Below are 144179 nucleotides of genomic sequence, written 5' to 3'. Positions count from 1 at the left end.
AACGTGAAAAAATTCCAGTTTGGGGCCAATAGCGGTACACCTCACATGCTGCTTGCTTCGTTTCTGTGCTGTCGGTTTATGCTGATCTATTTTCCTAACAATTTAAAGTATTATTGCATTGAATAATTTAGACATTTTGCTGAGCATTTTTTTTGAAGAATATACGTTAGCTAAACACCGATTGGCAAATATGGCATTCAAAAACCTACACATGTTATTCAGAATACAACAGCGTGAGTAACCGAAGGTTAATAAAAATTGATAAAAATTTTTCAAGAAAACCTTATTGATGCATAGTTATGCATAGTTGAAAAACCTATAAACTAGACCTTTACTACGCAATGTATATGTTAATGAATAATATTTCTTCTTACAACTTACTTTTACTTGCACTTACCCACATTAGTAACAACTTACTCAGCAATCTCATGAGAAAAAGTAATTTTAATAATTTGTAAGTGCTACTATTTTGTTCAAATTTTGTAAGCTTATTCAATTTCCAAAATTTTTATGTAAACCAACGCACAATGCAACGTTAACTAATAGATGAATTATGTTCCGGAGACGTGTCGATTTCTATCTCAAATAGCAAGTAAGACCGTATAACAAAGGTTCCTTTTACCAATAGGTGGATTAAATCAGGTTTTGTTCTACGATGCTTGCTTATGAATTCAATAAATTGAATAAGTTACAAATTGTACAATTACGTTGGAATAAACTTTCTTCGTTATTTTCTGGTAATACTTAAGACTTCGAATTTTGCAAATCTTATCTTTATTCATAAGTTCTTCCACACTACGGTTGTATATAAAATTGTGATCTATTTTTATATATAAAAGTGAGCGTGAGTATGTTTGTATGTTCCACTATAACTCCAGAGCTCCTTGCCGGTTTTCCACCAAACTTGGCATACATGGTCCTTGATATAAGAGAATCAGCACTGGGGATTGACGAGAATGGGAGGGGTGGGGGTAACTAATAGGGGGGAGGCCATAACTCATAAATAATGCCAGGACGGTTCTTCATCAAACTTGGCACACAAGTTCCTTGACTTATGGGAATCAGAACTGAAGGGATTGACAAAAGGGGGGAACCCTAACAAAGGGCTAAGTAAAAGGGGTTGCGTTCTCTTGCATTGCAAGTGACTTGAAAAAAAGAGGAGGGTTCCAACGAAGAGGAATATATGGTAAAAAGACCTTTGTTTCGTTTCCATTACAGGGATTTCCATGGAGCAAACCAAGGTATAATTAAACGTCGTTTGTCAAACACATGTATTCTGGCATTAAAAAATCAGCGCAGGGGGGGGGGGGGGTAGACAAAAGAGGGAGATGGTCTCTTACAATTGGGGAGAGAAAGGTTCAAATGGGTAAAGGAGTGCGTTCCTTCTGCATTTGGAACGATTGCAGTTGTACAAGTTGCTGGATTTCTGAAAGGGGGAATAGGGTAGTCATTAACAAAGGGGAGGTTCAATAACGTGAAAAAGGCTTTTTGTCGATTTATAGTGATTACCGGGAAGAAATCAAATTTACAAGTGGTTGAGGGACAACATGAGGGGAACCGACATAGGGAGTAGACACATTGAAATGAAAAAAGGAATTTTTTGCATTAAGACAATTTTCGTTACAATAACAGATATACCTACAAGTGACTGAAAGGCAAAGGGGCCCCGAGTAAGATCGGGCAATCACCTAGTATTTTGATATTTGTAAACCCGTGCAATTTTTTGATATCATAATAATTGGTTACGAAACGATAATGCCAACATCCGCCACTAACCAACCGCCCAGTTAGCTTCGAGGTATGAGGCTGGTCTACCAAGTCAGTGGTAGCAATAGTGCAAATGCATATACGATTCTCTGTTTCAGGAAGATAGGGTTTATTTCTAAAGCCACTCTAATTTTCATCATTTCTTGGATGGATTTGATGAATACACCAAAAGTTCTTGTGCTGATTTGACTCAAACACTCTTACCTTCTGATCCGTGCACTTTGAATTCACTAAAAAACGATTACTAAAGCATTTTATTGAAACTACGCAGATGACTTTATTTTTTAAATTTGTTGTACCGTTTTAAAAACCGTCCATCAAAATTTTTTATCGTCGGAACTAAAATTCACAGCAATGTTTACGAAATTTGTGCGTATGTATTTGTGTAGGACGGCATGACAAATGCTAGTCTGCAGAACTTTCTGCTGATCAAGCAAGTTTTCCCCACTGCAGAATAACGACAATGCGTTGCGTGAATCATTTTCATTTTATGAATGACGGAAATTGAAACGATTAGTCGACATTATCTTCTTCGTCGCATGAAAAAACGTAGGAAATTTGGCTGCTAGGCTGCTCTTTAATGAACAAAAGCATTTAAATAGATCTCAGCTCACTGGCACTTGATCACGTATGATAGTCAACAAAGTAATATATTAGGGAATTACTAATTTTGCATTTTGTGTCATAAAAACCCGAATTAATCCACCTAGCGGCGTGACCTAGCCTTTCTACTGCCACAATAATCATTATTTAATTTCTCAGAAACATCTATAATTAACTTGACTATATTTTTAAATATCCGTTCCGTATTCCTCAAAATCCTTATTTGCCAGTAAAATTCACAACGTATTGCGTAGAATAATTCTATTTTCTTTCCTTGGGTGCGTAAATACTTGTAAGCGTCATTTATGTTATTTGATGAACACCTTATTTAGTTTTATAATCGGTCGGCCTTAACTTTTGGGTTTCAGAGCCACATACGAAACTTGTTTTGAACTGACAATATGAAATATGCGTTCATAGCATATTTTTTGATATTTTTTTTGAGTGGTTTTAGCCCAAAGGGTAGATTTTTTTTGATATTTTGATATTAATACCATGCGTTCAAAAGTTAGCATCTTTGAAAAACAGGAGTTCAGAAAAATTATTATTATACTTCGTTTTTGAAGAAAAAGGATATCTACAACAAAATGATTAAACTCAAAATTTTACTATTAGTTTGCTTGGCTTCAATTTTGCAATATATCTGAATTAGAAAAAATAACTGAATAGAGCATTAGATATGAAAAAGAGAAATTGAACTTTTTCTTAGATGGCGCTCCTTCAGATAATTATTTTTGCATGAAAATCAAAACTTGAGCTTCTTTTGAATGTACTTTCATGAAAAGATAGTCATTAGCTTGATCGCATCGTTTTTACAATGTTAGGGGGTTAGGAAAACAAGATGAGGTCGAAAAATAGTGCAAAAACTGCACCATAAACATGCTTGAGAATAAGAAATATGATCGATATGATTTCCAGTGCTGGTCATTTTTGATTTATTTATTAAAACATGATACATGACATAAGACATCTGTCCTTTAAAATGTCACTAACGAAAACAAATCGTACAAAGTTACTACCGTGCAACGTTTAGTTCCTATTTTTCAAATAACATTTCTAAGCTCTAGTATCTATGGATTGAAAAGAGCATATATTGATGCGCAAAATTTGTATGAAATTTGTATAAATTTATTTGGAAAAATCAACTCACTAGTATTTTGATCCTATAAAACACTATACTTTTATACTTAAATTAACTGCTTTTCTCCGCTTTTTGCTTTGCGTGCAATTGTGAGTAACAGCAAGTGAAGAAAATGACAATTGAAATCTAAAATCAAAGAAAAGAAAAAACTTTGCAATTGAATCCCGCTATTTAATATTTATTTGCGACAGATACGTAGTTCGCCTACAACATGCAGGCTTCATCAGTGTCTTTTTTCAAAGGGTATACGTATCTGTCGCGAATAAATATTAAATAGTGGAATTTAGTCGGTAAAAGTTTTTTTCTTTTCTTTTATTTCAGAGTTCGTATTCCACTAAGAGGCTTCAAAAACTTCTGACTTTTGACATGTTTCTCACTTTTCTTGAATTTCATTGCAAATTGTCATCACATACATACACATACATACATACATACATACATACATACATACATACATACATACATACATACATACATACATACATACATACATACATACATACATACATACATACATACATACATACATACATACATACATACATACATACATACATACATACATACATACATACATACATACATACATACATACATACATACATACATACATACATACATACATACATACATACATACATACATACATACATACATACATACATACATACATACATACATACATACATACATACATACATACATACATACATACATACATACATACATACATACATACATACATGCATACATACATACATACATACATACATACATCGCACACATTGAATACAATCAACATTTGATTGATACGTTTTGATTTCACACGTTTTAACGGTTTAATATACGGTGCTTAAGTGTTAAAGTTTGAATAACTTTTGAATGAACCGTCCGATTTTAAATAACTTAGTTTCGTTTGATAGATCTCAGCAGTAATTTTCAAATAATAATAAAATGTGTGATGTTTTTCATTGAATTAATTTTTAAATGTTACAAAAATATGTATTAAATACTATTTTTTCACATTTATTTATGTAACTTTCAAACTACAAGTCCAATCATCATGAAATTTGGAAGTTAAGGGTTTGTAAGGCTCCTCTTTCATATGCAATCAATTTTGTTCAAATCGGTTAAGGGATCTATGAGATAATGAAGTCCCATATTTTTCGTACTTTTATACATAACTTTTGAACTAAAAGTCCGATCAAAATGAAATTCAATAGCGACCAATGGGACACCTAGACCTTTCATTTGACACTAAGAACATTAAAATCGGTCCAGCCATCTCCGAGAAAAGTGAGTGAGATTAAAAGCGTTACATACACACACACACACACACACACACACACACACACATACATACACACACACAGAAAATGCTCAGTTTTCGAAACTGAGTCGAATGGTATATAACATTCGGCCCGCAGGACCTTCTTTCCATTTCCGGTTTTTCAAGTGATTTCTATACCTTTATACTATATATTTATATAGTAGAAAGGCAAAACCCGATTTAATCCACCTAGTGGTGAAAAGAACCTTTGTTATACGGTCTTACTTGCTATTTGAGATACAAATCGACACGTCTTCGGAACATAATTCATCTATTGGTTATCGTTGCGTGCGTTAATTTACATAAAATTTTTTAAAATTGAATAATTTTAAATTTTGATAGATCCTTTTTCCATGAAATTGCCGAGTAAGGATAAGTAAGTTGTTATTAATCTGAGTAAGTGCAAATAAAAGTAAGTTGTACGTGGAAATCTTATCCTTTAGACAATGTATATGGTCTAGTAAAGGTCTGGTTTATAGGTTTTTGAACTATGCATAGTTTCCTGTAATGCCATTCTATTTGAATCACATCAATAGAGTTTTCTTGAATAATTTTCATCAATTTTTATTAACTCACGCTGTTGTATTTTATACAGCACGTGCAGGTTTTTCAACGCCATATTGTTATAAAGTTACAAATCGTTGTTTAACTAACGTATATTCTTCAACAAACTTATTGTGAGCAAAATATCATAATTATTCAATGCATTAATAATTTAAATTGTTGGGAAAATTTATGCAGCAAAACTATCAGCAAATGTAAAATGTTTAAAATGTATCCGTCTGCTGGTAGTCGAGTAATGCGGAGTCAAAATTAGGGTATTTTTTATAATCAAAGTTCCACAGATCCTAAACAAGCAAACATAGAGGTATAGTATTTTCAGCAAAGTTGTGTATTTTTACTATTTGTACAATTTTGTAGTACATGAAAAAGTCATACCACAATTACAAAAAAAGCAAAAATAGAAAAACTGATTTTACAAATTCATATACAATAAATAAGATATTTCTATCTTCGCTGCAGAGATAGAAGGTTACTGTCTTTAGCAAAATTTCTTGTAATAATATGGTCTATAACTTTGCAGAACACATCAATATATTGACACTGAAGAAAAATAATTTTTTTATTTCACTTTTAGGGCGATTAATCAAAATTTAAATTCCACCAGACGATAGAGCTTTCAATTTCAAGAAACTCTTCCAAAGGTTCGATAAACCTAAAACCAAGTTTTCCCAGTCAAAACTCTAGTGCACACGTTTTCTTTGGTTTGGGGCTATTTTGCGCGCGAGTAACTGTGTTGCAAAAGTTGGCGCGAGTGTTCGAGGGTTAATATCTTTTAACCGGTAAAACCAATTCTTATGCAATTTTGCATATATATTCTTAGTGTCAAAACCTCTCGTTTGATATTAAAATAATTCAAATTAGGTAAATTATCTTGGTTAAAATCATTATAAATTATTGTTAATTTTGGTGTGGTGTATACGGTTGCTCATAACTTTCAAATTAAACGTCCAATTAAAAAACCATTCAATAGTGATCTATTAGGATATATTATATTTCAAATCAGACTAATAGAGCATAAATCGGTTTGGCCATCTCTAAGAAACAGGCGATAATTATTACCTTGTCAAAACAGGTTTTTTAAGCATAACTTTTAAATTACTTGTTTGTTTTCAATTAAAAATTCCTGAACAATTTAGCTTTAATAAGGGCTTTCATTTGATACTAAGATCGTTGAAATCGGTCATGTAGTTCCGAAGAAACCCGTGTCACGTATTTTTCACATTTTTGCTTATAACTTTCAAACGAAACGTCATATCACGAAACAACTCAATAGTGATCTACTAGACAATAACACCTTTCAAACAAAAATAATAGCGAACCATTCGGTTTAGCCATCTCTGAGAAACAGGCGATAGAAAAAATCATTAAATACATACACACACACACACACACACACACACACACACACACACACACACACACACACACACACACACACACACACACACACACACACACACACACACACACACACACACACACACACACACACACACACACACACACACACACACACACACACACACACACACACACACACACACACACACACACACACACACACACACACACACACACACACACACACACACACACACACACACACACACACACACACACACACACACACACAGACATTGCTCAAATCGTCGAACCCTATCGATTGGTATATGTGACTTGGCCCTCCGGGCCTCGGATCAATTTCGTGTTTTTCGACCAATTTTTAAACCTTTGTTATAGTATAACAAAGGTAAAAACGAAGATATTTTTAATAATTTGTGTTGGATAGGACGGGAATAGGCAATTACGACGAAGCAGCAATATATCCTAGGTAATTGTTTTCGACATTTGAAGAGAGTCCAAAGCGGGTATATTTTAAGAAAACTAGCGAACAGCTAACGAAGCTAACGGAACTGCTTCGATTACAGCATCATAACAAAGAACCAACTGAATGCAAAGGCTTCTTAATTAATTACAGTCCTTAAAATCGCTGGCAATAAATGCTGTTTGTATTACTTTATCTTTCCATTATCTAATGAAATATATTTTAATTTTCGTTGATACAGTCGGCATGTATAAAGCCGATCTTTAAAAAACAAAAGCAGCACATCGCTATGGATTCGCTAAGCCTGGTGGTAAGTAACGCTATTAATACATGTCGGGAGTGAGTTGTTAATTTTGCTGAACATGAGCATGAAATCACTTTTTGATAAGGTAAAACAAAACACAATTTCAAACTAGCTGTAAATACTAATTAACAATAGTGTGAAAACAAACGCTAGCTTTGGATAACAAGATAGCACGAGTTGTTGGAAAATCAGCAATTCGTGAAGCTATAAATAAGTATTAGAAATCTGACATGCTCTCGTTTGATTTGGGGATTTTCTTATTACCGTTTTTTTGGTGTCACTAAAAGTTTCATACCATTTACATAATTCCTCAGTTATTAATACCTTTAAACTTAATATTACGATTTACATTCCATCATAGAACTAATGCAGTAAAGAAAAAGTGTTTTCCTAAATATGTAATCAACAGTAATGGGCTGTTGACCGCTGCCAGAAAATTAAGCATCGCTAGTTACTAATATGCTATCCGAAAAAAAACGGACGGTACACATCCACATGGCATGTGCGAAATTATGATATAGGGCCTAATACCCAGATTTAGTTTAGTTTTCATACTATTTTCTACATTATATAGTTTCTTAGAGTGACTGTGCAATTATTATAATAGCTCAAATATAGCTCAAATATTATTTTTGATATTTTGATAACTTTTCAAATTTAGAAATGCGATTACTTTTTAAAATTATTTCTTGAAACTACTTATTTGATCAAAATGGCGTCAAGGAAAAGTTGAGGTAAATTAGGTGTATTTTCAGAAAAAAATTTCACTAAAAGAAACAACTTGACAAAAGCATGATAAAAATCATAAAATGTAGTTTTCTCAAAATACCCCCTCCTATTTGTCATTTTTTTTCAAAGATAGCTTAAGTTATACCCTATAATCTGGTAAAGAGCTGCTTATGGACATTCTTTCTGATTATTTTTGAAAAACTTTTAAAATATGTATTTTTTTGTAAAATTAAAAAATTAAAAAATTTCTTTCTAGCGTTTTGAAATGGAAATGCTCATAAAAAAATCGACACGCCTTCGGAACTTAATTCAACTGTTTGCTAACGCTGTGCTAGTTATCATCCATATGCATCCTAGCGATAAACAATCTTCAGAGTGCATTTTAACATACTAAATAACTTTGTAGAACATTTGAAATCAATAAAAAAATCGTGTGCAAAATTTTTGAACAGAATTGATTTTAAAGTGGTTTCTTTAAACAAATCATTATATGTCGCAACCAGTAAGAGATAGATATGTAGTTACTATATGCAGTAAAGTTACTTATTTTAGTGTATTATACAATTTTTGTGAAGACACTATATTTTTAGGCGCATTTAAAAAAAATTGTGTCACCCTATTAGGCGGATTCACGGTCACCTACACGGTGCAAGTGAACGTACTGTATTTTATTAATAAACTGCTCCGGAGAAACACCAGTTGAAAAATTACACATTTATATGCAATAGTACATTATCGCGTTTTTGAGGTTTGGTCCACTGATTCATATCAATCCCGGCGTAGTGGTCAGCATTCAGGGCTCTTACGCCGAGGACCCGGGTTCAAATCCCAACCCCGCAGAAGTCACGAATGACATGAGCTGGTAAAGTGATTATAATCTAACAAAAAAAATATCAATAAAATTTTCTTGATAAATTTCATCAATTATTTTTAAATATCTTTTGACCGGTAAAACCAATTCTTACGAAATTTTGCAGATATTTTTGCAATATCAAAACCTCTCGTATGATACCAAAATAATTGAAGCTATATAAATTATCTTAGTGAAAATCATTATAAATTATTGTTAATTTTGATGTGTTGTACATAATTGCTCATAACTTTTAAGATGAACGTCCAATTAAAAAACAATTAAATAGTCCAGCGCCTCTGTGGTTCAAAGGTATACGGGTACCAGCGAGCCACATGCCCTGGCGGGTGTTGTTCATGATTCATGATACGCTGGAAATGTTTTAAAATATCTTAAATAATGAATACTAACATGTATAGTGTACCATTACGTCCCCGACATAAAAAATGATGGTACTTGCAGTTACAAATCGCGGAATTTTCAACACGAGTTCTTGGGTGGTTTCTGAGATTTTATACCCCGTTTTCCGAATGGGAAAATTTGAAGAAAAATTGAAATGACTAATTTTTAGTTCCGGTAGAATCGACAACGGATATTCCGGAATGTCCAGATCGGGTCAAAATGCATCCTAAAGTCTACACAAGAACTCGCGTTGAAAAATCTTTTGATTTAATGCCCTATTTGCCATACCTATATGGGTCATTCCATCTCAAACGTACACAAAAATCGGAAAAATCAGAGGGGTTGTGTACAAGACACGACCGCATATATAGGTGACGCAGGACTACGTAAGTCTCTTTATAATGATAGTAGCATGTATTCATGCTTGTAATCATTCGATTCTTCATGTATACATGCTATATGCAACATATATACATGCTACATGTGTTGTATGTAACATTTATCAAAGTAGTAACATTGCATACGTTCAATCCTCAAAAAATTTCAGAGTTATTTTTATGTGCTTTTGAAAACCATTTAACAAAATCAAGAACACAAACTATTGCTTTCCTGCTACCTTACTGAAATTAAAGATTGTTTTTATTACCCATGGTACCCACGTTGAAGGGATTTTACCAATTCAATCCTATTTATCAACAGCACATATTTTCACTACACTTCTAATGAAACGGCAAGCATGCGTATTCATACAGAGTCGTATTATAACCGAACACTACAGCTGTAGCACATTTTTCCAACACAGATATCAAATTCGCCGAGGATTAATTGTCTCGCAGTAAAGAATGCGTTCTGTTGGGACAGCGAACTTGTGTCATTTTTTCTGGCACACTTCCCTAACACAGACATCAGATTGGACTAGGTTTAATCGCGTTCGTAAGAAATCTGTTGGCACGCGGGACCTTTGTCACTCTCTCTGGCGTACTTCCCAAGCAAGGACATCAAAATCGTCTAGGTTGAAGCGCGGTGTTAAGAAATCTTGTTGAAATGAGGGAACTTTGTCACTTGTTTTGGCTTACTTCCCAAGCACAGATATCAAATTGGTATAGGTTTAGATCATCATCACAAAGAATCTTCCAACCAATCACGAAGCGAGAATTCTGGTAAAGCATAGGCTCATTATTTTCAATTTTTCAATAGTTCAACATCAAGAATCCATACTTTTCTTCATTTGGGTCAATTCTTAGAAGATTTTCCGATCGATTGGTGTAAAAATATTGAAAATCGATCGGAAAACCGCTGAGCTATTAGCGCTCAAAACCTTTCATTTTTCGTGACGCTCGCATTTTTCGATTTTTTGGAATGACACCCTATCTCAAAACTTGCCGTAAGACGTAGTCCTACGTCAAAATTGGATCCAACCATCAGCGATTTCAACCAAAGTTGGCATAATTGTTCATTCCGATCCCACAATCAATTTCTCAAAGTTTTACGCCGATTAATTAATCCCCCTAGCAGTGGTGCTACTTCCTTTTTAACAGATTTTCAAAACAAGTCATTTTACGGGCTTAAATATCTCTGAAACAGTTTGATGTGAAGACAAGCCAATATACTTTTTCTATGAGTTTTTGGCCGCGCAATCGAATGATGTTATCAGTTTTTATCTAACTTGTCAACATCATACATTTTTTTGCAATTTAAAACGAAAAATGCGAATATGTCAAGACACCCCCAGTTTTATTTTCAAATAAATATGCTTAAAATGTTCGCCAGAAAATTCTACATAAGAATCACTTAGCTAGAAAAAACAATATTGGTAGTTTGGGAGATATGGCGTTTTTAATATACGTAATTCTATCTGAATTGTTAGTGAAAGTATGTTTAAACACGCCTGCTTGAAGCTTCCGGTCATTTTCATGACTAAATACTGTATTTTAATGAAAAAGATGCATTTTCAACATAGAATCAACATAATAAATTTTGATGTTCCGGATTCTTTTGTATATCTTACTAGCTGACCCGACAAACTTCGTATTGCCACAAATTAATCTGTGTTGTACATAAATCATGAATCTTGGATGATCTTTGTCACAATCTCGAGTTTTGCAAGTTTCTGAGGAGTTCAACCTTAGATGATTCAGTTACGTAACTATGAAAGCATCCCAGGTAATTAATAAGCATCACCAATGCTATTTAAATGTAGGCTAATAAGCATTAAAGTCGCCTTATATGCTAATTAAATGCTATTTTGGCAAAATATACAGCTACTTTACTGATAACCTTCTTATAGTGCTGACAATGCTAATTTACAGCTAATTACCGACACGAAGAATTTGAATACAATTTTAGATGCCAATTTACAACACCTATGCAGTCAAAAACATAATATACAACAACGTGCAGTATAAAATGCCAGATACGTTGATTTGCTGCTTATCTTAATGCTTATTAGTTACCAGGAATGGGTAGTTTAATATTCAAATTATACAGTAAAGTAGAAAACAACTCCCCTGTCCCCTCATTGCATAGCCAGAAAGCGGATAGTAATATTCGCCATGATTGTACAACATTTCGCCGAATATCATTTTGCGAAAAACGTAAAGTGGAATGTACCATTTCACGGAAAACTTTTTTGTGGAAAGTCCCATTTCGCGATCCTCTCCTTACTCGCTGTCGCTCGTTCCAGGAAACCCAGGTAGACCTAGGAAAACAAATAAACCTAGACAGTAGTGATTTCTGCGGGGAGTTGCCTCCCCCCAGTGGGCGGCGCTTCCGACGACGGGTCACCGGCAACACTCGCGGCCGTCTCGTCCTGAATGATCTAGCTTTTGTGGTCTTGTTATTGACTAATGTTTTATGGAAGGGTCTCGAATTTCTAGAGTTCGATTAGTTTTTGAGTTTCGCAAAAAAGTCTGTTTTATTTGTATGAGAGTCCATATCCCCCTACCACAGGGGTGAGAGGTCTCTAACTATCATAAAATAAATTCAAGACTCCAAAATCTCCCACATGCCAAATTTGGTTCCATTTGCTTGATTAGTTCTCAAGTTATAAGGAAATTTGAATTTCATTTGTATGGGACCCCTTCGCCCCCCTCCTAAACAGGGGAGGGGTCTTAATTAATCATAGAAAAAATTTCTGCCCCCTAAAAGCCCCACATGCCAAATTTGGTTCAATTTGCTTGATTAGTACTCAAATTATAAGGAAATTTGTATTTCGTTTGTATAGCAGCCCCCTCTTAAAAGGGGAAGGGGTCGTAATTCACCATAGAAAAAAATCTTGCCTCCAAAACCGCTTACATGTCAAATTTGGTTTCATTTGCTTGATTAGTTCTTGAGTTATGAGGAAATTTGTTTTTCATTTGCATAGGAGCCCCCCCTCCTAAAGTGGGGAGGGGTCCTAATTCATCATAGAAAATATTTTTGCCTCCAAAAACCTCCGCTTGCCAAATTTGGTTCTATTTGCTTAATTAGTTTTCGAGTTATGAGAAAATTTGTATTTCATTTGTACAGGAGCCCCCCCTCCTAAAGTGGGGAGAGGTCCTAATTCATCATAGAAAAAATTCTTGCCTCAAAAAACACCCACATGCCAAATTTGGTTCCATTTGCTGGATTAGTTCTCGAGTTATGAGGAAAGTTGTATTTCATTTGTATAAGAGCCCCCCCTCTTAAAGTGGAGAGGGGTCCTAATTCACCATAGAAAATATTTTTGCCCTCGAAAACACCCACATGCCAAATTTTGTTCCATTTGCTTGATTAGTTCTCGAGTTATGAGGAAATTTGTATTTCATTTGTATAGGACCCCCCCCCCTCCTAAACTGGGGAGGGGTTCCAATTCATCATAGAAAACATTTTTGTCTCCAAAAACACCCACATGCCAAATTTGGTTCCATTTGCTTAATTAATTCTCGAGTTATGAGGAAATTTGTATTTTATTGGTACAGGAGCCCACCCTCTTAAAGTGGGGAGGGGTCCTAATTCACCATAAAAAATATTCTTGCCCTCGAAAACACCCACATGCCAAGTTTTGTTCCATTTGCTTGATTAGATTTCGAGTTATAAGAAAATTTGTATTTCGTTCGTATAGGAGCCCCCCCTTCTAAATTGGGGAGGGGTCCCAATTCATCATAGAAAAAATTTTTGTCTCCAAAAACACCCACATGCCAAATTTGGTTCCATTTGGTTGATTAGTTCTCGAGTTATAAGGAAATTTGTATTTCATTTGTATAGGAGCCCCCCTCCTAAAGTGGGGAGGGGTCCCAATTCATCATAGAAAAAATTTTTGTCTCCAAAAACACCCACATGCCAAATTTGGTTCCATTTGGTTGATTAGTTCTCGAGTTATGAGGAAATTTGTATTTCATTTGTATGGAAGCCCCCCCTCTTAAAGAGGAGAGGAGTCCTAATTCCCCTTCTAGACAGACAGACAGACAGACAGACAGATAGACAGACAGACAGACAGACAGACAGAAATCCATTTTTATATAGTAGATATATCAAAATGGATTTCTGTCTGTCTGTCTGTCGGGATGTTCCTTATAGAATCAAAAACTACTGAACCAATCGGCGTGAAAATTTGCATGTAGAGGTTTTTGGAGCCAGGAAAGGTTTTAGTGATGGTTAGAGACCCCTCCCCCACTAAGAGGGGGGGCTCCCATACAAATGAAACACAAATTTCTGCATAACTCGAGAACTAATCAAGCAAATAGAACAAAATTTGGCATGTGGGTGTTTTTGTGGACGAGACGGCCGCGAGTGTTGCCGGTGACCCGCCGTCGGAAACGCCGCCCACTGGGGGGAGGCAACTCCCGCAGAAATCACTACAGTCTAGGTCCATTTGTTTTCCTAGGTCAATCTGGGTTTCCTGGAATGGGCGACAGCGAGTAAGGAGAGGATCCCGAAATGGTACTTCCCACAAAAAATTTTTCCGTGAAATGGTACATTCCGCTTAAGGTTTTTCGCAAAATGATATTCGGCGAAATGTTGTACAATCATGGCGAATATTACTATCGGCTTTCTGGCTATGCAATGAGGGGACAGGGGAGTTGTTTTCTACTTTAGTGTGAGGGAAAATTGCAAACCCATTCCTGGTAACTAATAAGCATTAACATAAGCAGCATATCTGATATTTTATATTTTATACGTTGTTGTATATTAGCTTTTTGACTGCATAGGTGTTGTAAATTGGCATCCAAAATTGTATTCAAATTCTTCGTGTCGGTAATTAGCTTTAAATTAGCATTGTCAGCACTATAAGAAGGTTATCAGTAAAGCAGCAGTATATTTTGCCAAAATAGCATTTAGGTTGCATTTAAGGCGACTTAAATGCTTATTGGCCTTCATTTGAATAGCATTGGTGATGCTTATTGGTTACCTAGGATGTTTTCATAGTGAAGGGGCCTTAAGGGCCCCCTCGATCCTAAAATCTAGGAAAAAATCAAAGAAAATAAAAGAACCGGATTAACCTGTGCCACCTACCTTAGCCGGCCGGTAGTCAAGTCAGAGAACTGTTGTATATTATTCGTAAAATTGGTTTTGTTGGTTAAGTCTAATGAGGGGAAAACCCACTACTATTCTCGATTTTTCTCTATTACACTAATGTCACCCTACTCTAACGTATATTAATTATCGCACCGTGTCTGAGTGCCATCGCCCTTCACTTTCACTCAGGTGTTCATCCGGTCGCTCGAATTTGCGACGAAAGAGAACCCTGATAAATAATTTGAGTCAGGTGAGAAGTCTCTTGGCTTAACTCTCACGCTGCGTAATGTAACTCTTAGATGCCCAGGAGGCTAGCGACTTGGTTGTGATTGCCCAACAGCATGTCACTATTTCGTCGGCCACAAAGTGCGCTAAATCAGCACTTTGATGATGTTTGATTTCTGTTTCCAAAACGCGAAAGGCTTGCGTTTCTTGGAAATTTTGTTTAAAATAAATTAAGTAAATTAAGCCGGGCGTTGACCATCCTATTTTGGTTTCAACACCACTTGCTGACGTGATATGAAAATGTAATGGAATGTGATTGAATGTGGCCTGATTTGATCCAGGATTTCGTTTTTCGGATCCAGGCAGGATTAGTATACGGAAGAGTAGCGGGCAGGGTCGCTAAAATAGTTACGTAACTGCCAAAATGAATCAGCTAAGGTTGAACTCCTCAGAAACTTGCAAAACTCGAGATTGTGACAAAGATCATCCGAGATTCACGATTTATGTACAACACAGGTTAATTTGTAGCAATACGAAGTTTGTCGGGTCAGCTAGTCTTATATATAAAAATGGATTTCTGTCTGTCTGTCTGTCGGGATGTTCCTTATAGAATCAAAAATTACTGAACCAATCGACGTGAAAATTTGCATGTAGAGGTTTTTGGGGCCAGGGAAGGTTTTAATGATGGTTAGAGACCCCTCCCCCACTAAGAGGGGGGGCTCCCATACAAATGAAACACAAATTTCTGCATAACTCGAGAACTAATCAAGCAAATGGAACAAAATTTGGCATGTGGGTGTTTTTTGTGACAAGAATTTATTCTATGGTAAATTGAGACCCCTCCCCCCTTTAAGAGGGGAATTATGACTTCTCTCCCCTTTAAGAGGGGGGCTTCCATACAAATGAAATACAAATTTCATCATAACTCGAGAACTAATCAAGCAAATGGAACAAAATTTGGCATGTGGGCGTTTCTGGTGACAAGAATTTATTCTATGGTAAATTGAGACCCCTCCCCCCTTTAAGAGGGGAATTATGACTTCTCTTCCCTTTAAGAGGGGGGCTTCCATACAAATGAAATACAAATTTCATCATAACTCGAGAACTAATCAAGCAAATGGAACCAAATTTGGCATGTGGGAGATTTTGGAGTCTTGAATTTATTTTATGATAGTTAGAGACCTCTCACCCCTGTGGTAGGTGAATAAGGACTCTCATACAAATAAAGCAGAAATTTTTGCATAACTCAAAAATTAATGGAACTCGAGAAATTTTAGACTCTCATAAATCGTTAGTCAGTAACAAGACCACCAGGAACTGTCAATAGTAACATTAGATGATTCAGGGTGAGGCGGACACAGGTCGCGAGTGTTGCCGGCGACCTGCGACCTCTATCACTTTTCTTTAGTTGGGTCATCCCTGCGTCCCTATCCCTGCAAAATGGTACTTTCCACGAAAAGATGTTCCGAGAAATGGTACATCCCGCGTAAGGTTTTTCGCGAAATGGTATTCTGCGAAACTCTATATATTGCGCGTTATGGTCAACTATGGTCAACCGAGAATTGGTGTTCCGCAAAATGGTATTTGGTGAAATGGTTTGTAATGATGGCGAATATTTAAATCCTATCCGCTTTATTTTATCAGGCTAAGCAATGGGAGTCGTTGTTTTCTACTTTACTGTGAGGAAAATTTGAATATTAAAACACCCATGAACTCCTCAGAAACTCAGAAAACTCAAGATTGTGACAAAGGTCATCCGAGATCCACGATTTATGTACAACACAGTTTAATTTGTGGCAATACGAAGGTTGTCGGGTCAGCTAGTATTTAAATAAAAGTAACAATTTCGTACAAAATTTTTTAGTCTTATTATTTAATTGTGCTAGTTATTTGTGCAATATAGTGCATTTTCATGTCGGCTAATGTGACAATTCACTCCTGAGATTATTCGAAACTTCGAAATAGTTTCGAAACTTGAAAATGGCTTTATTAACATTTCATGGCACTATGAGAAAAACTAGCCTAAAAACGACGTAAATTCAGAAACGGCCTGATAACTGACAAAATATAAGTGATCTTACGTAAAATTTTCCGGCGAATCTCATGGTCCCACCCCTTCCCTAATTGTTATCGGAAAGCAGCGATGTCAACCTTCTAGACATTTGAGTATGCTTAAATTTGGGACCCACAAATTATTTCAGTTCCTGTGAATTCTAGTTTTACTAATTTTGCTTAAGCTTAAAGTACTCCTCTAACTATTTTTGTTAAACAAAAGATTAGACTGAGAAAAGAAAATACTGCTAAGAAAATGATAGGGTCCCAAATTTATGCATGCACAAATGTCTGGAAGGTTGGCATCGCTGTCGGAAAGTACCAAGTTTTGCTGATTTTCCTTTTTTTTAACAATATTTTAACTTAATGGAGTTTATCAGGCAAGACTTTGAAAAAAAAACAGAACTTAAAAACTCAATTATGTTATGCAAAGAAGTTCGCAGAATAGAAGAGGATTGTTCAAAGTTTTAATTTCTCTAAACTTGTCTGGTGCAGTACAATAAGTTTAAATATTGCTAAAAATAGACGAAAATTAGCAAAGTTGATACTTTCCGATGACAAATAGGGAAAGGGTGGGCACCATGAGGTTTGCCGGAAAATTTTACGTAAGATCGCTTATATTTTGTCATTTGACAGACCGTTTCTCAATTTACGTCATTTTTAGGCTAGTTTTTCTCATAGTGCAATGAAGTGTTAATAAAGCCATTTTCAAGTTTCGAAATTACTTCGAAGTTTCGAATAATCTCGGCAGTGAATTATCACATTAGTCGACGTAAAAATGCAATTTTGGAGCACAATTAAATAATACGACTAAAAAATTTTGTACGAAATTGTTACTTGAAGGAAAGGGGTGTAAGTGACAAAATTGAAAAAATCGATATAATGGTAGGGAACGATACTTTGAGCATGGTTTTATGCATGCTAGAAAATTCACGTCAAAATTTGACCGTTTAATGACGTTTTTAGAAATATGAAAAAAATCAGCAAAATTAAAGTTGATTTTTGCTTGGAAGGAAAGGGGTGTAAGTGCACTATATGAGCTATTCGCTCAACTAACAAAACGGTTGATCTCGAATATTTTTATTGGAATGAAATTTTGCCACGCAACCATTCATTTTCCATGAAACATAATTTCTTTCGTCAAGAGTAATTTTTCAAAAGTGCGTATTTATAAATGATTTTTTTTTCAACATATAAATATCTCGAAAACTACTTTTTTATCAAAAATGATGTCAACGGAAAAGTTGTTGGAAATTCAGTGTATTTTCGGAAAAATATACAACGAAAGAAAAAATTTTGCAAAATCAAAATAAAAATCATAAACCGTGAATTATCTCAAAATATGTCCCCTCAGACAAATGAGACAAATCATTTTTATTAAAGATAGCTTAAAAGATGTTCTAAAATCTGACGAAGAGCTATTAATGTACACTCTTTCAGGTGTTTTTTTTTTAATCTGACAAATTTTTCAAAAATATCCAAATTTTACTTTTATTGTAAAACTTAAACAAAATCAAATTCTACGCATGATGTATGAGAGCAAATTATGTCATATAACTTTTTTCTTAGGCTCAGCCGTTCTGAAGTTAGGCCATTACAAATATTTTATGAAGTTTTTGTCCTTCCGATGTGGGGCCACTGAAGGGGGAGTTCTAAGATCATGACTTAAGGCAACTACAAAAAGGTGATATATAAATTAGCGCCGCCCGTTGAAAAAAATATGAACTATTTTCTAAATCATTTTAAAAATGAAAGTCACCTGAACAACATTTCCGAAGACCTCAACATTCTAGAGAGTCAGCAGCGCAAGATGCAGCCAACACAAGTATATTACATGTATGCTGGCGCCACGTAATAAGACAATTCTATACTATTGCCCATACTATCTGCAAGACTGCTATTACTTAAACAATTCTCCCGAAGCAAGTAATATTTTGTTACTCATGATCATGATCATGATATATGACATATACGCCTATACGCTAGCGCCGATCGATAAGAACATTCTACATAACATAACCATCTAGAACATAACCATAGTGCGTGATTAGTTTTGTATTATATGACCTGACGAATTTTCTAGATGATGTTAACTTTCGAGCTGATTTTCTCGAAATTTACTTTTTGTCACTTACACCCCTTTCCTTCTGACCCATTAACTTTTATTTAAATATATACAAAAGAATCCAGAACATCAAAATTTATTATGTTGATTCTATGATGAACATGCATCTTTTTCATTAAAATACAGTATTTAGGCATGAAAATGACCGGAAGCTTCAGGAAGGCGTGTTTACACATAATTTCACTAACAATTCAGATAAAATTACGGAAGCCCCAGATATTAAAAACGCCATATCTCCCAAACTACCAATATTGTTTTTTTCCAAGGTTAGACAAGAGAGGTTTTCTGATGTTCAAATATGTTTTTCACCCCCGCTGGGTTACCCTTGACGATCACCGACATTTTCAAAGCGAAAACTGTTGAATGTATAAACAACGTCAACGGTTGCTAACCAATCGTTCCGCGCACTTCTGTTCTACAAACTGTGAAAACTAGATCACCTATTTTAACTCATCTTGGTTTTTTCTAGCTAAGTGATTCTTATGTAGAATTTTCTGGCGAACATTTTAAGCATATTTATTTGAAAATAAAATTGGGGGTGTTTTGAGATATTCGCATTTTTCGTTTTAAATTGCATAAAAAATGTAAGATGTTGACCAATTAGATAAAAACTGATAACATAAATGATAAATGACTTGTTTTGAAAAAATGTTAAAAAGTGAACAATTATGCCAACTTTGGTTGAAATCGCTGATGGTCGAATCCAAACCTTGTATATGTTTGAGATGGAATGACCCTGATGTGATGGAATATCTGATGTGAATTGTCATTGTCAAATGGCCAATTTTGATTTCCGGTACATCCGACAACGGATATTCCGGAATGTCCAGATCGACACAAAATGCAACCTAAGGCTCACCCAAGAACTCACGTTGAAAAATCCTTTGATTTGATATCCCATTTGCCATATTTCTGATGAAAATTCAAAATGGACAATTTTGGGTTTTGGTAGAACCGACAACCGATAATCCGGAATATCCAGATCGGCTTAAACTGCTTAAAGTCCACCCAAGAACTTGCATTGAAAAATCCTTTGATTTGATACCCCATTTGTCATATTACCATAGAATTCCAAATGGCCGGTAGAACCGACAACGGATATTCCGGAATGTATAGATCGGGTCAAAATACATTCAAAAGGACTCGCGTTGAAAAATCCTTTGATTTGACACCCCATTTGCCATACTACTGAAGAGAATTCAAAACGGCAAATTTTCAGTTCCGGTAGAACCGATACCGGATGTTCCGGAGTGTAGGACATGAACTTGCGCTCTACAGAATAGTGTAAGATTCATTCTTATTGACCACAAATGAAATGGATAATAGTTTGAGTACTCTGTTAAGCAGATTTCTAGTTTTATTTCACATGCTACTTATGATTTAAAAAAAAAAAAAAAATCACACTGCGATCTGGAATATCTCCAGGAAAATGGAACCATAATTTATCAACTTATTTTTTCATTGAAGGCCAATCTAATGTGGTTCTTTTAAGACTAATTGCATAAAAATCGAATGAAAATAAGTAGAGATAGAGCCAAAAGTGTAGCTGCAAGTACCATCATTTTTGATGTCGGGGACGTAAAGGTTAATGACTCCATAGTGACATCAAAAGTTAAAAAATGTATAGAGAGATGTTTATTCAATATTACATTTTACAAGTGATAAGTTGTGACTTATAGGCATACATTTCTTAGACAAAACACGAGAAAGTTTAGCCTGTCCGGAAAACGATTCAAAAGTGTCCGGATATTGATTCACTGAGACGTGAGGTGTCCGGATTTATGAATGTCAAGCCTGTTTATTTCTCTTATTTTATTGTATTTTATTGAGTTTTCATTGTAAAATTGACGTGTTATTGCAAATTGAAGTTTTATTTTTGATTATAGTGCAAAGCAGTTACTAGAATATAGCGAAATTATTGTTTACGGAGCATTTTAAACATATGCTTAAGTGTCCGGATATTGATGCAGCATGGTATAGTCTCTGTAGAATATCCTGGTAATTTTTTGAGAGTCCACAAGTTCAGTTGTGCTTCTAATGTTCTGCCAAACTTGTTCTTTACTTTTCAAAGATAAATAGCGATTCATGCAGATGGTGTTACTGTTTAATGTATTTTCAACAATCTCGCACAAAGAAGCTGTGCAGGAAGCGGCTCCGTAGCCGCAAGGTTACCGAGTCTTCTTTGACAAGCGAGTGGTCGTGGGTTCGAATCTTAGTAGAATCAAGCCATTCGATGTCAAGTGACTTTAGCATGGGTTTATTCTCAGGCCCCTCCATATACCCTTCCTTCATGCAGAATTCTTTATATTTACTCACTAAAGCCTCCTGACAGTGCAAATGTCCCTCCTATAGTTAAGTGTACTGGTCAGAGGTACGAATGAGTCCTCGCTAGGGACGGCTATAATATGGGATAGTGCTGGTAGCGAGGAATAAGTGGGTAAAGTAGATCAAGCTTTGAAGGAAGGGTAAACCCCAATACACACAATCACGCATAAAATTAATAAGCATATCGCTCACTCAATAGCGATTATAGCAATAAGAAATGCAGTGCAGGTCATACAGCAAACACTCGGGCGATATTACAATAGATCAATTATACTGGTCGCAGTAATGAGTCCACACATGGAAAAAAGCGGCTCACAAAACCGTTCTTCATTTTATCGGATGAATAAATCTGCGGCATGGCCGATACCAGACAACTGCCTGGACAAGAATACTATGTTACCATCTGTATTCCAAAAAACACGGAATTTCGCCACATTGAGAAATTTTTGACCATAATGAAAGGGAACATTCGTAAAAGTTCAAAGTGTCTAAACAATTCAATCTTACCTGCAATGTTCTATGGTTACCAAAAATCTCTTTTATTCTCCGAATCCTGTAATACGTATTATTTACACTGTACCGTTTTGACTCAAACTTCGAACAGTCTAAAACTTCGAATACTTCAAAATAAAATGCACGTTAGTATTACTTATAGAATAAAATATTATGTTTATTATGATTATGTTCGTTTGAATGTCCTCTGTCCGGTGAGCTATGATATTAAACTCCCTGTAGAAAAATAGCAGGCTTTGGTCTTTCGTGTAAAGGTGCACTTAGACTGGGCAATGTTTTGAGAACATGTGAAAAGCAACGTGTAGAATGCGGCTAGTTGCTAGTTGTCGCTCAATTTTGCTTCTGTTACCACCTAAAGAATTCATGGTACGTTTCCATAGGTACTTGGAAATATCGGACAGCCGTTTGGAACAAGTTACATGTCACATGTTGCTAATCTTAAGGCATCAGAAAAGTTGCTGTTTTTCCCTTATTTTCCGATTTCAGTACGTTCCGATTTCAGAACCTTCCCTCTTCGTGATTGTTTGATATGCTTAAGGTTTGTATTTTATAAAACTTTGTTACAATACAATAATTTATGCACTAAAGTTATCAGATAAATTCAAGTGTTCGGAGTAGGGATGGTTCGATCACTTTGACACAATTTTGATTCATTTGACAGTACCGTTTCAGTCGAACAAAATATGACAATGTTATATGTGGGAAATTTGTAGAACTAGTTATTATCTACAATTTTGCTGAATAAACTTTGCTGCATCTTTTGTATTTACGGTGCAACAATGCTGCTAGCTAGCTCATTAGTAGCTCAGTGAAGTTCACTGTATTCGAAGTTGTAATCAGAACGGTAATCGAAATTTCTTTGAAGCTTGATGAAAAGCTGACAACTTGTCAAAACACAATTTTAAACATAACTTTTTAACCAGAGTTTTATTTTTAATTATATTTTGCTGACAACTTTACAGTAGCAAAATGTTCTGTACAACTTATTCAGTAATTCAGCCTAGCCATTTTCGAGAAACAGATGACTGAAAGCCGCGCCGTTCATACAAACACATGCTGCTTCATACACTGCTCAGTTCGTTGAGGTTAGGATATCAATTTCGCATTTTTGACTGAATATACAACTATTGTTATAGCATAACAAAGGTTACATAGTACAATAATGGTAAAAAAATTTACAATTATTAGTGCTTAGTAACAAAAACGCTCAAATAGATTCATTGCTCTACAACTTATTTATAGGCAGGTATTATTATTGTTGAACAAAGTGAATCCATTATTTGTGCATTGAACTGTTTTAAACAATGTCATATTATTGTTCAACCTGGTTCAATCACAAATCGATTCTATTATTTGTGCCATTGAATTGTTCGGTACTAATAATTTCACCGGTCTGTGTGAAAGATGCAGAGAATTGAACATATTAGACCACTTTTCTAGCTCTTTTTTGCATAAAGTGTAAATTTTTTATGCAATCGGTGTGAAAAAGATCCACAAAACAAGATATTTAGCGAGTGCTTTAAACTGAAGATCAGAGAAAATCCTTGCCTTATTTTTTATTTATAGAATTTTTAGTTGATAGGTGGGAAAAGGACCTACGTAGAGTGCATGTCCAAATGGTGTTTGAAAGTTTAAATCTGAATGGTAAAAATGGTGGCTGCATTAGATTCTGTTATATTTTTGTCCCAGTGTGAAATATCAAATCATCGAACAAAATGTTTTTCGCATTTGGTCGAGCACATTTTCCTACACATTTTCGCCACTTGTTTTCTTTATCGCATGATGCATCTTCATTTGATGTGCATGTTCGTGAACGTTAACCGTAGTACAGCACAATGTAACATCAGTGGAGAAAAAAAGATAGCCTTCGTCGTTGTTAAATATCACGCAAGCACCGAAGTATCCTAAGTTGCATGGTTGTGAACGCTCTTCTTATGATGCAGAATATTCTGCGGCTATAAATGCAGTGTGGAGGTATCGCACTGAAATACGACAGAAAGCATAGCTACGCTTCCTCTCCCATCAGTTCAAGCATAAACACATACTCGCACCCAGCATGCAGAAGTAAACCAGAGCGTAATGTTGAAAAGAAGAAGCAAAGTTAGTACGGTGGGTTAGACGATGAAAATACGAGAGTGAGAGAGAGTGAGCGAACAGCGGCGAAGTCAACATCAAAAGAACTTGGTAGTCATTTCACAGAGTCACACCTCAAAAGGTAATTCAAGCAGGGGGTGTCAACAACTCATTCCATATGCAGTTGCGATTGGGTAAAATAAACAAACCCAAACCAGCTTCCAAGTTGCTAAGCAACGCCCCTTTTCTGGTTTGCTCTTGTCTTTATTCGTTCTCTCTTTCTCTTGTGGTTCAAGACATAGCAAAGAAGCACTATGGCGTGCATGGAAAACTTCGTCAGTCTCTATTCGTCTATTGTTCGCGTCGGTCGTAGCACGTGGCCATCGCCGTATAACTCCGACAAACTCAACACGTGGAATCTATATAATTTGTCAGTGGAATGCCCTGCAGTTTTTACATTTCTGTTATGTGCAATACTGACTGCTATTGCGCGGTGGCTCCTAATGATAGTGCTGCCTTTAAGCGGTGAATAGTAGCAGCTGATTGTCTGTGCTTTCTACAAGGATTAAAGTGGCTGACTTTAGCATTGGAGAGCAAAAAGTTTCCCTGCAATACAGAATGTACATACATGAATCTATTGTTGTGAGTGAACCACATTAATTGTTGATTTAATTTTGTCTATCCGGATAATGTGCCGCGACTGATCCTACAAGTTTAATAACTTCTGAAGAATCAATAGTGTTTATGTGTAATATCAGTCATTAGTGATACAAAAAGTTATTGCAATTTAGTGTAGCCTAGAGTTCGAATTTACAGCAGATAAAAATCTCCTAATCGTGTACTATGTTGTAAGACCAATGAGAACATAGGTGTCTTTCATAACAAGCGGTGTGGTTCGTGGAAAAGTGCGAGTAATTCGAGCGGAACGTTGGCATCCCTTATTACGCAAAAACCCCGCAGGAACACACGCTTCAAAATTTTAACGGAAAACACGAAGGCGCCCCCAAGGGCTGTCGCATTGGCGTCCTATTTGGGGGAAGGATTCTCGGCAATCGGTGCCCGTGCACCACCGGCAAAAGATCTAATGGCTTTCGGTTCAGTGCTGCAACATAACCAACACAACATAGGTAGATTGATGCTTTTGTTTTTGTCATATACAATTCCATCGAACGAATAAAACATCGAGAAAGAGTTTTGGTTGTGAACTTTCGTCGAGTACTTATCAGTTTTTAAAATTGAGACAATAGTTTTTGGTGGGATATACATGATATTTCAAATCACTGATACAGATACTAACATTAAAAGATCCTCGATCATTCGAAACACACAAAAGGCCTTTTTGTACTACGTTTAAATTTACCGAGGACTAAAAAGACTAGAAAGAAATCCGGATGATTTCGAACATCAGGGCATTTAAAGTGAAACTATTATTTTTGGAATTAGCGAAAAAGCTTGGCACGTGTTTCTGAATGCTTCTAATTCGTAGTGTCGTGTGAAAAAAATACTGGACTAGAAAATTGTTCACCTACCACCACATGACTGCATTTGTTTATATAAAAATAAAAACAATAATTATTTTGGTCGCCTGCCTGCCCAGTTTGCTTCGGGGTAAGATGCTGGTCTGACAAGCCAGCCATCGTATGTTCGAATCTCAGCTGGGTGGTGCTACTATAGAGTCAGTAGGATCGTTGCACTAGCCCCGTAATTGTCCTGTACTCTAATAACCGGCTGCGAAGTCTGTCAATAAAGAAGGGTCAAGTTCTTAAGGTGCAATGAGTCGTCATTGATTTTGTACATTTCAAAAGCAGTTTTTTTTGTTTGAAACAAAAATACTGTTCATCAAAATATATCCGCTGTGTTCAGATTGGCAAGAAGAATGCAGTGAATACATTTTTAAAAACAGAACCCCTGTTTTGTGTCTAAAAACTGCTTCCGAAATTGGGCTTTTCGACGAAAGGTTAATGATTGCTCATTTCCCGTTATAGACGTTTATACCCATGGCTTTGCTTTGATAGTTTTGGTTTTGCAGTTGCTACGTTATCCTACACTCAATAGCCGACATCTTGTGTCCCGCGGGACGCATCCGTGTGGCCCGCGGACTGGTTAAAACAATTTTTAATAATTGAAAAACTTCCAATTTAATAGCAATGCTGTAAATGCTCTATTGAGCTATAGGACGTGATTGTTGAAAGCGTATAAATTTTATGTAATGATTTGCTGGTTTGATGATAAAATCTGATTAGGTTCATACTTCAAAGTACAAAATTATGGTTCAAAGAATAGTTAACTTTGCAAATGCATTTACTGAAGTGATCATTAATGTCGAAAATTCAGGTACATGTAATATATTGCATGCTGCGATGCTTGAATGTTGAAAAAAAATATAAATTAAATTTCCTTTAAGCAGTTTCGAGACATTTTATTCTTTATTTGCCAATTTCTTCACGGGGACGAATTGAAATGAAGCTTATTACAATTCGTGTTTAGTTCCAAAAAATAATCGTATGAACGTATCGTAGGCCTATCAACTGGGAATAACTGTTGGAGCCAACAGGATCGTAGCACTGACTGGCCCCGAAATGGTCCTGTGCTCATCTGGCTGGCGAAGTTTTTCGAATAAAAAACGGAAGGTCAGGTTCCAAAATCCAAATGCATCGAGGCTACGCTTTTACTTTGCTTTTAGGTAATCATTCTACGCATATTAATTATAATTTCTATGCGGTTAGATTGATAAAATCTCCTATTTTAATCCTAATATTTACACAAGATAATTATAAGCAGAACATCAAGTTTTTGTCGTTACCTTAGCTTAGCACTCCGTGGTTGGCAGGATGTCAACTTTTGGTTATTTGGGAGTCCAAATTTCAAAATTGAATAACTTCAATTTTTTAGGATATGGAAATTTTGGATATAAATTCGCACTATCTATATTCAATGCAGCCGGCAGTATATGGTCATATCGACGGTGACTGGTTGGCGCCAGAAACTTTTTGATCGGTTTTTTCAAACTCATGTTTATGATAGCGGTCAGTAATATCAATCAGTAAAGTAATAGTTCACGAAAATAAGACGCTTACACAAATTTTAATTTTGAGTGTATTTAGTGTATAGTATATCAATAAAGTTTGTCTTAAATTAGTCAAATTGAAATCTTTTTTCCTTAAGTTTAATTACCAGTTGCAGCAATCATTGTTGTTACAACTAGTACGCACGATATCCTGGGGCATGTCATCCCAAATCTGCTCCAAATGTTGCTTGAAAGCATCCACGGTCAATCCATTGATTCTCCCTAGTTTGCCTATCATGTCGCCTATCAGGCGAAGAGATAGGCAACTATTTCGAAGAAAAAATCCGGAAAATTGCCCTCACACCAAGCCTGTATAGCTTTCGGCTGGTGAGACGGTGCAGAATCTTGTTGGAAGCAGTATGGTGCATCTTTGTAGCGTTTTTTGACGATGGGAAGGAAATGGTTTTTTAAAACATTATCAATGTAATATTTAGTGTTGATTATAACACCACGTTTAATGAACAGAAATTGGACCTGAAAATTTTTGGAGAAAGCAGCTGCCGACATCTTTCGACTCTTCCTTCTGCTTTTCAGTCAACCCGTGCACCCGTTGTTTTTTGTATGGAATCAATCGAAAATTTTCTTCCAGAATATTATTCATGGTTGACTGCAAAATACTCCTTTCTTTGGCCATCTTACATCCAGATTGATCTGGTTTCCATCGAATTCGTTCTCTTAGTAGTTTCATGGTTTCCGCTGTCCTTATAGTACGCTTACGGCCAGGTTTGGGGGTATTTTCCAAGAACCAGTTTCCTTGTGTCGCCTAATGGTACGAAAGCTGAATCTTTTATTTATTCTGAGTGGTTTCAGTTTCTATAAGATATCACATCACATTAATGTAATGTACCCAATCTTTACCGCCATACTTTATAAACATAAATAGAAAAGCAGATATATGTTGAGGTCGAAAAGCATGATTTCTGTTCCAAACTGAAAAAGTGATGCTAACAACAACTTTACTTTTATTTCGAAGTGGTTTCATCAAATCCGACGGTTTTGTTTTTCGTTTTTTGCTGAACTCATGGTCAATTCTTGAATTGAGCCTAAATGTAGAACAACAAATGTGTTGTAAATGGACTTAAGACTTTCTGATTTTAACATAATGACAGTAATTATTTTTTCTTTGAACGATTCAAATTTATCCAATGACATACTATATATTCGAGGGTAATCTATTTTCGTAAAATAAATTCAGTTCTCGGTATTACACAAGTACAACTCAAATGAAGTTCGGGGTCAATCCCAGTGTAGTGATTAGCATTCACGCTTCTCACACCGTGGACCTAGGTTCAAATCCCAATCCCGCAGAAGTCACGAATAAGTGACTACAATTAAACAAAAACCGATTTAATCCACCTAGTGGTGAAAGGAACCTTTGTTATACGGTCTTACTTGCTATTTGAGATAGAAATCGACACGTCTTTGGAACATAATTCATCTATTGGTCAACGTTGCGTAGTGCGTTGGTTTATATAAAATTTTTGAAAATTGAATAAGTTTACAAAATTTGAACAAAATAGGAACACTTAAATTTTGATAGATTCTTTTTTCATGAAATTGCTGAGTAAGGATAAGTAAGTTGTTATCAATCTGAGTAAGTGCAAATAAAAGTAAGTTGTAAGAGGAAATTTTATTCTTTAACATATATATTGCCTAGTAAAGGTCTAGTTTATAGGTTTTTGAACTATGCATAATTTCCTGTAATGCCATTCTATTTGATTCACATCAATAGAGTTTTCTTGAATAATTTTCATCCATTTTAATTAACCTTCGGTTACTCACGCTGTTGTAATTTGAACAACACGTGTAGGTTTTCCAACGCCATATTGTTATAAAGTTACAAATCGTTGTTTAACTAACGTATATTCTTCAATAAACTTATTATGAGGAAAATGTCATAATTATTCAATGCATTAATAATTTAAATTGTTGGGAAAATAGATCAGCATAAACCGCCATCACAGAAACGAAGCAATCAACATGTGAGGTGTACCAGAATTTGGCCCCAACTGGAATTTTCTCTTGTTTCTTCATATGGAAAAATGGTGTCTGTATGCAGCAAAACTATCAGCAAATGTAAAATGTTTAAAATGTATCCGTCTACTGGTAGTCGAGTAATTCGGAGTCAAAATTAGGGTATTTTTATAATCAAAGTTCCACAGTTCCTAAACAAGCAAACATAGAGGTATACTATTTTCAGCAAAGTTGTGTATTTTTACAATTTGTGCAATTTTGTAGTACATGAAAAAGTCATACAACAATTACAAAAAGAGCAAAAATAGAAAAACTGATTTTACAAATTCATATACAATAAATAGGATTTTTCTATCTTCGCTGCAGAGATAGATGGTTATTGTCTTTAGCAAAATTTCTTGTAATAATATGCTCTGTAACTTGGCAGAACACATCAATGTGTTATATTGACACTGAAGAAAAATAATTTTTTTTATTTCACTTTTAGGGCGATTAATCAAAATTTAACTTCCACCAGACGATAGAGCTTTCAGTTTCTAGAAACTCTTCCAAAGGTTCAATAAACTTAAAACCAAGTTTTCTCAATCAAAACTCTAGTGCGCACGTTTTCTTTGGTTTGGGGCTATTGTGCGCGCGAGTAACTGTGTTACAAAAGTTGCCGCGAGTGTTCGAGCGTTAATATCTTTTGACCGGTAAAACCAATTCTTATGAAATTTTGCATATATATTCATAGTGTCAAAACCTCTGGTTTGATATTAAAATAATTGAAATTAGGTAAATTATCTTAGTTAAAACCATTATGAATTATTGTTAATTTTGGTGTGGTGTACACGGTTGCTCATAACTTTCAAATTAAACGTCCAATCGAAAAATCATTCAATAGTGATCTATTAGGATCTATTGCCTTTCAAATGAAACTAATAGAGCTTAAATCGGTTTGGCCATCTCTGAGAAACAGGCGATAATTATTACCTTGTCAAAGCAGTTTTAAGCATAACTTTTAAACTACTTGTTTGTTTTCAATAAAAATTTCTGAACAATTTAGCTTTAACAAGAGCTTTCATTTGATACTAAGATCGTTGAAATCGGTCATGTAGTTCCGGAGAAACCCGTGTCACGTTGTTTTCACATTTTTGCTTATAACTTTTAAACGAAACGTTGTATCACGAAACAACTCAATAGTGATCTACTAGACAATAGTACCTTGCAAACAAAAGTAATAGCGAACGATTCGGTTCAGCCATCTCTGAGAAACAGGCGATAGAAAAAATCATTACATACATACACGCACACACACAGACAGGGTTGGTTCGATCACTTTGACTCAATTTTGACTCATTTGACAGTACCGTCTCAGCAGAGCCAGATATGACAATGTTATGTATGGGACATTTGTAGAACTAGTTATAATCTACAACTTTTCTGAACAAAGTTTTGCTGTGTCATTTGTAATTACGGTGCTACAACGCTAGTAACTCATCAGTGACTAAATGAACGTCCATTTAGTCACTAATAAGATACTAGCATTGTAGCGCCTTAACTACAAAAGATACAGCAAAACTTTATTCAGCCAAATTATAGATAATAACCTGTTCTACAAATGTCTCATATGTAACTTTGTCATATTTGACCCCGTTTAGACGGTACTGTCAAATGAATCAAAATTGAGTCAAAGAGATCGAACCATCCCTGCGACACAGGCATTGCACAAATCGTCGAACCCTATCGATTGGTATATGTGACTCGGATCAATTTCGCGTTTTTCGACCAATTTTTAAAGTGTTGTTCTAGTATAACAAAGGTAAAAATTCATTGATGGTCAACTAGGATTTTCTCTTATTTAGTAACGATAAGTCGGTCGTAATCAAGACATACAAGTGTTAATGTGATTTAATTTAAAACCCAGGGGCACATTATTGTATGAATACCGTTTTAAACTAGGTATGTTTTAACAAAAATTTCGAATTTCAGTAATAAAGTTGCTTCTTAACTCATATTTGATTAGGTCATTGCAAATTATTTTTAAAGTTTTTGTCCCCCCCCCCCCTTTGAAATTGGCATGAAAAATCGGGGGGGCAAAAAGATAATTTGTCTGATATAAGTCAAAATATTTTTAAAAAATCAATTGTCTGTGAGCCCTACAGCCTAAAAAATTCGAAAAACGCTTCTAACACGGAACAGATTTGTCTTTCTTTTCGTTTTACCTTTGTTATACTATAACAAAGGTTTAAAAATTGGTCGAAAAACACGAAATTGATCCGAGGCCCGGAGGGTCAAGTCACATATACCAATCGATAGGGTTCGACGATTTGAGCAATGTCTGTGTGTGTGTGTGTGTGTATGTATGTAATGATTTTTTCTATCGCCTGTTTCTCAGAGATGGCTGAACCGAATCGTTCGCTATTACTTTTGTTTGAAAGGTATTATTGTCTAGTAGATCACTATTGAGTTGTTTCGTGATACGACGTTTCGTTTAAAAGTTATAAGCAAAAATGTGAAAAATACGTGACACGGGTTTCTCCGGAACTACATGACCGATTTCAACGATCTTAGTATCAAATGAAAGCCCTTATTAAAGCTAAATTGATCAGGATTTTTTTATTGAAAACAAATTAGTAGTTTAGAAGTTAGCCTTAAAAAACCTGTTTTGACAAGGTAATAATTATCGCCTGTTTCTTAGAGATGGCCAAGCCGATTTATGCGCTATTAGTCTCATTTGAAAGATAATATATCCTAATAGATCACTATTGAATGATTTTTTGATTGGACGTTTAATTTGAAAGTTATGAGCAACCGTATACACCACACCAAAATTAACAATAATTTAGAATGATTTTAAGAAGAAAATTTACCTAATTTCAATTATTTTAATATCAAACGAGAGGTTTTCACACTACGAATATATATGCAAAATTTCATAAGAATTGGTTTTACCGGTCAAAAGATGTTAACCCTCGAACACTCGCGCCAACTTTTGTAATACAGTTACTCGCGCGCAAAATAATCCCAAACCAAAGAAAACGTGTGCAAGGGAGTTTTGACTAGGAAAACTTGGTTTTAAGTTTATTAAACCATTGTAAAAGTTTCTTGAAATTGAAAGCTCTATCGTCTGGTAGAGTTTAAATTTTGATTAATCCCCCTAAAAGTGAAATAAAAAATTTATTTTTCTTCAGTGTCAATATAACACATTGATGTGTTCTGCAAAGTTATAGAACATATTATTACAAGAAATTTTGTTGAAGACTGTAACCTTCTATCTCTGCAGCGAAGATAGAAAAATCTTATTTATTGTATATGAATTTGTAAAATCAGTTTTTCTATTTTTGCTCTTTTTGTAATTGTTGTATAACTTTTATATGTACTACAAAATTGTACAAATAATAAAAATACACAACTTTGCTGAAAATAGTATACATGTATGTTTGCTTGTTCAGGAACTGTAGAACTTTGATTATAAAGAATGCCCCATTTTTGACTCCGAATTACTCGACTACCAGCAGACGGATACATTTTAAACATTTTACATTTGCTGATAGTTTTGCTGCATACATTTTCCCAACAGTTTAAATTATTAATGCATTGAATAATTATGACATTTTGCGCACAATAAGTTTGTTGAAGAATATACGTTAGTTAAACAACGTTTTGTAACTTTATAACAATATGGCGTTGGAAAACCTACACGTGTTGTATCAAATACAACAGCGTGAGTAACCGAAGGTTAATAAAAATTGATGAAAATTATACAAGAAAACTCTATTGATGTGATTCAAATAGAATAGCCACAGAGAACAGACATCCAAGCAAAAGGTCCCCACTTGGATAAAACTTATGTCAAATTAGTTGGGAAACTATAGTGATGATGTCGCTGAAGGCGCATAAAATTCTACACTAAACTCACAACAGCTAGCTTCTGGCGCTAGCATAACGCTTATAGTCCATATAAACTAGCGCCAGAGGAGCCAAAGGTTGTCAGTGTGCAAATCAAAAGAATCATTTAGTTGGGAAACTATAGTGGTGGTGACGCTAGCATATTAGGTGATTTTAATTTGAAATTTTATCCAACAATTCCCAAAAAATTTGTTCGTGAATGGATGTCTGTTCTCTGTGGAATAGCATTACAGGAAACTATGCATAGTTCAAAAACCTATAAACTAGACCTTTACTAAACAATGTATATGTTAAAGAATAAGATTTCCTCTTACAACTTACTTTTATTTGCACTTACTCAGATTAATAACAACAGATTAATAATAACTTACTTATCCTTACTCAGCAATTTCATGAAAAAAGGATCTATTAAAATTTAAAAGTGTTCTTATTTTGATCAAATTTTGTAAACTTATTCAATTTTCAAAAATTTTATGTAAACCAACGCACTGCGTAACGATAACCAATAGATGAATTATGTTCCGAAGCCGTGTCGATTTCTATCTCAAATAGCAAGTAAGACCGTATAACAAAGGTTCCTTTCACCACTAGGTGGATTAAATCGGGTTTTTTGCATAGAAAATAATAACAGAAATATAAAAAGCAAGAATAGATTTAGTTTTCCCGTTCACACTTTAAGTAAAAATGCTAAAAACGCAATTTTTTTTGCTCGATAAAAAAAATCTCTTTGTTTTTTATCGCCCCCCCCCCCCCTTCAGTTGGCCAACACTGGAAGGACAAAAACTTTTTAAATATTTGTAATGGCCTTATTGTTGTTAAATATCGGTTATTTAAGAGAATGGACTTATGTTGTCAAAAAAAGCTTTCCGTCATCGTAGTATTTGTCTTCGGAACCGTCTACCGAGTGTATGTAAAATGCCAGAAGATATCAAGTTTTTAAAAAATCTTATCTTGTTCTTTTCCACGTAAAACTGATATGCAGAAGTTGTCTACATTATAAAGTGTGACTAAAAGCTCCTCGTGCGTTACCGGCACACTTTTTGTGTAGGAACTAAAACCATTTGTCATAACTTTGTTTACACATGCTATTGTTACATATTGTTTATAAAGAACAACGGGTGCAAGTTTCGTCGAAATATTTCACCACGTTGCGGAGCAGTATAGAATGAAACTCGAACGACATAAAAAAAACCTTTGCACAAACTCCTGGAAAATCCAGAGTGCCTAAAATCTGCCTCGGAAGTCCTCAATTTTACCAATTCGTCAAATAATTTCTTTTAAGCCTACCAAAAATATTCAGAAAGGCTTTGGATTCATCAACTGGCGAAATATGGCTCCTGGCGAAATATGGATCCTCTACCCTATATGGAAGAATGCTAGAAGAAACGAATTTTGCCATTCATTCGTTAACATAAAGGTAATGTTACATTCTGGCTTGATTTAGCTAGCTGTCACTACTTTAAAGTGGTGCAAGAGTGGTATGCAGCTACTAATAATGTGTCAAAAGAAATGCACTTTATAAATTGTTCCGAATTTCGATCCTTTGAAAAATTTTGTCTAACAACGACTTCGTCGATGCGAGGGGGAGGGGGAGGGGGCAATCAATGTTATGTAAATCATTTGTAATAATTAGGTACTAACTATGTAATAATTTTAAATATCGATAATGGGCAGAGCCTAACATCAGTCAAATAAATAAATCAACAGTGCTAAAGAAATGCATCCGAAGTGGAAGAAATATGCTGATTCAGTCGCATCTTCAACTGTGTAGGATGTGATGAGTACTATTAAGACAAAGGCTCGAGATTTTATCAAAAAATAAAAATTTCCTATCATTTACTATTCAATCAAAATTTAAAAAAACTACCATGGGAGTAAAGGCCCAAACAGAATGCTGCGTCAACGTATTCGCCAGTGTCAATTTGACAGTAAACCCATGAGAAAACTGTCAGAATAACGCTGACGGACGCATTAACGCAGCATTCTGTTTGGCCCTTTACATTTTTACTTGATGCATGTTGATGCGTGGCATGTATGAGCTATAGAGTAGGGCGGGGCATAAGTGCGATGTAGGAAGTGGTCATCAATTTTCACGAGATATATATAAAGAAGCACAGGAATAAAATATATTTTATATTGATGCAATAACTCAATATCTTCACGTTAAACTATAAAACATCTGGAGTAATAGTGTTACCGCCATCCGGGGTGACATTGTACTAAAACCCAACAATGTTTGTTTCTAAAAATAGATCAGATCTATGCTAACTAATAGCTCAAATTCAAGGTGATTCGAAACATAACATATTTATTCATAACGTGGAATGGAACACAAATAATATTAGCGAACAGTTTGGTTTAAAAAGGTTTTCAAACTTTAGGGTTAAAAATACTGGGAAAGAACGTTGACAATAAATGTACCATATAAACAGACCCAAACAAGAAATCGCATCAACTTGCAATTCTAAAGATAGATAAAGTATTCATTTACAATCACCGCTATTCTATATTTCGAACGGATTAGTACTTCGAACGAAAGTTTTTTCGAACGAAATTTCCGCTAGCAAAATCAAATGAGCAATACATCTCGTTCGAAACAAGTCGAACGAAATAAAGATTCGTTCGAAATACGGAATAGGGGTAAATATATTGAAAAGTTTTTATGCAATAGCCGTCCATATTGATTACTGATATTTTTTCTAAATTTTGCACGAGGTTTTTGGCAAACTAAAACGATCGGTTCGGCATGTGAAATTCACTTACACTACAAAAATGCGTCACTCTGCATCAATACACTTGCATTGCTTACTAGGAAACACAATATTTTGACAATTTAGATTGCGTTATCTTTTAAAGAGCAAACAGTATCTCAAGTCTGCTAAATAATCAACCGACTTCTAATAACCCCCATGGTTCATGGTTGGTCCCATACGGACTAGTTCATATTGTTCTACATGTGTATTGTTCATAGATACGCTACTGTTTATTTATTGGGTATTTAGCTTAACTTTATGGTTTTGGCACAATGTCATCGCCCCTAGAAGAGGTGAGAATGTGCCAAAGTTCATGTAATTTTAATATTATCCATGTTCATTGTAACTAAACCATCTTTCTGGCAGTTGTTAACTGACCATTGAAGTATATATTGACAGGCTTTGAATCAACTTAATCGCTAAATTGTGCGTATAACAAGCTAAAGAACAAAAACTTATGCTTTTTTGGCACAATCTCACCCCGGAAGACGGTATGGCAAATAAATTCTCAATTTTTCTGATCAAGTGCCGAATCGTACTTTTGCCCCATTAGTTGGGTAAAACTGCAAATACCGCGAGGCAAAAGTGCGAAGTTTCAATCCATGCAGTTAGCACTGCCGTAGCTAACAAAATCATAATACATTCAATCTGCGATATGTTTTGGTAAGAAATATTCTCAATTGGACTTTTACTATTTTCCGCTGGCGTAATACAGCCTCGGTCAGATCGAAACTTTACCAAACGTTCTTTTTCTCTTTCACCGGTGAATAGAAACTATTTTCTTTTGGTCAGTATCTGTAGAGCACACAGCTTTCGGCAGATCTTCCACTTATAATATGTGTCATGTAGTGCCTAAAACTGTCCATGAATCGCACTTTTGCTCCGTCCGTGAATCGCTTGACGGGGTTTCATCAAATTATGGAAAAGTTAAATATATTTTGTAAATTCTTCTCACCGAAATTTCAAGAGAGATATGTGAGCGATGTAAAACGCTGGTACAATTTTTCAACAAGTAATATCCTCCAGTTGATATCGTATCTGCCGTATAACGAAATATTACATCAAAATCGCTCTAAAATAACATTTGCACATAACTTAGCAACTATGCTTTGTAAGCAACAAATGTTTACGATAGATTCAAGCTATAAAAATTCTCAACAATCTATGCCAATGTAGTTAATTTACTCAGAATCTGCACTGATAAATCTTTGAATCGCACTTTTACCCCTATCGCACTTTTTACCCCTCCATACTCTATCTATAGGGTAAGGAAACGATTAGTTAGAGGCCGCCTATTGTAATCAGTTGAAAATAAATAAGCTTAACATGCAGTATTTTCTTTATATTTTCGGGATCTTTTGATAAGAACATTTTTGATAAGTTAACAGGAAGGTTGGTATGGCTGATATCTTCCATTTAGCCAACTGATCGGTTATCTTATAGTGAAGTAAAGCAGTTAGCTATCCGCTAAGATGGCTCAAAATATGTTCCCAATCCTATTTCGGTTTCTTGGCGTAGATATAAATAGCTACAGTGTACTTTAAAATTGAAGAAAAGAACCATTTCAAAAGTTCAATGACGTTAAAACCAACTTATATGTAGAGTAAGGAGGGGTAAAAGTGCGATTTAATGATTTATCGGCACAGATTTCGAGTGAATTGACTACATTGGCATGGATGAATGACTACTTTTACAGCTTGAATCTAACGTAAACTTTGAATGCTTACGAAGCATAGTTGCTGAGTTAAGTGCAAATGTTATTTTAGGGCGGTTTAGATGTAATTTTTCATTATACGGCAAATACGATATCAACAGGAGGATATTACTTGTTGAAAATTTGTAGCAGCGTTTTACATCACTAACATATTTGTTTTGAAAATGACACATTCCAGCGTTACGGGACACTATCCCTACTATGCAGATCGGTTCCTGTTTCATCAAAACCCCGGCATTCTAGTGGAAAATGAAGTACTCCTTAAACAACTATTTTACAAGGTATTTGCCCAAAAATTTGTAAAACAGGAGGCGATTCACAGGGTAATAATGGGTGCTAATTGTGTTCCGTAATGCTGTAATGTGTCAAATACGGTGAAAAGAATTTACAAAAATATATTTCGCTTTTCCATAATTTAATCAAACCCCGTCAAGCGCCTAGCGGGGTAAAAGTGCAATTCACGGACGGAGGTAAAAGTGCGATTCATGAACGAAGCAAAAAAGTATAGCTAATTATATACAGCTTTAGGCACTATATTACTGATACTAGAAATTGAAAATCTGCAGAAAACTGCGTGTTCTACAGATGTTGGCCGCAGGAAAACAATGTTTTTCCGCTGATGAAACAAAAAACAAACGTTTGGAAAAGTTTCGATCTGACAGGGGCTGCAATACACCAGCGCAAAATGGGAAAGGTGCAAATTGAGAATGTTCCATACCGAAACATAACGCAGATTGAAGATAATATGGTTTTGTTAGCTACTGCTGTGCCACTTTCATGGATTCGTGCTTCGCACTTTTGCCACGCGGTAATCGCACTTTGGCCCGGCTAGTGGGGTAAAAGTGCGAATCGGCACTTGATCAAAAGAATGAAAAATTCATTTTGCATTACACTATTATTGCAGACGATTTATAGTTGAATGTGAAGACATTGAGTTACTGATGACTGAAGAAAATTGATGACAACTTCAAACATCGCACTCATGCCCCGCCCTACTCTATGTACATTAATTTAAAAAAAAATCCGCAATTTAGGTTTGTTCAGAACTTAATGAATTTGTGTCGAATTTTCGGACACAATGGAAATGATTTTTCCTCGACTTAAGGGGGACCTAAGACATTGGTCGCCCCCTTTAACAATTGTTAAAGTATGGGTAATAACCTAGGAAAAAAGAAAATTTCTCTTCGGCTTGGTTTGCTCACGCATAACACTTTCAGGTATATAAAGATATAATTTTGAGTTAATTTTCAAATGATGTGCGCCATAGGATTTTCGTTTTGGTTGATTGCATTGAGACTATGTACGTCGTACGTCGTCATTTAAATTTTTGTTTTTCTATGCTTGCATTTAAATAGCAATTATTAAAGTATACACCTGTTGTTACCACCATAGTTCAGTGTGTTTCATAAAAAAAAGATATCGATATTTCTAATTTGTGTCAATATGAAGTCATGAAGCACTTTTAAAAAACCTACTCCTTAAAAGATATATTCAAAGGTCTGATTTCGCTACTGTTCACTTCAAGTTAATGGAAGAAAACGTCGCACATGTAAACATTGCGTGTCACTGGTCACTGCAAGCTGACGAAATAAAACCCCACAACAGGTAATAAATATCTGCCAAATATATTCATTAATCAAACACGTGGAGAGAGTCGTTCCTTATAGAAAAAAATCAAGCTTTGATGCTCACACACTATATGTATGTTAAAACGAGTAAAAATATCCAAGGGCAATTAGTTTTTGCTGTCAAGTCCAGTTCCAAAACACTGGCCGTACGTTTGTCTTCGTCTGCCCGTCTGGTGTTTCTATCCATCATACGAATAAAACATAGTGTAGACAAGTTTGGTGAATCGCATCCCAGATACAAAAAGATTCATGAATCTTACTTGCAGCCAAAACCTGGAACATCGAAATTGATTATTGTAATCGATTTGCCTGTTCCATTGGCTGCAAAGAACCATCATCGCTGCTGGATGATTACTACCCTTGCCGTACCGGTGCTGTCAATGGTGTTTTCCGACAGAGATGCTGGACATCAATTTAAATGGATCGCGCCGCACAAAATGGACATGCAAAAGGGGTGTAGATTCACTTTTCTTTTTTATTTTCTTCTATCTTGTCTTGACTCGTTCATTAAGAAATACGGCAGCACGCAGTGAAGTAAAGCAAGGAGTATTCGGTATTTTAACCAGCTATAGAGTAAATTCATCATTTTCAAACGTCCTTGTCAATAATTGTACGAGTTTTAGAGCATCAGCTCTCCGCAACTACCTATCTACCTTTTTCAGTTACTGCAAAGATCGATGAAAAGCACGCAGGTTTGCTCTGCCGGTTGAACACATGGGTAAATGTTATTATGCAAATGTCTCAAGCAAAGTACCATTAGCCACCATTTGAAAGCACTTTTCTGTCGTATTTTTAAACTCGTTTCTTATGAATGAGACCAGAAGTATACACTGGTCGAATTATAGCTTCATCAGATGCGATTATTCTTTATCGATCGTTGTGTACTACAGTCTTTGCAAAACTTGCTAGTAATGGAGGTTAACGGCAAGTACTGAATCAATAGGAGACCTGCAATGCAATGTAAAACTCTACCACCCAAACTGTAAAAAATTGTCATGATTCACATTGAATTATTCTGACCGAACAATTTGCTATTGGCACATGTGCATTTTGTGGGATGTTCAGGTGTTTTTTAAATAGAAAATTCAATCAATTTAGACACATTCTTGTTTGACTAAATTTTATTCGTAAACATCCTGCAAAATGAAATGCGCGTTTAAAATAAAAAAAATCATTATTTTTATATTTATAATCTATATTCTACACAGCTTTCCGCTTATTTTGATACTAATTTTGTAACGATTCGACCAAGATAAGTGGAAAAAATAAATTTTTATAAGGTCAAGACAAAAAAAGAACGAGGTTGGAAAAAACAAATTCACATCTAAGTATTGTAGCACTCCGCGGAACAAACTCGATGCAATAAAAATTCTCGAAAATTTAACACAAACTTTGTTTTGTTGGTAGACGTTTGAAGAAAACTTGTAACTTTTGAGCTTTGTAAACGAAATACTTACAGCCTGAGAACAAAGAATAGATTACCTACATGTAAAATCAATAATTACAAATTCTTAGCGAAGCAGTTAATTATTTGCCATGTTTATTTGTTATGAAAGAGTGGAACCAGCCGCATGCTGGAAGCCTTTGAAATAAAAAAAATTAAATCGAGCTTATTTGTTATGACCAGCAGAAACGCAACCGAGCTTTTGTCACACCATCGAGCTAAGCATTATGCGATTCTATACTTAAAATTGAAGCGCGATAAATTATTAAAAGTAGATAGATATCTGTGTAAACTTGCTGAAGAAAACATTATTGCGCAATAGTGTAAGCACGTGTAAGCCACTGCAGATATTTATTGATATTTGTGGAAATAAATGCAGAAATAACCGTTTTGAAAGCTTTGAAGTGTGTCGTATTTATTTAGTTTTTTTTACGAATCATATACCTATACCTTGGGCTACAATTTGTATGTTGTACATCCTTTATTGTGCAAGCTCTGGTACTCACCTTTTTTTATTACTTGCCTTGGGTTGCCGAGACAAGCTAGATTTATCACTTCCAAGATGGCTCCTTACGCTGGACTTCCAGTACAACAAGGAAAAAAATTTGCTTCAGAAAGAGAAAACGTTTTCATGGAGCATAACGAAGACAGGCTCTATTTTTGAGAGGAAAATTGCTTGCTAAGAGGAAAATTCGTCGCCCAGGTTGCTATGTTACTATATATATATATACCGATGGCTGCTCAGACCTTAGCGATGTCATGCGCATTGTAACGAGTCAACGATTTGCACATATTCCCTTTAATATAATAAATTAAATTTTCGATAGATTCTACGAAAATTACAATCGTCGGTGAAAAAAGATAGACAGCTACCTATCCGCGATTCTTACACTCGTTTAACTTTTTGAAGCTTGGTAGGTTTGGAAGTATCCATATCTCTTTAATTCACGATATTCACGGTGTGCATTTTTAACTTCCCTTGATATCGTGCAAACTAAATAAATAAAAATTAATTGTTAACAGGTTACAAAGAATTTGAACAAATCCTTTCGCCGAATAGATAGTGAATTACCGTTTCTTTTTATTCTACTTGCATTTCATATTTCATTTCATGATACCGTGACAAAACTGTTCAATCAGAGAAATGCATTGATTTTACATTGAAAGACAATGCGGCTCCATTCATTAGCTGAAAACCGATTCGTATTACTGATTTGATTGGTTTTTAAGTATTCATGCCAAATGTAAAGTTTATAGTACCTAACCAAGGGTGCCGTAATTAATATTGATATGTTGTTCTTTCGTGCAGTTTGATAAATACAAGCTGGGAACAAACTATTTATGAATAAATTTTCTTTCCGCTTTAGTGTTTCGCATTTGCTCTTCTTTCAACAGTCGCGAGATCCAACAAATACATGAAGTGAAACGGTTCGCCCACTCATTGTTAGTTCCGACGGCATGGGACGCATAAAATTACATACCTGGTTTCTCGGAAGCAAACTAGACTGTGCAAACATTATACACATTTAATTGGTGTAACTTATAGCTTAGCGATGCGTTTTATTGCTGTAGTTTTAAGAAACGAAGTTTAAGACATGGAAGTGTTCTTATAAAATCCATTATTTCTGTAACAAAACAGCTAGTTTTTCAAATGGTTTTAAACTCTAACCAAATTGACAGAGCGCTGTAAACAGTATTTTTCTACACACAGAATGCTGATATTAGCTTGCCAGCTTGCTTCCGATTAAGTAGACGGTTGTGTTCCGATACAGATGCACAAAATAAGCCATGCGTACGGGAAGTGTTGGAAAGCTAATCCGCAAAGCACAACAGATACCTATCAAAACAACCCGTCGTCCGCATAGGCTGTCATCGGTTTATATGTCAGATCAGTGGCATTATTTTGTAAATCTGTTTTCCTGCACGGACCCAACCTTGAAATCGATAGGGTCTTTGATATAATGAAGGGTGCGGCTGGGGTAACTGTTTTTTGTTATTTTAGCGGTATCATATGGCAGTTAACGATTCACACATTTGCCGAATATACGGAAAACATGCATTATAAGTAAACCCGAATTGTGTGGCTTTGCTTTTTGCTACATTTTAAACAAAATTGTTCGAATGATGGAAATAACCAGAATAATTTTAAAAATGTAGCTTTGAACTCTAAGCATTTTTTATTGCTCTGAAATTGGAATGACTCATACTAGAACATACCCAATAATAGTCGTTTAATATACAAAATAGTGAAAAATGTATTAGCGAATTGGACAAACTTGGGAGCTATTCGTGTTACCTTATTTTTTTATTTTTAATGTGGTTTTAACCAGTTGTTCATAACCTAAATATTCGTGTTAATGTTATTTTGGCATTGTTTTGAAATAGGACTACGTCTTACTTCAATAGGGTGGCATGCTACGAAAACAAAAATCATCGTGACACGAAAAAGTGATAGATTTTGAACGGTAATAGCTCCGTCAATTCTGAACGGATTTTGTTGGATTACATATCAATCGATTCACAAAACGTGTGCCTATTCTATGGTTTTCACTAAAAGTTGGGTCTTTACAGCTAACTGATAGAATTTTTAACATAGTGTCGAACAGTTTTAGAGAGTTTACATAAGCTTTCAGCCTATCACGTTGGATCATTTTCGGGTATGAACTGGTTACTTCTATTGCATTTATCAGGTAGATGTGAGATCTAATTACTGCCATTTCATTGAAAATTGGATATTTTAGCTGACATTTCCTTAGTTTTTCCTTTTATGCTTAGCCCTAATCATTTATTTTTTTGTCATAAAGTGCCTCCCAAAAACATAGTAAAATCATATTTATAAATAACAGCTTTGCATAGTCCTACGTCAACAGGCGGTAGGATTTCTGATGCAACCTTCCTCTTTTTCTTTCTTGTGTGCACCAGCACAGTTTATCTATTGTTATAGCACCCGGGTCTTTGTTGTAGCCTGCACTGCTTTTGGCTATAATTGCTATCGTCCGCCCAGTTAGATTCGAGGGACGATACTGATATAACAAGAAAATCGTCATAAGTTGGATTCTCGGCTGGGCGGTGCTACTACAGTCTGTAAGATATTTGCACTAGCCCCGAATTTGTCCTGTACTCTAATGATCGGCTGCGAAGGCTATCGATAAAGAAAGGTCAAGTCTTAAAGGCTTTTATATACAATACTTTGCCTAACCACATTGTTCCTTATATGCCAGTGTTATCTCCGATTCTAGTCGTCATTGGCAAGTCCTTATTACGTTTCTCTGACCAGTACAATAACTACAAGGAGTGTCATTTTGCACTGTCAAAGAGACTTGTTCGGGACAATAGAATTCACCATGAAGGAAGGGTACTAAGAGGCCTGAGAAATTGAGAATAAATCCATACTAAAATCATTTTGACATCAAAGTGGCCTGTTTCTAATAAGATGATTAGAAGCCACCAAAAGGTGGTGGTGCGTAGAGTGCGCTCTGGGTGCAGCGCCCAGTGTGAACTGGGAGTGCGCTGTAAATGTTTAAGATAGAGCAATACTTAGTTCAGCAATCGTATGAATAATATTCGACTCTATAACATCATACATAACATTTTTGAATTTTGTTTGGCTGAGGTGTTAAAACCGAAAAAGCAAAATAGGTGCACTGAGTGCAAGACAGCCCTAACAGGAAGATAACTCAGGGATCAGGAGTAATGTATCTGATGTCGTTACAGCAGAAACACCCGATTTTCAGTCTAAAATTTTCCCATCTTGTAACTGTATCTGGAAAGAATGAAAGAAACAAAGTACCTCACTGTGGGCCAGAGATGGTTCGATCACTTTGACTTAATGTTGATTCATTTGACAGTACCATCTCAGCCGAGCCAAATATGACAATGTTAAATATGGGACATTTGTAGAACTAGTTCTAGTCTACAATTTTTCTGAACAAAGTTTTGCTGTATCGTTTGTAGTTACGGTGCTACAACGCTTGTAACTCATCAGTGTAAATATTTTTTGAAACGATGGTTCTACAATTGATGGAGGGACGGTAGGGGAAAGAGTGGAAAGGAAGGGGGGGGGGGGTTAATAGGTAGCTATGCTTAACATGTTGTCGTTGTGACTCCCACCTTTTGCCCAATGCTGGAAGGTGCATGCATGCAGGTCGAACCAAGCTATAATCAGAGATTATTACCGGATTTGAACCCACAACACCCGCCAGGGTGTGTGGCTCGCTGGTACCCGTGTACCTTTGAACCATAGAGGCGCTGGACAAAAGGAGACTTCGCAACCCGCCTTATTAATGTAGCGACGTATCTGGTTTTGGTTTATTTTTAGACACACAAATTGTGCCTCAACTGTAGAAACCACCGACCGAGAATTTTTAGTCTAACTTGTTTTTACTTTCAGGACGACGACACTATGCAGGCCCTTACAATTTGCAAGGTACTGCGTGTGACGTTGTTCGTCCGTAAGCGTGTTAGTCCGCGATTCTCAGCGCGGGTTTTTCGGAGCAAAGGCTCCGTTCCTATGAAATTGACCAAACCCGTGTTTTAGTCTTTGACCTTGAAATTCTACAAATTTCAAATTTCGTTTCAAAAAATATTAATATTAATGCCTGACCGCGTTCTACAAATTATAGAACCATCGTTTCAAAAAATATTAATAATAATGCCTGACCGCATTTCAAGGTCAAAGACAAAAACACGAGTTTAGTCAACTCATCAGTAACCAATTGAACGTTCATTTAGTCACTAATAAGATACTAGCATTGTAGCGCCGCAACTACAAAAGATACAGCAAAACTTTAGTCAGAAAAATTATAGATAATAGTCTGTTATACAAATATCCCATACATAACTTTGTCATATTTGGCCCCGTTAGGATGGTACTGTCAAATGAATCAAAATTGAGTCAAAGTGATCGAACCATCCCTGCTGTGGTCTTTGCAAGGATTTATAGTTGAATTTTATCTATGTCTCGTTGTCCATTATTATGCATTTCGAGTTCCTAGTAAGCATCGTATCGTACAGCTTTCGCACTCCGAGCCTGATCGATGCTTCTTGTTTTACGGTTCATTGTTATTACTTCTGCTTCTTATAGCTTCTCAGATTCAAACGTTATTTTACGCGGTGAACGTTTGATTTCAACATGCCAACCTTTTCGGCCACATCCCGTACTGAAATTTGCTTTTTTTGCTCGAACACCTTCATTATACGATTATCCAAAAAAAGACTGGCAGGACCTTTTTCGACCGGATTTCGGTTTATTCTCAAATAGGCTATCCTTACTGAACTTCCTCGTACGGCTGTATCACTTACACCTTTTATTTTAGCTAACTTTATTAGAGACAAACGGGCTTCTGCACACCATTTGTGCACACTTTTTTTACGTTGTTTTTCTAAAACCCCACGCATTATACAAAAATCCGCATTTCAGTTTGCAACACAGCAAGCGCTACGTGAAGATCGCTAATATTAAAGTGGGTTATGGAAATTGAATTACTACACATCAAAATTTTTTTTTATTTTTGGTTGACATGTTTGGTAAAATAACCTAAATTAAAATTATAACAATACTCTTTTAAGAACAAAACAAATTATACCTGCGAGTTTTAAATAAAGAACATTTTTTAATATTATATAAGTATTGAATATCAAATGCAGTAACTTACGAGATTAAAAGAAATGTGACAAGTCACTTTAATGACAGCTATTAAATTCATCTTACTACCAATGTTTTACATACATATCCATACATACCAATGTTTTACTCAATGACAATATATGTTATCATAATGAAATAAGATAATGGTGAGAAATTATTTTGATATGGCTTCTTACTCAGGAATACATCATTGAATTGTATCTTTCTAGCCATTTGATCTGTCGCTGCTTGATGTAATATCGTATCGTTACTGAATATTTAATCTAGTTACGTTTTACGTAAATACACTTAAGTCGCTTTTTACGCGAAGGATACGTCCCACGTAAATCAAAACCGCGTAAATTGCGAAAAGTGTAAAAAACCCGCGTAAATTCCAAAATTCGCGTAAAAAAAATCAAAATTTCGCGTAAAAATATACTTTGTGGATTTCAACACTACGCGAAAAAATAGACATTTTGAGCACATCCGCGTAAATTCCAAAAATCGCGTAAAAAACCCGCGTAAATTGTGAAATTCGCGTAAGAAAACCGCGTAAATTCTGAAATTCGTGTAAAAAAAACCTGATTTAATCCACCTAGTGGTGAAAGGAACCTTTGTTATACGGTCTTACTTGCAATTAGAGATAGAAATCGACACGTTTGGTTTACATGAAATTTTTGGAAATTGAATAAGTTTACAAAATTTGAAGCAAATAGAAGCACTTATAAATTTTGATAGTTTCTTTTCTCATGAAATTGCTGAGTAAGTTGTTACTGATGAGGGTAAGTGCAAGTAAAAGTAAGTTGTAAGATGAAATATTATTCTTTAACATATACATTGCGTAGTAAAGGTCTAGTTTATAGGTTTTTGAACTATGCATAATTTCCTGTAACGCCATTCTATTTGATTCACAACAATAAAGTTTTCTTGAATAAATTTCATCAATTTTTATGAACCTTCAGTTACTCACGTTGTTGTATTTTGTACACCATATGTAGGTTTTTGAATGCCATATTGTTATATAGTTACAAATCGTATATTACGTATATACTAACGTATATTCTTCAATAAACTTGTTATGAGCAAAATGTCAGAATTATTCAATGCATTATTACTTTAAATTGTTAGGAAAATAGATTAGCATAAACCGACATCACAGAAACGAAGCAAGTAGCATGTGAGGTGTACCGCAATTGACCTTAACTGGAATTTTCTTTCGTTTCTTCATATGGAAAATGGTGTCTGTGTGCAGCAAAACTACCAGTAAATGTAAAATGTTTAAAATGTATCCGTCTGTTGGTAGTCGAGTAATTCGGGGTTAAAATCAGGATATTTTTTATAATCAAAGTTCTACAGTTTGTAAACAAGGAAACATAGAGGTATACTATATTCAGCAAAGTTGTGTATTTTTATTATTTATACAACTTTGTAATACATGAAAAAGTCATACAACAATTACAAAAAGAGCTAAAATAGAAAAACTGATTTTCTAAATTCATATACAATAAATAAGATCTCTTCGTTGAAGAGATAGAAGGTTACTGTCTTCAGCAAAATTTCTTGTAATAATATGCTCTAAAACTTTGCAGAACACATCAATGTGTTATATTGAAACTGAAGGAAAATAATTTTTTTATTTCACTTTTAGGGGGATTAATCAATATTCAAATTCTACCAGACGATAGAGCATTCAATTTCAAGAAACTCTTCTAAAGGTTCGATAAACTTAAAACCAAGTTTTCCTAGTCAAAACTCTAGTGCGCACGTTTTCTTTGGTTTTGGGCTATTGTGCGCGCGAGTAACCGTGTTACAAAAGTTGGCGCGTATGTTCAAGGGTTAATATCTTCTGACCGGCAAAACCAATTCTTATGAAACTTTGCATATATATTCGTAGTGTGAAAACCTCTCGTTTGATATTAAAATAATTGAAATGAGGTTATTTTTCTTGGTTAAAATCATTATAAATTATTGTTAATTTTGGTGTGGTGTATTGAATTACTCATAACTTTCAAATTAAAGATCCAATCAAAAAACCATTCAATAGTGATCTATCCGGCTATATTACCTGCCAAATGAAACTAATAGCACGTAAATCGGATTGGCCATCTCTGAGAAACAGGCGATCATTTGAACCTTGTCAAAACTGGTTTTTTAAGGCTAACTTTTAAAGCACTTGTTTGTTTTCAATAAAAATTGGCGTGAAGTTTAGCAATAGTAAGAGCTTTTATTTGGTACTAAGATTGATGAAATCGGTTATGTGGTTCCGGAGAAAATCGTGTCACGTAAATTTCACATTTTTGCTTATATCTTTTAAACTAAAAGTCAGACCACGAAACCATTTAATAGTGATATACTAGGTAAAAATACCTTTCAAATAAAAGTTATAGCAGACGAATCGGTTCAGCCATCTCCGAGAAATAGGCGATTGAAAATTGAAGCGCACACACATACACACATACACACACACACACACAGACATTGCTCATTCGTCGAACCTGATCGATTGGTATATGTGACACGGCCCTCCGGGCCTCAGATCGACTTCGTGTTTTTCGACCAATTCCTAAACCTTTTTACCTTTGTTATACAATATAACAAAGGTTTAGGAATTGGTCGAAAAACACGAAGTCGATCTGAGGCCCGGAGGGCCGTGTCACATATACCAATCGATCAGGTTCGACGAATGAGCAATGTCTGTGTGTGTGTGTGTGTGTGTGTATGTGTGTATGTGTGTGCGCTTCAATTTTCAATCGCCTATTTCTCGGAGATGGCTGAACCGAGTCGTCTGCTATAACTTGTATTTAAAAAGTATTTTTACCTAGTATATCACTATTAAATGGTTTCGAGGTCTGACTTTTAGTTTAAAAGTTATAAGCAAAAATGTGAAAATTACGTGACACGATTTTCTCCGGAACCACATAACCGATTTCATCGATCTTAGTACCAAATGAAAGCTCTTACTATTGCTAAACTTCACGCCGATTTTTATTGAAAACAAACAAGTAGTTTAAAAGTTATGCTTAAAAAACCAGTTTTGACAAGGTTCAAATGATCGCCTGTTTCTCAGAGATGGCCAAACTGATTTACGTGCTATTAGTTTCATTTGGCAGGTAATATAGCCGGATAGATCACTATTGAATGGTTTTTTGATTGGATGTTTAATTTGAAAGTTATGAGTAATTCAATACACTACACCAAAATTAACAATAATTTATAATGATTTTAACCAAGAAAAATAACCTAATTTCAATTATTTTAATATCAAACGAGAGGTTTTCACACTACGAATATATATGCAAAATTTCATAAGAATTGGTTTTACCGGTCAAAAGATATTAACCCTCGAACACTCGCGCCAACTTTTATAACACAGTTACTCGCGCGTACAATAGCCCAAAACCAAAGAAAACGTGCGCACTAGAGTTTTTACTAGGAAAACTTGGTTTTAAGTTTATCGAACCTTTGGAAGAGTTACTTGAAATTGAAAGCTCTATCGTCTGGTAGAATTTAAATTTTGATTAATCCCCCTAAAAGTGAACTAAAAAAATTATTTTCCTTCAGTTTCAATATAACACATTGATATGTTCTGCAAAGTTATAGAGCATATTATTACAAGAAATTTTGCTGAAGACAGTAACCTTCTATCTCTTCAACGAAGAGATCTTATTTATTGTTTATGAATTTGAAAAATCAGTTTTTCTATTTTAGCTCTTTTTGTAATTGTTATATGACTTTTTCATGTAATACAAAGTTGTATAAATAATAAAAATACACAACTGAAGTTAGAATACCTCTATGTTTCCTTGTTTACGAACTGTAGAACTTTGATTATAAAAAATACCCTGATTTTGACCCCGAATTACTCGACTTCCAACAGTCGGATACATTTTAAACATTTTACATTTTCGGGTAGTTTTGCTGCACACAGACACCATTTTTCCATATGAAGAAACGAAAGCAAATTCCAGTTGGGGCCAATTGCGGTACACCTCACATGCTACTTGCTTCGTTTCTGTGATGTCGGTTTATGCTAATCTATTTTCCTAACAATTTAAAGTAATAATGCATTGAATAATTCTGACATTCAGCTCATAACAAGTTTATTGAAGAATATACGTTAGAATATACGTAATATACGATTTGTAACTATATAACAATATGGCATTCAAAAACCTACATATGGTGTACAAAATACAACAACGTGAGTAACCGAAGGTTCATAAAAATTGATGAAATTTATTCAAGAAAACTTTATTGTTGTGAATCAAATAGAATGGCGTTACAGGAAATTATGCATAGTTCAAAAACGCAATGTATATGTTGAATAATATTTCATCTTACAACTTACTTTTACTTGCACTTACCCTCATTAGTAACAACTTACTCAGCAATTTCATGAGAAAAGAAACTATCAAAATTTATAATTGCTTCTATTTGTTTCAAATTTTGTAAACTTATTCAATTTCCAAAAATTTCATGTAAACCAAACGTGTCGATTTCTATCTCAAATTGCAAGTAAGACGGTATAACAAAGGTTCCTTTCACCACTAGGTGGATTAAATCAGGTTTTATATTGTATAACAAAGGTAAAAACCGCGTAAATTCCGAAATTCGCGTAAAAAACAAACCGCGTAAAAAGCGATTTCAGTGTAGTCGTAAGAACTGTGATACCACAATAGATCAAAAGAATGGTCGCAGTGGTCAAATCTTCCGACAAAAAAAAAGAACTGTGATGCGTCGTCGGTCGGTTATAAAGATTACAGTTATAATCTGAATATTTTAAAATGTAAGCGGTGTGTTTAGTAAAAAACTAAATTTAATTGATTACATACTATCGATTGTTGATGCACTTATACGCAAGTATACATAATAATTAATCATATTTTGCAAGATTTGACGACGCCTTGTTTGTATAAACATCATAAAACTTTATAGATAACCCTCAAGTAGGTATGTGGTCGTCGCACAGCTGCAGCTTAATGACTATCTTTCAGTAGTCAACCTATCTCTCTCTCCAGTAAGTTAAATACGGTAGCTACTTCAAGTTAACACCCTGATTGATAGTTCATTTTTCAGTTCGTCTCGATGTCTTATTCATCTCGTGAGTGGGTATGATGTATTTATTTCATTTTTTTTTCATTCTTTTGCCCGTCTTTGTCGGATAATTACAGGTCGAGGTGAGCCGCCATCCGGGGTAGCGGACCCGTGCGCCGGATGTAACAAGCCGATCCTAGACAAATTTCTATTGAACGTGTTGGAGCGAGGCTGGCATGCGGCGTGTGTGCGATGTTGCGAGTGTCACCAGCCTCTGTCCGATAAGTGCTTCAGTAGAGAATCGAAGCTCTATTGTAGGAATGACTTTTTTAGGTAAGCAGAATGATGGTTTTACTGTCCTTTTTTTCGAAATGAAAGATCAAATATCAAAACAAACAAAAACGAACTACGAAACAACTTATTCAGAAGCTGGTTTGCCGATAGCGACGATTTACATACAATATGTACTTATTCAGTAGTGGTGGCCGGGAAATAAATGGGCTTAAAGATTATAATTATCGGTATTCGGCATCGTGCATTCATCTTCGCCAGCGCGGTCTTCAATGCCTCGAAACGGTAAAAGCGTGCTCGGGTAAGACCAAAAATGCAAGACTCGAGCGCGCAGATCGTCATGAACTAAGAGCTTGGAGGAGATCTGAATGACGAGATTGATCCTATACAGTAATTTATATTCTGCTCCATCGTTCCATCGCCCGTTCTCATTTGGGAACTGTTCATATGAATCCGTCTTCAGCACCGCCAGACAGAAAAAGGGTGTGTTCAAGAATGATATTCTGACGAGGGCTGGGAGTTTCCTTTTCCGTTCGTTCACACAGGGTTTCGCAAAAATCTTGCCTGATCTTTTAAAAGATCGGTGCCCGATAAATCACATAGTAGTTGAGCGAACTCAGTTCAGTTCATTTCGAAACGCGACAAGAAATCATAGTTCGATTCTGGTGTAACCTTATGTACGAGGGATATAGGTGCCAGTAATCTACAGATACAAAATTAATATACACACACCTACACGTGCTAGGGACTAGACCTGATTTAACTTCGAGATATAATTTTATAAAAGCAACGGGTACAAAAATACTGCATTCTGTTTAATTCGGAAAATTTATATACCTGCAGCCGAATTCCGGTGCTTCAAGAAAATTTCCGAAAAATCTCTTTACGACAAGAAATTCTTAGAATCTCTTTCTCTACCAATAATTCTCTTTTCTTTTTACCGTATTCCGAGCATCTAAAGAGAAAGAAAATTATGATGTCTGCGGAAAGAGAAAATGCAGTTTTTTCTATTCTCCGCTAGATGGCTTCGAGAGCTTTTTTTAACTTCTCCCCAATATGCGTTGAAAAAATCATCCAACTTACTTTTTTACAGCTTTTGAATTCATTTATAATAACCAAAATGTTTCATAACATATTGTACTGCCGCCAAATTTCGAACAAAAAACTTACGAAGAGATTTTTTAAATTTTCTTATTTTGGAATTCCGGTGAAATGCCTTAAGAAAACTCGTTGACGTTTAAAAAAGAAAAAGAGATTTTTAATCTCTTCAAGATTTTTCGGGTCTGAGAAACCGAAGAAAATTTTTACTTCCATTGAAAATGTATCAAATCTATATAAAGCAATAAAAATGTATGCTCCGAGTAATGGAGATAGCAATTTTATTATATTTTTATTGTCATTTTGATGCAAAAAGGAGATATAATCATCACACAGCGGTTTAGATATCTAAACCGTGCATAGCGTGCAAACACAAACACCTAATTTTCGGAGGTGTCTTTGGTGATGTTTATTAGTTAAAAATAGTCTATCTTTCTGAAAGCTAGTTGTGTATCCACCTATTAGGGTAATGTAAGTTTCGTTTTTGTTTTTAATGCATGCAAAGTGGCTTACTTTAGTATGGCGTCACAAAGTTGTAGAACATATTTTAAATATCCGTTTTCGGTGCTTTCAAACGTTCTTAATATGCTGAAATATATATTTTATAAGAAAGCCTGTTATCGTTAAAATGTATATTAGACAAATTATAACATATTACAAAACACACATTTCAATAAACAATCGCTCGTATTTTTAAATAGTTTATAAGATTGCACCAACCGCAATCAATTATAGGGGTATTGTATTCAACAAAGTTTATAACTTTGGCATGTTTTGCAACTTTGTGAAGACTTTGTGTACAAACGTTCAAATGGTCTATTTTTTATGTAATATATGTTGAAAATCAGTGATTCATTACCACCATCTAGCGAGGTTATTGCCACAATTTATCAACGCTATCGATAATAGCTTTACATCGATAATAGTGTTCGACATCAGAACGTAAATTGAAGTACGGGTTCCAGTCCGGAACCGGAACAGAGCCAAATTGGACCGGAATAAAGTCGGACTAAAAAAGTTCGTTCCGATTTTTAACCGGACCAATTTTCGTTCCGATGTTGATTCGATAATACTGCAACGCTTTAGCATTAACTATAAATATTGTGACTATGTGAAAAACTTATCATTTTGGTAATAAGATTATTTTATATCCTTAGTTTATTGTTGTTAAATATTAAATTGCTACTATTTAAAAAAAACGAAAAAATTGACACTTATTGCTATCCATTTTTACCGTGATTTCCCGTTACAGAAAAATAGTGATTGATGCATTATCTACAAACGATTGCTTATTACTTGCAGCGTAACAAAAACTAGATTATTATCACCCTAAAGGGTGGATATCTATAACGCCCACAGACAGACTATTTTTGATTAATAAACTACTCCAAAGATCACTGACTATCACTGACGAACTGACATGGCATAGAAGAAAATGCTTTAAAAACTATCGTCCTACACTTTTTGCCTGCACACTGCCTCTATTATGCATGTTACGGAGTAACTTTTACTAGTATGGTTTTATACCGTAAGGTTTTTACATATGTATGGTTTCATACTAAAAACTCGAGTGCCGCGGTGTGGCCATGTCGCGAAACATGCTTTTGAAAAATGAGTAGTTCTTGAATAGACGATGAAATTAACACGAGTGTCTCGTCTGTTTGTCTGCGGTAATATCTTCTTTTAAAATTAAAATCTCGATTAAAATGTGATAAAATCGCTGTCTTCATTACTCTAAGTATAAATTTTTATTGTTTTACAATAGATTTAAAACATACTTAATGCAAGTAAAAAAATGATTCTAATTCTCTTACACGAAAAATTTCGAAGAGATTAAAAATCTCTTTTCCTTTTTTAAACGTCAAAGATTCTCTTAAAGCTTTTTGCCGGAATTCCAAAATAAGAAAATTCTAAAAATCTCTTCAAAAATTTCTTTTCTTTTACGTCCGGAATTCGGCTGCTGTTGTCCGAAATAGGCAGTTTACTCATTGCTTAAAGAGCTTAGTATATGTTTTGCTTAAATATGAAATTGAAGAAATACATACCTATATTTGATTCAGAATCGTATTAACTTCTTATCAGAAAATTTTAAGATGAATTCATCACTGACGCGTGAAATTATATTTTTTTAAGATTAGCTAAATTAAAATCGAGTATAAATTTTAAAATATTTAAAAATTACGATTTGTTTATCATTAGCTTTATTTCCTAGAAATATATTGCTGTATAGTGTAAAGCACGCTAAGTGAATCGTAACTAGGATCCATTTGATCGGTTTTGACTTAACGGGCATATGAAATGCGCAACGAAATGCAAAATGAACAGTTCGATTCCCCTGCTGGTCACTTGCCTAAGCTGCCGGCTGTATTAGCTTGTTAGTCAACGAGCAGTTTGGTGGCAAAACATGACCATCAGTCAGTTTTCGAGTGTTGGTTTCTAAATTGCGGCAGCCCCACGCATATGAGCATTTGAACCTTAGTCAAAAGGCACCACATTTGGAGGAGCATTTCGAATGCCGTTACTGACTGTAGGCAAAAGTGAGAGCAATTATAATTCGATTATGCAAACAAATGATGGGATGGAAGTGAGTCTTTTAGTTAGAAACACGTTGATCGGTCTCTGTTTGAAATGGACGAAAATGAAAATCGTCCAAACGATTTGAAGAATAGTGTCTACCCTTCTGATTTCAGACATCAGCTAACACCATATTCGGTTCGGTAAGATTGTCAGCTCAAGGTTTCGAACTAAATCTCGACCGTCAATGAAATATTTTGTGTCTGGCTTGAAGATGCAATAGTTATTTTTTATGTAGGAGAAAGCAAACATTAGCTTTCTAGTGAACTCAATTAGCCTTTTCCTACCTTCTCCCAAAAGTAATAACTTACTGCTTAGTCGGGCATGGTGGTAATCTAGGTAACGATCATTGGAAGCCTCGACTGCTCATGTGTAATGGAGCATTAAATTACTGAATCGAATTCGGCGGCCAAACGGATTGGTTAATTCCAGTTCAAGTAAACCGTGTAGTAATTACGGTCGTTTTATTTTGGAGTAGGCGATTTGGACCATTAGCAATAATCTAAACAGTTAGGAAAAGCCGGTGTGCTTATGTTAACTTTGCTGAACTTTCAAAATGTCGTGAGCTGGGTTGGAGATACCAACAAATGCCGATGTTTATTATAAATCACTGCAGTGTAATGGTTTATCCTTCCGATTTAGATGTAATGTTGCAGAATATCTGAATATGTCTTTAACATGAATACAACATATGAATAATTTCCAAATAAAGTAATTTCTGTTAGTCGTATGAGTCGATTATCGGTTTTTTAAATTTCGGCTCGAAAGGATTGATTGTTAGTTTTGTCAAAAATCATTCGAAGACTTTAGAAAGCGTTTCATTTCATCCGCTGCAGTTTATGGTATAATGATATGCAATATTATACTATGTTTGAATTGCCACTAAACGCTATTAAATAATAGCGTAAAATAACTATAATAATAATATTATATTTTACGCCTTGAATAATGCTGAAAATTGCGTGAAAATTTGCATGTAGAGGTTTTTGGGGCCAGGAAAGGTTTTAGTGATGGTTAGAGACCCCTCCCCCCACTAAGAGGGGGGCTCCCATACAAATGAAACACAAATTTCTGCATAACTCGAGAACTAATCAAGCAAATAGAACAAAATTTGGCATGTGGATGTTTTTGGTGACAAGAATTTATTCTATGGTAAATTGAGACCCCTGCCCTATTTAGAAGGGGAATTATGACTCCTCTCCCCTTTAAGAGGGGGGGCTTCCATACAAATGAAATACAAATTTCCTCATAACTCGAGAACTAATCAAGCAAATGGAACCAAATTTGACATGTGAAGGTTTTCGAGGGCAAGAATAATTTCTGTGGTGAATCAGGACCCCTCCCCACTTTAAGAGGGGGGCTCCTGTACAAATGAAAAACAAATTTCCTCATAACTCGAAAACTAATCAAGCATATGGAACCAAAGTTGGCATGTGGGTGTTTTTGGAGACAAAAATTTTTTATATGATGAATTGGGACCCCTCCCCACTTTAGGAGGGGGGCTCCTGTACTAATGAAACACAAATTTCCTCATAACTCGAGAACTAATCAAGCAAATGGAACAAAATTTGGCATGTGGGTGTTTTTTGGAGACAAAATTTTTTTCTATGATAAATTGGGACCCCTCCCCACTTTAGGAGGGGGGGCTCCCATACAAATGAAATACAAATTTCCTCATAACTAGAGAACTAATTAAGCAAATGGAACCATATTTGGCATGTGGCTGTTTTTGGAGGCAACCATTTTTTCTATGATGAATTAGGACCTCTTACCTTTTTAGGAGGGGGGCTCCGATCCAAACGAAATACAAATTTCCTCATAACTCTAGAACTAATCAAGCAAATGGAACCAAATTTAGCATGTGGGTATTTTAGTAGGCAAGAATATTTTCTATGGTGAATTAGGACCCCTCCCCACTTTAGGAGGGGGGGGTCCTATACAAATGAAAAACAAATTTATTGGTTACCTGGGATGCGTTCATAGTTACGTAACTGCCAAAATGAATCATCTAAGGTTGAACTCTTGAGAAACTTGCAAAACTCGAGATTGTGACAAAGATCATCCGAGATTCATGATTTATGTACAACACAGGTTAATTTGTGGCAATACGAAGTTTGTCGGGGCAGCTGGTTTTTAAATAAATAAATAAATATTCATTTGATTTTATCATTAGATGATTCTTTATCGTTTGAAGATACTCGAAGACGCTTTGCGTTTAAAATTCCTGATAAACAAATCGTTAGATGATTAGGTAGCACCATGCCCAATTTAATTTCTCCCAATTTAATACTTAGCCTTTTTGTAAACCTACATTGGATCTTCTGGTACGCATCCGATGCAAATCATTATTAGATTGTTTTGCGTTTGTTTCATTAGTTTGATAAATCATGTAGGTAAGCAATTTTATCAATGAGGCTTTGCAATCGTTAGGCTTAACGATATGTTGGATAAGTTGTACCTATAACACATTATTTATTGTTCGATATTTTAAAACCTTTCAAAGTGCTATGAGACTTGAATGAGAATTTCTATTCCTCATTGTTACAAATGATGGTTAAAAAATTACATTCATTAAAACGTGTTTGTTTACTCCACGAAGTCCATGCCAAGAACGCTCAATAAGATTGAACGTAATGTCGCTTGAAACTGCTTCGATTATCGTATACAGATAAAAAACTCATGGTAGTAAATGTGAGATATGCGCCAAAACAAATGTTTCTGACGGAAACTCGTTTATTATTACTATAAATGAACAAACACATTTTAGGCGAGATATTACTTTGACTTACTTAGTTGGCCTTACGTCGGATAACAAGGCCTGCGTAGCATGACATGTCTGCTGGTCTCCAGTTTAGCGGACACTCAGTGCTCGCCAGATTTCGCTCCACCTGGTCTAACCACCTCGTCTCACCGTCTTCATCTTGTTCCTATCGGGTTCGTATCCCACCGGCTTTGCCTACTTTCTGAATATTGGGTTCGCCATAGAGACGCGCGAGGTCGTGGTTCATTTTCACGTTCTAAGGATATTGCCCCATCAAGCAAATAAAATACCGAAAAATATGTGAACAAATAAGATCAAAAATTAATTTCTTTGGCAAACTGCTTCTCTTTGCTTCTCTGCTTCCATTTGGTGGTATAACCGTTATTCCGAATAACTTCATGTACTCCCCTCGGCATAAACTCAACAAGGCTTCTATACGTGCTGACAGGGATAGCGTACCATGCTGCGTGGATTTTAGCCAACAGTCCTCCTTGTTCTTTGATTTCACAGGCCTCGCGGACTTTTTGACAATCTGCCATAGGTTCTCTATTGGATTTAGTTTCTCGATCCATCGAGCAGTATTTTATGATCATTATTTGGCATAAACTGCCATTTTAACGGTAGTTCCCATTCCGTATATGGCAGCATTGCAGTTTCTAAGATCTCAGCGTATAGTGTATTTTGGATTTTATCCAGAAAATTGGACCAACCTCGTACCAAGAGCAACATCACTAGACCATGTATTCCATCGGATTCAACAAAATTCACTTTTGTTTCATCTGAACACAGAATATTCCTCCATTTCTTATCCTTTTCAGGTGCAATTTTTAATAAGTCTTTCGAACAAGGAAAATCTCCTGATATTTGGAAACAATCGTATATGTTTCCGGTATATAAATATGACGATCGTCATAATCTACGCAATTATCGCGGAGCTACCAGTCTCTCTGCGGCATCTGAATTGTTGGAAATAATCGTGAGTGGTGTAATACTGTCCCGCACTAAGAACTACATTTCTACGGCTCAGCGTGGTTTCATACCCGGTCGATCAGTCTGTACTAATGTCTGTACTGGAGTTCACTTCGATGTGCATTTCGCAAATGGAAAACAAAAAACAAGTTGATGACATTTATACAAACTTTAAATCTGCTTTCGATCGAATTGACCATGTAATACTTTTGCGGAAACTTCCCAACAAATGGTCGAATGGCTAAACTCATATCTTAGCGGTAGAGTACTACGCGTCAAACTAGGATTCAGTATTTCATAGGCATTTACCAATATATCTGGAGTCCCTCAAGGCTGCAACATGGGACCTTTGCTGGGGATTCACTGCCTTAAATTGTTATATTGTGCTCTAGTTCTTCCGCTGCTTGAGAACTGTAATCTGGTTTGGTTCCCGAGGCAACTAACTTGGATCCTATGGATCGAACGTACACAAAGAAGATACACTCGAACACAGACGAAAAATGCAACATGCTATATTTGTAGTGAAAGTCCTAATGGTAAAATTGACTGTCCACGACTGCTATCCATGTTCAACTTCCGGGCACCGCGACGAACTTTACGCTCAACGATTTCAACACAATTGAATCGGACGGCATTCGGATCTTGTAAGCCAATTACAGAATGTATTAGAACGTTTACAAAAATAAAAGAATTGTTTGACTTCGGCGTACTATCGCACGTGTTCGCATTGAGATTAAAAAGATCTAATCTACTTTAAAATTTTCATTCATTTTCATTCACCTTTTTTTACGTCAGATAGATTACAAATATTAAATACCGTCAATTGGGGTAACTTGCAACAGCGGGGTAACATCGCTATATCGGTCAAATTTATTGTATTTTTCATCTGTTACTTCAATTTTTAACCTATTTCAGTCACTGTATCTTGTAGATAACAGTTCAAAGAAACCTTAGATACTGTTATGTTTAGTTTTTTGCTATTTTGGTGGTTTTTAAAAAATCTCACATCTCAAACAAAAATCACAAACACTTCAAATAATAGAAGCCTAACTAGGGTAACTAATTCGTTTTGAACCCCATTTTGCTGTAAGTGTCCAAATTATGTACAGCTGCTGAGGTCCAAAATACTTTGGTTACCCTAATACTTAAAGTGAAAAGAAACTTCATTCAATTTCCAAAAAATACTGCTTGTTGCAAATTACTCAGTCGAAGGGCTAGCTATAAACTAGTTTAAATTTTGTACTAGAGCCAATACTGATCGCATATATTTTCTTAATATGTGAAGTTATTTTACCCTAGACCCAATAAGGCCATTACAAATATTTAAAAAAGTTTTTGTCCCTCCGGCGTTGGGCCACTGAAGGGGGGGGGGAGCTGAAAAAAAAAACAAACAGAATTTTCGAACGAGTAAAAAAAATATGGATTTTAGACATTTTTACTTAAAGTTTAAATGCGAAAACCAAATCTATTCTTGCTTTTAATAAATACGTTGTTATTTTTTATGCAAACATCTACGAACAATAAGACAAAAACGAAAGATTATTTTTTGGCCGTGTTTCAGAAATTCCACTGTTTGAACTTCCATTTCTATTTCGTGCTAGAAGCGTTAACTCAACTCATTTTTCGAGTTTTTCAAGCTGTAGAGCCCACAGAAAATTGATTTTATAGAAAAAATTTAACTCATATCCTACAAATTATTTTTTTGCCCCCCGATTTTTCAAGCCAATTCCCCAGGGGGGGAGGGGGTGACAAAAACTTTGAAAATGATTTGCAATGGCCTAACTTCGGAGTAATTAAATGTCCTCAAATATGCTGCTGGTAAGTTTTTATTTGCACTCATCGTTGAGAACTGTTGCAAGTTACCCCGTTTGACGGTAATAATAATAATAATAATGATTGTCTAAATGTTCCATAGCGAATTTCAGTCGAGCTTGGAGATGCGTCAGCGTGAGCATAGGTACTTTTCTTGGACTCCTACCGACAAGTTGTTTCTTAACAAGCTGTCTCTGAATAGTTCTAGAACTCACTAGTAATCTCAACTTACACCTTATCTTCGATGCTGTCCTAAACGGATTAATATTGGAAAACCGTTTTATGTTTGGCCATTTCTAGAGCAACATGTGAAAAGGGTTTATGTGCAAATGAAAGATTCTCTTCGCGTCTTCTCTCTTCTGATTATCACAGCATGAAACGGCTATTGCCATTATTAGCTAGCTATTGGTTAAGATTTTTTCCTGTATGGGACTTATCACTGCGACCAGTATCGTTGATCCATTGCGATATCGCCCGGGTGTTTGCTGTATAACTTGCACTGCATTTTTTGTGCATTAATCGCTTTTGAATGAGCGATATGCTTATTAAAATTTTTATATGTGCTTGTGTGTAGTGGGGTTTACCCTGCGTTAAATGCCAGCTCTACTTTTTTTGTTAGGGGGGACTTAAACTACTTTACCCACGTTGTTCCTCACTGCCAGTACTGTTTCCAATTATAGCCATCTCTGGCGAGGCTAACCAGTACATTTAACGAAAATGAAAAAACGACCGTTTGTTTTTGTTTCAAATTTTTGGTCACGGCTTGCGAAAATATTTTTTTCCGTTTATAGTCGACGTTTCGACTATCCCTTCATCTTCAGGATAGAACGTATAAAAATATTTGTATACGTTCTGTCCTGAAGATGAAGGGATACGCTAAGAAACGTCGACTTTAAACTGAAAATAAATATTTTCGCACATAACTCGTGACCAAAAACCAACCAAAAATTTGAAATAAAAGTACATTTAACTGTAAGAGTAACGTTTTGCACTGTCAAGAGTGCTTTATGCGGGTCATATAGAGTTCAACATAAAGGAAGTGTAATGAGGGGCCTGAGAATAAGCCCATGCTAAAGCCAAACCCACGACCACTCGCATATATAAGCAGTCTCGGTAACCTTGCGGCTACGGAGCTCCTCTATTGGGTAAGATAAATTGCACTGGAATGCATTTATGTCCCCGTGATAAACGTAAGAGAGGAAACACGAAGACCATCTCTCATTCGCACATAGGCCCTTTTCACATGTTGCGCGAGATTTGACAAATAACTGCCCGCTGGACTTCCGTGCAGTAATAGGTCCGGCCCATTTTATTTGAAATCACTAAACTATTAAACTATTATTAGAACTGATAAACACTATTGAAACACTTCGAAAAGAACTTACTTCAGGAATATAATGATTATAATCTCAAAATCAGGTAAAAGTCGAGAATAGTCTTATTCTTTTGTCGACGATTTTTGAAGCATGTGCGACTTTCAAAGCGTTTAGATCGAAGTGGATGTTTGAAAAAAAAAATTTATAATTTTATAATTTTTAAGCTTTGGAAACAAAATAAAACCTAATAAAAAAAGAGTGCAAAATGGCGTAGCAGAATGAAGTTTTATGTTTTTCTCTCATGTTGTGTTTTATTTGCAAAAATTGAAAGCTACCTACCAGAGATTTTTCTAAATATCTACCAATAAAAGAACATTAATTTCGTAAAACATGAATGCAATTATTCGCGATAAATTTTCACACCTATAACGGTTCTTATTATTAATTTTTGTTATAAAATCCACCGTAAGTGTCCACACCAGACATATTGAGGTGGAATACTTAAGTACATGGTTTTTGTTCACTATCTATGGTCGGGTGAATATAAAATTGGTAAATAAGCAAAAATAAGTGTTTAGAATTGAAATGAGAAACTACTGTTTTGTGGAAATGACGAATTTATAATAGGAAATGGAACTATGTAAATAAGGTCAATAATAACTGTGCCTAATAATTAGAAAAAATACACCTTAAATTTTCGGACTGATCCTTATGTTTGGTTTCGAAAATATCATGTACATTTTAGACAATGTTGAGAACACATTTTGCGGCAAGCACCGTAACTTTATTTTTCCATGATTTTTTTAGCGGCAATGTGAAATAAAAAAAAAGTTTTGCAATATACTATCTACAGTATGTCTGAATGTATCTATATAAACCCAATTTTAAAAATTGATTTGATAACCGTATTTTTTAAAACGCCCAATAATAAATGGTTTAATATCCAATTCCAAATCAATACTATTGATTGATGTTTTCATAACAATTTTATGTTTTCTTTCTCCTCCTTTCAGACGATATGGTACAAAGTGCAGTGGTTGTGGCCAAGGCATCGCGCCTTCGGATCTAGTGCGAAAACCGCGTGATAAAGTGTTTCATTTAAATTGTTTTACGTGTTGTATTTGTAGAAAACAGTTGAGTACTGGTGAACAGTTATATGTTTTAGATGACAATAAATTTATTTGCAAGGATGACTATCTGCTCGGTAAAGGCCCACATCCATCATCGATGACAGGTATTGAATTGTTTAATTTAATAAATATTTTACCGATAGCAACTGTGTGGCTCACGCAGAGTTATAATGGAAAGTTTAAGCTTTCTGGTGATAAAACACTATTATTCCTAGTTCCAAAGGTGGAAATGGCAGAAAAAATACTGTCTCTTATCTATACATATTCCAGGCTAGCGTCGGTTCAAGCTTCGTCCGCTTCCAACAGTAATTTCTCAGTTGCCATTATTCTATGTGGCTACCCCACGCTCCAATGTTCGTTATCCTTCTCAGAGCATAACTGCCCCCTGAAGGGGGAAATCGTTCAGAGCAACTGTCTGTAACAGCATCACCACCCTTATTCACCGTGAGCGGAGATGTGTGTATGCGCAGTTGGAGTTGAGTTTTTGCGAGTGTCCGCGTCTATGATTCACACTCAAATACAATCATATTGCCTCCCTTCGCCACGATTCGTAAGGGTTTCGGGAGAAGCCTGCTCTCTCACTCGCTATCTAAATCCCCGGCCGCCATCATCGTCGGTGTTTGGTAGGCAAACATGTCTGTGAATTTTATGCAGTACATAAATGTTTTAGATTGTACATAAGCAAACCCCAAGATACGGCGGGAGAGATATAGAGGCAGAGACTAAATTTAGTGTCCCCATCGAACTTTGTCATGTTTCGTGTCATATATATAGAGGGTCGTTGGTAAACTTTTCAGCGTAAGCTAACGTTTCTATCCATTCACAATCCCTGAAACGTGCTTGAAGTTCTGCCAAACGAATGCATTGGGGTTCAAACGACCAATGGGAGAGATTTGTAACTCCGATAACATTGCATGATCTTGAAAACCGGCCGATTCAGGGAAGCTCTGAGGCTACACATGTATTTATCGTTGCCGTTAGAGAAATAGAATAAATTTTGTTGCCAAATACTCGTGCAAAAGTTTGGCTCCCGCGATGTTGTTTGTATCGATTTTTCGTTTTGGGCGGCGAAAGTTGCGCAAGCTTATGTTAGTGCCATGTATTGAAACATAATTTATTAGGTAGGTATATTTTTACGACAATAAGCTTTAAAGTGTTGATAAATTTTTTGAGAGCACAACCAAAAACATGTCTGTTCAGAAAATGCTTCCTGAAATATAATCCATATAATGAAATTGTAACAAAGGCATTTTGCTAACTATAAAAAAGGGGTCCAACTACTGCTTTAAATTCAGCCACAGCCGCGCCGTAATTTATCAGTTGGATACCAACTGTACTTCTCACTGCAGTTATTTTGTTGCACCATTAAAAGTGACGTTGTTATTGTTATACCTTCACAAGAATGCTATGCACATATCTTCAATATTCTATGTGTTATTGAATGTCACAACGATTGAATCTTTTGCTACCGTCTTTGCACGATACCATATATTTATGCATTTTCGCTACTGTTTGGCTTGGTGAGAACATTGGAATTGCAGTTACGGTCATTGTTGTTATTGTGGCTTGCCGCTCGGGTTGCGGTTTGGGCCGCATTGATTGCTTTTTATACGAAGCTAAAACGTGTTGTCACCGCAGATGTAGCGCAAACTTGTCTCTGAGAACACTCTTTTAGAAAATTGAAGGAAAACGCATGGGAGTTGCTGGATATGAAATAAAATTGAAATCGTTGCTTTGCTAATTTGAGTTATATTTTTGTTTAGTTAGCTTAATTACCACATTGTGGATGCTAGAGTGTTGTTTCATACACGTTGTAGAATCAGTTTTAAAATGTAATCTCGGATGCTAAGTGTCCGGCGGTGTTCAAGCACACATGGTGAGTTAACGAAATAACGTTTGTTGAACTGCCACTGAAACTGAATCAAAATTATTTTATTGTGACTGATTCCACCATTAGATGTAGGCATGCAAACTTTTCAGTGTTCCGTATGATTGGTAATACTGTTAAGGAAAATTTTATTGTATATAGAACTAATTCCTTTTGATAAAAAAACGTTTGTTGCGAAAATCCACCGGTTTTTATTTTTCAATACAGTCAATATTAATAGATCGATACAATATTAAAGTTTTAAAATTTAGGAATGTTAAGTGTATTATAAAGATCATTAAGCATATATTTATTGTCCTATGAGACCTACATGCGATTTATGCATCGAATCTCATCACACACACAAAAACTGGTGTAAGGCAACTACTATAAATTCTGCCTCACCTCTGAAATTATCCGCAATCTGCAAATGATAAATAATGTTAAATAACCAACTCTGACTGCGCGAATTACAGGTTACTCAACTAGGCAGAGCAAAATGCCGCAGCTGCATAATTGGGGTAATTAGTTCGCGTAGTTTTACTTTCTACAAAATAAAGTAGGTTTGCTGCAGGTGTGGCATATTACCCCACGCAGACGAGAAATAGCTCAATAGCTCAAATAGCTTCAAATAGCTTCAGCTCAAATATTAACATACCCAGCTAGCACCAACTCGTATATCAATGTACGAAAACTATCGTAAATATCTCCTAATAAACTCGAAATCGTAACTAAAGCTGGATAAAGTGGGATCAAGTTGATTTTCTGTCGTATATAATGATAATGACTGACATACATACGATTTTCAGCTCAAAATCGTAAATAGTACAGAGCGACTCGCGCTCAATCGGATATTATCGTATAAAAATACTTATATAGTCGTAACGCTCAAAATTATTCGTAATCACGTATATCGCCTCCAAAATAGTACGGATATGCCAATTTTGCGCATGAAATACGATTTATTTAGCATGTATAACTGTACGTAATGCTGATTTTTACCTTTTTTATACATATGAAAATGCTAGCTGGGTACACTCGTAGTTGTAACGTTAATCTTGGGAAGAACGGTAGAGGATATAATCATTTTATTCGTAAAAGAGGCATATTATATCACCCTCCCGCAACGTTATCTATGGTTACTTGCAACGCTTTTAAACTTTAACTTGGCATCAAATTCGAAATGTACAGTTCAAGCCCAAGTGCTTGCACGTTGAGCCACCCTGTTCCTCCTGGTGCCGGTGGGGTTATTGAAGAGAACCGTTTACGTCACACTGTGATGTGGCGTCCTTACGACGTGCCCAGCTCACCGTAGCTTACCGACTTTCACCAGATGTACAAAAGGAATCTCTCTAAGTAGTGCCTATAGCTCATGGTTCATACGCCATACTCCGCCAAATACTAGGTGCGCGCGTGAACGCGGCAAGGGTACGTATGTTCTCCGTGAGCTGCGTCGTAGCATCAAGTCCATAAATAACTACCAGTCTAATTAGGGGTTTTGTACATTGTCAGCTTCATACGGTGACGTATGCTTCTTGGTCGAAGCGTTTTGCGAAGAGAAAAGTAGTGGATCTCTTCACTAGCCTTTACTAGTGTTGTAGTGCGCGGTCGTCAGCAATCCCAAATACATGAGTTCATCTCCCACTTTTAGTTCGTCACCTTTAATGGTTACCGTCCCTGAGAGGCATGCGTTTATTTTCTTTGAGCCTCTTCTTTCTTATAGACTCCGCTTGAAGCCTGGCGTTGATTGTCTCCGCCGTCGCAAAATTCCTGGCTATGATATTAAAGTCACCCGCAAAGCCTGGGAGTGCCTCTCGTTTCGATGCCTGCTCGTCGGATCACCTCCTCAAGATCATCAAGAGCATGGTGAACATCGCAGGGTAAGCCGTCACCTTGTCTTAATTCTCATCGCGTCTCGAAGGTGTCCTTGAGCGTTACAAGCGGCCTTATTGATCTTCAACAACCCGATTTCTCGTTTGACTTCTTGGGGAGCAGGTGTTGGGACATTACTCTCTTGTATAGGCACTCCTTTATTTCCGCTCCGCCATCTTCTGCAACTTCACCATTAAGGTGTTCATCGTAGCACTGCTTCCACCTGTCGATTACGTCGCGCTCGTTTGTGATTAGGTTTGCTTCCTCGTCCTTTCACATGTCAGATTTCAGTGTGCAGCTCTTACGAGTTTGGTTGACCTTCTTGTAAAACTTGCGCGTCTCATTAGCTCGGGATAGTTGTTCTACTTTTGGCGATTTTACTTCAATATCATGGTCAACTGGTTCCTTGCTCGTCGGTATTATGCCAAGTTCTTCCTAGTGGCTCAGATAATTTGCCAAGCAATTTTTTTTCTCTTTACCGCTTGTTAGCATGCCTCATCAAACTTACCATTTTGTATATTCCGGGTTTCTTTGCCTAGTACCGCGATAGCGGCCTCTTCGGGTGGATGGCCGGGTGTGTTCTGCCTCAACTGTCTTCGAGGCTTAAAGCACTTAGCTCCTCGGAAGAAGGCAGTACCTTATCAAGGATTCGCGTAAACAGTTGTCGACAGATTGTGGGTTATCTATTAAGTTCACTGATGTTCAGCTTAGGAGGACGGCTTTGACGTATCTGGTAGACGATTGACAGTTTTGAGTGCACATATACTGCTACTAGGTAATGGTCAGAGTCAATATCCGCAACTCGTAGGAACCGTATGTTCTTGTAATTAGAGAAGAACCGGCCATCTATAGTAATTTGATTTAGGTGTGTTGCCTTATTAGGGCCACGCTACCGAATCTCGTGATGTTTATTCAATAGTGTACACAAATTTGGAAATTTCGTTCAATATTAAACATAATACAACAAAGCTTTAAAACCTAAAATTGTGATTCGATAGTCCATACACTTTGATAATACGTACGCTAAACGAAGCAAACGTGTGCGTACTATCGAGGTATACCTGTGTTTTCAAAATTTTCAATAATTTTGAACATGATTTGAACTTTCTGCAGATATTTTTTCTGGATTTGCTGAGATTTGTTTATCCAAGCATTTTTCTACGATACTTGGCTTAAAGGTTATGAATGTTTGTAATAAGCGATATTGTTTTTGATCAAATTGATAAGCGTATATAATAAAATTTTGTTCTTCTATATGTTTGTCGTTACACAACTTTTGCCTACTTTTAAAATTACGAGTACCTGTTATCAAATCTGAAAATTTGAGAAGATTGAAAAACTCCTCGTTCATTTGCAATTAATCTAGTTTGAATTGAATTTTCCAGCAGGAAATTTTCTCGATTTGTCCTGAGGTACGGTGTGCTGGACTGTGACTGGTCGATTTTGGATACCACCGATACGGAATGTTACGCACATTCACCACCTACAGTTTGAGAAGCTGATATCTTAGATATCTGGATTGAATTTTCAAAAGGTTGCATAATCAACTTTTTTGCATGGCTTATGCGATTACAGTCAATAAGGCGGTGGGTGGTACGCCCACGACAAATTATCAGTTGATTTTTGATACATTGTTAGTATTTGCCATAGCCAACTCAACTATCAAAAATCAACTTTATTGGTTAATGAACAGCTGAGATATTGCGAAGGGCGTAACGCACCACCCATCGCCTTATTCGGTGGATTCCTGTATTTGAAAACTAAATCCTGAGAAGTGTCTATACATTCGGCCTATCAACCTCGTTTAGAAATTCGATTTTCACACTGATTGTAGCAGTGCCTCATTTCTTATATCCATACAATTCAACAATTTGATAATAAAGGTATTCCAAAACAGTTGGTATATCAAACCGTCAACCAAGTGTTGGCCTCTTTCGATTCACACCCCAAATCCACCAGGACGGGCAATCTTTAATTTCCCCGTGCTTGTCGTAGTAACGAGAAATAATCAGCCCAGAACGGCAAAAAGTACGTTTCTGTTTATGCTTACTACTGTAATTTATTTATAATATATCAATTTGCTCAAAACCGAAGTGGTTTGTTTCATCCTATTCTTGCTATCAGATGAAATAATCATCCGGTAGAAATTTACGATCCTTTATAATGCAAAACAGTGTGAGGAACCGTGCAAATAAAGATATGTGCAATCTACGTCGGCTTGTTGAGAATAAATTAGCAGTATAATCATAATCATTAGTCACAGCTATTAGACTGATTGAATTATGCATTATGATATGATACATTCAAACATAATGCAAAAATTTTACACTGAAAAGAAAGATCTGCACCTAAAGATGATGCTAATTATACTGGCAGCTGGTGAAAAGTGTCGGATAGCTGTTGTTTATTAGGCTGAAGTCTAATTCTTATTCCGTTATTGTGGTCTATCATAAATGGCTATAGCCTAAAAGCATGAATAATATTTTTGTACAGAGAGCATCCAACGAATAGTTTAACTTATTGCCACGTCTGAAAGGATTAATTTACTTTTATCATGAATCAATTATGAAAATTTTTTCTTGGTGCAGTTTTTCCATTCTGGATGCAGGTTTTTCTCATGGCAATGGTGAATCTTCGAACGGTTAAGTCGGTGTGCCGTATGTACAACAGATTTCATGCAATAAATTTTCATCGACATAAATCTTTGAAACTTTCTGCCTCGAATTCGCTTGAAATGCTTTGAAAAGGCAAAGAAAGCGAAGCATTTTCAATAAATACACAACTGTTCAAAGTCACAATAAATCTACCTCTCTGGCCGTTACTGCTTGCATTGGTTGACCGGAGTTCCTAACTGGACGCTCATGCAATTCTTCGCTGAGTGTGTATGTGCGAAAGAGAGGGAGAGAGATCATAACCAGCTATCTTTCACTTGAATACAGAACATGTCTTATAAGCATATAAGTGCATCGGTGGTTTCAACTTTGTTGGAACAGACAAATTTTTTGCAATAAATTTGTACTGTGCCACTCTTTTTTTTTGCGGTTCAATTCGATTCAGTAAATGAAACATTGCCGCTAGGGATGTCCAAAAAGCGTTCACGTTTATTCGTGTTAGTTGATATATTTTACGGTTTAAACGCATTTGCAAACGTCCGCTTCTTTATGTGTACCAATTCGCGGTTGAACCAAAACATTGGATTAGCATATTCAGATAATAATTTATGCTTGAACAGTTCTGGCTGAAACATTAACATCGTTGTCGTCGAGGCTCGTACTATCGTTTTGGCTGTTCCGTCTTGGAGTGCCGCAAGTACACTTGTATTTTTGTCTTCTTCTAGCATGGGAGCAGCTTAAGTCGCCCAAATATACCTTAACCACACGAGCTCCACGAAAAATGTTTATGATCATATTTTACCAGGCTACCTCACACATATTTTAACGGACCGTGAACAACAAACAAGATGATTACCACTATTTTACACTTTGATTAGATTTATTCCGATCAGAACTTTTATGTTAAAATCCTAACCGTACAGCTTTAATCATAACAACGTAGATTTCTGTCAAACCGAGCCGTGTTAAATGCACATGCATAACTATGAAAACAGTGTAAATTCGGAGTTAATGTTCAAAATGTGGATAACAAATGAATTTTTAAGTTTTATTAGTTTAAAATCGAAGACCCCTGTAACAAGACGGCTGGTAGCTCTGTTAACCCTAATATGGGCGGCGGGGTACCCGTGTACCCATTTTGATATTCAAATATTAATAAAGTCATGTAGGAAATGTGTATCACTACGACATCTTCTAAGGGGTCAAGATGAATAACTTAGCGCAAATTTTGAGAGATTTGGTTACGAGATAAAATAACCTTGGGTCAAATACAACTTATACCCCGTAGAAGGGCGACGGAGTACCCGTGTACCCATGCTTTTTATATAGCTTAAACGGCACAATAGAATTAAACAATGTTCAGCAAAGTTGGAAGTTTGGGCAAGAACTAAAAATAGTGCGCATGAAGCTTTGGATAGAGTCTCCGTTGTGCCGGAAACAAGTTCCGAATGTCCCAGAGAAGTGGCCAATCTCCGATTTCAACGAAAAGTAATCATGTTACATATCAGAGTTTTCAGAATTTTATGAGCATGTTAATGGACTGCAAATTAATTCAATAAAGTAATGATGTCCATCCCATGGTCATAGAACAGGTTCCGGAAGCACATAGAGGAAATAATTAATTTCTGATTATGACAAAATATTGCTATAACTCTGCCGTAGAGAGTGAATGGCAACCCAGAGTCTGCCGAGAGAGAGAGAGAGAGAGAGAGAGAGAGAGAGAGAGAGAGAGAGAGAGAGAGAGAGAGAGAGAGAGAGAGAGAGAGAGAGAGAGAGAGAGAGAGAGAGAGAGAGAGAGAGAGAGAATTCAATCATCTACAACTGGTGGATCCCGGATTGGTTGTGTTCTTTCATAGTCAACTAACCTTGTCACTTTCCTTGTAACTTGTGGAAGCCGTTTCCCGGAAACGGAAAGACGATTCACTAATCCAAACATGGCACCTTTTAGCTTTTGCCAAAATGTACAACTTTGCAGAACATTGCTTGGTTCTATCTAGTTGTTTAAACGTAATAATAAGCCTGGGTACACGGGTACCCCGTCGCCCTCTTACGTAGGGAAAAAACGTCGCCCACACAAGGGTTAATAATCGAAAGATACTGATGGTAGCTCGCTCTGCCGGCCAAGGTGGTCTCTAGGTGCAGCTGTGTGAGTGAGTGCTACTATTCATACTGCCATGCCGACATAGTCGAACAAACAGCAATACAGATCTTTCGAGTGCTTACTAACACTCATGCAAAATTCACCATCTGCTGGTGATGGTGACGCATGGCATTTATATTGACAAATAACAGAGATCCCAGTCTTGTTGACAAGGGGGTGTTCGATAAAATGTAGAAAAAATATCAAGATACGCTTACAGTTGACCGAATCAGATTTGCCAGACCTTTCGTTCAATCCCTGCCTTCAGATTCTGTACAAAAGTCGTTTTTCAAGCCAGATAGCCTGCCAAATCAAATATTTCTTAGCGAACTTCGACAGTTTCATATGCTTGAAACTGTCTGCTGCTTTTCTTCTTATCGTACAAAACTCGTGTCCAGGAAGCTATTCAATGTGAACCTAGAGGTATGTTTCGTTATACGGCAGCACGCAATCGAACTTCGTCAGCATCATTGTGTACAGTAGCCGGCTTCGTGTTTTGCTCCTATTGTTCTGTTTATCGTCATAGTCGCTACTTTCTTAGAAATCGACAGCCTCGCACATTTTTTAGCACATTTTTCATTGCACGATTAGAGACGAAACTCTTAGTTTGTTAACGACACTTAGGATGGCGTTGCTCCGTTTCCTTGAACGCCATTTTGCTAAGCGAAAAGTAAATTCAAAATCAAAATAAAGGCATTATTCTGCACGCATGCACCTACAAAATGACAAAATGGGTGTTCAGGTTTTGAAATGTATGAAAGAAATGAGCCAAGTTTAAGGCTTGATCATAAAAGACAATAAATTGAGGGTCAAAAGTGACCAACAGTGTACAGTGTACAGTGTACTGGGCAATTGTGTGGTCCTAAACTTTTGTTAGACCAGTGTTGTACTTCAAGGCTAACTGAGAAGCCCTTACTCCTACATAACTTATACAAAATACAGGGACTTAAAATGCTTTTGTAACAAAGACGGTGTGATTCAAAATGGCCCACTAACTAAATTGTTTTTGTCTGTGTAAATCTTTAACAAAATCTGGAAAGGCCTTTTTTTGTAAAACAAGTAAATCACTATGGAAATATTTTCGAACGAAGTAGCGCTTTGTGGACAATAAATACCAACCGATTTTTCATTGCCTTATTGTATGGAAGCCTAATAATAAGGAAGCGTTTCATGAAATAAATGAGAACAGCTTTTAAAAGCCATCGTCGGGGTGAAGAAACCAAAGCCCAACAGTACCCAGCAGACTTTATAGCATGACCAATCAATCGACATCCTATAACAATGTTTCCCTATCACGGCGTGGTTGGGGTATAGCAAGTCTTTTGAATTTTAGATTATAATACGAAGCATCTTCAATCGGTAGTCTTATTTCATCGGTTCCATCAGCAGCACAGTCAGCGGAATTTTACATACTGCAACCTTTTACTATCAACTGTTGCTGACTTGCACTATTTTGTCTTCACAACAAAACTTTTTTCCGGTAACGGTTGTTAAAATCAAATGGTTGCTCGATTTCGTTGTTGAATTTATACAATCTCACTTCGCTGATCTGGAATCTAGACACGAAGCGTATGAAATAACAAAAACAAAATGTACTGGCTTGATAGGTGTTGAAATGCTTTTGATACACTCAAGCTCTAGAATTACTAGGAAAGTTCTAAAACATATTTTATTTCATTATGCAAACATTTATTACAGTAAATTTTTTTTAGAATAATTCTGAAATTTATTGTCTCAACTTATACAGCAACGTATTTTAACGGAAAGATAAAATATTTATTTTGCAAAATTAATTCTCCTTCCTAGAATATATTTCAATCATATAGCGCTTTTCCGCACGGTATTAGAATATGCATCGACTGGAATTGCATAAAAATATTTTACCCATGCTCAAAGTCGGCCGCCACCAAAAGGTGCATAAAAACAAAACTACAGATTTTATAACACTTCTTCCTGAGACGTGTTTCCTACCTGCAGGCACATTGAGGCACCCCGGGGGCTCCACGGATGAAGGCAAACGCAAGTTGCAAGCAAACATCGTTTCGAAAAAGCATCCGAGACAGAGTGCTGGAGAGTCTAAAGAGCAGTACAACACAAGTCCGTGGATAATTATTGCTCGTATTCATTAACAATGATTCGCCCATAACCAGAACTAATCACTCGACCTCCTGCTGGTAGCGTGGGGCTCTGCGGGGTCCCATTCAGATCGAAGCCTCGCTCCCAAGAATGAGTAGTAAGATTACACGTTGCAAGATAAGTGAGTGAAGAAGTAGGTTCCCGTTTACATGTAGGTACGTTTGCGCGCCGGAAACCGTGGAAAGCTTAGTTCATCGCGATCCAATTTACCGACGAGAGAAAAAAATAAGCCAGCGTAAGGAAGCAAAAAAAAAATCGGCTGGGACTCAAGTCAAAAATTCTGACCTGTCGACTTTCAATGTTTTTGGTAGGGACTGGATTGGTGAGGTCCTGTTAGGGTACAACTGAATTTTTGGGAAATTTCAGTAAGTTTCGTTGTGGACTTGATTATTGTCCATTGATCAATTGTGCGTATATTTTTGGAAGAAAACTAAATAAAATAAATAAAATGCAGTATTTTTAAAACACGCTCCAGTCGCGGAGAAAACTGTTTAATAAACCTTTTTGTGCCAATGATTAAAAGGTGACATAGTCTAACCAGGTAATGAATTCTATCGGTGATTAATAAAATATATATAGAATTTTTAAATATATAACATCACTAGACGATTCACATGCGTCCTCGTGGTTAAGCAAAATCGCTACAGAGTGGCATGTGGAATGGAAGTCTTGCGGTCCGAGAGGTTGGTTTCTTATCGGTATTAAGCTGGAAAAATCATACTAAACCGTTAACACTGTGGCAAACTAAAGACTAAACCGCCTACCGAGAACCGGTTCAGGTTCAAAGAGTGTTCCATGTTTGCGATTTTCCTTGTATCAATGGTTCTATTCATCTGATTTCGTGAACTTCGTTTACCCGGCTGCATGCATTATGACATAGTGTGCATGGTCGACTGCCTTAGCTGTGGTTCATTTCCCATGATTATGAGTCGCAGACATAAACGATGAAAAATGAACGAATTAAAAAAATACTGTTTAATTGGTCGCTGCGAGATGATTTTTGTACTATCAATGCCGTACGGTCTTTTGTTTAAAATGCAGTTGTATCTGAAGGGGACATGGTCGTCAGCAATTAAAATAATAATTCTTTGAACGAGAGATTTAGGAAAAAATATCTTTTGTTTCTATTCTAATAAATATCTGTACAGATGCCTAAGCGTATTCCAATTGCTACTTGTGAGCTGTCTTAGTGTGAACAATTGCGGACCTCAATTATTTGCGCTTATTTTGATTTTTTTTTGTTAGATTATAGTCACTTTAACCAGCTTGGGTCATTCGTGACTTCTGCGGGGTTGGGATTTGAACCCAGGTCCTCGGCGTGAGAGGCGTGAATGCTAACCACTACGCCGGGACTGACCCCGTTATTTTGATATTAATTTAATATATTTTCGATCAGAAAGTGAATCAAAGAAATACAACTATTTTTCGTATACCAAAGGGACATTGGGTTAAAAGAGCAACTGCGATAGCTTTAGTAATCGTGGTTTGTGGTAGACTCAATTGCTGTACACAGCTTGTGGACTGTTTCTATCCATTGATGGAATTGAGTTAGATAGTTGTAATACTGTGCCCCAGTTCGGTACTACATGATAATAAAACCAATGACCTTTTTGGGATTAAAAATCTGTTGCAGTTAGTATTTCGCCGTTTCTTACTAGTTACTGCAGCGCCTGTAATTGTCATGCTAAGAAACTAATGACAGCTTTTTGATCTGAAAGGATCGTTTACTTAGTGGAAAAAATTTCATCAGACGCATTGAAAAGTAATCGAAAATTGAACGCGAGACACGTGAATTTTGCACACTCATATGAAAACCCCAACATAGTCAGGAAGAATGATCGCCAAGGCTCTTAAATTTCCAAAATCGACTGAAAATACCGTGCTCAAACGATTCCGGAAAACATTGACGCCCCGTAATTGCAGAGCTGATCCGCTGTAATTTCTGTAATAGGTAGCTACGCTTAACAAATTGTCGTTGTGAACCCTTCCTTTTGTCCAATGCTGGATGGTGCGCGGGTCGAACGAATCTATAATCTGAGGTTATAACCGGATTCGAACCCACAATAACCGCTAGGGCATGTGGATCGCCTGCATAGTGTCGTCGAGTAATGTCGTAATGTCGTGTATGTGAAAATGGGTTTTCGGAAGTAATTCCGAACCATGATGAATTCTGAAACCGAAATAGAAATAGAAAGTTAGTCGAACACTATTACTATTTCAACTTGCCCCTCTGTGTGTATTTCTATTTACAAAAAAAATATGAGAGGTAAGCTGAAATGGCGATAATACAAAACAGAAAAAAGATTTTTACTATTGTTAATCAAAACCAAATAATTACCTGACGTGCAATTATGAGATAAAAATTGCCAAACACGCTATTAATTGCCAGATTTAGACTCCCCGAAAAAATGTTTGTTTTAAATTTCCGGATAGCAAAAAGTAAACAAGAGGACGGAATGCATTTACTGATTTCGATCTTCCATTTATGATAGTGAAAAAAATCTGGCAGCAGTTCATCATTACCGTTTAATCATTCCGTTTTAACATACCCCACAGCTTGCCCCGGTGTACCTTACTACAGGAAACATTCATAAAATTAAATGTTCATTGGTATTAACTAAATAAAACAACCAGTTATCTATAGCAAGGTTCACAGTTTTCATATAATTGACACTACTAGAATGAAACTACTTTGCAATGAGGGAGGATCGGGCTTTCAAACGAAGTGAAAAAAAAATTGGCGGTCATCCTGGATCGCCATTTTCTCCATGATCCCTCCAACCGATTGCAATTTCAAGATCACCATTGGAAAGCTATAAAAAATGCTTCAAGAAACATTCATCAAATTAAGCTACATTACGAGCCGAGGCACGAAAATGTGATTTTACTGCATGACAACGCTCGGTATCATGTTGCTAAGCCCATTAAATCTGCTTGAAACGAATTCTACCTCATTCACCATCTTCTCTAAACATTATGTTGCTCCGTTCGATGGCAAATGGTCTGGCTTATCAGCGGCTGCGCTCATATCAGGACAATAAAAAATTACTTGATTCGTAGATAGGTATTCGAGCTCTGTCTGTGAAGGATTAAAAAAAATTAGCTAAGTATATAGTGTTGGGCAATATTGTGAACGATTCATTTGTTCCCATTTTCCACAATAAAGTTGCATGTTTATAAAAAAAAAGAAAAAATAGCGAGAAATTAGTTGCCCACCTCATAGTAAAACCCAGTTTGAGTGATATTTAAATTACACAAATACATTTTTATACTTCGTGAAAAACATTCTCATATCTCCCTTAAAGTCGTGCAACCATGCCGAAATCCCGCAGTCCAATTTAATCCTCAATTGAAATGATTGTTGTTTTAACCACCTTTTCACCATCTCGCCAGCGTGCAACGGTTCTATGCAAAGAAAAACAATAGAGGGTGCCTCGTTCCCGTAAACCAGCCTCTCAGGTTGGCTGGCAAAATGTCACAGGCAAACTTTCATTCGCATACCGCTAGGGTGATGCCTCACACGCAGATCCATTTTATATGTACCATCATCCCTACGGCAGATAATCCTTGAGTACAATACAAATAGGATTTTATATTTCCCAAATTATCATAATAATGGCCAGTTCACGACTCACCAAGCATAAGTACGGTTTGTGTAGATTTTTTTGGCGAATGAAATTGCATGTGTGTATGAAAGAGAGCATACCTTTAAAACTTTTTCCGCGTGTGTGACTGAAACTGACAGCTACGTTTAAGACCCTTTTCATTTAGCTTAGCGACTCCATGTATAAGAATAATATTGCCAGCAGACCCTACTTATCGAATATCACCAAAGCGTGTGATTCTATATGAGCATCGGCAGATTTTCCAAAGAAATTGAAAACTTTTTGAATCTGACATCAATACGATATCCGTTTTTTCTCCTCCGTAGTTAGCTTTAAAGTTACCCGCACAAAGCACGTTGACCGTAGTGCTGCCGACTCCGGCCGCTAGATTAGTGTTGCTTTGGATTAACAGTCCGAGTGAAAGGAATGAGACGGAAAAATTTGCTTAAACGGATCAGCTCAAAAAGAACATTATCGAGAAAGGCAAAACAAAGCTGCCAGGTACGATCGATTCCCATCGTAGCACTGAGGCTTAGGATGCTGTTTAAAGCTGTGCCTGTGCAAATATGTGTGTTTAGTCGAATTTTATCAAACTGGCTTACGAGCCGATTGGAGATTAACTCGAGCTAACCGTTTTAGACAGCATGTCCAAGCTTAATGGGGATGATGCTGTTCGGATAGCTTCTTGCGGTTTCTTCGGGAAAAATATATGCAAGGATGGCAATCCAGTTAGAAGAAATATTATTTCGAATGTTTATTTAGTAAAACGATTAGGATGCGGTTTGTGATTATCGTATTAGGTTTAATCTGCTTTGAAAATTTAAAAACCTATCACAAAGGTGTTGGATTTGCATATATTTCAGTATCATAGCATCGACATTAATCGACGAAACACATTCAATGTAAATACCTAATACTTGGCTTTGAATTATCCTTTCAAATATAGTTGGTTTCCAATTAATATTTTTATGCTTCATTCAAAAATTTTACGAAAATATCAAACAGGTAAATATGTATAAAATAGATACAAAATTCGTGATTGAAAGGCACGAAGTTAAATTTTTTTCATGTTTTTTCTTATCTGGATAGAATTTAATTCAATGGGAAATGCAGCTTTTTCCAGATTCTGTTCATGGCAGTAAAAGATAAGTCACCCTTAAAAGAATCACAATGTTTTCTATTGAATGGAAGCTAAAGGACAGTCAGTACTATCCCTCTGTTAATCGAAGTCAGTCAACAGTTACGACTGGCAACGTCAAATATTTTGATATTCGCTGATAGGAACTGTGCGATTGGAATCTCTTTCAACGCAGTTACTAACTTTTGCTTGAGGGGTGCCAAAAATACGCACTAGTTGATAAGAATACGAAACCATACACCAGCCGCACCCTCGTGTCTGCCGTCATGACAGATTTGAATCTGTCTGAAAAGCTGGCGTGTGATTCTGCTCTCAGTATGACCAGTATGTCCCTCTCCTAATATATTATTCAAAGCCAACAATCATGTGGGTTAACTTAGAGGATGGTGTTTCGAGGGTCTCGAGGATTAAAAAAACACTAGTCAAAATGGTCTCGGGTTAGCGTTAGCGTTATCGTCGGGCCACTGATATGGTCGGGTATCTTCTTACTATGACAGCTTACTTTTCACAATATTGTTAGTTTCAATTGCGCATTTAAAACACGCGCACTGAAACCAGTGACTAAACCTTAAAACAAAGTTTTCCAGGCGCAGTTAGCTGTTCTTTGAGAAATGATTCATAAAATGCAACTGTCAAGGTAAATATTACAAATGTATTAACCTTCCTAGTGCATTGGGGTCGTTTTCGACCCATCGGCATACTTACAAAGCTTGATACTCAGTAACGGTACGAGCTAGAGACTTGAAATTTTCTGACTTTTCCTAACTTTGGAAAATTAGCATTGTGGGGGAGTTTCAGCTTTCAGCGACATCTAGGAGAACCACAGCAAAAAAAGTTACATATTATGCATTAAGGGTCGAAAACGACCCAAGTTTTGAAATTGCTCTCATTCATCCATTTTCAATCCGAATTTCGTTTTCTTTACCTCGTTTGAAAGATATGGCCAAAAACTAGCACCCAAGGTATGTTGGGGAATATTTGTTGACTGATGGCCACTTCTGCGTCGGTTCCGGAACACCCACTACCAGGTCCCGGGGAACATTTTTATATTTTGAGATAATTCATTTTGCGGCACACCAAATCACATTGGCTTGATAAAATAAGACTAGTGGAAGTACAATGGGGACATTTTGGACCCGAATGGCCACTTCCCCATCGGTTACGGAACATCCGGTACCTGGTTTTTGAGTCCATTTTTGAATTTTAGGATGATTTCTATTGCGGCACGTCAAATTTCATCTCATTGATAACATAAGACTATTGAAACTATAATAAACACATGTTGAAGGCAAATGGCCACATCAGCATCGGTCCTGGAACATCCGATACCCGGTTTTTGGGGACATTTTTGTATTTTAGGATAACTCATAATGCGACATATCAAATCACATCGGCTTGATAAAATAAGACTGACGGAAGTAAAACAATGTCATTTAGAAGCCAAATGGCCACTTTACCATCGGTACTGGGTCATCCGGTACCAGTTTCGGGGGACATTTTTGGCTTTTGAGATAATTCACCATGCGGCACCTCAAATCACATCGCGTTGATAAAATAACAACAATGGAAGTATAATGAGGTGTCAGTCGCATATAATCCGGTACCCGGTATTTGTAATGAACCGTAAAACGGGGTAACTCGGGGCAGATGAATTACCCTGTAATTCAAAAATGTCCCCGAAACCCGGATACCGGATAGTCCGGAACCGATGGTGAAATGGTAATTTTGGCTCCAAATAATTCCATTGTACTTCCATTAGTGTTATTTCATCAAGCCAATGTGATTTGATGTGGCGCATGATGAATTATCCTATCCAAAAATGTTCTCAAACCGTGCACCCGATGTTCCGGAACCGATGATGAAATGGCCATTTGTCTTCAAATGGTCCCCATAGCTCTTGTAACTGTTTTATTTGATCAAGGCGTTGTGATTTGATGTGCCGCAAGATGAATTATTTCATAATCCAAAAATATCCCGCGGAACCAGGTACCGGATGTTGCGGAACCGATGGTAAAATGGCCATTTGGCTTCTAAATGACCTTATTTTATTTTCATCAGTCTTATTTAATCAAGCCGATGTGATTTGATGTGTCGCAAGATGGGTTATCCTAAAATACAAAAATGGCCCCAAAACCCGGGTACCGGATGTTCCGGGACCAATGCTGATGTAGCCATTTGCCTTCAAAATGTCTTTATTATACTTTCAATAGTCTTACGTTATCAAGCTGATGTAATTTGACGTGTCGCAAGATAAATCATCCTAAAATTCAAAAATGGACTCAAAAACCAGGTACCGGATGTTCCGTAACCGATGGGGAAGTGGCCATTCGGGTCCAAAATGTCCCCATTGTACTTCCACTAGTCTTATTTTATCAAGCCAATGTGATTTGATGTGCCGCAAAATGAATTATCTCAAAATATAAAAATGTTCCCCGGGACCTGGTAGTGGGTGTTCCGGAACCGACGCAGAAGTGGCCCTCAGTCAACAAATATTCCCCAACATACCTTGGGTGCTAGTTTTTGGCCATAGCTTTCAAACGAGGTAAAGAAAACGAAATTCGGATTGAAAATGGATAAATGAGAGCAATTTCAAAACTTGGGTCGTTTTCGACCCTTAATGCATAATATGTAACTTTTTTCTAATGCATTAGGAAGGTTAAGTAAATTTGAGGGAAAAATTTTGAAAGCGAACATCCGATATAGCTATGGTCATCGCAAGATTTTTCCTCTGTTTTTCGGTAAGGGCATGAAAAAGTTTTTGTTAGTTTTTGTTAGAAAAACTTTTTCCCTTGGTGAAACGGTACTGAACCCCAACATAGTCGGAAAAATGGTGTCCACGTGAGAACATGGGTGCCATCGATCCGGCCATGTTTTGATTCAGTACTCTTATATATGCGGATTTTGCGATGTAAGGAAGACTTGTAGGCACAATTATCTATCTTCAAAGTAAAATTTCATCATTTTCTGAGACGGCTTATTTTAGAAAATCGATTTTTAGTTTTTAAAATGCTTTTTTATTCCGTGACAGAAATTATTTTAATTTTTTCAATATTTGTTTAGGGACGATTCAAATATGACGTTCACCAAATTTCTACTTTTTAGACCCCCCTCCCCCTTCTGTCCGCTTGTGTCACAAAACTCAACTCCCTCCCCCTTCGTCACACAAACCTAAAATAGAAATAAAAAGCGGGTTAAAAGTAAAAAGTGGTTTATAAAAATAGCTTAATGTTTTAAGAAGTAGTTGAAGATTAAAAGATGTCGTTTCTGCAATCTAGAGTGTGAAAGTGCTCATCATGTACTGTGCGAATGCACGGCATTATTCAATAAAAGGCGCAAATTTCTTGATAAAGAACTGTTGGAGCCTTCGGAAATATGGGCTAGTTCTCCTCAGAAAGTAGTACAATTTATTCTCAACATATTACCGTGTTGGGATGATGCCTTCAATTAAAATAACAATTACTAAACTATAGGGGGCCCTGTAGCCGCAAGGTTACCGAGTCTGCCTTGACAAGCGAGTGATCGTAGGTTCGAATCTTAGTAGAATCAGGCCATTCGATGTTAAGTGACTTTGGCATGGGTTTATTCTCAGGCCCGTCCACATCCTTCCTACTGCATTCTGCATTTACTAACAATGAAAGCCTCTTGCCAGGGCAAGTTATAAGAATGATACTTGCTCGAGGTGCGAATGAAGCCTCTTGTCCAAGGACAAATTGTAACTAGTCTCCGCACTTCCTGACTCTAGAGCAAGATTGGTTGAAAAGTAGTAAGAAGCGTAGAGGGAAAAAGGGGTCAAAACACACCGACTCTTTAAGCACGGATAATAAGCAGTTCGCTCACTCTATAGCGATACTGCATTAACAACGAAGTGCGGAACAACACCTGGATAAGATCAAAATGGTGGCCGTAGTGATAATATCCACACACACACACACACACACACACACACACACACACACACACACACACACACACACACACACACACACACACACACACACACACACACACACACACACACACACACACACACACACACACACACACACACACACACACACACACACACACACACACACACACACACACACACACACACACACACACACACACACACACACACACACACACACACACACACACACACACACACACACACACACACACACACACACACACACACACACACACACACACACACACACACACACACACACACACACACACACACACACACACACACACACACACAACGACATAGTAACTGTTCATTTTTTCGGATAAACTTATCTTAAAGTTATCTTTTTAACGAAATTATAAAAAGATTCCACGTTTTGCTAACTTTCTCCACCCAGCGAGTAGATTCATGACTGACTGATTTTTTACAGATTGTTTTTGACGTAGGACTACGTCTTTGTTTACTATACTGTTACTGGGTAGCACTTTGTGAAAACGAAAATAGAAGTGTAACGTTTGAATGAAAGATTTCAAATGGTAATAGCTACTAAACTACTGAACGCAAATAAACAATAAACAATATATATATAAACGACATATAACGTTGGATAGATAAAATGACCAGCAATTTTGTGGAGGGGGTAAGAGACCAATATTCTCCCCCCCTCCACGTATTTTCAAAGCCACCATTGCATTCAATGAAGAAGTGAATCTGAATATTTCGAGCTTCTCTTTTAAACATTCACTTAAACAATGATTCTTATACATATATATATTCTTATGCATATGCCAGAAATGAAGTTGACATTAGTCTTTGATCTGATGATCTGGTTTAGTCCTACGTCACCCTTTCATACAATCCTTAGGGCTGTATACCTTGTAGTTTTATCGAATTGCTGTATGTAATTTTATTAGTTAAAAATTATTTTTATGGGCACGATTTATGAACTGCGAACAAAGGCTCTAACAACCTTCAATTGCAAATCGTCACAAATCAATGAAGAAATGAAGTTTTGGTTTCAATTGAATAGCACCGCTATGCTTTAAAACATCTTCATTCTGCATCGGCGAGGCAGGTTTCACTACATCGTGGCGATAGCTTTTAAAGTGTATGTTGTATTTGTCTATCAAATATTTAGTAAAAGGCTAGAAACTTTGATTGTAAATAACCTGAAATTGATTTACATATATCCTTTAATGTAACGCATTCAATTGAAGTAGCTCTAATTGAAGCTTGCTTGAAATATTCTGTTCAACAAATGAAACAAGTCGATTTTTGAGTGAAGAGAAGGTAGGAGAGAATCAGCTTCATTTATTTGTTTCGACGATGGTGGGTCCTTTTGCGATCTTCTGAAGTAAGATAAGTTCAAAAATCGAAATAAATCGATGAAATTTTGTAGCCTTTTTCTGAGAAGAAATTTTCTTCGAAGGATGTCATATTTGCCTAGACCCCCTCCCTCCTCTGTCACAATCTGTCACGAAATTGACACCCTTCTCCCCCCGTAAGCAGTGGACGTCATTAATGAATGATCCCTTATGAAAATTTAGAATACAGTGGTATACCGATAATATCTACACCTTATTTAGTCCACTACCGAAATTGTCATTTTAACTATGTGGCAAGGAAATTTGAAAGCTTTCATCATGAAATTTTTATGAATTTATGCATAACAGAGAATATTTCTTTGTATTCCATAGCTTTACTATACGGCATGCGTGGTATGTAATTATACTCAGAATGCATATAATTGCATGCATGGAATGCATGGTAATTCAAATACGCAAAGTAACATCTAGTTATTTTGCAACGCATATTTTTGATATTTCATAATGATCCATTCTAACGTAACGCTAACGGGCACACCTCTTCTCCGCTAGGAACTGTGATTTGTCTACCTTTCTATTCTCAAAAATTCATAATTTTTGAACTATTGTGCCGATTTTAACAATTTTATTACCAAATTAAAGATGTTTTAATGAGGTTTTCAGAAAAGAAACATTAAACTGGAATTCAAAGTTTTTGTGATTGCAAAAACATTCTTGGGAAGCCTTGAACCAAGGCTGCAGGGCCCAGTTACGCTCACTTAAGCTAATTGAACTTTATAAAAGCAAAATCTGTAAATGTCGTGTATGCAACTTTTGTAGAGCTGAGTGTAATCAATACTCCTTCTAAACAGAGCATTGCATTATTTTTTCAATTTCCGCTGCTAAAGGTTTGTAAATTTTATTATTGACAAATGAACGTTCGTTTGCCAGTGAAAAAAGTAGTACAGTACTCTATTTAGAAACATTGTAGCTTATCTTATATATAAAAATGGATTTCTGTCTGTCTGTCTGTCTGTCTGTCTGTCGGGATGTTCCTTATAGAATCAAAAACTACTGAACCAATCGGCGTGAAAATTTGCATGTAGAGGTTTTTGGGGCCAGGAAAGGTTTTAGTGATGGTTAGAGACCCTCCCCCCACTAAGAGGGGGGCTCCCATACAAATGAAACACAAATTTCTGCTTAACTCGAGAACTAATCAAGCAAATAGAACAAAAGTTGGCATATGGGTGTTTTTGGTGACAAGAATTTATTCTATGGCAAATTGGGACCTTTTCCCTCTTTAGAAGGGGAATTAGGACTCCTCTCCCCTTTAAGAGGGGGGGCTTCCATATAAATGAAGTACAAATTTCCTTATAATTCGAGAACTAATCAAGCAAATGGAACCATATTTGGCATGTGGGTGTTTTTGGAAGCAACCATTTTTTCTATGATGAATTAGGACCCCTTACCTTTTTAGGAGGGGGGGCTCCCATACAAACGAAATACAAATTTCCTCATAACTCTAGAACTAATCAAGCAAATGGATACCTTGTAGTTTTTTTGTTCATTTGAATTATTTTAGAGCAATTTATTTTTTCCCAAATTTGTCTACTTTCCAAATATATCTACCAAAAATGTTCGGAGGGGTAAAATCGGTAAATCACTGTTTTTTTTCTAAAAGTCACCCATAGATCACTTTTTTGTATCCCTTTAAAAAAATTAGCCTAGTTCATACAAAGTTTCATTGAAATCTGAAAAGGTGCTGCCAATCGTTTTTTTTTAAATTAACAGTTGCGGACTTCAAACCAATTAATATCAATTAAAACAGAAACTTTAAGTGGTAAATTTGAGATTTTACATTTTTTTACTAAATAAATATTTGCCGAGGGCCGCAACACCATTGTCCAGCTTTCCATTGGGTCTGTTCATCCTTATGTGCATATGCCCGATAAATTGTAATTGGCTCGTGAGCGTTTTTCGCAGTAACCTACCAGCTGCAATGTACATTTGTTTCTTAAAGTTCAATCAATTTAATTATTATTAAAATAAGTAAATTTAGTACCCAAGAATTGATAACGCTACCAAGTAAATATGCGTTGCATAGAGTGATATTTTATGTTTCGCGAAGGAACATTCTTATCTGTTCGCTCATGCGGAATCGATATTGGCTGCATTGCAAGGCAGAGACAAGATAAAGCAGACTGAGACGAAACCGGTTTCCATAGGGTACGTATCGTGCTTGATGCATGACCACTCGACAACTTTTTTATGGACCATAATTTCTTGTACGAGAGGAAAACAATGATTTATTGTCAGTGCAGGCTTGAGTAGCGCGTTTAGCGAGAAGCACGTATAAATTTTTCTGACCTTGCCAAAATGTGTCAACCGATAAGCTTCGAATGGCTAAGCACTGTTGAGTTGAATGTGAGTACTATTCCTGAAGCTTATCACGTCATCAGTTTGGAGTGAAACTTTAATCCGCTGGCTGGTTGATTAAAAATGTAGCTATCAGAATAGCAGTAGCAACCCTCCAGGCATAACATTCAGCACGGTAGGGCTTTATATATCGTGCACAATCAGGCATGACTCAACTTTTCGCACAAACCTGGGTTGTATGGAAGGATATTCTCGATCCTTCTCAACTGCAAACGACAGCTCTTGTATTTTGAAGCAAATAGACGTACTACCCCCATACTACTGGTATGTGGTGACTTGAAAAATACACGATAGACGTATACACTCACTGCTATCGTAATTTTCCCCATGTTTTGTTTCATTCAGATTGTAAGCCAATGCGCTCACATAGACGGAACTTCACTGACAGCCTGTCAGTTAATGTAGGTTGATTTGGAGCATGTCAAAAAAGCAGCTCGTGTCTGTTGTGCGTGATATCAACATGACAGTCCTTTTCCACCCTGAAACATTTGATATCAGCCGTACGAGTAAACTTGTTTGCCCGCGATCGCCGAGTATGAATGCAGCCGGCATATTCTAACAGACACCGAAGGTTAACTCAGGTTGGTAGTTCGCACGACTCTCACGGTTCTGAAGCGGTGCTCAGGTGTTGTTAGTTTGCCGTGTTCGAGATTTGGGATTCCATGATTTTTTTTTGTTACTGAGGATTTTTCTGCAAAGCGAGTGACGTGACACGACCAACTTCACTTTGCTGTCTCTTGCTTTCTCATCAATATCTTGCGAGTCAGGTCGATTTAAGTAAGCTTAATATGAACGTGAGCCTCTCACGACATTCAGCTGGGGGTAGCGACGCAAAAGTGAGTTATAACTTTAACTTAGCCATCTCGCAGAGTAATGTATAACCAAGTCGTATAAAAGCTAAGCAAAGCAAAGCCTTGCTGCTTTATTCTGCATTCGTAACTGGATCTTCTGTTTTTTATTCGACAGACTTTGCAATCAGCTGTTAGACTACAGGACAATAACTGCAGGACTAGTGTTACAATCCTATTGACTCTTACAACGTGTCCTAGTTGAGATTCGAACATTCGACGAAAGTCGTATCTCAAGGTCAACTGGGAGGCCAGTTGTTATCCTATGGGCTTGGATCGAATCGTCCTAGAACTCCATCAAATTTTGTACACAGCCATAGTTAATGGACTTATAAACGATAACAATTATTTCTCGGACATCACTTATTTCAAACAAGTATTGAACCGAGTATTAATTTTTTGTGTGTTTTTCCGTCTTTTTCAGTCTATTACGAAAGTATCATATTTAGAAAATTAGGGCGAACTAACCACTGGTTGAAAGCCCCATTTAAAAAAGTTAATTAATTAAATAAATAAATAAATATTTAGAAAAAATATTTCCACGGTGCCGGAAAATTCCAAAGAGAAGCGAGTGAATTATATTTTGAATCATGGGAACCTTTACGTAAAGGTCACCGAAGCCCGGAGAGCCTAGTCACATATACGTCTGTTTCTGTTGATGGAACCAACTCGTCCGCTACTACCTTTGTTTGAAACGAGCCTAGTATATCTCTATTGATTTATTCCTTAGTCCGAAGTTTGGTTTGAAAGATATAAGCACAAATGTGAAAACAACGTGACACGGTTTTCTCCGGAACACACAATTCTACACGATTCCAACGGTCTTAGTACCAAAAGAAAGCTTCTTCCGGCGATTCAAGCGGAATTGATCAGATGCATGAAATTGATCACCGGGGACCAACGAGCAAAAAACTCATTATTCTACGTTCAGTTGAATATGCACCTATATTCATATAAAGATTTATAAAGATTGAGTTAAAGATCAAAGTCACTTGGATTTCAACTGGATTGGTCTTGTGAATGGCTCGATTGGTTAAAATTTACTATTTTGATCGAATCGCAATTTTTAGCATGCCCGATAAAACTCCTTTTCGTTAACACAAAATTTATTGCAGGAGGAAGTTTTAATAGAACTAATTCGGTTCTTATTTGGTTGTGCTTTAATACCTTCCATGAATAAAATAATGCGAAAGAATATGTTCAATTTGACCTTTTAAAAAATAAAATTGTTGATAACATTATGGACTGAGACAACATATCGCTTTAGGTGCGAAATGGACCTGCGAAAGTTTATTCTGTTTGTGAAGCAGAATAGAGACCTATAAAAGAGTGCAAAAGACAGACAATATTTCACAAATGCAAATTATCCATATGGCAGTGGAATGACAGTGCAAGAAATCGGTTTGTGCTTATTTAGCGATATGCAACTCACATTCAAAGAGACAGTCGAGCTCCCGTATATGAGGAGAATTAAATGATCAGTTTCACTAGATAGGTGAAGATTATTTACGTAAACTGTACATTTACACATATATACAGTTGTGTTTTTAAAATAAACGCGATAACGATGCTAAAATTTGCTTAATATCCTTTTTATCGTTCATATTTATTCAGCAGACGCATCAACTATTCCAATATAGGACCGACTGCCTCATTTTTCTACTAGTTGCTGTAAGCGACATTGTTGCCTATATGCAGGATAAATCTCGATTACGCCAGATTTTTTACTATACTATATTCCACGTGAAATGTGCGAGTCCGAGTAGCTCATTAGTAGTCAAGTGAACGTTCACTACTAGCTACTAGCATTGTAGCTCTGTAACTACAAAAGATACAACAAAACTTTACTCAGCAAAATTGTAGATAATAACTATTTTTACAAATGTCGCATATATAAATCTTAGTCAAATTTTGCTTGGCTGAGACGGTACTGTCAAATGAAGGTGAATTGAGTCGAAGTGATCGTGCCATCCCTGAGCACAAAATAACTGACAATTATGTATGTTTATATACAGCAACGTTAAAGCCTTGAAAAAAGCAACCAAAGAAAATTTTTCTACTAATGGTTCATTCAGAATTGCCTATCAAAATCAGATTACTATTTAAACACGGCGGCTTTATAATTAATATAAAACACAGTTCATAATTGCTCATGAACAACGGCTTATGCTCACGCAGTAATGCAGGATTGTGACGCAATGTAGTTGAATTTCAATTCGTACGAAACGTAATTTATGGTTAACCATTCTTTAATAGTTCGTAATATACGATTATGATCTGTTTGTTTTACCGTGTTCAATACAACAGAGCTAATAGTGAAACTATCATAAGAAATAGTTATGCTTTAACAACTATAATGCTTTATTGATTCACATACAGTTATAGATTAGCTTGATTATATTAACTTCACCTTCCCAGATTCACATAACATCGTTTATGTGTCGCTAAAAAGTGCCCAAACTGTTTGATTCTTCATAAGTCATGCATAAGTCATGCTCTTTTGGGTCCCCTTGCGTTAGTCCTTTTCGGTTTTATTATAAAGTTTTACCGATATAAATATTATGCAATTGAACTGAAAAAGTTCGGCAGTCTAAAAAATGTATTAAGATATTTTGATTAAAGTTTATGGTGCGAAGAATGTTAGATTGGATGAAAATGAGAAAATTTCGACATGAGGTTAAAAATATATTGTGTAGTTTAGTGGTAGTGGGACTCCAACCCATAATTTCTCGGTTGGTACCCGAGTGCTTTAGACAATTAAACTATACCACACCCACGATACTAATACATCTCAAATCTAGTTTTGTCCCTCCAGTCTAACCATTCCATTTTTCGCATACATACGCTCCCCCGTTATCGGTAACTATTTGTTGTATGATTGCTCTTTTGCTTCTACCACCAAGAAGATAGACGATTATCGAGTCTGCATAGTGGTAGGAGCTAGCAGCCCGGTACCAACCGTCGAACGGCACACTGGTGTATGTATTAAGATAGGCAGTTTTGTGCTGAAACACTTTATTTTTAATAGGTCCCAATTGTTCTGGATGCTTTGAAGTGCCGCCTTCACTTCAATTCATATATTTAAAGCCATTTGTTAAATTATGCAACTAGTTTCCATGTATAACTTGTGGCTACACTAATTATGTTTACCTACTGTTATGTTTGCCTGCCTTAAAAACATGTACTTTTTCAAAAGCCTGGAACCAAAACTTTTTTATAGAAAGGTGCGTCCAACTTACAAACCCAAATTGAAAATGACTCTAGGGATGGTTCGATCAGTGTGACTCAATTTTGATTCATTTGACAGTACCGTCTAAACGGGGCCAAATATGACAAAGTTATGTATGGAACATTTGTAGAACAGGTTATTGAAACGTTCATTTAGTCACTGATGAGTTACTAGCGCTGTAGCACCGTAACTGCAAAAGGTACAGCAAAACTTTGTTCTGAAAAATTGTAGATTAGAACTAGTTCTACAAATGTCCCATGCATAGCATTGTCATATTTGGCTCACCTGAGACGGTACTGTCAAATGAATCAAAATTGAGTCAAAGTGATCGAACCATCCCTGAATGACACCCAAATTAAAAGTTGAATTTTGTTGTTTGAAAGCCAATTATGAATTAACTATAGGGGGAAGTCATCTATGGCCGGACAGCTTCTATGGCCGGACACTAAGATTTCTCAAAAACAAAGATTGATAAAAATATTCAGAAAGCAGGGAACAATAGTAAATTGCAAAATTTCTGTCGAACGGTTCAACCATTAAATCAGAAGGAATCGAGTAAATTTCATAAAAGTGCAGTTGCAAATGTTTTTAATAAATAAAAGATGCGATATTTTTGAACGTTGGCTTGGTAAAGTTATTTGTTCGAAACAGTTTAAATTTGATATGAAAATATAAGATAATCCGTACAGAAAAAACTTAATTTTTTGAAACTGTGTTGTGCAGGGATGAAAGATCAGTGATTTTGATAAAATCTGTGAGTTATCGCCACACACACAGAATAAGATCCGTACAGATCATGACAAACAGTGAATCTTTAGCATTGATCACAACATTTTGTTTTCTAAACAGTCTCAGCAGTCGATCACAGTGTTACATCTTACCTAACTGTGAGAAAAAAGGTCACACATGAGGTTTGTATTGTGATTCATACGATTCACACAACTAATCGTCTGTATCTGTTATAATTCTCAACGCAATCATGCAATGAACATGATATGACATGAGGTTTGTCATAATCTGTACGGATCGCGACAAAATGTTTGTCGCTTACAAGTAGTGATGTCAAAGAATCTGAATCTAATCGCTTCTATGATCTTGATCGCTAGAAGCGATTTTGTTCCATCCCTGGTGTCGTGTCCTCTTTGGCCGGACACCAACCTGTCCTATATGGCTGGACAGTAAAGTAATCAGCAAAATATATTTACTTCATCTAGAATTGCTATATCTTTGATTCCTATATAAAATAAAACTAGTTAAGCAATGCAAAACCAAGTAAAAGTGTAGAAAAAATCAGAAAAAATTGCATTAAAATATCAGCAAAAATGTTAACCTATCGATATGCCTTGTAAATTGAGTTGCCGCGTACATTTTTGCATGCATTCCACATTACCAGTACTCTCAACAAAGAATGTCTGTGAATAGAACTTTATTCAACATTTATACAGCAAACCTGCCAGGACTGGAGTCACAAGGTCTATGCTGGAATTTTAAATTGTTCTAGGATCTTTTTCTTCTATTGATGCTGGTTTTAATAGATCAGTTTAACATGTCTGAGCATAGAGGACAGCTTACGATTTGAGCTAATTTGTACTCAAAATACTATCTACTTTCAATATCAACCTTGCAGCGCAAATTTTGTTGCTTTGTATTTTTTTTTTTGCTTATAATATTGTTTCTCTCTACATTAAAGTGTAAATAGAAGTAATAAAGCCGGTATTTTTTGTGTTTTATCTTAAAAACCTAAAGTGTCCGAGCATATACGACTTCCACCTAAAATTAATGTATGCGTTGGAGTTGTATCTTTCATTCCTAGAAAGGTTCAGTTGGAGAAAACCAGGTTGAAGCGAGTTATGAACTCCGTTTCCACTTACCCCGCATTCCCACTTGCCCCGGGGTACCTCAATGATATTTTATTTTTATTATAAAAATACAGCAAAAACTGATCTTGGATATAACAAAACTTCTATTCCCGATAACAAATTGAAATTAAAAAAATTGCCACACTTTAAACAGTTTTTTTATATTCATAGATCCCTCATTCAGATATCGTTATAATATTCTTCAACCCTATACCACGGTTACCAAGATGAAATGAACCCCAACTAATCTGACCGGTCCATGTATACAATCGTTGGCCTCGCTGATTGTATCCTTCTTTAAAACGAAGGCAAGGACGACGTTCGAAACTTACCGGCTGGTAGCGTTATTATTCACTTAAACAATTTTCTTGACAAAACAAAGTGTTGTATTACAATGAAAATATACACAATTCATGTGCAAATAAACAGTTTTTCAATGCACCAAAGAGCCGACAGCAACGCAGAGGGTGGTTGCTACCACCTCAGGAGAGAATCCGAGTCCCCATCCATCAAAGTAGGTGCACTGGGTAAGGAAATGTTTACCAAATCGTAGCAGGCAGTAGGCGATGCCATTTACGTACTTGATACGACACGCAACTGCCAGTACACCAGTCGACCCTAAGCACGGGATGCCCTTTCACGCTATTGTTACATTCATTCACAGTGAACATGGCATGTTTCTCTCCGGGCCGAAGAAAGCCAAACCAAGGGGTGGTAAAATAACAGTACGCCAGAAGCGTCGTCGAAGCTGGAGTGTGCATAGCTCTAAGAAGGGTGGAAGCTTGGTGGAAAAACGCCGAAACCCTGCAGAGGTGAGCCGCATAGTATGGAGGAGGGTAAATTATCTTGAGCCTCCAGCCTCTGCAGGCTATTTGTAAAGAGATTTTAAACGGTTTTTGTTTTTCTATTTGAGTTTGCTTTATGAAACGAGTGAGGGTGGATTCCGGGCAAGTGCACCCGCCGGTGGCGAGGGAAATGAATGAGTAGAAACATATCAAATAAAAATAAAGGGATGACAAAAACAGTCGGTGCTAGTCGAGAGCACTCTGTACCGTGATCAGGAAGTGGTTGTTGTGGTAAAACGATTTCAGTTTTCCGGTTCTCTTGATTCCACTTGTTTCGATTGGTGCAAATATTTGGCGAACACATTTTGAATAATTGTTTTTCAATACCGTTCTTTGCAGATTCTCTGATGGGTTCAGGATCGGAAGATGAAGACGAGGATGAGCACATAAGGCCTGGCTTAGGATTAGTACCACTTGGACCAAACGATGGACCCCTCGGAACGTCAGATCTATCTGTGCAAAGTATGAGTACAGACAGCAAGACAGGTCATGATGATAGTGACCAAGGTTCATTGGACGGTGACCCGGATTGTCGGGGGGATTCGCAAGCCGAGAACAAAAGTCCCGATGATGGTGCAGGCTCAAAACGGAGGGGTCCCCGAACAACAATCAAAGCCAAACAGCTAGAAGTTTTAAAAACTGCATTTAGCCAAACTCCCAAACCAACCAGGCATATTAGGGAACAGTTAGCCAAGGAAACTGGACTGCCAATGAGAGTGATACAGGTAAGGACAAAATTGGCACCCCATCAGGTCAACATGAAGCCAAAATCGTTTTCACACTTAACTCTTATGCGTCACGGCACGGCACCAGACTGTCTGCCAGTGTCGAACCTTTTTATCGTCTTCGCATTTGATACATGCACTACAAGATGGCATGTCGTGTGTCATGCGAAAGAAGAAGAACAAGAACATGTCAAAAGATCAGGACATTATCATATAGCAACCTAAATGCTCAAGTCGACCCGCCCTCAATCCCTCCTGTCTTGGCTCCTCGGGTAGCGGTTTTCGTGTTCCTGCCATTCCCACGGCTTGCGGCGATGTCAGATCTTTTTCATTCCTTCTCCAAGGGGTGCCTTCGCGGCATGAAGACATTAAAGAGAAGTGTTAAGGGCCGTAAAGTATAAGATATCTGAGGACGTACCAGAAAAAAAGGATTTCATATGACTGTAATCGCATTCTGTGCTGTCACCTGCTATTTCTCGTTCGCTTAGTTGTAGGCCTGACGTGTGTGTATATACCGGAACGGCTCATCTAACCGCAACAAGACAATCGTAAAATGTGACCAAGATTCTTGCCTTCTTCTACCGACGGAGGGCGGTTTTTTACATTTCGGAAATAATTATGAGGTTTATTTTCAATCAATATTGATTTTGTTTTGAACCTCTTGTTTTTTGAAAATTGAAAGCTAATCACTAAGCAAAGTTACGGTGATGATGTCTACTTGAAAAGTTTTAAAATTTTAGTTTACAGTGTTTTGATTTTCAAATATTGAGGAAAATGCATTGATTCTTTAAATGGTAGGTACTAGTTTTGTTGAATTTAATGTTTCAATTCCAATGAAATTTTCAAGAAAGTCCGGTAAACAGCAAAAGTTCATATTTCGAATAGATATTGTTAATTAGAACGTAAACTTACCTGAATGTATCAAACATTCTGTTGAAATTAAAATATTTTTTCGAAACCATGCTGTAATTACCCGAAACTGTTGCACTTTTTGTTTCATATATAATACGTAAAGGCATACGTATTTTTTGAGCTTCATCCTTTTTGATTCATCATCATCATCATCATTACTCAAAAAGTTGCGTTTTTACCTACAAACCTATGGTTGAACCAAAGCCGGTCGCACAGAGGAGAAGTATGATTTATAGATTTGGATGAAATCGACAATGATGAATAACGAAAAAGGTATACAATATAGAAGTCATTTCGGCTATTTCACACAAGCGATAACGATCATATTTTCTAGTGATTTTGTTCTTTCGGCGCCTTTGGTAGCGAACTTTTGATGATATGTGCGGTCATTAATTACAGTTGGAGAGAAACAAAGTTACAGAAACACTGTCTGTTTGTACTGCTTTCACATTTTGCAGTTTTTCGTTCAAGTCGTTACCAGGATGCATGCTTACCTACCTGATCTTGAATGATGGGCTGATGCCAGCAAGTAGAAAGATCCGATTTTTATTGCTACAGCTTCGTCACATGACATCAACTGCCAGCAGCAACTTTGGGACACTCCAAAAAAAAAATTGATTTCGTGCATGGTTTCTGGCTCATGATAATTACCATTTACATGCAGTAGGGCTTCCTACCATGAATGACCAACGTGACAGTTGTCAATAATTTCGTACACTCTGTGTTGTCATATCATCAGGCATTACTTTATCAATGCTTGAACAGTTTTTCAAGTTTCGTATCTTGTTAGCTACTTGATGAATTCTTGTCGACATACCATGCTTAACCTAATTCATTGCCAGTTCATAATATACATCGCGGGACACGGACATAACTGACATACATAAATTAACCATTAATTCCTTCCATCCCGTGCATCATTTTCATGGGCTAACACGCACCTCAACGCAATCAACCAGTGTCATTTACAATATGATTGATTGTCTACAAATGAGAGACAGACAGATACGTGTGCGATCGTTTTTCGGGATTTTTATTTACATTTTGTTCTTAACATCACTCTTCCATATGAATGTGGCGTCAAACGGTTTGCAAACGCACCCTCCGACACATGTACGTACTATAGGAGTAGAAAACAAGTGTACATATTTCGCATCCATAATTCTTCGTGTGTTTTACGTCCGCTTTTTTTGGTCTGCTGGTTAAAGCGCGACTGGATATTGGGTGCTTTGCCCAAAGTTAAACGCGGTCTAAAGGAAACACCGCGCTTGAAGCAAACACCGCGCTAGAACTGTTGCCAGAATGCTGTAAACAAACATGTTGTTGCGTAACTGGGTGATTAAAAGTAACTAAAACTTTATGATTTCTGCGTAATTTCTTCCAATAATATCAAAATCGACCCAGCAACCATGAAAGAGCATTTCATTTTTGAGCAGCGCGGTGGATAACTTTCAATGAAACTCACAATAGTTGGTACAGTACCCATTCGCCGCAGTACCTACATCTGGTGATGTTTTGTTTTATGCACAAAAAACGCTGTTATTTCGATCAAAATACACAAGAACTTCATAAATTATTGTAACAATATTGCATATAGACGTCATCTACAAAGGACGTTCATTAAACCTAACGAGCTTTTAATTAGAATATTAGATAGTCAAATAATTATATATTGTGGCAAAAAAATCGCATTGCGCTAATGGGTGATTGCTGAAATTGAACTGGAATATTGGTTTGATAGAATTTCAAACTTCTTTGCTTATCATTTATTGTGGTAGAAACAATATGCTTTGCAATTTTGAAAAGACATAAAATTGTTAATACTGTATGATACGGAGTTCCGCACGGGTTAATCTTGGGATCACTTTCGTTCATTATGTTAATACACGATCTATCTGAGCAACTTCAGCACTGTAATTTTGTATGCTGTATGCTGATGATTTCCAGTTATATCTTCCCAAAAAAAACTAATGAAACTTGTGACTTAGTAGATACACTAAATGTACACATTGATAACATTGTTGAGTGCATTAGGCCCAATGGCATTCGAGTAAATGCGGAAAAAACTTAATCGATCGTCGATTGTTGAACGAAGACGAAGAGAATAACTCTTAAGAAAGTTGCTAACATTGTGGTTGGAGACAAACTATTCTGTAGAGGTTGAAAAGTTGGACATTTATACGAAGTGGGAAGCCCAAGTCTTAAGTTTACGGGTCTATGCAATAGTTGTACTGCACCATTTCACTCCTTAAGCAATTCGATTGTAACTACCAAGGACCCTCATAGTTCTATTATTTGATTATGCAAATGTCTCTAACGAGAACTTTGAGAGGCTCCCACTGGCATTCAAATCAGTTACTCGTTATGTCTACAACACTCACAACGAATTATTATTGATCACTTTTCAAGGTCCAATATCAGAACTCTCTGGTTGGGTTTACGGTAAAAATTTCCTGGAATTTTAAATGTGTAAATAGATAAAATTATTTTTCCATTAAGAAAACCAAGTTTTTCAAGTTAAACTAGTATAAAAAAACCCGAATTAATCCACCTAGCGGCGTGACCTAGCCTTTCTACTGCCACAATCATCATTATTTAATTGCTCAGGAACATCTATAATTAACTTGACTATATTTTTAAATATCCGTTCCGTATTCCTCAAAATCCTTATTTACCAGTAAAATTCACAACGTATTGCGTAGAATAATTATATTTTCTTTCCTTGGGTGCGTAAATACTTGTAAGCGTCATTTATGTTACTTGATTATTTAGTTTTATAATCGGTCGGCCTTAACTTTCGGGCTTCAGAGCCACATGCGAAATTTGTTTTGAATTGACAATATGAAAATGTGTTCATAGCAGATTTTTTGATATTTTGATATTAATACCAAAGTTAGCATCTTTGAAAAACAAGAGTTCAGAAAAATTATTATATACTTCACTTTTAAAGAAAAAGGATATCGACAACAAAATGATTAATCTCAAAATTTTACTATTAGTTTGCTTGGCTTCAATTGTGCAATATATCTGAATCAGAAAAAATAACTGAATAGAGCATTAGATATGAAAAAGAGAAATTGAACTTTTTCTTAGCTGGCGCTCCTTCAGATAATTATTTTCGCATGGAAATTAAAACTTAAGCTTCTTGTGAATGTATTTCACGAAAAGATAGTCATTAGCTTGATCGCATCGTTTTTACAATGTTAGTGGGTTAGGAAAACAAGACGAGGTCGAAAAATAATGCAAAAGCTGCGCCACAAACATGCTTGAGAATGGGAAATATAATCGATATGATTTCCAGTGCTTGTCATTTTTGATTTAATGATTAAAACATGATACATGACATAAGACATCTGTCCTTTAAAATGTCACTAACGAAAACAAATCTTACAAAATTACTACCGCGCAACGTTTACTTCCTATTTTTCATATAACATTTCTAAGCTCTTGTATCTATTGATTGAAAAGAGCATCCATTGATGTGCAAAATTTGTTTGAAATTTGTATAAATTTATTTGGAAAAATCAACCCACTAGTATTTTTAATCCTATACACCACTATACCTACACGCTTAAATTAACTGCTTTTTTTCGCTTTTTGCTTTTCATGTACAATTGTGAGTAACAACAAGTGAAGAAAATGACAATTGAAATCTGAAATCAAAGAAAAGAAAAAACTTTTACCGACTAAATTTCACTATTTAATATTTATTTGCAACAGACACGTAGTTCGCTTACGACGTGCAGGCTTCATCAGTGTCTTATTTCAAAGCGTATACGTATCTGTCGCGAATAAATATTAAATAGTGAATTTAGTCGGTAAAAGTTTTATCTTTTCCTTGAATTCAGAGTTCGTATTCCACTAAGAGGCTTCAAGAATTTCAGACAATTTTTTCATTGAATTGATGCTTATATGTTACAAAAATATGTTTTAAATACTATTTTTCCACATTTCTTTATGTAACTTTCAAACTACAAGTCCAATCGTCATGAAATTTGAAAGTTAAGGGTTTGTAAGGCTCCTCTTTCATATACAATCAATTTGGTTCAAATCGGTTAAGGGACCTATGAGATAATGAAGTCCCATATTTTTCGTATTTTTATACATAACTTTTGAACTAAAAGTCCGATCAAAATGAAATTCAATAGCGACCGATGGGACACCTAGACCTTTCATTTGACACTAAGAACATTGAAATCGGTCCAGCCATCTCCGAGAAAAGTGAGTGAGATTGAAAGCGTTACATACACACACACACACACACACATACATACACACACACAGAAAATGCTCAGTTTTCAAAACTGAGTCGAATGGTATATGACATTCGGCCCGCAGGACCTTCTTTCCATTTCCGGTTTTCCAAGTGATTTCTATACCTTTATACTATATATTTATATAGTAGAAAGGCAAAAATGGAAAAGGGATTCAGCTAAGTTTCCGGTTTACCGAATCTGAATTGCTGGGCATTTTGTTTATCCCTGCCATCAGAGTCTGTACAACCATCTCGTCCATTTTGTTTGTCGTAGTTTTTAGGCCTTTTTCTGGTTTCGCTTGAAGATGGCCTACTGTTTCTGGAATAAGCGAAGCTCTGGGGCATTGGGAGGGTTCTTGTCTTTTCTTCCGTAATAACAGGACGCCAAATCCGGTCAAAATAGCACGAAACAATCTTATTACATCAAGAAAAACAGCAGATGCTTTTCCAGGCACCCGTTTACGTAAATTTCTTGTTTCACTCTTTTGTGAGAACCTGCCAAATATTTAGGAATTTCTTGCGAATTTTGACCAGATGAATTTGGAAAATGGCTGTCACTTTTTACTTTTCAGTTACAGTGTAGCATTCCTGCTTAGAAAACTGTTCGAAATTTGAAACCAGGTTATCGTGATCTTGACAAATATGTTCCGATCACTTTGATTATGTTGTTGATAGTCAATTACACTCAAGTCCTGTTTTACACGGCTTGTTTTTTCGATTATTAAGAACGGGGAAACTTATGGACCATTTATTTATTTTTCAGTACATTTCGGAGAAGCCCGACATTCTTCACGTAGTTTGTAAATAGTCCCTTAGTTGCACCGTTCTTGAGTCATCGAAAAAAACAAACCGTGTAAAAAAAGACTTGAGTGTAGCTCATTATAACGATTTTGCTAACTCGACCTGTAAGTAGTTCGGTTTTTCACAATGCGCGAACCAAATTTTGATATGTTACTCTTCTTGGTAGGACGTCATTGACGTGATAATTAAAGAGCAAAAGTCAATATCTACATAGAGGCATCATTCTGCACACACACATGCACAAAATGAGTGTTGTTTTGGTTTTATAAATCTACTAGAAGACCCGGCAAACTTCGTACTGCAACAAATTGGGCTAAATATACGATATGTAAACTTCAGATGAACTCCTGCTGCGTTTTAGAAAAAGGGATATTTTGGTTTGGTTTATTAAACGCTGGGATTTCAGAGAATGTCTAAATTTAACAACTGTATTAAGTCATTAGTAAGAAATGCATATCGGTGTAAAAGTTGGTTTGCCAATCCCCGCAATATCAACAGTCGTGTTTGTGGTAGTTGCATTAAGTCTTGTTTTATAAACTCTGCTGGTTAAAAATAGTAATACTGGATGTTAATATATTTCTTGTAAAATTTAGTACGACGGCTAATATCGTCTGCTGCAACTTTGGAATTTCTCGATAATTTAAGGGCCAATTTTATATTCTGATATGTATTCAATATCAATAGTCATCAGATTTTTATTTTTTTTTTTGATTCATAAATCTATTGATAAGAATTACCCAAAGGAATTGCATTGCTGAATCTCGATAACTGTTATTCTCGATTCTCAAAACAAACTAAATTTTATTATTCCACAAAATCAATTGATCGCTGTTTTGTTCCTTTGGTAATTCACGCACTAAAACAATTTAACATAAAAGCGTCATTTTATAAACCTTTTTACACTTCTAAAGAGTCTAATACGAAATGAAATCGACTGAAAGTTAAATACGATTGTTTTTTGTTTTGATTTTAGTCACTTTAACCAGCTTGGGTCATTCGTGACTTCTGCGGGGTTGGGATTTGAACCCGGGTCCTCGGCGTGAAAGGCGTGAATGCTAACCACTACGCCGGGACTGATCCCTTAAATACAATGTATAATAGTTGCTTCGTTCACTGTTTTTTAAAAAATTCTAAATCAACAGTGAGAGCTGTTGATTTATTAGCTTGATATTCAGTTAAACCGAATATGCTCATAATCCGTTAACATATGCAAAATGTATTCTTCATTTGACGATTGGGAAGTGGCAATTTAGTGAATTTAGTGCTTAAACCTTTTGTTAACCTGCACTGGATCTTCTGGCTACGCATCCGATGTAAAAAGGAATAAAAATGATTCGTGTTTGTTTCATAAATTTGATAAATGAATGAACGAATGAATGAAATTAACGAATTTTATTGCTGACACTTTAGGCTTGAGTTTAGGTTGATTAATAAGTTGGACCTATTGATTGGTTATTTTCTGAAATTGTAAACCCCCAAAATATTTAATAGCATTGTTAGATGTGGCGATTCCATTGAAGGTAACCACGTGTTTGTTTGAATACGACAACGGTGCTGCAAAAAATCGTACGATGATCATAGCAGCCAACGATATGGCGCATACAATGCGTTGCGGGTTTTATATGGAAAACTAATTTTTCGAGTTTTCCTATCTTCCGAGTAAATTTTTCAACTTTTCTCGCCGTAAAAACATAGCGGTGGTGGAAACGAACACAATAAAGAAAATACGGCTCAAATCGGACGCTCCGTTCTCAAGTGATGCGCGGTCGAACTTTTTCACTTCCATTTTTATATATAAGAAGATTACAATAAAACCAAGTGGGTGCTTGTATGTTACGTATAAAGTTAAAAATGGTTCAAGGGAGTAGAATGATTTTTTTTTCGATTGTTTTATTTTGGACTGCGTCAGGTTTGTACCCAAAAAAAAATGAAAATCCACATTGGAAAACAAATAATATCTGGCAAATAGCGAAAAGAACATATTTTTCTTTTACCGCCAATAACTGCATATAAAATTCTTTTTACGATTACCGGTGCAAAATGTTGGGGGGAAAATGTAGATTTTACAATTCCCACTACCCGACTGGCTTTAGACAACGCGTAATTTCATCTGCTGCAGTTGATCGTCAAAATGGTATATAATATATATTCAAACAAAATCTTTATTCTTGCTTTTAACGAATTTTACACATTTTGTAACACTGGAAAATACTAAACATTATATGTGTTGTGGGTTTATTTTATCAAAGAGCCTAGTTCTTTCACCTCAGTTATCAACCGTTTGGCGGTAATACCATTACGCGAAATACAAGTTGGTTGAATAAACTATCCTGCGGGCTGCGGCAATCTCTAAAGCGAATTGGACGAGATGCTTTAATCGCTTTATAGACGATTCAGGGCGAGACGGTCGCTAGCCGCGACCAAGTTTGGGTTTTATTATGCAAATGATTGTACGTTGTAATAGAATCAAGTGCAATACAGGATTTACTGCTTATTTCTGAAGAATGCTCTAAATTTTCTGCACGACATTCACTAAAAATTTTCGCACTGTTGCAGACCACACTTTCTTGAAATTTTCAATGGAGTAAGTTCCTCTAAAGCCCGTCTTGAGATGCCTTTTGATTATAGCCCAAAATATAGCTTTGCATGAATCGGTTGCTGGTGTCATTAGTTAGCTAAGTATTAAGGAAAATTTGTTTGAAACAGACTTATTTCGCCGTAATAATCGAAAGAGGGTGACACCAAAGAGAGTCTCTTAATGTTACTTAGGACCTTTTGAAAAAGTACCTGAGAAATATATAATACTAGCTGACCCGACAAGCTTCGCATTGCCACAAATTAAACCTTGTTGTACATAAATCGTGAATCTCAGATGACCTTTGTCACAATTTAGAGTTTAGCAAGTTTCTGGGGAGTTCATGGGTGTTTTAATATACAAATTTTCCTCACAGTAAAGTAAAAAGCAACTCCCTCATTGCTTAGCCTGATAAAATAAAGCGGATAGCATTTAAATATTCGCCATCATTACAAACCATTTCGCCGAATACCATTTTGCGTGACACCAATTCTCGGTTGACCAAAACGCGGAATATAGAGTTTCGCCGAATACCATTTCGCGAAAAACCTTACGCGGGATGTACCATTTCACGGAAAATCTTTTCGTGGAAAATACACTCAAAATAATTTTCACGTCGAAATTACGTAAAAAGTTATGTGATTATTTTCCATCTAACTTTTCCCGTACTATTTACGTGAATTTAACGTAGTTTGCATTAGTATGCGTGCATTTACGTGGAAATCAGATAGATGTTATTGTATTTTCCAATAATGTTCAACTGAAAGTCACGTAACTCCCTGTAGAGAAATTTATGTGATTTTTCACGTGGAAAAAACGTGTGGATTATTTTGCGTGTACCATTTCGCAGGGACTGACCCTACTGAAGGAAAGTAATAGAGGTCAGTAGATCTAGGAAAATAAATAAACCTAGATAGAGGTGATCTCTACGGGGGGGCCCCGCAGTGACCGGCGCTTCCGACGGCAGGTCGCCGGCAACACTCGCGGCCTGTGGCCGTCTCGCGTTGAATTGTCTAATGTTACTATTGATAGTTTTTGGTGGTCTTGTTATTGACTAATGTTTAATGAAAGAGTCTAAAATTTCTCGAGTTTGATTAGTTTTTGAGTTACGCAAAAATTTCTGTGAGGGGTCTCAAACCATCATAGAAAAAATTCCTGCCTCCAAAACCCCCCACATGCCAAATATGGTTCCATTGGATTAATTAGTTTTCAAGTTATGAGGAAATTTGTATTTCATTTGTATAGGAGCCACCCTCCTAAAGTGGGGAGGGGTCACAATTCACCATAGAAAAAATTCTTGTCTCCAAAAACACCCACATGTAAAATTTTGTTCCATTTGCTTGATTAGTTCTCGAGTTATGCAGAAATTTGTGTTTCATTTGTATGGGAGCCCCCCTCTTAGTGGGGGCCCATCATAACCATCATAAGAACCTTCCCTGGCCCCAAAAACCCCTATAGGCAAATTTTCACGCCGACCGGTTCAGTAGTTTTCGATCCTAAAAGCAACATAGGGACAGACACACAGAAATCCATTTTTAAAGGTATAGATCAACATGTGCCTCCTCCGCGCGTGACTGTCGAAAAGATCGAAGATTTTGAGATATTCTTGGAAGCCGCCGTATGTCAGGACGGCAGCATCCGAACTACTGCGCAAGATGTTATTCTTATTGTTTCTTCATAATGACTACATTTCACATTCTTACCTTGCAGGATGCTGGATGTGTTCGTCTTTGGCGGGTCTTCGTATATGTACTTTCCGGACATATTTATAGACAAGAAACCAGCATTATAGCCAATTTTGATGCGAATTACATTCAAACTAACCTGGTATTTATATTTATGGACTTTCTTTTCGATATCGAGGAAAATATTATACAGCAGTCCCCCGAATAACGCGGTTTCGAATAAGAATATTTCCAATAAGGACGGTCTCGAGTGATTCCATTAACGCGGTCGAACGTCCTTATTGGAGTCTACGTAGCATCTGGGAATTGACTTAATTGGTTCCAACATGGCATAACTCGTGATCCTGACCGTATAGAAGGTTGCTGTCTTCGACAGAGTTGTTCAGTACATCAACGGGTTTTTATTGGATTATAGTATTGCGGAATTGTCTCACTATGTCACTCACACACAGTTCTCAGTTCTGCGCTATTTTTCATGCCATCATGAAGGTGGTAATCATTTAAGCAACCTTCCCGAAGACTGCAACTTTCTAGATAGTCAGCAGCGCAAGATACAGCCTAAACCAAAATATTACTTATACGCTAGCGCCACGTAGTGAGGCAATTCCGAAATACTACAATCCAGCGAAAAGCCCTCGATCTGCTGAACGACTTTGTCGAAGACACCAACGTTCTATACGGTCAAGATCACGAGTTATTCCATGTTGGAACCAATTAAGTCAATTCCCATATGCTACGTAGACTCCATTAACACGGTTTCCAAAACGCGGTCCCTATTAGTGTCCTTATTGGGGGGATTACTGTATTAGAAAAAATAGAAGTCCTCTTGGTACAGTTTTGAGTATGACGAAGAAAATCTGCTGATCGCTCGGAGTAACTACTTGAAATTTTAAGCTGTGATTCAAACTATTTCTACTTTCATTAGTCTTTGATCTAATGATCTGATATAATCCTACGTCACCATTTCGTATAACACTTAGGGCTGTATACCTTGTAGTTCTTTTTATTAAAATAGGACTTTATGTTTAAATCTGATCATCAAATCCTCAACCACGCTGGTTTACGCAGATGTCACATATAGTTCTTTACATAATAAGTACTTTTCGATATAACATCCCTAAAGTAAGATGTGTGAAAAATGTAAGATTTGCAACAAGAGCATCATTTTGCTCTTGTTGCATCTGAGCAACTCAATAGATTGTAGATACAATATGGTACGCTAGGGTACTAAACCAAAACTAAATATTCATCTCCGAAAGCATTCTACGAGACGATAGACTTTCCATGATTGTTTAAAAAATGTTTGTCTCGCTGACTTGTTATTTATGCAAAACAATCGCGTCATAAAATATGTTCGTTGTTACCAATTCCACTGCAATTTCTAACAAGCTATGGTGCACTAAGCGCCAAGAATGCTGCGGTTTCGTATCTGCAGTTAAGGCCAAGATATGCTTCGCTACACATGCCTTGTCAATGACAGTGTACACGTTCATGTGGCTGTCGATTGGAAAGAAACGATTTTCCCTACAGTATTCCAGTATGACACGGCTCATTGCAAGTATTCACTGATGCATTTCCATAAAGCACTGTGTGTACAATATATGTAGCACCGCTAACACCGAGCTGCTGCCGGCGCGGCGGTGTGCGGTAGGGTGCCGATGGTGATACGATTGAAGGCGGCAACTATGCCGCGGTCAAGTCGTGCTGCACAACTGCTACGATTATTGGTAGCCTGTTGAGCTGCATAAAGTACACATTGCGGGAGGATGCCTTGAGCGTGACTGATGTGGTCGCTTCCAGCTGATACAAAATGTGGGAGTTTATTTCTTGAAAATTCAGCAGATTGACTGTCGCTGTAAACTACCCGTAGCAGAGCGAATGATTAATTTGACGCGGTTCCAAGAGGGAAACTATGATCCAGAGGATAAAATAGCGGGTCCTGAATTAAACAGAGAGTACCCAGCGTTCGAGGTGTAATTTCACGGTTGGCTATTTTGCTGGAAGTGTTCGACCTTTCCAGGACACCTCCGGCATCATGAGTTATATGGCGTTTATGATTCGGTTGATTTTGTGTTGATTGCGCAGTTTACTACTATTTCCCGTTTTATCCTCTCCTTCCGCTACTGTATCGAGGAAAAAGACGTCATGAGCGCTAAATTGTGATTGTTTAAGAAATTCAGTTTCCTATAATCCACATGAAGCAATAACTATTTTAAGATTGTTGTTTCGTGTCGTCATATCTGTTTAAACGTGTTGATTCCCAAAATGCAAATGCAAGTTTCGTAATAACTATTTATTGGTAACTATCTATTTTATTAAATTGTGATGTACATTGAATTATAAGTTTGTGTTTAGTTAAGTGTTTGTTGTAGCCAAATTTGCAACGTGCTATCAGGCAAAATGTAATCGAATTTAGCAAAACAAAATAAGGATAGTATAGTTGAAATGAGAAACGTACTACACTATGAATATAGCATAGTGAAGTTCTTTTCTGTCAGAAAATATCAAAGTTGCTATAAGCATACTGATGCTGCATGTTTAATAGAAATTATGAGCGGCACATCTACATGACAATGTATTTAAGAACTAATAAAGCGACCACACCAAAACGAAAGTAGTACCGCTTTGAACGACAAAAAACATCGAACGTGTTCATCTGAGCTTTTCATAGGCGTCATGAAATGTTTCATAGGCTGCCGCCAAAAAAAAAGTTGGAAGCGAAAAACCGAAGATATCGATCATAAAAATAATTTAAATAGGGATTCGTGGCGAGGTTTTTATAACAGGCATCAAAATAAACATAAACGATCGTTGCTAAGCGTGTTCGAACATCATATTCTGTTGATACTTCATGCTTATAGGAAAAAGGTCGCCGCCATCGCCGGTGCAGTGCCGTGCTTCGGTGCCTCGAATGTTTCACCTAAGCCCATATTAAACTATTTGATAGCGTTGCCTTTGGATCAGTGCGGGGAGACTAACTGTCTTGTTTTCTGAACCGGTAGGTGAATTTGAATGAAACATGATGGACATAATAAAATCATAAACTGGACCTAAAGATTCATAAATCGATATTGAAGTGTATCTTCATGGATGTGCGTCGCTTTTATCGTTTTATTTCGGTTTTTATTGCTACTTACACGCACTTTACACTTAATGAGATTAGTAGCGGAAGTTCAAATTTCAAATCACACCAGTGAATAAAAAGCGTATTCAAAAGATAATAATGCCACACACAAGTGAACTAAGTTCTGCTCAAAGATTTCCCGTTCTGCATAAATCTGTACAAAAAGCAGATCGTCCAGCAGATCAGGCCGCTTTTATGATCCAGTAAAAATTTATTCGTTACTACCTGAGAACAAAGCGATAAAACAGGAACTTATGTACAGCACAAGAAGACCTGTTGGACATGACAGCGTTGCAGCACAGGATAACTGCATAAAAGTCTTCTCAATATACGAAAGGCGATACATAAGCATAAATGCATATGCTTTGGCCACATAAAGGTATGCAATACAACAGTGTTTATCAACTTTAAAACTTGGAAGGGACTATACTGCAAATGTGGAATATCGTCAGGAGCCGTATTTCTCTTTTAATTGGCTTATTATATTTTCTATGGAGCCCAAGTGAGGTTATGCCTGTTCACTCTCCACTTGGACATCATCAAGAAAAATATTTCTCAATTTTATTTAGGGCCATTGGCTTAACATTTTTAATTTAATACTTCTAATGGGAGCAGATATAATTTCCCGAACGACAGTCCGTCAATAGTGTTAGGCATGATATTCTTCATATTAATTTTCAGTAGCAGTTGATGGTGGTGGTTTGGCACATTTTCTTTTTGGTGGTTGGTTTTAACCCAAAGGGTCATTCACCAGTTTGGCACAGTTGTTAGGAAACAAAATATTTGATGTTTTTTACTTCTCCTTGTAAAATTGTCCATCCATAGTTACTCCAGTGATGAAAACCTTTCAAATTTATTGGCGAAAACAAATTTAAACTTACCCGAAGAATTCCCCTTACGTTTAGCAAGGTAATATTTTTATCCAGGGATTTGTCCAATGTCCATTTTTGGTCAGAACTTGTCCCACAGTTTCCTTTCACTGTTGTTACCAACCAATTTCTGTTGCAGCGTCCTTTCTCCTGCTGGGATATTTGCTGGCACGGTACGACCGAAATCGTTCTCTTATACAGATTCACCAAACTGTGCTGTGCGCTACAACGAATCTTTCCGTCAAATTTTGTCCAGAGACCCCAGGATTATTTCGGATTGCCCTGATGATCTTCACCGATAGTTTCCGGTCATATGTTCCATTTCTACGTTTGGATTACTTTGCGCGAGCCATCGTCAAAGTTTCCCGATAACGTTTGAGCACGATATTTACAGTCTATTTTGGAAATTTGAGATCCTTGGCGATCATTCCTTCTGACCACATTTGTTTTTAAACATGTGTGTGCAGAAAGTATACACATTTCTCACGTTGCATCTTCAATAACTTTTCAACGTTTGTATCAATCTTGTTGAAATTTTTCGCGTTCACATGGGCACACGCTTAACTATATCATCTGTCACTAAGACTTGTGTAAAATAAGCAGGTGACAACCAGAGTCGCTGCAGTAACTAGAAAGAAGCAGCCAAATACTAACTGGAACAGACTGTATATCTTGACAACATTTAAAAATTGCAATTTATGTCATTTAATTAAATTTAGGGCAGTACGAAGATTACTGGGTCAGCTAGTATTAATTATTATAATTCTTCAGATCTGGCCGAGCATGTTGATCAACAAGAGTTGAAATATTAGCGCTTTTAACTCGAATTTTGGTTAAACGGGTCTGATAAAGCAAAAGCCTTTTAGTGCCGTAACGTTTACCAGTTATGTTATATAGTATTAATATGCTGTTTCCTTTGTAAATACTGGAATTGATAAAAGCGTCTTAACAGAATATATGAGACATTCATAGCAGAAATACTAGACAATCAATGCGACCAAATGTCGACCAACATTAGAAAAGGGCGGACAAGCCAACTGTCAAACAGAACGAGTGAGAGTTCATTTTCCTATGCTGCTCCAGCAAAAAATAACTCTCACTCGTTCTGTTTGACAGTTGGCTTATCCGCCCTTTTCAAATGTTGGTCGACAAGTCATCTAAGGCAAACAAATACATCGAGCTCAACAAATCCATCGTAGCTTTGCGCAAGAACATTGATTTACCTGATATATCAGCTAACTTCCTAAGGCTAAAGCTGGATTTGGTGAGTTCTTGCGCTAGTTCGTGTTACTTGTTCAAGTTATTGGACTCTAGGCAACCAGGCAAAAACTAATTGTGGATGTCTAATTATGGAGTGGAAAACATCTTGGCCACGCCTCATAAGCATGTTAAACCGATGGTGTGCGAGTCGGTTTTAGATTTGCCTGGATTGGACTGAAATAAATTAAATTATTAGAAAAGACCATTTTAGTATTTGGATGTATCTTAAGGTCTAAAACATCTGCCTTCTCAAAATGGCATTGTAATGTAATTTTGCCTGTTGGACTTCATGAGCAACAGTTGCCGTTGGTGTGTTGCATGCACCGCACAGAAAATAAATTGCAGGCTCTAGTTGTTTAAAACACTTATCGTTAGCGTATATTTCATAATTTTAGTTGTGAGTGGAACGGGTGAGAGTTTGTCCTTTCCGCCCAAATCACCCGAAATTTTCCATGCGCATGACTAGTAAACATGCTTGTACAACTATATCAAATGTTTGTTCCAGTTTTGGTTCATATCTGCAATATTTTGCAATGAAAGGTCTTATGTGATCTTCTAGTTCTATCAAGTCGTTACAATGTTATTGTCTGTATTATTTTCCCAGTAAATACGGTATCCAAAATTTATCATCCGATTGATCTCAGCTGTTGTTCTGTTGGTCGGAATATTCACCTTCATTTTTATTTCAATTTGCAATAACGCCGCCCATTTCGGTTATCCCGAGGTAATCTGTTCATTCTCTGACATGTCCTGGTACAGCTCGTTCCATTATTCTTACTGACTCTCTTTCTGATCGCGCTGGTACACCGTATCCAACTATGTTATGCTCTTTTTTTCTGCAGTCATAATTCCAGTTTGTGTGGCAAAACTTTTTTGCTGTTTCTCTTTGATAGCACGACTGTGCCATTTTGCAAAGGGAACAAAATTGCGCGTCCATCCCCATCCATTGAGAGGCGGTTGGAATCTGATGCACCGTACAGAAACCCATCAACCACGACGACGAAGGCTGTTGAAACCAAGGAAGATAAGGAAGCAGAGCTTAAATTGCAATCCAACCCTCTCCCCTACTATGTTAAGGAAAAGGTGGATGAATTCTGATGCCTCGGGCAAGTTTTCCATTGAGCTTCTTAGCCAATCTGTGCCGACCTTACAACAACTGCAGCTACGACAAACGGCAAAAACAGCCTCAGCCAATACGGTAGTTGGTAGATACGATGCAAAGGATGTAATTATTGGGAAGCCAGCTTTCATTTTGATCGCAAAATGAATGGTTTTCCTTCTCTCGCTACTTTTTGACTCGCCGTCCGGTTTTGCGTAATGTCTATACCAGCGGCAAACTAGACCGTAGGTCCCGACCACCGATTCTCCTTGGCTGCCAAATGTGCTGGGTGGACCATTCAGTGAGTTGTTGTTGATGTTACCCGTTGATGGTAGAAAAAGTGAATGTTGCTAGCGTGACCCTCGCGATTTGATTAGTTTGTGGTTGCAGCCAGAAAGCACCGCACCACAGGCTTTTGTTTGGCTAAACTACAACCGCGGTCATCTGTATCATCGTTGTTCTGTCAGTTAAATCTAGTAGGATTAAAAGTTTTCATGTAGCACAAATATCAATTGTCTTCCACAGCTCAAATCAATATTGTTTATTAGTCCTAGTTTTATTTTTCAATTCGTTTTAAAAGATCAAGCTCTCTAACCGTATCTGCTTTAAGAACTGTATCCACTTAAAAAGATACGTTCGGAAATACGTGAAAAACTTTGTGAAAAGTTTATACAAATGATGTGACAAAAATTACCATGATTTAAAACATAGTTCTTCTGGATTTTCTTTGGAGTTTCCCATCAACATAAAAAAAATTGTGAAAAACTTTTCAAATATGTATAGCTAATTTTTTAATTACTGTGAAGATTTGTCTGCCTTTTTATCCAAAACCGTTTGTGTTGCACCTGGTGGAAGAGCTATGAATCTTTTAAATAAATAACGTCCAAAAAAAGCGAAAAATTTTCTGTTTAGTTTTGTGGGAAAATACAAGACGTTGTTTTGAAAACGTTTTACATATTGTTTTATTTTTCATAAGACTGCTAACCGTGTACAGCCAGGTATGAAATAGTTTACTTTTTCTTTTTCCGATTTGATTTAGTGCAAAATTCAAATAAAACATGTAAATTACTTACACAAAAAAATCAGGTTGATCATTTTGTTCTATATGTCCTATTTCAAAAGAGAAAATGGCCAAAATTGACAAAATATTTTTCTGAATTCTTGTTACACATACAATTACACATATTACAAGGTTTGTACACATGGTTGTAATATTTATACCAAAATAATAACAAGTCTTGTTTGTACACATCTGGCTCTTTGGTTCTATACTAAGCGAAGGCCGTCTGTAAGGCCCGAGGGTAATCCATTTTTTCCGAAGTTGATAAAATTACTGGCGGTGATCTTTTTTCAACACTATAGTCCAACATGCACCTTGCACCTGACTTATTGGATGGAAAGTTCGGTGAATCGATAATTTTTCGATTGGCCATCAAGATCATGTAATCTGCTATAGTTAGACGCTCCCTTACCCCTAATTACATTCATAAAGAGATATGTAAAATCTAAGTTTACGTTTAAAAACGAGCCTCAATTCAAGACCTCGAACACAACATTCGGAACGCTAATAGTGGTTATACCAGCCGAAATGCTGTACAGAATCAGCGAAAATTGGATGTTCCGTCATCTGAATAGAAATTCCGTTTAATATAGCGGGAAAACCGCCGATCTGGTACTACTGCCCATCAGAGCTGTCATACTGTTTGTGCTGCAATATTACTTGTTTGCCTGCATCACCTTTTAGCTAAGCAAAATTTGAATTAGTTATGCATCGGGTACGTGTAGGACAAATTATTATTGACAATACTGCCGAATTAAGTATTGCTCTATATTGAGAACTTTTAATGCATTCTCGGTTTACATTCGTCGATCCCAAAAACGAACTCTAAAAAATAAACTGAGGTAGTAAAAAAGAAAAACAAATATGTTTGCTTTAGAGATTAGTAACGTGTAGATGTGAATGCGCTCCACAAAAGAGGTTTAGATGTTTCCGCAAACAATAACAAACGTCACCAAGCTGACCAAGCTTATTATGCCATCATAGATTTATGGAGGCTGATTCAGAAAAATGTCCATTCCATTCTAAATTTTATTACGGTATCATATCAAAACTACAAAGAACGCAATACTCGTGCGGCAGATCTTTTTGAAGTACATTATTATAGGGTAATTTAATAATTTAATAATATGATTGGCATTACATATTGAAGGTTGTAATTGTTCCACTAGTGAAATAGTTAACAATCCATTATTTTCAAGCAGAATTGTGCCTCAATTAGTCCGCAGTGAGTGGATAATTTTGCTGCGCAGCTGTAGAGCAGGAAAATTTGCATTCTGGTGTTGCCGCCGACGATTTACAGCATGGATACAAATATATTTTAACGTTATAAGCTGAGTATACATTTTCAAGTTTTTTCTCAAGGGGCGCTTACATGTTTGTATATAGTAATTACACGCTCATTACGAATTTCTCTAAATTAAGTGACATTGTTTCGTTAACTTTTTTGTTAAAGCTGGGCATAACCCGGATAGAATTTCTGGTCTATGACAGTATTATTATGATGGATACTTTATATTATGCTAGCTGACCGACAAACTTCGTATTGCCACAAATTAAACTGTGTTATACATTCTGGGGAGTTCATGGGTGTTTAATATACAAATTTTCCTCACGGTAAAGTAGAAAACAATTCCTCCTTAGTCTGATAAAATAAAGCGGATAGTATTTAAATATTCGCCATCATTACAAACCATTTCGCCGAATACCATTTTGCGGAACAGCAATTCTCGGTTGACCATAACGCGGAATATAGAGTTTCGCAGAATACCATTTTGCGAAAAACCTTACGCGGGATGTACCATTTCACGGAAAATCTTTTCATAGAGAGTACCATTTCGCAGGGATGACCCAACTGAAAGAAAGTAATAGAGGTCAGTAGATCTAGGAAAATAAATAAACCTAGATTCTTCTCTTCTTCTTCTGTTGGGTACTCTCACCACTGCGTCCATTATTTTGAACTATTGTGGTATGCCCCATTGTCTCTTTTGCTGTACGCTTCAGGCTTACCTATCACTTATTGAAGAAGTGGTAGGCTGGAAGCTGGAGCGAGACAGGTGCCAATCAGGGATGACTTGGTTTATAAACCTTATAGTCCTGATCGGCGACGCAAACCAGATCTCCCTAGGCTCTAGTAGGGCCTTTTTGAGATACTGCAGTCTGCGTCCTATTAGTGCTCCACAATTGCAGAGTAAGTGTTCCGAGGTTTCGCTCTCGGTATTGCACAGGCGACAAATATCATCTTGCACGAAACCGAGATTCCGAAGATGATATTTACTCGGGCAATGTCCTGTCACCAGACCGGTAAACGTGCTGAGGTCTCTCTTATTGAGACTCAGCAGCTTCTGAGTAACCTTAATACTAGGCATTATAAATTTCTTTGATTGTTTGAGCGACTGTACAGCCATCCAATTGGCCATAATCATTCGGCTCTCCCATTGTTTAAACCTAGATAGAGGTGATCTCATCGGGGGCTGCCCCCCGCAGTGGCCGGCGCTTCCGACGGCAAGTCGCTCGCAACACACGCGGCCTGTGGCCGTCTCGCGCTGAATTATCTAATGTTACTATTGATAGTTTTTGGTGGTCTTGTTATTGATTAATATTTTATGAAAGAGTCTAAAATTTCTCGAGTTCGATTAGTTTTTGAGTTACGCAAAAATTTCTGTTTTATTTGTATGAGAGTCCTACCACAGGGGTGAGGGGTCTCAAACCATCATTGAAAAAATTCCTGCCTCCAAAACCCCCCATATGCCAAATTTGGTTCCATTTGCTTGCTTAGTTCTCGAGTTATGAGTAAATTTGTATTTCATTTGTATGGGAGCCCCCCCCCCCTCACCTTTTAAAAAGGGAGAGGGGTCCTAATTCATTATAGAAAAAAATCATGCCTCCAAAAACACTCAAATGCCAAATATGGCTCTATTTGATTAATTAGTTCTCGAGTTATGAGGAAATTTGCATTTCATTTGTATAGGAGCCCCCTTTCTAAAAAGGGGAGGGGTCTCAATTCACCATAGAAAAAATTCTTGTCTCCAAAAACACCCACATGTCAAATTTTATTCCATTTGCTTGATTGGTTCTCGAGCTGTGAGGAAATTTATATTTCATTTGTATTGAAGCCCCCCTTCTTAAAAGGGAGAGGGGTCATAATTCCCCTTCTAAAGAAGGGGAGGGGTCTTAATTCACTCTGGATTATTTCTGGAGTTATGAGGAAATTTGTGTTTCATTTGTATGGGAGTCCCCCCTCCTAAAGTGGGAAGGGGTCTCAATTCACCATAGAGAAAATTCTTGTCTCCAAAAACACCCACATGTAAAATTTTGTTCCATTTGTTTAATTAGTTCTCGAGTTTGATACTGTTACGGTAAAGTAGAGGATAAGATAGTCGCATAGTCCACTAACGTGTTTGACGCGACTTTACTAACACTTCGTCTCATAGGAACAAGGCTTCAGAACGCCAAGGGGCTGGGGGGATAGATGTGCCGAGATGATGAGTGTGTACATTGAAATTAGAGTTTAATACAACAAAAAAAACGAAAAGAGGCAAAGTCCCCACGATTGCGCGTACTCAAAACGATCGGCTTCGAAAGAAGCCAAATGATCGTAGTCACGCTTGTGGCCACAGCAAAAGCTCTCATTCCAGGGTACACACTCTAGGCTAAGGCGGCGAGGCGACGAAGGCGGTGAATGCAGCAGACCACTCACCCTAATGAGTAGATCCAGAAGCTCCACCGAATTCGCACCCGAGCCTGTACTAAAAAAGCACCCCCGAAGAGAGTTGGATCTCGAATCAGCACCCGAGTTCGCACTCGAATCCGCACTAAAAATCACCCTCAAAAATAGTAAGATCCCGTTCAATCGGGAGAGTTCGTTGTCAACCATCAACCATAGTACACGTATATTGTGTGGACGCCAAAAAGTCGTCGAGGATTATAACTATAAAAATGTGGTTTTCAACTTTACACGCAAACCTCGAGAATTCGGTTACGCAATGTGTTGGGGCGAATTAGTGTTTTTTGACAGGAAGAACTACGTCTCCTGTTCAATAGTGAATGGCAATGTCTGCATAGTTTATACGATAGAGCATTAAGAAGCCATTGAACACGTGTTCCGGAAGTCGCTGCCACGGCAGCCGTGAATCCTGCTTAGCCAGTGTTACCTTGGAAAACCGAAACTTTCAAGGGCTAATGGGACGTGGAAGAAACGCTTAAAACCCGCTTTGAGTCTGTGTTGCTGTTTAGTGGTCCAGGGGTCCGTAGTCGTGACGAAGGCTAGTGACGTTCATCGACCACGTGGTTCCCAGTGAAGTTGGACGGAGGGAGTCGATAGACCTGTTCGAATAACAAACGAACAATAGATAGTTCTGGAATGAAACAGTGGCCAACGTGTGACGGCCTTTCGAGTTCCGGGTTAAGGGGTGCATGCGGTTGGAGAATTTCGAGTGATGGTGCAGTGCTGAGACGGTGTGAGCAGAGAGCGATTGCGGTGACACAGCGGCAGCAGCGGAAGGCGAGTTCAACGGTGGCCCAACGGAAAAGATGCACGTGCAAGCATTGTATCATGAAAATGCTTAACAATATATGTATTAAACGTATTTAGTTTGTTTCCTTAAGGCTAGTTGAGAAAGTTTAATTTCAGGTGAAGAAAATGAGAGCTACCGGTAAGTCAGTAAAGAGTGAATTCATTGTATAGTGACTAATATTGTGGGCGAAAAATATATAAAGATCTGGTCAGAATGCGACCGGTAACAAGTTATGCAGAAATTTGTGTTTCATTTGTATGGGAGCCCCCCCTCTTAGTGGGGGGAGGGGTTTCTAACCATCATAAGAACCTTCCCTTGTCCCAAAAACCCCTATATGCAAATTTTCACGCCGAACGGTTCTGTAGTTTTCGATTCTATAAGGAACATTCGGGCAGACAGACAGAAATCCATTTTTATAGGTATAGATTTGTATGGGAGCCCCCCCTCTTAGTGGGGGGAGGGGTCTTTTGCTTTTTTGAGAACCTTTGCTAGCCCCAAAAACCCCTACATGCAAGTTTTCACGCCGATCGATTCAGTAGTTTTCGATTCTATAAGGAACATACGGACAGACAGGCAGACAGAAAGCTAGAAATCCATTTTTATAGGTATAGATAGATTATATTATACATAGGGCTGTCGCTTTTGATGAAACCTGATATTTCGGTATTGACGTAGAAAATACCGGTAATTCCGGTAAAATACCGGTATTGGCAGATTATTCGGAATAAATAGAAATGATGCTGTTTTCCAGTAAATTTCTTTATTTTCAAACTTTAGTTTCAGCATTGTTGCTTGGCAAAGTAGAACTTAAGCAGATATAATACGGTTAGCGATTTATTTCCTTTTCTAGAACGGATTTTGTTGCCAACGCTTTCAACAATTGACAAAACTTCCGCTTTCCTCGAAGTCTGACGAATGGCTCTAAGCGCATAAGGAATTTTCCTTCTTCATTTGTTAAACCTTATAGTAGGGAAACCCGTTTTAAATGATTTTCAAAAATATCGGTCTCCTACAGTCTCTTCACTGTAGTCTCCTACAGTCTCTTCACGAATTTTTCCATCCCCAAACCGGAACCTTTGCATGGCGTCTTCCTTTTCATCAACGTCGTCAGGTTCTCTTCTCTGTTATCAATCCCACTCTTCGCAGATAGTGACTTGGAGATTCATCTGAATTTTTAATCAATATTTCACTCGAAACACTTGAAAAATATTTCAAATTCTTTCCTGGCAGATAACGGATGGCAAAAATGCTCAAAAAGTGCAAAGATCTCCATATTCTGAATCAGAATCAGGCGTCTCAGAAGTCACGAGTCGCTTTCGACCTGGTCGAACCATCTTGCACGTTAGGACCTTTTGTTCCTGGTGCCGGTACGGTGGTTTAAGAGTACGATTTTCGTCGCACTGTCGTCCGGCATTCTTACGACGTGTGCACCCACCGTAACCTTCCGTCTTTCGCCAGTTGCACGATGGGAATCCCTTCTCCGATTTCAGTTTGTGTTCCGCCAAATATCGTCCACAGCACGGGCGCGTATGTTTTCCATGAGCAGCGCCACAGCTTCAAGTACATAGAGTACTACCGGTCTAATAAGGGTTTTGTACAATGTCAGCTTTGAGCCGTGGTGTGTGCTTCTTGATTGTGGCGTTTTGCAAAGGGCTCGATTTTGCGCTTGGATACACCGATCTCCTCGGATCTCCTTACTAGTGTTGTTGTTCACGGTAATCAATGATCCCATAGACACGAACTTATCTACCACTTCTTGTTCGTCGCCGTCAACGGTTACCGTCCGTGAGAGGCGAGCATTTGTCTCGCTTGAGTCTCTACTGCTTAGGTATTTGATGTTTGACGCGTTTATTTTTAGCCCAATCCTCCCAGACTCCGCTTTCAATCTAGCGTAGATTGCCTCCGCCATCCCTAATTTATTCAAAAAAAACTGGTCGCGTTATGCTAGCGGTTGTAACCTTGTTTACAAGGATCTTCGGTACTATTGTCAGAGTTTTGTTTCTGCTTATAGCAAGATGGTTCAGCTTTAAGCGTAAATATGTGTGTATTTTTCAAGTAGGGTAAATGTACCAGTAATAGTGGGTATAGCAGTAATAGTGGAAACTCGAAATGTTTCATAAATTTGGCGAATTTTGGAATAATTGCGAGAAAATTTCAATTTTCTATTGTTAAATATATATTTGGTAACAGTTTCATCTAAGGTACACAGTTAAAATTTAGGATTTCGGTGCAGGAACTACAAATTTCTTTTGAGCAGACCAATAAAGTGCAATTACTGAAGAAATTCGTAACAAACCATAGCGTATTAAGAAACCTGCTATGATCACTGCGAGTGTTTTTAAAGGTGGTAAACAAAATACCACTATTGTAGGAACATTTTCCACTATTAGAGGAACATTAACACTACTGTAGGAACACAGACAATTATCCGTAATATTTTAGATAGATATATTAGCCAACAAAATGGTATAATTTTGTTATATGATTAAAGTCAACACTCAGTCATCGTATGTTCGAATCTCAGCTAGGCGGTGTTTGCTAGAGATGGTCGGGAATGAAAATTTGAATACCCGAACCCGACCTGTACCCGATTAAGAAAAAAATGAAAGACCCGTACCCGGTCTGAACCAGCAAATTTACTTTTTTGATACCAGAACCCGATCAGAACCTGTCGGGTATGGGTACGGGAACGGATACCCGATCCGCCTCGACCAACTGTAGTCGGAGATAGTCGGGTATGAAAACTCAATTACCCGAACCCGACTTGTACCCGGTTGAATCCGGCTCCAAAGGCCTGTAATAGTCTGTATCAACACCGGATCTTAACCCATTGGATTACTTGCATGAAGCATAATGCTTAGAAAGATTGGCATTACTAGAGGAATGAATTTGGATGTATTTAAACTCCGATTGTAGAGTTTTAAAACAATATCCCACAATATGCCGTGCCGTGCATATCAACTGCAAAGCCTTCCCGATCGTATTTACAAAAAATGTCTATTTTATAGCTGGTAGCAAACCAGTCTTCTAAAAATATTTTATCTCAAAAATGAAAAATACAGTATTCTAATTTTTTAACATGTTATGTCAAAAACACTCAGTTTTTCAAAAAAAAGCTCCTTTTATTTGCTTCGTCAATGCTTAAAATGGAAATTGAGCAAAATTCGTGTTTTTAACCACCCAAACACAAAAAAAGGTCACCCTAGGAGCTAAATAAAATCTACCGGTTTCATTATTTTCAAAAAGAAAAAAGCACAGCGAGTTTGAACAAAATCGGAGCATATTTTTTTTTGAAGGCACATTATTTTATTTTTGCTGTATGTCATTTTTCATATTATAAAAATTATGAAATAAAAAAGTACAAAAACATTTCAACTCTGGCCAGAACAGAAACGACGACGTTTTTTTCCAAATTTTCTACGGTGGCCGTTCTACGGTGAACTGTGAGATGAAGCAGGTATCACAAAAAACGACGGCTTCGAACATCGATATCCTGTTGATAGGGGCGGAACCGACACATGTCACTGTTTCCAACACGCCAGTCATAACCAGACAGCACGCTGCGGATGGTGGCGGGTGCGCAGTTCGAGTCGTTCCCCCCTGTTGAGACAATGCTCTCTGGTGAGAGCCCATCGGGACGGTCCAATATGCCCTGAAGGTAATCGAAACGCTACAGTTCGTTTTCGGTTGAAAAGGCTTGGTCATTCTTCCACCGCCGTATGGCGGCGTCGCACTGCGTCGGTTGAAATCGTTGGTTTCCGTGAGCTCGATTTGTTGTGAGAAATGTTACTTTCAATTGTTGCTGTCAGAAGAAACAGTATAATTATCAAATTATTTTCCACGCACATGGTGTGCGGCTCGAACATCAATGTATTCGGTCAAACTCCACCAAACCTCATACAATTCCGCCTGTAAGGTCTTGCTATACCTCGATTCTATTGAGCTGGTTTTGATAAATCAATAAATTGTTTAAAAATAAACAAAACTGTATGATAATTATCCCACCGGGTCGCCTTTCGATTACTGTCGGTTCGGGTGCGATTTTTAAATGTCTGTTATTGATTATTCGCCGAGTTTTCGGATCGTTTCAAGCATTGGGGCTTTATATAGATACCTGAGGTATTGAAAGATTGGTTATTCATGCGGACAGAGGCGCTGATAGATGAAAACAACAGAATAATCGATAAGCGGAACCTTGTGGCTAAGCAGTGGGATGGGACACAGGCTAGGATCCACACTCTACTGAACGAACTTCGTCATAAGGTAGTCAGTTGTTGTCGATATTGATCGAAAGCGGAAGCAAGAGAAGTACCGCGGCGACGATGTGTACCCTGAAGCCCATAATTTATCGATCGTTATTATAGGCTGTCAAAATAATATGAGTTTTACGCGCCTCCTTTCTCGGAAGAGCGCAAGCATTAAATCATCATTAGACATGCAAAATTCTCCTCTTGAGAGATGAGAAAGCCTTCTCAAAGTCTGGTGAGCGAAAAAGCATCACCGAAATAAGAAGGAACCCCAGTCAAATATGTCAAGGTTTTTCGTGCCATAATTCTTGCTATTCGTCGAAGTACCGGTAGTAAAATTGCTCCATGTGTTATTAGGATGGGCAGCATAAAACGCGGAACTTTACAAAATGCCAATATTTTGTTTTGTTTTTTTTCGTTTTCTTAATGTCTGCATCACCGGTTAAGTCGTTATTCAGTTGCTTTTTGAAACGAGGTCAGTTGCTCAGTAAAATTCTTATGAATTTCACTGTTTTACAACATAAAACATGTTTTGTTTAAGTAAAGGTACGCCAATCAACCGCTAAGAGATCTAAGTTGTAGACCATTTAAATAATCTGTTTTATAAAATTCATTCATATTCTCAAGCATTATAAGACTAATATTTTATTATAATGTTCTATAAAAGCATTTATTAACATAGAAATTCTTCTTCGGTTCATGTGATCTGAGTAATCATTTACGTCATTTATTGCATCATTTAAGCTTTTCCAGAGATACACATACCAGAACGTTTGCCATCAAACCTACATTAGGCACTTAGTGTAAATTTCTCACGGAAACTTTCTCACGTCCAACAGTGGCATTGGTAAACGAGTTTTCGGTGTTGAATTTTAAGAGTTTTGTTTTGCATTTCGTCAATTTGTATTACTCGGTTTTTACATGATCATGTGCAACATAACACGTACGCGTTTCCCGGTCTTCCAATGCACGGCGGTAACAGCAGCGAAACCGCGCGTTTCGTTACAAAACTCGCCGGCTCTCGAGTCGAGAGCAGAGCAGAGTATGACAAAGGATCAGTATCTCAGCGAGCAAAAGCGGAAAAAGGAGAGTGATTGTATATATTGCGCTAGCTGGCCCATCAGGAGGTGGTCCGTCGGGGAATTCGCTACGCCACCAGAGCATAAAACGGTGCCCCGCACGATTTACGTTTGGCATCATCGCCGTCGGTGGAAGAACTATGTTCTATAGCAATACGATTTTTTCGCTCCCTCATACTAAGTGAGGGGGCATTTTCTTCAGCTTACGGAATGATATTTTGAGTTTAGTCTCTTTCACCACTTCGAATCTGTATTGAAGCGTAGCAAGTTTTCCTCCAATAGACTGTCGATGAAAGGTAACATCAAAGCGACCATTGAGGCCAATTTCACCTTCGACTTTGGCTTCCTTTTGTCCCAGAAACCATGCTCTCTGACGGCTGGCTTGCTTTGATGATAGTTCAAATGGTTACCTTTTCCACCCTCCTAGTTAGATGTATCTTTTTTCAAGGCCTACAGGCACCATTGGTTGTCGATGGCGTCCGTCGTAGCCTACTGGCAGTCGCGGCTAATCACATTCGGATGACTAAGCGATATAAGCGCCTTCTCGACCTTATATTGCATATACACAGTGTATTCTGTTTATGTGGAAGTTTGTTATTGTTTTCACTCATTTCATGACTTGTTTTCGGTACTTCGTTTCCTCATCATCATCGTAAGGAGCAAGCCAATCCAGCAGTTTTATGTTGTTGCCAGCAGTTGGTGTAGCAATGAAGTCAAGCCAGTGCTTGCAGTGGAAAGTAGCGACCGACAAAACTGGTCGTAGAATCTACACTACTAAACGTCGGTTACGGGTCCGCAATAACTCACTCAATGCAATCTGACAATTGTTCGGTGTTGACTCATGTTTTGCATTTCTCATATAAAAAGGTTTGATAATTGCTGCGAAAGTTAATTATTATACCGAAATTAAAGTTTTGTTAATTTTATTTTTATAGTTCGTTGTCGTATTTTCAGCTATTATTGTGTTTGGCAACGTCAGTCGGTTCAGTTACAGAGCAAAGTTATAAATTTTCATTCGAATAGCGATTTAGGTCGAGGTACTGATCCACGTATCTTTGTTTTTGATGAAGAAAAAGTGATTTACAGAACACATGTAACTGGTCAACACTCTGACAATGCAATTTCACTCATGTTCTATGAACACTTAATCAAATCGAAACAACTGAAAAATGGCTGATTTCATCCATAAAAACAACTACCCAGAATTATCAAATGATGTCACTGTAGATTGTACAATAATCAATAATTTTCACGTTCAAACATGAATCGTAAAACGATTGTTGGATGTGGTGTTTCTAGTAGATTGTTCGATTTTGCTCTTTTTGCAGTCACTATTGAAAATTAGAGAAATGATCGAATCTATAATTTCTCCACACATTATCTCACTGAAATCTAAGCTCATCAAACACTAAAATTGACAGGGCATACTGCCAACAGTATTTCAATAGCTTTAGTTTCGGCTATAATGCTAACTGGTCAGACAAAAATTACTTCGATCGACACCAAGCTGATGAATCCGGTTCGGAATGTGTGTATTAATCAGTGTTTCAGTGTTATTAAAAAAATGCTATAGTGCATCTAGATTTGACAAATCACAAAGCGAGGAGTATCCCATACCGCTGCACTATGGGCAAAAATGAGAGAAAAAACGGATGCAATTAAGATACGACCTGCAGGCTGATGAAATAAAAGTAAGTGATCCTAAGTAAAATTTTCCGGAGAATCGCGTGGTGCCGACCCCTTTCCTGTTTATCATCGGGAAGTGCCCGATTTTGCTCATTTTCCCCAATTTTTAATATTTTTCACCCTTATTGGACTGTTCCAAGCAAGGCTTTGAGAAAACAAAAGTTAAAAACCTAATAATTTTGTGTAAAAAAGTCCGCAAAATCGAATAGGGCTTATCTCATCTAGTTTAGAGCACATTATTTTTTTTTGGTTGAGCTCCCGTTATCAAACCGACCATACCAAATGGGAATTCAACCAAAAAAATTAATGTGCTCTAAAACAAAAGAGATAAACCCTATTCGATTCTGCGGACTTTTTTACACAAAATTAGTAGATTTTTGCGGTTTGTTTTCTCAAAACCGTGCTTGGAATAATTCTATAAGCGTGAAAAATGTTAAAAATAGGGGAAAATGTGCAAAATGGGGTACTTCCCGATGACAAACGGGAAAGGGGTGGGCACCACGCGATTCTCCGGAAAATTTTACATAAGATCACCTATATTTTATAATCCTGCAGGCCGTATCTTAATTGCATCCGTTTTTTCTCTCGTTTTTACCCATAGAGGCGCTGGTTTCCACTCATAATTGAGTAGTGAACGTCAACTTGTGGTTTTCTTTTCAGTAACTCTTCTTATTTCTGCTTCCAGGAAGAAAGCTCATTTATAACAAATCGGGAGCTATAGTTCTTCAAAGAAAAATCTAATACTACTCTGATTAGTTGTAAAAGTTACAAAATAGATTAGGGAATTATTCGATCGGATTACATTCGGATTGCTTTATAAATGTTAAGGTTCGTATAATACAGGCACATTCGGCCTACTGGAAATACAAACCACACAGACGCAAACAAAAAAGCCACAGCATCATCACCTCATTATTTATCATAACTATTAATCAATACCAATACAATTTCAATTTTATTAATACCAAAATGCACTCCGCTATTCAGTAAATGTTATCCAACTAATTAGTATGAAAATCTTGTCTCGAAATACAGTACGATTTCGAATTTGGCATGGTTCGATTTTAGCATGCCTCGATTTTGGCATGCCTCGATTTTGGCAACAAAAGTACACTGAAGTCGCTTTTTACGCGACTATTTTTAGGCGAATTTCGGAATTTACGCGGTTTTTTACGCGAATTTCGGAATTTTCAGTTTTTTTCACGCGAATTTCGGAATTTACGTGGTTTTTACGCGATTTTTATTTACTCGGAACGTATCCTTCGTGTAAAAAGCGACTTAAGTGTATCCGTTTTTGGCAACACAAAATAGATCCCAAAGTAGATACACACATACACCAGGCAACAAAACGTACAGCCTCTGTAAGTTAAAAACAAGTCATTCGTCTAAGACGGAAAAAGCGAATTTATATGTAATAAAATTTTAGTTTTCTTGAAAAAGGTGGAATAAAACCACCGAAACGTCGAATATAGAAGCAAAACATCGTTTTAGCTGCTAAATACAGACTACATAGCCGAAAAACAGAACCTGAAAATTGCATATTACAGTCGGAAAGCATACATTAAAGTACAAAATATTTCCCTTACAAAAATATGCTTAAATATTAATCAGTTTTCGCATACATGCTTTAAATGACGTAAAAATGGTGCCCTCAGTGTGTTCATGGAAAAAAGTTTGCGGTTATAGAATGTTTCGAACAACAATATTTTTGTTGCCGTAGGACTACGTCTCACCGCAAGTTGCCAAAAACTTACTTGCACCGGACGGATAGCTCTTGGCGGACATTTCAAGCATAGAATGATTGCAATCGTTGATTAATATTATTTACTCAATTTCTAACGCATTCACATTCAGTTTTTTCATATCAAAAAGGGTCTCGATTTTGGCACGGTTTCGATTTTGGCAACATAGGCGACACGCATTTGTTGCCAAATTCGAAATCCAACAGTATATAGTTTCTACATAATTCAATCAACATCCATGAATAATATAAGTTCAGGCTCTACCAACATCATGAATAATATAAGTTCAGGCTGATTTGGAATCTCGAACAAGATCAGACATTCAGCTAGTTACGTATAAAAATAAACCAATGGAAAAATGGTTTAGGATAATTTGTTAACTTCAAGCAATATAGGTTGCAGAAAAGAAACCAAATCAAAATGGGTGACAAGAGACAAATAAAATAATCTTGTATTTTTATTCCACATGTTTCTACCATCTAAACTAAATTGTATTCGAACAGCTGAACGTACGAAAAACCGATAACATGTTTCCGAGACACTAAGGGCAAATATCGAACTTGATCGCATCCAAAACATCTCATGTTTACATTATAACGTATAATTTTGCTGTAGCTAATTGAATGAAAACATGTTTGATCATAATGACCTCACCAAGACAGCAGTCGTCAGCCAACCGTCACGACATCGCAGGTTTCTTAAAATACTTTCATACTATAGTGAATTCAACTAAAATGATCATTACCAATTCAAGTTTAAAATAAAATGTCGGTTTAGGAAACGTATTCAATTTATTTCAATTGTTTTATTCTGGTTTGTAATGTTTAGTGTACCTCAATAAATTTGCAAACTGATACAATTGCGCACAAATATTATGAAAATCCACCAGTTAAAGATAAATATATTTACAGTACTTTTACTGTGATAATAATATCCGCAAAAAAATTTATCATTTTGTTTGTTTTAATTTATTCACTAAAACAGACTTTTCAACCGTTATTTGGTGGCTCTTAACCCTTAAACGCGCACGCTGAAACAATTCATTTAAAAAGAAAACTTACTTATCTAAAGGCGGTAAACATAATTTACTTTGGGGATGTTTTTCATTATGTTGTTTTAAAGCAACATTGCGCATTTAAGGGCTAAAGAGGCTTATTGGTGGAGCATAGCTACCAATACCCCCTCTCCCCTTCCTTTCCGCTCTTCACCACCTCCACAAAAAAAAAATTCATTTCTTTCCCCTACCGTCCCTTCATCAATTGTAGAACCATCGTTTCAAAAAATATTAATATATATGTATGACCGCATTTCAAGGTCAAGACTAAAAACTTGAGATTAGTCTATTACATAGGAACGGGGCCTTCCCTCGAAAACCCGCGCCGAGAAACGCGGCTAACACAAGCTGACAGACGAACAACGTCACGTGCAGTACCTTGCAAGTCGTAAGGGCCGGCATAGTGTCGTCGTCCTGAAAGTAAACAGTAGTTAGATTAAAACTTCTCGCTCGGTGGTAATCTGCAATTGATGTAGGAAGCGGCACAATATGTGTCGATAACCCAACCAAACGCGTCGCTATCCTTGAGAAGTGGATTTTGCGGTCTCCTTTTGTCCAGCGCCTCTATGGTTCAAAGGTACAAGTACCAGCGAACCACATGCCCTGGCGGGTGTTGTGGGTTCGAATCCGGTTATAATCTTAGATTACAGCTTGGTTCGACTCATGCACCCTCCAGCATTGGACAAAAGGTAGGAGTCAAAATGACTACTTGTCAAGCATAGCTACCAATACCCCCCCTCCCTTCCCTTCAGCTCTTCCCCACCTCCACAAAAAAAAAAAAAAATCATTTCTTTCCCCTACCGTCCCTTCATCAATTGTAGAACCATCGTTTCAAAAAATATTAATTATTGGTGGATGATTTCTAAAACTTTTGCAACATTTACTTAGAATTACCAAGTACACAGGTAACAGTGACCAAACACACGATTAGAGGTGAGCAACTTGTCCAAGTCTCCTGCATACAGCAGATTTCTAGAGGTTTGACTCTCGGGAGAGGTAATCGTAGAGCAATTGTTGTAGTGAGTCAGAATAGAAGTCTCGACAGAATGTACATTGTTTCTTCTTATCACCCTCGGTGATGCTTTTCCAGCTTGCGCGATTTTTGCCATTAATTTTCGGAGCTAACCGGCAAATTCTACGTACTAGGTAGACATTTGAACGTTTCGCAGAAAATAACTGTGTGATCAAGTAGTCTCTGTTTCATTAGAATGGGGATTTCAAGTCAGCCCTACTTTTTAAAGTCTTTAATTCCATCATTTACGTAACTGAAGGGCGTAGCTTGCCGATGCACTACCAGAAGGCCGCGAAACTGTTTTTACAACACGTAGCAATGAAAACTAATAATGTTTTGTGTTGCATTTTAGATTGTCTGGTGATTGACTCATCATAAAAGGAAAAGCTGGGAAATTGGGATCTTAATTATCCGATATTCAATCAAATGGCCATAGACTAAATGGATTTTACTCTCACATCTAACTAATAAATGCACTGGAAGTATCGATCCCGAAGTATCGTGCCCGAAAATGCTGAAACGTGATTGACTGGAAGGTTATGTAAATTCACTAAAATTATTCAACTTTATGTAAAACTTCCAGCAGTTTGTTGTAAAATCCATCTTTATGTAAAAACCACAGAATAGGCACACGTTTTGTAAATCGATTAGTATGCAAACCAGCAAAATCCGTACAGAACTGACTGAGTTATTGTCGTTCAAAATCTATCACATTTCCGTGTCACGATGATTTTTGTTTCCGCAGCAAGATAGTCCATTAGAATCAATTTGAAAGAGAAGTTACAGGTTGCAAAATGATTAAAAAAGGCAGTCAACTTATGCACTTTAATCATCAAACAATTCTCATTCATGAGACCACTTTCACCAGTGTTGCGAAATTTAAGGCCCAGACTCCAGGTTTGATAATGAATAAGTTTCTGCAGCAGAATGTGAGCGAAGTAAGTTATTCTGCATCGCCATTCTCATAAGATTGCAGCTCACAATCGTCGCTTCTTACGGTTGTACAGTTCCAAGCAGCTGTGTACTGTCCTCACGACCATTTTGCAAAACAAGCAATAAATCTCAAAAATTATGAGTACACATATAAAAAAGCCGCACATTATACGATCACCCGCCGCAGCCGGTCAGTTAGTAAGTCAGTTAACCAGACAGGGACCGCCGACACGCCGCCGCCGTTTTGCTAAAATGAAATGTCCTACGGCTAAATGGGGCACTAAACTGAAAATTTTGATATATTCTTGATTAGCATACGGCAGCGCCCGAGTAGGCAGGATGAAGCCGCTTGAAACACGTTCCGATCGTTACCATCATTACATCATCATCGTTGTCATCAGCCCCGGAATAATCAGTATAATTGTCGCCGTTATTGCATGTTATCAAGAACGAGCCCGAAGGCGGCAGTGGGTTCTAAGCAAACGAACCGTACTGATCGTGGCTCGTAAAACATACAACGTAAAAGTTAATTTTACCGTAGACCGCTCCGATCAATGACTATAATCAACACATGGGCAGAGAGACTACTAAAGACACCGGTAAAATTAACACACCAGGCGATGCCCGTTTGTCTGATGCCAGTTTCCATTGATTTCATTTCTCCTCACAATATTTAAAGAAGGAAAGCCGATAGCCTGAATCTGAATGCTTTGCGTTGTGCTGCAAAGCTTGATACTAAGTGAAAAATATGCTAATATTTGCAACTGTTGAGTATTTTTTGTATTACCAAACAGAGCGTCATGAAATTATTAACTTTCAACACATAATGTCTTTAAGAATAGTAACTTTTCTTTTATTTGGATAACGTAAAGCTATTTTTTGCGGTTTGATGAAAGGTAAAAAAAAATCATCCCTCCAGCTCTAAATTTGGCGGCCTGGGGAAGCGGACAAAAATTGCCCATAACTACTTTTTCCGACTGTTATTCATTTCCTCTGCGTTTTGGACACAGAAGGGACGGTCGTAAACGGGCCCCAACTTGATAGACAGTGCAAAGAGTCATGAGAAAAGCAAGTGTGAAGGAGAAAAAAATTATTTACACGCCATCCAAGTTCGAACCGTCGTAAAACGAGTGGGATTTGGGTTGTGACTGCTGAACAAGAATAACAACAAAAGGAAGCATCATGTTCAAAGACCCCTTGCCGACGGCGATTTACGCGGACTGATCCACAGAATGGTTGTCGATAAAATTATTATAATAACAATAAAAAGTTTGATTTGAGCGACAATTTAGAAGGTCGTTACCGGGCCATCACTGTGGACGCGATTCTACTTCGAATGTATCAGCCACGGTGGAATGCCGAAAAGTCATGAAGATATTGATTTGTTATTATTTCTAGAGCCGGTTCTCGGGGAAGTGTCTGATTTTTTTTGTTTTTTTTTGTTCGTTGCAGGTTTGGTTCCAGAATAAACGATCGAAAGAACGAAGGTTAAAGCAACTTACTAGCATGGGGCGAGGACCATTTTTCGGTGGAGCCCGAAAGATGCGTGGTTTTCCAATGAACCTTTCGCCGGGTGGACTGGATGAGCCTGGATTTCCGTATTTTGCAGCCGACGGTAAATTTGACTTCGGTTATGGAGGTCCACCCTTTCACCCGCACGATGCGCCCTTCTTCCCTGGCCATCCCGGCGCAGGACCGATGCCTTTCAATGCTCCTGGTAAGTTGGGGGATAGTGCCCGTTTCGATGATCGACAGTGATCGGCAAACAACAATTAACGCTTAGCTTTCATACCAATGCAGGAGGACCCATGGACCACTCCGGACCGATCCCCATGGTGAGCGATTTTGGCGGGATGACACCGGAAACAAATTTTCTCAACCAACCCAACGGCCCACCGGGAAACGCCGGAGCCGGGGGTCCACCTGAGAACATGATCGGGGGCCCCCGGCCAGGCAGTCCCGAATTCATGACCTCCGGCAATTTTTCCGAACCTCAGAATATGCAAAACGAAGGACTAGTTTGGTAAAAATTACTGAATTTTTTTAGCATTGTTAAGTGATAGTAATTTATTTGTTTTGTTAACTATTTCGTAATAACTCTAGAAGGAGAAAAGGTAAAAATTTAGGTTTATTATGTTTGGAGCTTCTCGCAGACCTCTGCATTTAAATGAATTGTGTACATATACTAGCCATTGGATCCTCATTTCACGACCTATAGGTTGCCTCTATTGGTTTATTTTTGTACGGCTTGCTGCTTTCTGGCATTCCGCATGGCACATAAAGATCGTGCTAAACAAGCTGGCGTCAGAGGGTGTTCTTTTACATGTTCGTTTCAAGCGAAACAGTTTGTTTTCAACTGCCTGTATGTTTAGAGTTTGTTTGGTAGTTTTGGATCGTAAAACAAAAGTACACTTCAACTTTGTTTGAGTAACGCATCACGTAAAAATGCTAAAAAATAAAGAAAGCGAGACTCAAAATATCAACCAAATAAAAATAGGTCTCAGCGGTGCTTACGTGTACGCGACCGAGAAAATCGCATCCACGCAAAGTGAATGACATCACACGTGTAATCTGACACTTACCAGTTCAGCATAAAGGAGAAAAACAGACATGAGTCATGAAAATGGTCAATGAAATATGTTACAACTCACATACAACAAAAGTACCTACGTTAAAATTTGAGCTTTCATCGAAAGAACACAATTTATTAGTTACATATCCTACAATCTAGTTATTATAGGTACTGGTAACATGGAAAGTCCTACAGTGTGCTGTCGTAAACCGTCACCGGCATTACAATCCTCCAAGCAACAATCTCAACTTAATACGTTGTAAGGATACATTGAAAAATTTAAATCACTTGCTTCTTACTTGAGCAAAATAATAACAAGATCAATCCTCCCATCAGTATTACTATAAAACTAAGCAAAATAGATTGGTATAAATAGCGGAAATGTTTTTAATAATGCATCAAGTGAGCGACTCACCGATAGACTTTTCGAAAGAATATTTTAATATACAGTCATTTGTAGCATTTTTCGTTTTACTTCAAAATGTGCCGGAAGCTGATCTTTTAAAGATTTGAAAGCAACCCCAGTCTAACGCGAATGAAAATTGTGACTCGTGACTTTGGAAAAATCGCAAAACTGTCAACCATAGCTGGAATGTTTATATTTGGGATGAATGAAACAGTGACTGTAAATAACGTTTTATCAGTGCGTGTAAAAAGTTCCAGTAGCTTTCAAATCGAATTCCAAAACAGATATTAGCATAACCGCGGTATGATAGGCGACAAGATAGCTTATGAGAGCAACATGCAATAGTTGAGTGCTGATTTGAATGATTGACGAATAAATAGATGAATCTTAGGTAAATTTAACGCGAAGTAGCCTCCGATACTTGATAACAACAGTTGATGACACACAGATGTGCTTAGAAACAAGTATATTTGGTGGAATGAACGCAAAATCGCTCGAATTCTTCATCCGCATTGTCTAGGTTCATTTCGTTTCTGAAGTAATCGAATCGGAAAAGAAAATTCATTTGATAGCGAAACGAATCAATGAGATAGAACTACTTAAAGTTGTATTATAAATATACATATATACATTGGATAAAATGGTTGTATATAACTGTCGGCTAAGAAGTTTAGTATAAGTTAAATCTTAGAGATGATTAAAAACATTGCTGAATTATTTATGTGTCAGGCAGTGAACAAACAATAAGCAGCGGTGAGCAAATAAGAAATGACAAAATCATTGTGTTGATATTTATAGGAAAAGAAACCATGGAAAATAATAAAACAATTAAAATAATGTGGAATTTGGCTGATTTACCTTAACCGAAAGTCCCATAATCGTTGCTTCCATTATGATGAATAAATCACAAGTTTCACCGAGGAATGAGCAGGTAAGCTGACTCTGTGTTTAGATCGATTGAGCCATCTTTTGTTTGTCTTTCTGGTAGAGAGATGTAGTAATCACTCTGAAACCGAGCTTTGTGTTTGACCCATCGAATATGAATACGTATATGGTATCTTTGGGTTTGTTGATGTATTTATACATGTGTGTTACTGTGCTTATTGTCAATTTCATATGGTTGTTCGATGTTTGTAAGCCTGTAAGGAAGCATTCATAAATTCCATTACGCAGATTTTAATGATTTTAAACACAACCGTTCCCCACGTAACGTTATTTTGTTGCCGGCGTGTAACACAACCTCCCTTCATCAAGTGCGTTATAAAAGTTGTAAATAGTCCCTAATTACATCTGCATAGTTTTTTTTTCTCTCTATTCCTTTCGGTTCCGGGATACTCGTTGCCAATTCCTTGAGCACCTTGGGCCTTTCTATTGCTAGTGGGGTCGGGTCGTTGAGGAAAACAAATTTCACCGCACTGTCAACCAGTACGTTCCGCTACAGGTCACCGTAGCCTGCCGACTTTCGCCAGGTTTTCGAAGGAAAAATTTCCAAGAAGGGCATTCTGCTCTCGTAGTTCAAACTGTGTCATCTCCGCATCCGGTTTGCACTCCTGCAAAAATGATCCCAAGTGTACACGCTTACATTACAGTCTCTAGCCCGTAGCGAACTACAGATGTGATTGGCATTTTGAACACTGTCAGCTTCGTGCAACCGCGTATGCTCGTTGATCGAAATGATTTGCGAAGGTTAAGCAGGCCCGATTTTTCGCTTGAATGCGTCGTTCACTCTCCAAACTAGTGTTGTTGTCTGCGGTGGACAAAAATTCCCAATGTATGAACTCAACAACCACTTCGATTTCATTGCCGTAAGCCCGTAAGTAGTCACTGTCCGTGGGAGACAAACGGTAAACGCTCTCTGAACCGAATCAGGCTCCCAACGAATGCGTTTTAAGATTGTGGCAGGTTTCTGCATGCGCAAGGACGCATTTTTTTTACAGCAAATTCCAACGCAGTGGCATCCGTATCCATATTTCTCTGATGTAAATTTGACGCATTTACCACTAAATATCAATTACTCGTTAAATTCTACAAAAAGTGGTGATCTAGTTGACTCAATTAGGATGAAATTTTAAAGCAAATCGTTAGGAAAGGCGGGTACCAGGTTCCGTCTTCATTTGAACTCATTCGATATAGTCTGTTAATTAGTTACGCGTCTTTGTTCACCGGTCCAAACAAAGGGATGAAATCAGAGATCTTCACTGCTGACGATTACTCGCCATGGCTTTTACCTGTCACCAAGACAGCTACTCGTCTACAGCCCGGATGTCGTTGACTAAGCTGCGTCGCCATGAGCCTTTTGGTTTGCCTCTTCTACGCTGTCCTTGCGGATTCCAGTTGAGTACTTTTCTGCGGATCTCGTTCGCTCCTTTCCTCAAGGTGTGTCCAATCCACTTCCACCTATGTTCACGGATTTTATGTTGCTATCGGCCGTTGATGACATCTGCAATGGAGATCCTCGCAGGATACTCGTTTGCCAGGCCACCATGCACGAATGATATATCGGAGACAGCGACTAATAAATACCTGTAGTTTTTCGTTGTCTCTGCTGAGACGTACCACGCTTGGCAGCCATACAGCAACACGGATTTACCGTTTGAGTTTAAAATTCGGGTTTTCGTATGTAGAGTGAACTGATTTGAGCGCCAGATGTTTCGCAGATCTGCAAAGGCATCCCTTGCCTTCCTGATTCGTATGGCAATATCAGTCTTGGTATCACCATCACACGTTGTCTGGCTACCTAGATATTGAAAGCTGTTCACCTGCTCAGCTTGTTACCCCGCTACTACAAAGTTAGTGGGGTTATCAGTGTTCACTAGGTTTTGCTACATTGACTGTGAGACATGCTGCCTGGGAGCTCTCGGCGAGGTCATTTAACTTGCTTTGCACATCGTTTCGTCGTTGTGCGAGCAAGACAATGACACCGGCTAGGTCAAGGTTATTTAGCTTCTCCATTGTTAGAGGGTTCTAAGGTAATACTTGACAGTAGACACTGTCAATCGCTCCAACTAATATCTCATAACGATGAGAAACAGCATCGGTGATAAAATACAGCCCTGTCTCTTACCAGCGATTGCGCTTATACGGTCTGATAAGACGCCGTTGTGCAAAACCTTGCGCGAAAACGGCTCATACTGAGCTTCGATGAGACGGACTAGCTTATCTGGAACTGCTCATCTATGCCTAAATGTGCCCCGAATGTTTTCGTGGTTGAGTCTGTCAAACGCTTTTCGAAGTTAACGAACACCAGCAGAAGAGAGTTCTGGAATTCATTGATCTGCTCCAATATAATGCGGAGCGTTATGATATGGTCGGCCTGCACGAAATCCGGCTTGCTGGTTGCTACCGGCGGAGAGTATCGTCTATCTGGATTTAATTGAGGATTACCTTACAGAGTACTTTAAGGGGAAACCGAAAGTGGCTCAAAGATGGCTGGGTAAATGGCTACCATTCGAAGCATGTATTGTTTTGTGCCTTAAAAATGCATCTAAATTGGCAGAGCACGCTTTCGCCACGTAATCAGTGCTTCCAGCGCTGTTATAATTTCCTAAAACTTGTAATTCAATTTATCGATCTGCTATGTCTCAATAAACGCTCAGCAAAACATAATTGCTAATGGAAAATAAATTTAATTGATCATATAGATCATTAAGTGTTCATAAAACGTATAATCTGGAATTAGTTAATAGATATTTGGTTGCGCACATATTTCGTTGAACTTGCGATTTCCGGAAAAGCAGCAACACAGTATCAAACTTTCGTCACATCAATGAGCTTTTAAAGAGCTTTCAACTTTCACCGCATCGATGAGCTTAGAGTGAAGTAAACAAACAAAACGCAAACGCAGGAATCAAAAACACAATCCGATGCAAGCGGATTAATTAAACATCCTAGTGATCCTACGTATTATACAGTTGCTGCTGTTAATTTTGATTGAATCGGAATGCCTTGATAAAGAAAACAAACCCTTTTTCGCGATGTTTGTAGTCAGTGCGGTTGGCTGCGGATCAGCTGTTTATGTTTGCAAGCTCCGCTATTTGACATATATTACCAATACTGATACAGTATTCAAATAAAAGTTTAGGTTTTTGACGAACACATGAGATGTACAGTACAGTGTTTGTCGCACTAACCCAATAACGTTAGCCACTTTCGGTTCCGCCTTAAAGTGATACGGTTTCCCATATACTGCTGAAAAGCTGATGCATCATCTGGACTGACATAGATGGGTCAACTTTGATCATCTCAGCTGAAATACAGTCTATCCCTGGTGCTCCATTGGATTTCGTATTTTTGATGGCTGCTTCAATTTCATCCAGTGATGACGCGATTGATGCGACAAACTATTAGCGTCATACACTGCTGGTTTTGTTAATCGCTGGCATTTGAAACTTGGAAGAGTTGTTCAAAATGTTCAGTCCATCGTTTAATCTGTACTGTGCGATCAGTAAGTAGCTGACTAATTCTTTCCTTTAGCGGCGTCTTTGTATTCATCCCAGTACCACTAAGGCGGCGAGAAATAACGTACGACAAACGGATAACACCGTTGACGGCGATAGTTTCTCCTTGTTCTTCAAAAGAGTTAGTCCAGGCACTCTTGACCCGCCTATAAGCTCGCTTAGCAGTTCTTTCCAATTCGGCTCTCCCAATTGCACTCTCTCCGACCGCTGCGCACTTTGCCGAGGGTTTCATCACCGGACATGATGAACGCGTTCTTGATGCTGGCCCATTGCCCTTCGACGGTTCCACCAGGTGTCAACTCCGGAGCTCGGGATTCAAGCTGTTCGACAAAGGCCCTTTTCACCTGAGGATTTGGGACCCAACTTTCTTCTCCCGTCGTTGGACAAGTGCGACGCGTAAACGTATCTCAGCGATAACAAGGTGATGGTCGGATGCAATATTAGCGCTGCGTTTGTTGCGTAAATCAAGAAGGCTCCTTTGCCATTTTCGGTAGATGCAAATGTGGTCGATTTAGTGTGTGTTCGGCCGTCGCGGGAAACCCACGTGACTTTATGCGCTGGACTATGGAGAAAGAGCGATCCACCAATGACTATGTTGTTATTAGCACAAAAATTTGTAAACAGCTTCCCGTGCAGCATGGCGTCCCATGACGCAGTCGAGATCCGCGTTGTTTAAGCCGATCTTCGCGTTGAAGTCATCCAAATGGGTTCGGATGTCTCTCTTTGGGGTTTTCTTAACTACGCTGTTAAGCTGGCTGTAGAAATCGGCTGCAAGTCGGCAGCATCTGTTGCTGCATAGCAATGGATTGTTGTTAGGTTTTGAAGCCATGTTTTGAATCTGGCTACGATTTTTCGGTCCCCACTTCATAAGGGCCGTATATGCCCCTGGGCTCAGTAGGAATCCAACTTCCCTTTTACGAGTAACATTTTTATCTCGTATGCCAGAGTAGAGCATGATTTGCCGGATGATTTCTTGTGTTCGCCAGTACCCGGCCAGCGGACCTCGCTCAGCCCCAGGATTTCAAGCTTGGCTCAGTTCCTATTTATGCGGCAATATTCTACGTATGCAGCCTCTCTTCCCAGTTTACCAACTGCTCGGATAACAAAATGGTAGAGGCCCTATTTGTGTTGTTTTTTCAACTTTATTTCACCGTTGCTTGGAGTTGGGTGCAGGCTGATGCATGAATCTGTGCATCCAACGAGTGCAAAAACGTTTTATGAGGTTCGCATTGAGAGATTTACCTCCAGCAAATCTACTGCCGTATCCCGATAGATACCGTCTTTTGGATCTTCAAACACTCGAGCGTCGTAGGAAGATTCAGCAAGCAGTATGTGTAGTGAAGATATTAAATGGCGAGATCGATTCACCGACAATTCTGTCTGTGCTAAACTTTTGTCTGTTGCAACGCTCACTCCGACCGATTGAACTACTGTAGCCGAGATTCCACCGAACAACCTTCGAATCTTACCAACTAATAACTGCCTGCATTCGACCTTTCTTCACCGTTGAAAGCCTTTTTGAGTTTGATGAACCATCGCACAAGTTTGCACATAAGTTGAACAGTGTAAGATTTTTATGAACATGACCCGAAACATTCAATAATAAATTTTTGTTAATTGAATTCCACAATTAAACAAATAGGCAAATAAACAATGCGGTCGTTGTCTCCCAGATGTTTTGCGGCGTCTTTCAGAATCCTGTTTCCTTCCTATTTTCAAAGTGGGGCTATGATTCTGTTCTCGTACCAATTCTGCCAAATTTAACAATATCGTTGTAATGATATGTAGTGCCTGTGTGGTTTAATATTGACAGAAAATAAAATTTTGCTTACTATTATTAATTATGTCAACTTTAATAACTATTTTAAATATATTACAAAGTCAAAAGTACACAGTATTATATTTTTAATTTAATACGATTATTTTTATTTATTTCTTACTTTTCTTTTGTTTAAGAACTGCAGCACTAATTTTTGTAGGATTAAGTTTTGTAGGATATTTGCGATATAAATTCAACTATCAAGCAACTTCTCAGTCCTTCTGCACTGCAAGGTTATCGACAAACTCAACATAAATAATTTACATAGGATAATGAGGCAAGCGAATAGAGTGGGACAAACCATAGCTTTGGGAACTCCCAGTACAATTTGCAGTTCTCGCTTCACAGGATGCCGAAAATTAGCTCATGGGAAATATTTTATCAAATGAGTTTTTCCTGCTTGTTTGACACTCCGCTAGTAAGTAGAATGGAAAAATTGAAAGTTTTTGTTCAATGTACAAAATAGTAATGTGATAACCTAACATTTAGAGATAGTTGTACTCAAAATATTTTTCTAGCAAATATTAATACCTGAAGAGCGCGTTACATAAAATATCAATCCAATACCTATTGGCAGGCATTTATTGCTGGAAACTTATTTAGTAATTCTAATGGCTTCGCTTAAATTTTGTTTTCAAAAAAAATCATTTGGCTAAGCGACAACGGAAAACTTGTAGAATATTCCAAATTTGTGAAGATACTATCTGCAGCATCCCAGGCACTGAATCGACTCAAGTCTGCAGTGCAGCATAAGGTCCCATCACTCCGTTATGCCACGGTTTGGCCCGAAACGAAACAGTTGTGAATGATGTATCTCGTGGCAATTAAGTTTGATGAATGAAGGTGGGTATCGAAATATACAATTAAGTCATTTAACGTATCCAGAATATTTTTTATATATCAAACCCACGCGTAAAACAGAAAACCAAAACATTTTACGGCAGACTGTTCGTGAAGGTTAGATCGATATCGCAATATTCTTATAATTATGTTTAGCGCTCCAAAGTATTGTGGAAGGCACATGTACAGAAATCGTAAATTATTTCAGCATAAAAGGCTTTTCAATAAGAATGATTTTTGTTGCTCATAATGGTCATATTTGCTTGCACATATTTAGCATATGGTGTCAATTATCATCAGTAAAGATTATCGCTACGATGGGAAGTAACTCAAACTTCTTTCCAGAAATCGGGAAAGTTTTTTGTTTGATGATTTTTTTTTTTTGCAAACTATAGTCTAAATGTTGTTCCTTTCAAAAACACTATATGCCTAGAACAAAGTAAAAAACCCGATTTAATCCACCTAGTGGTAAAAGGAACCTTTGTTATACCATCTTATATGTCATTTGATATGGGCATTTCCAGCTAAAATATTATTTTTGATTTGTATTTGAATTTGTAATTTTCATAAAACTGACAGAGGCAAATTATATACGCATCACTTTGAACTAAATTCTTATATAAACTGTTTCTTAGGCCCAGCCGTTCTCAAGTTATTCAGATGTGGAATCTAACAATTATCTATCAGAGTCAACACATTCAAAGTATTCAATAACCGTGTAATCTAATTTGAACCAAATTTTGTCAGATTGTTCATTTTAGGTCAGTAAGCAAAAATCTTAAATTTGGTGCCGATTGATACGATTAATGGTAGTACCTCCCTTTTAAAAAAAGATCCGTTTTGTCAAACCTTTTTATTTTTTACTTACAGATAAACATGGAAATCTCGACCAACATGTCAAAAGGTCCAATGTGCAAATGACAGATTCTCTTTGCGTTTCCTCTCTTATGCTTATTACGGCGGTATAAATATATTTCAACTCAATTATTCTAAAGGATAAGTTTTCCAATGACACCAGTAACCGTTTCATGCAAAATAGACGCATTCAAGTGCATTTATGCCGCCGTAATAAGCCTAAGAGGTGAGATGCAAAGAGAATCTCTCATTTGCACATTGGACCTTTTGAAATGTTGCTCGTCAAATATTAGGTTTAGAAAGAAACTACACTGAAGTCGCTTTTTACGCGACTATTTTTACGCGAATTTCGGAATTCACGCGGTTTTTTTTACGCGAATTTCGGAATTTACGCGGTTTTGATCTACGCGGAACGTATCCTTCGCGTAAAAAGCGACTTGAATGTATTTTCACATTCAAATTCCAATTCCAATCGAAAATAGTCGAATAAAAAATGCCTTTTTAGCGTTTTGAGCTGGAAATGATCATACAGAAATCGACACGTCTTCGGAACTTAATTCAACTGTTTGTTAATGCTGTGCTAGTTATCATATGCATCCTAGTGATAAACAATCTTCAGTGTGTATTTTAACCTACTAAATAACCTTATAGAACATATGAAAGCAATGAAAACAGCGTGTACAGAATTTTTGAGCAGAACTGATTTTAAAGTGGCCCGTGCAGTTAGCGTCGGGGTACAATGCTAGCCTGACAAGCCAATCGTCGTATGTTCGAATCTCGACTGATCGGTACCGTTACAGAGTTAATAGGATCTTTGCCCTAGCCCGTAATTTTCCTGTACTCTAGTAACCGGCTGCGAAGTCTGTCGATAAAAAAGGATCAAGTTCTGAAGGACGTTTACACCCATGGCTTTGCTTTGCTTGATTTTAAACTGGTTTCTTTAAACAAATCATTAAATTTCGCAACCAGTAAGAGATAGATAGTTACTATTTGCAACAAAGTTGCTTATTTTTAGAGTTATCTACAATTTTTGTAAAGACGCTATTTTTTTGGACGCGTTTCAAAAATAAAAATTTGTGTCACCCTTTTAAGCGGATTAACGGTCACCCTAAAAGTGTAAAAAAATGTGCTATATTTTATTAATTAACTGCTGCAAAGAAACACCCGTTGAAAAATTACACATTTTTACTATATTATTCTGTTTTTGAGGTTTGGTCCCATTAAAGGTTTTCTTGAATAAATTTCATCAATCATTTTTAAATATCTTTGACCAGTAGAACCAATCCTTATGAAATTTGGTAAATACATTTGCAGTGTTAAGACCTCTCGTTTATACAAAAACAATTGAATTATCTTGGTTAAAATCGTTATAAAGTATTGTAAATTTTAACGTGTAACTTCAATTGCTCATAACTTTCAAACTAAAAGTCCCATCAAAAAACCATTTAATAGTGATCTATCCGGCTATATTACCTTTCAAATGAGACTAATAGCGCATAAATCGGCTTGGCCATCTCTGAGAAACAGGCGATAATTATTACCTTGTCAAAACACGTTTTCAAGCATAACTTTTAAACTACTTGTTTGTTTTCAATAAAACTTCCTGAAAATTTTTATAATTTAGCAAGAGCTTTCATTTGGTACTAAGATCATTGAAATCGGTTGTGTGGTTCCGGAGAAAATCGTGTCACGTAGCTTTCACATTTTTGCTTTTAAGCGAAACATCGGACCACAAAACAATTCAATAGTGATATACTAGGCAATAATACCTTTCAAATGAGACTAATAACGCATAAATCGGTTCAGCCATATCCGAGAAACAGGCGATAGAAAATGAGCGACACACACACATACACACACATACACCCACAGACATTGCTCAGTTCGTCAAGCTCTATCGATTGGTCTATGTGATTCGGCCCTCCGGGCCTCGGATCAGTTTCGTGTTTTTCGACCAATTTCTATACCTTTGTTATATACTATAACAAAGGTAAAAATGCCCGCAAATAAATTATTCATTTTCGTTGTTTTATATTATGGTAATAGCTTTTATTTCCCTCAAAAATGTTATGGCAGAATTGGAAGCTGTACTATGCCAAACTTTATCAACGTACTTGGGTCCATGCTCAAACAATGTTGACCTTCAACACATTTTGTTGAATCACGCTTGCTTTTTTAATCACCTGTCACCACCAGTAGTCAAAGGTAATCTATACCAAATAGTCACCACTTCTGCTATAGGGCAGGAGCAGATTTACCCAAAACAAAGCTTGCGAGATATATTGTGATCGAATTACGCAGAACATTTGTCCGGAAAATAAAAACGAAACTAAATCAGCCGCTAATTTTTCCGCAATTTTGGCCTGCATAATCGAATCAAGGGAGGAAAACGTTGTTCCTCCTAGCAGCAGGGGATAGGATGGGAGGAAATAGCATTGAACGAGAAACACTGTGCTTCGATGTGCTGGCAGATAAAGGTTTCCTTCCTGATCCTTACGCTTGATGCCGGTGCGGTGGTTTTGCTGCTCGAGGGGCCAACATCCTTCTGGCAACATATCTTCTCCTTGCAAAAACAAATGCTGTAAGGGGTGAACTAAACATTTCATCCATTCTAGAACCCCGACTGTGGCATTGGGCTGCAGCGATTTGATGCATATAAGCGTTACACACTGACTGTGTTGACTACGCTGCATAGTTGTTGGTTGATAGGGATGAGAATATTTCACTGCTTTTGCCTGTGGAATAGCCCCTTGTGTACGTTATTAACCTTAACATAGGGGAAAAGCTCTGTTCAACGGATCGACGCCACCAGAAGATCCGGGTATACCACTGACACCAAAATATACGAACGACTGTAACCCTTTTCGTACAGATTAAAAAATTTTAAAGTTTAACAATCTGTCAGAGAAAAGTTTACCGAAACTTCTTGTTACAATTTGTAACATAAAACGTTCTCTTGGTTTTGTGGTTGCTTAAATTCCTGCGTATTCAATAGAATTCGATAAATAATTTAGAGTTATTTTTGAGCGTCTTAGTAGACTTTCAAATATGTGTTTTGTTGACACTCGTCCCGGTACTTACTTACTTCTTACTTCTAGTAGCATAGAGCCACGGCGGCTCTTGCCTTATTAAGCATTTTCTCCGCTGTAATCGATCCTGGGCCACTCGTTGCCAATTCGTTGAGCATCTTGATACACGCAAGTCAACCTGGTCGAGCCATCTAGTACGTTGGGCTCTCTAGTCGTGATGCCGGTGAGGTTCTTGAAGAGCATGGATTTCACTGTATAGTTGTCCGACATTCTTTCAACGTTGCCGTCCATCCTCCTAGCTTTCGTTTTTAGTCTGGCGTACATTGCCTCCACCGTTCAAAGATTTCAGGTAACCTTCTATCCATATCTCCGGTAGTTTCTCCTTCTCCGAAATCCTATAAATTAGTGAAGTGCCGTTGCTAGTAGTTCTTTGCCATTTTTGTTGAGTTCTGCTTTCTGGCGGCTCTAATTGTCTTCAGCTGACCGGTTTCTCGCCCGATCTCTTCGAGGTCGGAAGCCAGCACTCTGGTATCGTTTGAAGGTTATATCATTGCTTGCTCCTTTGTGACCAGGTTTCCATCCTCGTTCGTGTCGTACATATCAGGTTTCGGAGTGTATCCTCTACGAGATTGGTTCATCTTCACCACCGTAGAACTTGCACATCTCATTAGTTGTTTTAGTTCTTCACGATTTCTGATGTCCTTCTGGCGCTTTTTCCTCATCAGGCAACTTTCGTGGGTTATCGATAACCGAACGTATTCTACTCCATCTAGTTTCGAGAATCGAAGCACCTAGCTCCACAGAAGAAGGTAGAGCTTAAATCTAGTACGCGCGCGTAATTCTCGGCATCTCGCGTGTTGTCTAATTGCCGAATGTTGAACCGAGGATGACGGCTTCATCACGAGGTATTAACCGTCAATAGTTTTGCACATGTACTGAAGCTAGCACTCAGTATCACTTCCTTTGCCGAACAACCGCTTCGAAATACGCCGTAGATTATACGACCTAAATCAAGATTCACGATGACACCTCATTAGCCATATATACGTTTGTCATACGGACGGTTGCCATACGTTCGAATGCCAAAAGAACGAATGCCATAATGTATGTCTGCTATAATGGATGGGAGCCATAAGGTCTAATGCCATAATGGATGCGAGCCATAATGTACGTTTGCCATAATTTATATATTCGACTTTCGATTTTTTGGTATGATGGTCCAGAACCAGTTCGACCAGTTCAAAGCTTGAAGGACTAGCGTTACCATGCTTATGCAACCTTTTTTTTTTGTTAGGGGGGACTTAGACTACTTTGTCCATTGAATTGAACTTTTGTAGCTGCAACCTTGCTTGCAGCCTAATTAACGCAGCATAAAAAGAGGCTTTGGGAGGCCTGAAACGCATATTTTTTTGATATTTTTAGCGAAAACTTTTTAATTGGTTACACTAAAATACACTAAAATAGTATACATGTTACGGTGCATTTCAATTGTTTTTTAAAATATTTTATTTGTAAAAATAGTTATTAATATGGCTGCTATAATTAATCTCCTAAAATACTTCTAAAATAAAGTATCTTGCGGTGAGCACGATATCATAGGAAATAAATTTTTCTTTCACGAGAATTCTACCCTCTTAAAAAATTTGAAAGTCAAGATGTCATTCTTGAACGCACCGAATATGTGTGCGATGTTCATTGAACTATTTTGATTCTCATATGTAATTGTGATACAACGCAGGAGTTGGTTTATTATCGTAATACATAGCACGTTTTATCGTTGGCACTATGAACACTGATGAACTGACGTGACACGGATGTTTCATTTTTGACTACCAAGATCTTGCAAGCAAACGACCACTTGCTTACAAGCGAGCGATCGCTTATGTCAAACAGCAGAGCAATGTACAAAGGTACGGGAGACAGTTTCATGCAAAATTCAGTTTGTTTCACCGGAAATCTGTATGAATAACGGAAATAACCCGATAATTCTTTGTGTATTGTAAAAACAAAGCATAAAGTAGTTTTTACAAGGGACTTTATGAATTCACTTCAAGTGTGTTTTTATTTTTTGGTGTCGGTTCCACATACCTAGTTAGTGAATAACATTTTGCCAAACCTGTTCTCTAATAGCAATCCGTTGTGCAGATGGTGTTACTGTTTAACGTATTTTGATTCAAACTTTCGGACACAAGTTTTTTAAGGAAAATATATGGGATGTCATGTCGGTTCGTCGGTGCTATGAAAACATAAACCGATTAAATGTCACAAATACATATGCACATGAGACAATTTTTGTGTGTCATATCAGAGCTGTGTAACACTAAAAACTTTAAAATAA

The 144179-nt window shown here is 37.1% G+C and overlaps 1 protein-coding gene across 1 annotated transcript; it reads left to right on the top strand.

The window, feature by feature from the left end:
• Positions 1–25387: 25387 nt before the first annotated feature.
• LOC128738358 (LIM/homeobox protein Lhx5) lies at positions 25388–129890 on the top strand. Its single transcript, XM_053833410.1, has 6 exons — positions 25388–25430; positions 51572–51767; positions 63269–63489; positions 93571–93956; positions 129316–129580; positions 129664–129890. Exons 1-6 carry the CDS (start codon positions 25388–25390, stop codon positions 129888–129890), a joined length of 1338 nt encoding a protein of 445 aa, XP_053689385.1.
• Positions 129891–144179: the final 14289 nt, after the last annotated feature.

This window comes from Sabethes cyaneus, chromosome 2, assembly GCF_943734655.1.
Source record: "Sabethes cyaneus chromosome 2, idSabCyanKW18_F2, whole genome shotgun sequence".
Taxonomy (NCBI): Eukaryota; Metazoa; Arthropoda; class Insecta; order Diptera; family Culicidae; genus Sabethes; species Sabethes cyaneus.
This window is presented reverse-complemented; position numbering and strand designations above follow the sequence as displayed.

What these genes read in the sequence shown, in the direction of transcription:
- LOC128738358 (XM_053833410.1), top strand. Translation starts at nt 25,388, where the DNA reads ATGGCTTTCGGTTCAGTGCTGCAACATAACCAACACAACATAG. An exon ending in ACATAACCAACACAACATAG is followed by an intron (nt 25,431 to 51,571) that starts GTAGATTGATGC and finishes GGATAATTACAG; the next exon opens with GTCGAGGTGAGCCGCCATCC. An exon ending in TGCCAATGAGAGTGATACAG is followed by an intron (nt 93,957 to 129,315) that starts GTAAGGACAAAA and finishes TGTTCGTTGCAG; the next exon opens with GTTTGGTTCCAGAATAAACG.